This window comes from Urocampus carinirostris, chromosome 9 (assembly GCF_059441175.1).
Source record: "Urocampus carinirostris isolate Australia breed hairy pipefish chromosome 9, RoL_Ucar_1.0, whole genome shotgun sequence".
In the NCBI taxonomy this organism is placed as follows: Eukaryota; Metazoa; Chordata; class Actinopteri; order Syngnathiformes; family Syngnathidae; genus Urocampus; species Urocampus carinirostris.
The window spans coordinates 21,765,751-21,909,929 of record NC_142357.1 but is presented as its reverse complement, the minus strand read 5'-3'; the positions used below and the strand labels follow the sequence as shown (position 1 = coordinate 21,909,929).

The window sequence follows — 144,179 nt, the reverse complement described above, 5'->3', positions numbered from 1 at the left end:
GGGTTAAGAGTAACCACCAGATCGAGACCCCCACGGACCCTCATCCCGCAGTCGGTGCACAGCGGCATTGAAGCCTAATTAGGCGGTAATCTGCTGCGAACTCCGGACGACACAACGTCCTGCGAGGCTGACAGGAAGTGGAGGGGATGGCCATCATTTCCCCTGCAGGGAAACAATTTTATGAAACAACTGTATTTAAAGGGACATTGTGTATTAGTGAAAAAAACGCATACGGTAGTTTGTTAGAAAAACTAATATTGATTTAAATAATAAGCACGAATGCATAAACTACCAATTAAACATGCATTTGTTTAACTAATCATACGTCAAGAAATTTTGATTTACTTTACATATTTTGAGCCTCACCAAGAGCTGACATAATTGTCCGTCATCTTGCTGCCACAGTACCGGCAAAAACAAAAAACCTTGTGAAAGGCGGGGTCAAAAAATGAAAATAAAAATGGTGTGGTTTGGTCACTTGAAATATCCGTAGTAGGTATTCTTTCTTGTGCTTTGTAGCACTCATCTTTGGTTGCAATACAGAATACAGCTACATCTAGTGGTCAAAAATTACAGTTTCCCTGTCTTGCCTGATTGCAAGGTTTGTTTATAGTGGCCTATGAGGCCAGGTGGGTAGTGTGCTACTCTAAAGGCAATTGCTTTTCTTTAATAAATAATTTACTGCGTTCAAAATATAGATAAAAGGTAAAAATTGATGTAATTTCATTAAGAAGTGTTCTACATAATTATTTAGTGTTTATTTTGGCTTTAAGTTTAAAAAAATATAGCGAAATAATGCTACCTTAGTGTTTCACATTTCCCTTCCGGTTCGAGATCTAGTTGTATACAGTAGACTCACGTTATGGCTGACATGACTGTTGCATGTCCAATCCATCTCCATCCATGTCAAAGGATTAACAAGGCAATGTCGTAAGTGTAATTACAATTTGTACTAGTTTAGAGAGATGTAAAGTTTGTGCACTTTATTTTCGCATGCATATTGACACATTGTCTCAATGCATTGTATTGTATTATTGCAGTTTTCACTATCTAGAGAACGAATTAAGGCTTCAATAACACGTCCCCTGTGATCACGATCCTTCTTTGGTGGTTTAGCATCCATAACGTTATAGTCATCAGTTATTATCTGCATTATATTGGTAGGATTCAGCCATTATTTACATTTTTTTTCAGCTCAAATGATCATTCAAGTGCTGTCCGCTAGGGTGCTTCTTGTCGTCCGTCATGGTTCTCATTCTGCCAGAGAAGGCAATGTGACCCCACGTGCAAATTCTTGAAAATTTAGAGAAACGTATGTTGGGATTTAAATGATTACAAACAAATCTGTTATAATACAGGATAAGGGAAGGGTGCTTTAGTACTATTACAAAGTAAAATTTGCATCTGACATCAGTATCTGCTATTCAAGTGTCGGTAATTGGTATCTAAGAAAAAGTGGCTATCAAATAGGTGAGAGCAGGGTTTAGGGTAGGTGGGTAAAAACAGCTAAATAAACAGTAAAATACTCCAAAAGACTTATTACAAGTACGTTATTGTCCATTTAATTAACATTAATTAAAAATATACATCATTTTTTATAAAGGCAAACCCACAAACCCAACATTTCATGTAACATAATCACGGCTATGTTGTAGCGAATGGCTGCAGGGTCAAAACGAGGCCGAGATACTCGACGGGGGGAATTATTGGCAAGCGGAGAATCATCGCAGCCTAATCCGATTTCCCGCCACCGATAATGGACGCCCGGATAAATAAGAAAGGGGGAAGAAAAAAACACCGGGCAGATTTGTGTAAATGAAAAAGGATTCCTCTTGATGTAATGGATGCCGCTAATGAGCAATAATCGGGCCAAGAGCTTCACACACACGCAAGCACACACACGCACACGCTTTCATCAATAAAATATATATTTTTGGACATTCTGTTGTAAATACACCATGATAAAGGAAAAAAAATACTCATTACCAATGAAAACTGATACATTTATTCCGTTTTAGCATTGGACATTTGCAAAGAGATTGCATAGGATGCTTGTTTGTTAATTTTGACTATTATTGCACACTGTTGTTCATTGTTTTGACTATGATGAACTTATTATGTTATTGTCCCTATCAGCCAATCATGTTGCTGTTCTTATTTCCATCACTTTAGGACCGATCTGCTTTTGTTACCTAGGATATTTAATAAAAAGAAAGGGCTCAGGGGGTGGGGGTTTAGAACAGGTTGGAATTTCTGATTTGAGGTTTGAGTTTGCCACCCCGTTCTCCTTGCATGTTCAAAATCCATAGATGTCTTCTCTCCTTATTTTGAGTGTCCACTGAACTTTAAATGTATCAAAAGCAAATACAGTACAATCACGACAAAAATATATATATTATCCTATTGGAAGAAAATGCTGCCTATTTTAAAAGCATATTTCTTATTATTTAGCGCTTCATTCAGAATAAACACCATTGATTGAATAAATAAGCACATATACATGAACCATCATCAAACACGCATTTTTTAAATACTCGCCAGTCAAAAAATGTGTTTTATATACTGTTAGTTAATGTCCACCATCTTGCTGCTAAGGGTACCTCAAAAAATCATGTGAAAGGCTTGGTAATCTTCCTTGTGCATTTCAGGACTCAGTTGCACAACGCCATACAGCAACTTCTAGTGGTCAAATAGTACACAATCTCCCTTTAAGTACATTATTTTATTCTTTGGAGATATTTTATCTATTCCACTGAAAAATATATCCTTAAAATTGGCTACATTTTTTTTATTAGGTATTGATAAAAAATGTTTCCCCAAATTCAAAAACAAATTCTTATAATGGCAAAATGCTCTCCCATCTTCTAAGAAAAGCTAATTTTGCTTCACTTAAGTATATGTAATTTTATAAATACAAAAACAATTTTATTCAGCGAAAAACTATACGTACATACTTTAAATAATCAAAATTATATGACAATGCTGATCTTATTTAAAATATGTATCTATCCATCTATTCAACCATTAATCAATCCACCCAACTGATCCACCTACCAACATATCTACCTACCTACCTACCTACCTACCTACCTACCTACCTACCTACTAACCTATTTACCTACCTACCAACCCACCTACTAACCTACCAACCTACCCACCAACCGACAAACCTACCTACCTACCTATCTACCTACCTACCCACCTACTAACCCACCTACTAACCCACCTACTAACCCACTTAACTACTTACCAACCCACCTACTAACCTAACAACCTACCCACCAACCTACCAACCCACCAACCTAACTACCCACCTGTCAAGCCACATGCTAACCTACCCATTAATCCACCCACTACTAAAGCTACCCATCAACCTACACATCCAACCATCCACTGACCAGTCAACCTACAGTATCTATCTATCTATCTATCTATCTATCTATCTATCTATCTATCTATCTATCTATCTGTCAGTCCGTCCGTCCGTCCGTCCGTCCGTCCGTCCATCTGTCTGTCCTTCTGTTTGTCAGTCTGTCTTTTTACAGAATGTACTACACATAAATAGAAACAAATATACACCTCAGTCTTCATAACTTCGACCCCACCCATCAGACCCCCATCGCCTCCAGCAAAATCGTGACACCGTCCATAAATTATGTCAGATTTTCATATTCTAAATTTCATCTGCATTCATGTGGTCTTAGTGGAGGCGAGAAATCCCCCCCGTCTCACCACCGCCAATCCTCTTCCCCCCCAGTAGCGGCTGCTGCCTGGCTGGCTGCTCGGCCCCCGAGACCCTCGGCCCTAATTGAATTGCATCCTGTGATTTGATTATCCTTGCAGCAGCTTGCTGCCAATCTGAAGTATGGCCGCCTTCTATCCTACTTAACCCTTCGGCCCCCCGCTACAGCCCAACCCACACGCGCACACTCGGGGCGGAGTGCCTCGATATATTCAGCGGCCGTCAGAGTCGGCCCGTTTGGGTTATTTTTCTCCGGCCCCGTCCGGCCTTGTAAAAGCGACCATCTTTCAATGGCGGAAGTTTCCGACCACTTACTTTGCCTATATTGAGCTTTGGAGAGTTGATTCAAAGCCACGTCCTAGCGCAGACATGCTAATAAAAAATGGCTAATTTAGAATCAACAAACAGCTAATGACCAAATGGTATTGATTCAGCCTCGACGATCTCTTCTTTCATTAGATTTAAAGAAAGACCCACAATAGGTAAAAGATCAACATTAAAACCCGGCGTCCATCTTGTTTGAGCGACACGCGAGGGTTGGATTGTCCAAACAAAGAAAGTGTCGTAAATGCGGGATGCGGTCGTGTTTTACTCGAGTGGTGAACAATAAACAGGAGAGGAGGAGGAGGTCATGTGATGTGATTACAGGAAGCAATGGAGCGTAATCACATCAGGACGTGACTTGAGTTTCGCGCGCCAACTCACGCACGCTCGCTTTGTTTGTTTTTGTGTCAGCTGAGCGCAAAACGAAAAGTCGCCTGAGGTGACGTTAGCGTTTATCTAGTGGGCGGGGCCTCTTGATTTCCGTTGGATCTTTTTTATATCCGTCCGTTATCCATCTTTCCCAACACGGGGATAAAGATACATTTTGTCCTGTTCAGCTGTCTGAAGGACATTAGTCCATCCCTTGGTCTACTCATCCGCCAGTTTATCCATCATTCCATTCAACCATCTTTTTGTAGACATGTCTGTCCATTTGTCAATTCATTCATCCATTCATTTATGTTGTTTATACCTCCCAGAATATATTCCTCCGTTTTGCCTATCCATCCATCCATCCATCCATCCAACCATCTATCCATCCATTTACCCATCCAGCCATCAATCATCCATCTTTTAAACAATGCTGTGCGTCCATCGCAGCATCCACCTGTTCAAACATGCATCTTTTCGTCCTGTTATATTTTGCCCATCCATCCATCCATCCATCCATCCATCCATCTATCCATCCATTTACCCATCCAGCCATTCATCTATCCATCCATTTACCCATCCAGCCATCAATCATCCATCCTTTAAACAATGCTGTGTGTCCATCGCAGCATCCACCTGTTCAAACATGCATCTTTTCGTCCTGTTATATTTTGCCCATCCATCCATCCATCCATCCATCAACTCATCCATCCATCCTTCCATCCATGCATCTGTCCTTCCTTCCATCCACCCATTCATGTATCCATCCATCCACCCATCCATTAATCAATCCAATCATCCATCCATCTATCCATCCAGCCATCCATCCATCCATCCAGTTATGTTTTCCATCCATCCCAGAATCTGTCCAAAACTTTATCTTTTTTGAACCAGTTCCATTTTGCCCATTCATCCAATCATCTGTCAGTCCATCCATCCATCCTTTCATCTATTCTTTAATCCAACCTTCCTAACCTTCATAATCTATCATCCATCAATAATTTTAATCTACCATCTATCATTCATTTATCCTTTCATCCATATATCCACCTCTCCACCATCTACCCATTTTAGGTTCCTTGTGTGTGCTAGTGTGTTCCCAAAGTCACTTTTCCTAATTATCAAATTAGCCGCATTAAGTGAGACGCCGTCTTCTTAGCCACCTGCTCCCCCCTACCCCAAAACACCGACCCCACCTCACCCCACCGCCAACCCCGTCCCCTTCCCACCTCATTTGCCTCCATCCATCTTTAGCCTTTAGCGTAGCCCCTAAAAGCTTTCTGACTGCTCCATAATGGGGGACATTGTGAGGTCAGGGGGGGCTGCTGGACTGTGTGCTCAGCGTCCTCGCAGTGGACGCCGCCGGTGCTGAGGGGCCTGCAGTAGGGGTCACGCGATTGCGCTTTTTGGCAGACCCTCACTTGCATTTCCCATCATGCTTTGGAAAAAAGAGGCCGGGGCACAGCATCCAGCAATAAGGCAATGAGCTACTAAAAATATCAGTGTGTCGTGATAACAAGTATCGCTGATACCCGAACAGTTGTTATGATTTATGACCATGAGAATAGAAAATTGTGTTTAAATTGGAATAATGCACAGTAAAATGAGTAGCGATAGTTTAACACTCTGCAGATAAGGACCATATGTAGTGTTAAAACTTTACTTTTTAATTGTTCATTCAACACTGGTTATTTTTATTTTAAGAACTTGAGTTAACTACTCGCAATGGTATCGGCCTGTGAAAAAAGTGATATCCGTCATCTGTATTAATTATTATGCATTCATTATATACACACATTATCTGTTGTGATTATTAGTTTTTAGTGTTTGAATACTTTAGATTTAATTAGGAAAATGTAATTTCTCATTTGAATAGTTTTAGCCAACAGTTTTGGTTATTATTTCTAAAAATAAATCTTAAAATTGAATTAAAATACATTTTAAAAAGTCTATCTATATGATGAAAAAATGATTTTTACATGTATTTATCATTATTTTATAGGCAATTTAGTATGACCGAATCAATAAAAAGTAGGAGCGCCCGATTTGGGAAAAAAAAAATTAATTGCTAATAAGTACCTAATTTTTCATCTATTACAATTTTGATGTGACTTCGATTTTAAAAGAAAAGTGCATTTATTGTGCTAGTTTTCTTTTTTTGTGCGAACTTTATTGAAGTGACATGCAAACTAACCCCAAGATGACATCATTACCGACTGAGAGTATACAACTGTAAAAAAATAACAACTTTATTCCTACAAATAGAAACACAATTGCAGTTGAAAACTTATGAATTTTCATGACACAAAAGTGTAAAAACATTGGAGGGCGTCTCCTTTCAGAGTAAGAAAAGCAATTTAGAGAGCAACTGGCTAGCTGGGCGCTAGCATCATGTAATAGCAACTTCAGCAAAGTCTCCGCAATCCTTAAAATACAAGACACATGAATGTAGAGGTTTCACATGAGTTGTAGCTCCACGTTATCCGTTTCATGGGTAATGGATTTGGCATTACTTACAGGGGTTGCTTAAAAGAGGTGATAGCCTAGCCTTAGCAGTAGGACAGACATGCAGCCTCGCTATTGCTTTCTCTGCCGATGCCACCTCAGTCGATTCCCGGACGGGATAACAATCCACTGAGCATTTCTTTGTGCTCTTCTGACTTTCTTCTGAGTCCGTTTTAAATTGCTGATTTTTTTTCACTAAAACTACCATCTGTTGCGTATTGCTGTCGTTGGTTTTTGTTTGACTGAAAGCATACACCGGCCTCTTGGTCACATATACACATTGCTTGCAGATTTTGCCTTGACTTTATTGGCTAGTGCCATTAAAACTGGCCTCTGATTGGCCCGTGCCATTAAAATTCAAACTGTGACAATTCTGGTTGGCCAAACTCTCTTATCAGTCAAATAGCAAAGGGGAAAAACATGAAACTATGAATCCTTGAAAAAAAAATGGTAGCGTCTTGTGATTACAAAATTGCACTAAGTCATATTGCAAAATCGATTAGATTTCGGTTGATTGTGCAGCCCTGATGAAAAGTTAATTGATGATTACCTTGACATTATCCAAATGTACGGAAAATGTGTATGGTAATATTTTGATTGTTTGAACCTTGATAAGAGTTTACTTTTTATTTTATTTTATTTTATTGTATTTGTTTTCTGACATACGCATTCATCAATAAATTCATGTACCGTACATCTCATTATCTCATCTCATTAGCTGCACCGCTTATCCTCAGTAGGGTCGCGGGGGTGCTGGAGCCCATCCCAACAATCTTCGGGCAGTGGGCAGGGGACACCCTGAACTGGTTGCCAGCCAATCGCAGGGCACACAGGGACAGACAACTCGCTTGCTCATTCTCACCTAGGGACAATTTGGACCGGCCAATCCACCTGAAATGCATGTCTTTGGAATGTGGGAGGAAACCGGAGTGCCCGGAGGAAACCCACGCAAGCACGGGGAGAACTTACAAACTGCGCACAGTAAGTCCGGTAACTGGATTTGAACCCACGCAGGAGGTTCCCAAGACCTTAGAACTGTGCCGCACACGCGCTAACCACTGCGCCGCCGTGCTGCCCGTACTGTACATTATATGTTTTTATACAGCAGTTTGTGCTGCAATTGGTTTTATAAAAATTTCTACACATAAACGTGTTGATTTGATTTAATTATAACACTGGGAGGCCCCAAATAATACACACTGTCACTTTAAAGATCAAAAACTTGTATTTTTTATCTTTATTGATAGACAAAACTGTTCAACAGGTAATCATATAGCGTTTTTTTCCCTCTCCATTGCAAAGATAAAATAGATAATTTTCATGATTACGGATGTGAATCACCAATGCCCACTCATTTAGTGCCAACCGCCGATGGTTCTGATTGGCTCCCTGTCCCTATTTTAACCCAGTCCTGTCAATCCCCTGTTGTCAGTCTGTCTGCGAACCTCTGTTTATACAAGGCAAGCCTTTTTCGACCCTGACTCCCGCCTGTCCCATTTTTGCTCCCGTTTGTCTCCGGCTATGACCCGTTTTGATCCTTACCACGTCTACTCTCCCGTCCTGGCTTACGACTCCTTTCCGACCCCGACCACGCTTTCCTCTCCCAGTCCCGGTTACAGACCAGTTTTTCCGTCCCTGACACGCCATCGCTCGCTATGGAAGATCCACCAACGTGTTTGGATCACAATCCGAGTACAAGAGCGACTTGCTTCCCGCGTCCAGCTAACACCGAATCGTGGGCACATCCCTTCCTCTTTCCTTCAATAAAACTTGTGGTAAACATTACGCAATTGGGTCCGGTTTCCGTTCTGGTCCTGACAATAATAAAAACTTGTGCTATTCAATATTTTTGATTATACAATACAATTTAAAATATACTCAATATTCATAAAGAAGCAACCTCCCCAAACATACAAGCCTCTGAAATACCAAAATACCAAAAAGACAAAAAACAACCCCCTCCCAAAAAATAAAAGGAAAAAAGGGATCATAATAGTATATTAAAAGAAAGAGAAGTACTCACATTTCAGGTACTTATTTCCAAACTCTAATGCCAAATTTGTAAACCACAAATCGGTGTTTATTGGTCAACAGCCTCTGCCTGGAGATAGAGGGTGAAAGTGCACTCCTCCACCTCACAGCACGAGACTCATTTACCTAATGTTCGCTTGAGCAAAGCCCATTTGTCATCGCTGACGTGCACTTGGCTCACACACATGCACTTGCACGCAAACGCACACTTAAATACGTAAACAAGCCGTTTTGGTTGCTTATATGCTGCAAATGGGGCATGATGCCAACCACGTATGGAGGCAACGACCTTGTACGTGACGTGCACCGTATACAGAAAACCACACATCGGCTTAATACCGAGTTTTAGCCTCCCCTCCCTTTCTCCCACCAGCCCTCCACCATCTTGTCTCTGCTACTGGCTGTTTAAACTCGCATCCCCCCTTTAACGTCTCACTAATGTGATTAGAGGCCAGCTAATGGCTCTCCCTCTGCACACACTGCAGAGGCAACATCTGCAAAGTAAGAAGGAGGGAAAAGACGTAAGTGGAAGATGAGAACTTTGTGTTGATGTGCATGTAAGTGAGGGTTTCTTTAGGGGAGGGGGTTCGGCTCTCGGGCCACTGACTCACCCCCCTTCGCTCGGGAGTCAATATACAGGGGAGGGGGGGGCTATAGGCGAGGCAGAGACAGGTGCATTTCTGGCCAAATCGAGTTAGCCGAGACATGCCACATCCAATTGGGCCAAATTGATGTGAGAGTTTGCGATGTCTGCGGCGGCCATTACAGCAAAGGTCAGCGTGACGAGACAATGACATCAATCCGCTCCACGTGGACTGGATCGGCCCGGCCCGGCTCGGCCCGGCACGCCGATTCTCATGCAAAAAGAAGGAAGGGTCGGTGGGTGGACAGAATGTTTGTTTTTCTACGTGTGGGACGGCTTTCTTTATAAAACACGAACAAGAGCCCATCTGGCCCCCACCACGTTGTTGTTGTTTGCTCTTATGTAACTGACTGGTCCCAAAGCTAATTGATTTACTGCGTGACATGAAATCTTACGATATACAGATAAAAATGGCGTGAATTGTCTTTCAAAAGAGTTTGGGGGATTTCTAATCATTAGGACTAGCAGATCATTTAATGTTTGTTAATCTGTTTTTCGGACAATAAAAACTGCTCGTCAAGTCAAGGAGCCTCAAAGGGCTGCACAGAGTACTGCAAACTGCAGACTATTATTACACCATCCCCTGATCTAAAACCTACACGAGGGCAAGGAAACACTCAAAACCTCACCATGAGGAAATTAGGAAACCTTGAGAGGGGACCGCACACGAGGTAATCCCCCTTCCAGGACGACCAGGCTGAAATCGATGTTGGATTAAAAAACAATAAAATTAAAGATAAAATATACAATAATTAAAGTATAATATAAAAACTTTTTTTTGTTGCTGTGGTATAAAAAGGGGAATGATGAGAGTGTGGAAAATTTCTGAGATACAAAAGAATACATTCCTAAAATACATTACTTTTCTCTGTAATGAGTATTGTAACCCATTATTAAGACCATTTTATAATTGAACTGTCGTAACAACATGTTTTATTACTTCGCTACTTATTAAAATCAGATCATGAACTACAATTTTGTTTGAATGCTGACTGTTCCCTTTTTTTGTCTACAACATAGGTGTCAAACCTACAGCCCGCGGGGCGGATCAGACCCGACAACAGCTTGAATTCAGCCCGTGAGGCAACAGTGAGAGAAGCACAAGAGAAAAATATGTCCACTCGATGTTGCCAAGCCAAGCACCACTCGCATAGCAACTGTGACTGTATTTTTTTCTCTCTTCTTTCTTTCCCTGTCCCTTCCTTTTCTATTTTTCTCTCTTTATTTTAGTCTCTCCCTTTCTTTTCTTTATCTCATTTTTCTCTCTCTTTCTATCTTTTTTCTCTTTTGCAATAAGCTGTGTTCTGTGGAGCCCTTTAAGACTCCTTGTGATTAAGGGCTATACAAATAAGGATGACTTGACTTATTTTATGTCTCACTTTTTTCCCTCTCTCTTTCATTCTATCTCCACTTTTCTTTCCTTCTTTCTCTTTCTTTATCTCTGTGTTACTATTTTCATTTATTTCTCTCTCTCTCTCTCTGTTTAACTCTCTCCTGCCTCTTTTTCTCTCTTTCTTTCTGTCATGATTACCTAAATGGAGCCACCTGGGGTAATCATCTGACGCGCTGGAATGCGCTCCCTGATTGGTTTATGTTCCCTTTTTAAGCACGCTACGCGGAGACCTCTTCGTGTGAGGATACTTCTGTACCCCGTATGACTCTCCCGATTACCTGTGCCTTCTTGTTTACCTGATTCTGCCTGCCTGCCTCCGATCCGACCTGCTTCCGTCCCACGCTACGATCTTCTCTCCAGTCCCGGTAAACTCGACCTGCTTCCGTCCCACGCTACGATCTTCTCTCCAGTCCCAGTACCCTCGACCTGCTTCCGTCCCACGCTACGATTGGCTACGTGTTCCGAAGTTGTCTTCACGGCGTTGCTGCTGACGTTCGACGGTCATCGCGTCTCCCGCTAACCCTGTACGCTTCCCCAAATAAAAGACTTGTAACGAACGCTCTTGGGTCTCCTGCTCTGTTCTGGTCCTCCTGACACTTTCTCTACATTTCTCTCTCTTTTTCTTTGTTTTTTCCTCTCTCTTTCTCTCTTTTCTCCTATTCCCTCTTTCTCTCTTTTTCTTTCATGCCATCCACCTTTTTATTTATTTCTCTCTTTCTCTCTCCCCCCTCTCTCTTACTATTTCCCTCTCTTCTCCCCTTCTTTCTTTCTCTATATTCTACTAGACCAGCCCCCATAAGAGTCTTGTTTCTATCATTAAATATTACGTGCTGTCCCTTCAAATCAATCATTTAATGTTTTAACCCCGCTTCCAAGACAAAAGTTGTAATTATATAATGCTATTGTGTATGATAAAAAGGTCCAACTAATAAAAATGTTATTTTGGTGTCTATCTTACCTTGTGTCCTTTCGTGTGATCCCATAAAAACTAGTTTTCATTCTGCTCATTGCCAACATACTTTGAAACCTCTGGTCACATACAACCCTCAATCATCAAAAACATTGATTAAAGGTGGGCGGGTTTATTTTTACCTACAAACTACAACTGAATACAGTACGAAAACGCTGATATTCTCCGTACTGTACAGAACAAAATTAATAATCAAACTCTATTCTCTTTTAGCGATGATATTCATATACCTTCAGAAATTCCTAATCCATCGAGGTGCGCTTCTTGCTCGGCACAATCTAGTTCCCTCATCACCCCCGTCAACCGAAGTCTTTTCAGAAGGTTTCTTTTCTGCCCAGCAATCCGGCGAATCTCTGCCATTGTAATTGTTCTTATGAACACATATTGCCTATCAATTTCATCTCCACAGCCGCCTCGGGGCGCTCGACGCCCGACTCGCCTCTTGGCAAATCCAATCCAAACTTCATCATGCCTTCGCCTGGCGCATTCTGAGGAGCTCGGCTCAGTTAAATGGGGATCTGGGGGAGGGGGTTGCTTCCGTGATCACATTACGTTTTATTGCTCCTCTCACGCTTAGGCACCGACTCCGCATTGCCCCCCGACGTCATAGAGCAGAAAAGAACGATGAAAAACTGGGGGGGACATGAAAACAAAGGAAATATCAAAGAAAAAAGGGAGAAAAAGAAGGAAAGGAGACAAAAAAATAAAGAAAAAGAGTGGGCAAAAAGAAGACAAATAAAATGAAGAAAAACAGAAAGAAAAGAGGCAACAAAAGAAATAAAACAAGAATAAAATACTTTTTTGAGGGGTACACTTAGCAACAAGATGGCTGACTAATATATGTCAGCTCCCTGTTGATGATCCTTATCTTATGTTGAATAAATTTTTTCCACCGACGAGTATCTAAAAAAAATGCACTTTTGTATGATAGTTCATGTATTTTTGATTATGATTCAAACTGATATTGTTTTCTTTTAAATAAATGATGTTATTTTTTTTTACGACTTCGAAGTGTTAAAAGATACACAATGTCCCTTTACAGAAGCAGTAGCCATCCATCCATCCATTATCAGCATTGCTTATCTTCAGTAGGGCCGAGGGGGTGCTGGAGCCCATCCCAGCTATCCTCGGGCAGTGGGCAGGGGACACCCTGAGGTGGTCGCCAGCCAGTCGCAGGGCACACAGAGAAGGAGGACTCACTCGCTCATTCACACCTAGGGACAATTTGGACCGGCCAATTAACCTGACATGCATGTTTTTGAAATGTGGGAGGAAACCGGAGTGCCCAGAGGAAACCCACGCAAGCAGGGGGAGAACATGCAAACTCCATAGAGGAGGTTCGATCTCATGACCTCAAAACTCTGCCGCACATGCGCGATCCACTGCGCCGCCGTGCTGCCCAGGAGCAGTAGCTTCTTTCTATAATAGATATAAAATCTAGCTACAAAGGTAAATATTAAAAAAAAAAAACTGAATAATACCCTTATCATTATAGCCCCGTGAGTAATATTTGACCACTAGATGGCACAGTATGTCTAATACGAACGAAAACCAGTGCCTATATTTCATGTTGACAATATCTGTGTATTTTTTGTTATTGCAACATCCGTTGCAGCCTGGTCGTCCTGGAAAGGGGATTACCTCATGTCCCTTCTCAAGGGCGGCAGTAGCTCAGGAGGTAGAGCGCTCGTCTTGGGATCAAGGGATCCCAGTTCGAATCCCGGCTTGTCCGTGTTACATGTCGAAGTGTCCTTGGGTAAGACACTGAACCCCTAATACCCCCAATAAGCAGGTTAGCGTCTTACATGGCTGCAATACAAGGCCGCTATTGGGAAATGTGTAGCACACTGTAAAGCGCTTTGGGAAGTCATTGACTTGAAAAGCGCTATATAAATGCAGATCATTTCATTTCATTTCCACAGAGCACAGCAAAGAAGTAAGATGCCAGACAAACATGGCGGCGACTTCTAGGTAGTGACTCCACTATTCAAGTCGGGTCAAGTCATGTTTATTTGTATAGCCCTTAATCAAAAGGAGTCTCAAAGAGCTGCACAGACTACAGATTATTATTACACCATCCCCTGATCTAAAACCTACACGAGGGCAAGGAAAAACTCAAAAACCTCAACATGTGGGCTAAGCGGAGGTTTAAAATAAGAAATACACATTTTAACATTGGTATGATAGTTCATGTATTTTTGCCAAGAATTCAAATCAATATTGTTGTTTTTTACTAAATTACATTTTTTTTGTACACCTGGACGGCACTAAATATTACCCGCTGTCTCTTCAAATCAATCATTTACTCCAGCGTTTTAACAAGGCTCGCGGAACAAAAGTAAATTCATAATGCTTTCATATATGATAAAAACGTCTTACTAATAAAAATGCATAGTTATTTTGGTGCCTGTCTTACCACATGTCCCTTTGTGTGACTCTATAAAAATTTGTATTTTGAATTAATTTGATATAGCAAGATATTACATTTCAAGCAATAAAACATTCCTAAAGTAGCCCTTTTTGTATTGGGTTTTTAACGCACAGTTATCAAATATACTTCTTAGAAAAGAGAGATAATAATTATCTATTACTTTTAATTCAAGTTTTTATTTGTAAATAAATATACGTATTTTGTATATTTTTACTGTTTCAAACCCAATTGGAGAAATTGTCCCTTTTTAAACAAATATACAATGACACTTAACTGGATAGGCTGTTATCCTTTTCTTATGTATTGCCAAGTTGTTCGATTAACAACCCTCTATGGACAAAAAGACGCTACCCTACTTACGACCATTCGACTTACATAGGATGGTAGATATGAACATTTTTTTCGGTATGTCGAAAAATATCCTTGCATTGCTCTAAGTTAGATTTTGTATTGTGTGCACCTTTTTCGAGGACAGGAAAGTATTGTAGTGCTTCTTTCCGCCGCTACCAGCGTGTGGTGGCGCTGTGAGAGGTCACCCAGCATCCACCCCGAAGAAGAAATCCACTTCCTCTTTCTAGTTCGGGTGTAAACATTCTATACTATCTATACTATGTCTATACTGTCTCCAGCGCTCTAAGAACTTTAACATTTTTATTGTTTAATATCTCATGCATCATTCAATATGGTTGGTGTAAAGTGTAAAGAAGAGGCGAAAAGTTTCTTTTGGAATTAAAGTAGAATAAGAAAGCTTGATGTGGTTGAGAAAATGGTTGGAACGCTTTTTTTTCAGCCACTTTTTACCACAGAGGAGGAGCTCTTGAAGCGCATCTTCAGAAAGTAAGTTAACTTTATTTATCTTTATAAAGTATATTATTTTATGAAATTTTTATTCTTTAATAGGAAACAATACAGGTTTCTTATACAAGCCTTCTCGTTCATAAGTAGGGCAGTTTCTGTATACAAAAATAAGCACATCAATCCACGATCCGGCCCCTGTGTCAATATTTTCAAACCAATGCGGTCCCTGACTCCAAAATTTGCCTACTCCTGCCATAGAGCGTTCATTGGCAGGTTTTGGTTCGCGCAAATTCAGGCACGGGTCACCTTTGCCCTGCTTGGATTTTCATCCATCCAGAACGGCGGCAGCCATTTTTGGAGGTTGAGCATCATGCATAAACATGAGCACTAATGAGACGATTCATCATCAGACGGCCGGGGGGGACTTGGGGATCCCCTCGGTGGGTTCTGATCAGATTTGCAGCCGGCGATGATGAGGAGCTCGCTTGCAAAAGTGCCCACGTGGCGATTTGTCACGTCGGGATGAAACAGCGGGGAGAAAGGGCGAAGAAGACGGGGAGCGCTGCTGCATGGATGCAAAATCGATGGAAGGAAATCTTGGACATGAACTAGTGGACAAAAGGTTTTCAATACTTGTTGCTGCTATATTTCAGAACTTGAACTAATTGCATCCACAACACATGTCTCATACGGATGGCCCGCCGTCCAAAGGTGGGCCACCAAATTATTTTACGTGGCCAGCGAGACAATGCTGAGGGAAGCACAAGAGAAAAATAGGCTTCATAGTGTCAGACCTGACCTAAACATGTGTGGATGGCGCCATTAATAAACTGGAGAACATTGAGATAGATGTTAAATCTAAAACTAAAGTTCTGATATTCAGGTAAACATTTTCATAAGAAAATGAAATTAAAAAGCAGGACAACTTTTAAATCTTTAAAGCAATAATTTAAGCTAGTTTGATATTTTTGTAACTTTCCTCAATTTCCAGTTTGCATAAGTTAAATAACCTAGAGTGGCAATTAATTCCATTGTTGTTTTCTCTTTTTATGTTTGTTCACAAATACACAGTTAAAAAACAGTACAAGAGATTCAATCTTAGGGCCCGGTCACACAGCCGTTTGCGTCTGTATCGCGGGTAAAATTTTGCGGTTTTTTTTTGGCCCGTGGTTGCCCGCGATGGAAAATGCGCAAAATTGGCCAACCCGCTGTTCATCGGTGGTATGCCCGCAAAACAGACGCCGGCGACTGTTACGCTTCCTCATAGCGTCATTTCCGCGTCATTTTCTCATGTGAACCACGGGTATAAAAGCTCCCGAGCCGGTGTTTTGCCCAAATCCGACTTCTACGCAAAATCCCCCCCCCCCTCGCGTGAACGCGCATTCTGCTGCGATCGCTTTTGTTGGAAGCGTGCATTGACGTTGGTGACTTTTTCATCCGCGTTAACAAACGCATTTTGTAGAATACGATCGCACTTTATTGTTTAAATAAACGCGTTATATAGACTAGGATCTCCCAATTGTTATAATTAGCTTGCTTTATTGTTTTAATAAGCGTTTTATATAGAATACGACCGCTTTTGTTGGAAGCGCAGCAGAATTCGCGTTCACGCGAGGGGGGGAGGATTTTATATACGGTGTGCATTACCGTTCGATTACGTTCACAACAAAAACAAAGACGGAATGGTTTAAGTTGTATTACATTCCCAACAAATGCAAGACGAAGTGGTTTTGGTTATATGTTCGCCATTACATTCCCTAAAAGTGATATAAAAGTGAGATAAAACGAGGTAAAAGTGGTTGTAGTAGCGAGGGGATGCAAATCTTGGCAGGGATGCATTTTTCGGCATAACACCGGGCTGTAGAAATCATAACCGCTCAAGACACAGTCCCGTGAAGATCAAGATTTCAAGATATGGCACCGAAGAAGCCAATATGTTATTATTGTAATAGTTTTTCATTTTTATTTTATTATCTTGTTATGAAATGAAAAGAAATGTCAAGAAATAAAAATGGATTAAGACGAGGTCACTACGGTGACGGGGATCCATGTCCACCCCTTGACGTCTCGAGCACAACTGACGTGTGCTCGGCAAATCGCGCTGTATATACGCGGAGAAAGGCGTTTGACCGTCACACGCGTAACACGCTAATTTCACGTAATAACACCGCGATACAGGCGCAGAACATGCTATTACCGTGCTCCACCCACGATTACCCGCTGAAATTTCCCGTCCTACCCATGTGTAACCACGCCCTGGCCGCGGCCAGAGCACGTCGTTCCGCGTCATTTCCGCGTCATTACCTCGTGTGCCGCCCGCGGTTAACACGTGCTCAAAGTTTTGAGCAGCTCAAAACTTTTTCGCGCGGCCCGCCGCGCGTGAATTTCCGACCGCGTGTTAAGCACTGCTGTATCTCGTCTGTATGGCGATCTCAAAGCGTCCAATAGCGTCCGCCTCACAGGCAGAAATTTCTGGCCGTGATTCAGCCGCAAACGGCTGTGTGACCGGGCCCTTAGTAAAGGAAAATAATATTGAGGAAAAAAAAAACCTCAATAATTGTTTATGATTAAATTTTACATCCCTGAATCATAATTCCATTGAGAGTCTCCGAAAAAGATCCGCTGCTCTCCAGCTAATGCTCATTTCATATGCCAATTATTTACTAGTATGGCAGAGTGGGAATAGTTTTTCTACCATGTGCCCCAAGCTAATATGAGTTTCAAATCCCTGATCCACAATAGGGGATGATCTACTGATAAAATCTTGACCAATGGCAGAAGATTTTCTCTAACCGATCCATCTAATTTCCAAATCAAATTTTTCTTTTAAGTACTTTTTTATTGTAGTTTTTAATTTCAAGTCAATAAGACAATTCATTCTGAAAATTAGAAAAATGAATGAAAAATGGCATCATATTTTGCTTGATTATTGCATACTAAAAATGTAATACAATGACAAAAGGATTTACCATAACTAATGCTTACTTTTAAAGGATATTTTTCTTATTTTACTATAAAACAAGTTTAACCCCTTTGGGTTTTTTTCACATATTTTGTCTTTTTGATGGTTTTTGTGAGTTATCATCAAAGAAAAAGGATTTAAAAACCGTCTACTGAGGGCATCCATAAAAAAAGCTCATATGTATGGCCAGCTAAGGTCACCCTGAACATTTTGAGTCGTTGGAAGCAAAAAAAAAAGGAAACTCATTAGTTAAAACACCGCAAATGCTTGGACATTCCACGGTCAAAATACCTCGAGTGTCAAGTTATCGCAAACCCTAAAGGTCAAAATATAATATTGTAAACGCTATGTAAAATGATACCGAATTTATCTGCCTTTCAAGACAACAATATCAGGTACAGTTATTGATTTCAATGGCAAAAGCATTGACCAATCCCAGAATTGATTCTCCTCTAGTGTTTTACAATAAGGAAATAAAATTTTATAGGAGAGAAGGATCCTACGCACGGAGACGCAAAATAAGACCAATCATGTTTCCTAGAAACTTAAGACATCAAAGTCATCAGATGGGATTGCTTCACAGTAAAAGTCCCTTATGAGTGTTTCGCTAAAAATGTATCAAAGGACTAAAATAAATAGATACAATCCAAATACTTTTTCAGTATTAATAGTATCAATATTTCGACCTGTCCCACCCTAGTATTCTTATAAATTGAGTTCCCTAGGTACATATTTGCTTCTATCTCAAAGTCCTTTTTCATATATCTGCTAGATACCAGTTGCACATATTCCCGATCCTTTAACCGCATGGGTTATCGAGGCACCAAAGAGGATGCGCTGTTTACAGTTCCTGGCTTGTTTGTGGCTCGTGGCAAAGTTGGCACAAATCCATTCCTTGATGTTGTCGGTCTAGGTGTTTTTTAGTCTTCCTCTCCTCCTGCCTCCCTGGACTGTGCCCTGGAGAATTATCTTTGTCAGTCCTGATGATCTCGTGACGTGACCATATTACTGAAGTTTCTGTCTGCGCACTGTTGACAACAGTTCTTCGTAGGGTCCATTGTGAATTCTGATGTTGTTGCGGTCTATTTTGTATGTCTCATGGGCTGGATGCCTAGAAGTTTCCTGTAGCCTCGCATCTCAATGTCCTGGATTTCCCTTTTCAGCTTTGCTGTGAGAGTCCTTGTCTCACAAGCGTAGAGGAAGATGGAAGTACCTAGCGATTGCACGAGCCTGATCTCTGATTTCACTTCTATGTTCATGTCCTTCCAGAGGGCTTTGAGTCTGGCAAGTGCGGCTGTTGGTTAAACTATCCTGGTCATGATTTCTTGTTCTGACCCTTCCACTGATATGACAGCTCCGAGAAATTTAAATTTGGTGACAGGTTCAAGCTCTTGGTGATTGATGGGGATTTTTGTAGCGATACCTTATGGGTTGTCTGTTGGTCATTATTTTTGTTTTTTTTCTGTGCTGATTTCCATCCCATACTGAATTGATGCTTTGTCCAGGCAAATGACCAGCTCTCTAAATTCCTGTTCTTCCCCTGTCAGTCCGGCAATATTATCAGCAAAACGGAGGTTAGTGACGTTGTTCCCCAGTGACGTTGCTATCATTATACTTGTTGCTATTCTTATATCAAAACTGTTATTATTAATATCATTACAATTATTGTTATATCATTGGTATATTTGGTGGGGAAGATGAAGGGGTAGGTAATATAAGCATTTGCTTCTTACTACCCCTTTTCGAACATATTATACAACGTTATTTTGTTGTTGAGTTATTGTCTTTGATCTGTTTTTATCTTGACGTTCGAATAAAGTTTTCATTCATTCAAATGATGATTGTACATTAATGATGGTCCAGGGCCTCGGTCACGATCCTCTCCAGAAAGATGTTGGATAAAGTTGGAGGGAGAATGCAGCGTTGTGTCACTCCGACTGTGGTTTAAAATCACGCTTGATAGATACCCTTGATCAGTACTGTACTGTTTGCTTTAGCTGTTTAATGGTCTGAACTAGTTGAACTGGCCCGTGTTGTATTTCCACATGGTGGCACACAAGGCGGCTTGCCATACTTTATCAAATACTTTCTTCTATGAATACATGATAGAGGTTTTTCTGGTGTTGTTTAAATATTCTCGCATAGGATGCACAGATTAAAAATATGTTCTGTGGAGTTCCTTCCCTCACAGAAATCATGCAAAAGAGCAGCGTGATGCCTTGTTGCTGCAGGTGGAGGCCGCAGGCTGGAGCAAGTGGCCACAACCGAATTTGTTATCGGCACGGTAGGTGGGGCAGGTGTTGGCATACACGATAAAGCGCCGTGCTTGGCGGGAGGCCGTTCATATAAACATCACAAAGCGCCGAATAGCACCCTACGACCTTGACGGTTTATGATGGATGACGAGGAAAAAGTGCGGGGGGGCGGTTACTGTAATTGCGGCCCGCCCGGTTGCGCTTCCTCTTGGCGAGTCCCCTGCCGCCCACTCGCCCGCCCGCCCGCGCAGCGCCATTAAAAAAAGCTCCATCATTCTCTGCGCCGCCTTGTCGCCTGCCGCTCAGATGACCATTAATCGCCTCATTCCAGTAAAGCCGGCCGCGCTCACAAAGGGCCGCTGTCTGCCGCTTAATGCATGTGTGATTAAGCTTTTAGGCATTATTAGCCAGCAGGTCCTTGTATAGAGGGGCCACATGCCTTCAGGGGGCCCACGCATAAGGCGGGGGTCCGCGGCGTGGAGAGGGAGCGATCCAGTTAATGACACTGACCCTCACTTCCCCAACAGCTATTGAATTCAACAATAATAACGGGTCACGCCGCTGATTTATGAGGCCACCGGGGCCTAATCGATGTCGATTGCTCACGCCGGGGCAGGGGGGGGGGGGGGGGGGGGTTGCGTGGCGGACGATAAAATATGCCTTGACCTCACGGCATAAAACTGATGATGCTTCAAGATGCTTTGAAAAACATTTTGGAGAGAATGTGCGGCAACGAGAAGGCAAACAAGACCCGCCGCCCTTCACCATACGTCAAGCTATTCAAGATGCGCACCCCCTTTTCAGCATCTTGATGCAACGCTCACAACATCACAAAGCGGTCGTCTTGGCAAGACTTTTCAATTTCAATGCCATTATTACATCCAACCAAGGGTTTAATATGATTTTTTCTGCAGTAAGTGCACTCGTACTATGAAGCCAAATGTTTTTGTATGCACACCTCTCTTGAGATAATACTCATAAAACCAGACAAGAAATAAAAACAAATGTATTGTATAGTGGACCACCATGGTTGAATCCATGCACACCGCCTTTAAAATCTTGACACCATGTTTAAAAATATATAATTGTATATTATTGCAGTTAGAAAATCTTTACAGGTAGCACACCGTTATCAGTGAGTGGATACATTTGTGAAACTCCCAAAAGCTGAGTGCTTATAACCCTGCACTTGCTTCCCTAAAAACAGAACTACAAGCAAGGAGCAAAGTGTTATGTACTTATTGTATTATTATTGTTTGATTAGTTTATCCATCTATGTATCTATCTATCTATCTATCTATGAAATGATCTGCATTTATATAGCGCTTTTTAAGTCAAGACTTCCCAAAGCGCTTTACAGTGTGCTTCACATTTCCCAATAGCGACCATGCAGCCATGTAAGGCGCTAACCTGCTTAATGGGGGTATTAGGGGTTCAATGTCTTACCCAAGGACACTTCGACATGCAACAGCGGAAGGAGCCGGGATTCGAACTGCGATCTCTTGATCCCAAGACGAGCGCTCTACCTCCTGAGCCACTACCCCTGCCCATCCCTTAGAACTATCTATCTATCTATCTATCTATCTATCTATCTATCTATCTATCTATCTATCTATCTATCTATCTATCTATCTATCTATCTATCTATCTATCTATCTATCTATCTATCTATCTATCTATCTATCTATCTATCTATCTATCTATCTATCTATCTATCTATCTATCTATCTATCTATCTATCTATCTATCTATCTATCTATCCATCCATCCATCCATCTATCTATCTATCTATCTATCTATCTATCTATCTATCTATCTATCTATCTATCTATCTATCTATCTATCTATCTATCTATCTATCTATCTATCTATCTATCTATCTATCTATCTATCTATCTATCTATCTATCTACCCTGGTCATATCCCTTGAGAGGGGTGACCGACAGCAAGACAAACACATACAAAAACAAAGAAAATAAAAAAAGGGAAAAAGTAGCAAAAAAACACACAGCAATTTTTGGACGATGGCCAACTCAAATGCCCAAACACCCAAACAAGTTAAGCACCTCGGCACCCAAGTTCGTCAGGCTTTCGTCCTTCCAGATGAAACGGGACACAAGAAAGCGGCCATGTCACTCGGGTCAGGGTGACACAACACACTTTTCTGTTCAACAGCAGGGCCCGACAGCTTTCATTGGTTTACCCCTGCCCATCCCTTAGAACGCATCCAAACATCCCACTATCCTCTTACAACAATTTCCACTCATTCCTATCACCAACAAGAGCTCTTGCTTCCACTATATTTAGACCTCTTTCCTGCAGTGCACTCATAACACCGTCCATCCACGGCCTTCATCTTGGTCTCCTTCCATTGACTTCTGCTCTGTAGATCCTCTTCAACATTCGCTCCTCATCCATCCTCTCCATGTGTCCAAACCAACCGAGTACTCTCTTATCCCCAGGCTTGCTCGGTTCCACTACTACTCCAGTTCTGTCTCTCACAATTTCATGATTAGTTTATAGTTACAAAAAAAAAACAAATAAACTTATCATTATTGATATGAGATTGTGACCAGTTTTTTGAATCCGTGCTACAAACCAAAATGTTTCAGGCCATGCACTGAATGTCACGTCATGTCTCGATGTCATTGCACCCCTAGTGTGCGTTGGTATAATAATCCCTGATCCAAAACCAGTGTTACAAAATATTTTCAATTATCCACCAGCATTAGCAGAGCAAAAGATAGAAATACATTTGCTTATTATAGGAAATTAGTGCACCGCCAGTTGTGCGCACATCAAAGTTTGTCAATCCCCATTCCAAAGTAGTCCTTAAATATTGTCATGGGTGATGAATGCACCTTCCTTCCAAACTGTCAATTATTGTTCTTAGCGGACCACCAACCTATGGACAATAAATATATTTTCAAAAATATTTGTCTTTGGCTAATAACCTGAAATGGTATGTTGATTGACTGGTTGGCATCTCCGCCTCACTGTTCAGAGATCCTGGGTTTAATTCCAGCTACCATTCTCGTGTCTGAGTGGGTTTTATCCGGGCACTTTGGTTTACTTCACAAACAGGCATAACAGGTCAATTGGCAGGTAAAAGTTTCCCCCAGGAATAAGTGTGTGCCCTCTGACAGTCTAAAAACCAGTTCAGGGTGTCCCCTGCCCACTGCCCGAAAGTCACCTGTGAGGGGTTTACATTTTAGCACCCCCGCAACCTCATGAGAATAAGCGGCAGTGACGTACAGTCAGGAGACGCGAGTAAGGCTGTGCCTCACCTGTCCTCAAGAAAAACAAAATTTCAAATATATTAAATGGTGATATTTTTTCAAAGTTGAAGCTCTTTATTATTTGAGTTCACAATTTGGGGATTTTTTTTTCTCAAAATTGCAAAATGTTCACATTATATTATGAATATCATTATATGATTCATCCAATATCTGCACTGCTTATCCACAGCAGAGTCACGGGGGTGTTGGAGCCCATCCTAGCAGTCCTTGGGCACACCGAGTCGGACAACTCACTCGCGGTGCCCGGAAGAAACCCACACAAGTACGGTGAGAACATACAAACTCCACACAGGATGGCTGGTAGCTGAATTTGAACCCATGACCTCAGGACTGTGCCGCCTATTATTATAATATGTAATATTATATTACATTAGTGTGTAACGTATTACTTTGCTTAGCATCTGCAGATGGAAAGTGAGGCACAAATTCCATTGCCTCACGGCAGAGGGCGACTGTGAGACCAAAGATTCTGATTTGGCCCACATATCAGCCCCAAAGAGAGGAATTAGTGATGGTACCAGCAAGCTACCAGCAATACAAGCCCCCGGGTCATTATTCTCTCGTGTATGGAGTTTTTTTTCATAATGGAGGATTACCTATCTATTGACGCTTTTATTCAAAAGGAGCAGTGGATAAATTTCATTTAGAAGACAAGGTAGGACAACAAAACATTATTTTCTATGCTGTGGTTTATCTATTTTTTGCTTTGCCAATAAAATGATGAATAAGACGCAGGTTCATTTATTTGTAAATCTGACTGTGCCTCACCAGATACTAAGCTTTCCAACATCACTGCATACAACCATATCCAAGAGAGGTTAAATAAGACATTTACGCACCTATTGGTGCGTAGTAACCGTCTCAGCATCCGGGCCACGAATAAATAGAGGCGAACGAAGAGTAGCGGCGGCGATTAAATTACGAGTTTATTTACAGGCTGAAATCTCATGAAGGCCATCGAGCAGCGGCGTTAAGCAGCCGCCCCGACCCAAACGATGACAAGCGCCCCCGATAAGAATTTCATCTCGACGATTTTATGAATCAAATTCCTGAGCGCCGAGCAAAGAGATTTAATGATCAGGTCTTTTTCCCCTCCGGCCAAATCGGATTTGGACACCGGGTCGATGGGCATTTGCCTGCGTTAATGTCCACGTGGAGGTCGCCGTCGTTTAGGGATTGATCCCCTCGGCTGTGCCAAGGCCGCCTCGGAGGATTCCTGATCTCATCGGCCAAATGAGATTTTTATGCTAATGGCGCCGGCGGCCCGGGTGTCCTGCCTGGTCACTTACAAGCTGATGGAAGGGGGAGTTGGTGGTGGCTTAAGAGGGTTGAGGCGGCTCCGGATCTCGGCCCGCCGGCCGATTCTTTGTATGGTCGTCGCAATTTGATGCCTTGTAAATGGTGGTGCCAAAACAAAACAGCTGACTTCCTGTTCAGGTTTACTGGTAATCTGTGAGACTTTATTGTGATTCATCCTGTGCTAAACATTTAAATCCAATTCTATGAAAATGGATCTATTATAAAATACTGGAATTTTCACCAAATGACCAACACAGTTCTAAAATTTGCGAACGACTCTACAGTGGTCGGTCTCATCTCAGGTAACAATGAGACTCAATAAGTAGAGGTAATACAACAGCTCTCATGGTGGTGTTCAGCAAACCTGAGGCTGAACACAAAGAAGACCTAGGATATCTTCATGGACTTCAGGACGTCCAGAATGACTGACTGCACACCCTTCCTCCTGGAGGAAGAAGTGGTGGAGCGAGTGGACAACATCAAGTTCCTAGGCCTCCAAATCACATTAGACCTTTCCTTGTCCACTAACACTTGCCGCAAAGTAAAGAAGGCTCAGCAAAGAATCTGCTTCCACATGGAAACTTGAACAATAACAGAACAATAACTTATAGGCTGTGAGCCACAGCACAAGGCACTTTACTACACAACAGCACTTTCATGTATATATACAACACACAATGATCTTGGGAAAAATGTTACATATATGTACAGTGTTTTTCCTTTTTGTATATATAATTCTGATTTGATTATTTTCTGTTTTGAACTTCAGTAGTAATTCTCAACTTCCTCTGTAAACACTGTGCAAAAAAAATTGAATTGGCATTTTATGTTAATGACATAAAAACCATCTTAAATCTTCAATTCAAAGTGAAGGTTAGACACTAAAAATATAATAATAATAAATATACAACCAGTGTGTGAAACTCATGACAAAAAGTTACTGGACACCAGGGCAGACAACTCTGAAAAATTGCCTGCCCAGCCTTAAAGTGCCCCATTTTTCAGAACTTGAAAATGCAATAAGATGAATAATCGCAAAAAAAAAACATTGTTGCAAAGTATTAAGGATTGATAATGAGAACAACACTTTAATTAAGTTCATTATAAATCTACTTATAACATTCATTGCATGTATATGACATCACTGTTTTTCATCTGCCATCAGTATGTACCTGAATTTACTCATCTTCATTCATGCTATGTTTGCTTTGCGTCGTCTGCTACAAGTCACGTGAACTCCTCTTTCCATGATGCTTTTAATGTACGTTTGCGTTTTGTAGCGTCATAAATTTTGTTAGCTTCTTTTGAAAATTTCGAAATAAAGCAAACGTTTGATTTGATTTGGAAAAAACAACGAAAGATTTTTTTTTTTTCATAAAAAATATGGCGGCCACCCGAGCGGAGACGTTTTGTAAGTTGTACGCCCGACGTAAAAGATGCGCGCCCCGGGCGTCCGGTCAGACGTTATTTCAGACACTGATACTACTATTTTTTTTCATTCAACTGTTTATAGATTACATTTTTGCTCTGCCAATCAAATGGTTGCCATCTTGATTGATTTTTGACCCTAGTCTTTGAGACTTGTTTTGGGTGGTTGGTGTTGGTAAAACTCCAAAAAATGGCTACTATTTTCTTTTAATTCATTAAATGTCTGCTTCCTGCTTCCTGTATTCTGGGCTCTTTGATACTTTTCACTGTTTTTGTGATAGATTATGGTGAAATTGGTTTCAGAATTTAATTTTTGTGTTTCATTATTTGACACATATGATCTAAGATATAGCATTGTTTTAAGGCTCCTGGACACCACCTGCCGCTAATAAATAGCCAACCTCATAAAAACAAGTCGGAGTTCCTTCCCATCATGTTTTTTTGTAGTTCCTAGAGACACACAAACACACAAAAACACACATGCACACACGCTAATTGAATTGTCGTCTTCTCCAGATGTCGGCTTCCATCTGCGTACCAGGAAAGGCGACGCTTCTGGAAAACTGGCTGCCCCACTTTGTAGTCACATTTGTCACCGAGACTAAAACGAGACACAAAAAAAACCTTCCTTTTACAAAAAATGTTACGTAAAATGACCTTCAATTTGTATTTCGTCAACATTTTGTCAAAGGACCCAATTCAAGATCTCTAGGTTCCACTTTGTGCGTGCACGATAGGAGCTATGAAAACCAGATCCACTTAAAAGGGGCAATCTGTAATATTTGACCACAGGATATCACTGTATTAAGTAGTGCAACTGAAAACCAGTGCTAGAAAGCGCAAGGAAGAATACAAACTTGGGAGAACCGCCACTGTTTTAGTCTCATTTTTTCGACAATTCTTAATCGCAAAGTTTTGGGGTTTTGGGGATAACCGTAGCAGCTCTAGCTATGTAAGACTCATGTAACGAAAATAAATACACATGTCTCGACCTTCGGGTATTTAAAAAAAATTACGTCTGTATGATAATTCATGTACTGTATGTTATTTTATCATTCAAATCGATATTTTTTAAATGAATTAAGTTTTTTAACCACTAGGAGGCGCGAAGTGATAAAAAAATGCCCCATCAATGAGCAATGTAAATACTAATTTTACACTCCCTAATGGACTGTTGTGGGCCCACTCGCCACATGAGGGCGGCATAATACAGACATAAAAATTACACACCGAACCCGCTTAATTAAAAAAAATACGTGCATGTCAGTACTCTACCTTATATATATATATTGCTTCACCGTTTTTGTCTGGACTTGATGCGATTTTATAGACCTTTTGGTATATTTTGAAACCTGTTTTAGCATTGAAGGGACAATATGTATTGTTTAGCGCTTCCTAGAGGTAAATAAAAAACTTCATTGATGAGAAATACCAGTGTGGATCTGAATAATAAGTAATAATACATGAAATATCATATAAATGTGCTTTTGTTTTAGGTACTCCTAGGTTGAGATATTTTCATTCATTTCACGCATGATGAGGCTCACCAAGATTGTCCGCCATCTTGCTGATATGGGTACCCCTATAAATTAAAAAGACATCTGAAAGGATGGCAAAAAATAAGAAGAAAAATATTTGTTATTGTTTTTTGTGCTTTGTAAGACTCGTTTTCAGTTGCATTACACAATACAGCGGCATCTAGTGGTCAAAGATTGTACAGTTTCCCTTTATGCCGGCAGATGTGTGTACACAATGTCTTTATCTAGGTTGTGGTGAATTGAAGTAAAGTAGGGAAGCATAATAAAGTATATTTTTATGAAATGTAGAACAGGTAGGAGGGAGGTTCCTCATTACGTAGATAGTGATCTACCGGTGGATCACTGCGGTAATACTGGTGGATTGCGGACAAATATTCAGTGCACTGTGCTTGTTGGGAAATTTGGCTATTCAGCAGTCAAATCTAACATCTCAGCTTAGAAGCACTAGCAAATCGGAGGACTCCAAATTTTGTCAATGTGAGGTGTTATTTATTACAAATTTTTGTTTTTAATTTTTCGTTTATGATGCTATAAGTAATTCACGATTAGAGTCCCAATAAACTGTAATATTTGCATCTACGTTTAAAGTTTATATCGTAAAATGTGTGATGTTGGGTTTTATCAATATGCCTTAACAAAAAAATACTGTTAATTAAATTACGATTTAGGTATACATTGGAATTTTGAATATCAACCACAAAAGTATTTGCCTAGTTTGAGAACAGGTTATGTCATATTTTCAGATTAATCGAACTTCTCTTCAGCAGTACAGTTATACTTATTTTTTGCAAGAGCATCTTTGGACAAAAACGATGGCAATTTAAAAAACACTGATTTGATTTGAATCGTGGTGTTAATTATTGTATTAGATGTTTTTATTTTCATGAAATGTATTTGGTTTATTGAAGAATGCATTGAGAAATATTGTGAGCGTTCATGATGTTCAATATTAAAATTATTTTTTTAAAGAAATTCAATTAAAAATCCATACTTTTTCTCAAGGGAATAGATTTGTGGTTTTATTATCACTTCAAACCCTTGATGGAGGCATTTAATTCCCTTACGATTTACACACACGCGCACTCACAATGATACGTGTTTCATTTCAACTTGATTGAGACGTCCAAAAAGGTTGTAAAACACACGGACGCAGAAAGTGAATGGGAGGTCTTATTAATGACGATAATGGGAAGTGACAGCCCCCTTACCCACAATTCACAATGGCGTTCTTTGCAGGGGCGGGGAGGATGAGGCCAGTCTTAAATTGAGGGGAGGGTCCACAATCATTGTCCTGTGATTTATTGAAACGAGGAATAAATCCGCCAGGGGGCGTGGCTTGCTTTTGAGCAAGACATTAATGTGCAAGTTTAATGGCCACTACATGGACTCACATCCTTGAGCCTCCTAATTCTCGATAGAAGGACGACTATCAAATATGGCAATATATCCGATTTTATACGCTTTTTAAAAATGTAATATTTAATTTATATTGTTGTTGAAGATGGTTACATCATTTTAAATAACGTTGTTTATTTAAAAAAAACAGACAGCAGTAGCTCAGGAGGTAGAGGGCTCCTCTTGGGATCAAGAGATCGCAGTTCGAATCCCGGCTCCTCCGTGTTACATGTCGAAGTGTCCTTGGGTAAGACACTAAACCCCTAATACCCCCAATGAGCAGGTTAGCGCCTTACATGGCTGCACGGCCGCTATTGGGAAATGCGAAGCACATTGTAAAGCGCTTTGGGAAGTCATTGACTTGAAAAGCGCTATATAAATGCAGATCATTTCATTTCACACAAATGTTTTGCAATATTAGGTCTCATCTCATCTCCTTAGCTGCACCGCTTATCCTCAGCAGGGTCGCGGGGGTGCTGGAGCCCATGCCAGCAATCATCGGGCAGTGGGCAGGGGACACCCTGAACTGGTTGCCAGCCAATCGCAGGACACACAGGGACAGACAACTCGCTCGCCCATTCACATCTAGGGACAATTTGGATCGGCCAATCCACCTGAAATGCATGTCTTTGGAATGTGGGAGGAAACCAGAGTGCCCGGAGGAAACCCACCCAAGCACGGGGAGAACATACAAACTCCGCACAGTAGGTCCGGTAGCTGGATTTGAACCCACACAGGAGGTTCCCAAGACCTTAGAACTGCGCCACACACGCGCTAACCACAGCACCCCCGCGACCCTACTGAGGATAAGCGGTGCAGATAATAGATGGATGGATGGATGGACATTAATTATAATATAACTGGAACAGAAGCTGCCTGTGTCACTCTACCATGCCACAGTGGAGAGCATTCTTTCATTCAGTTTGGTATGCTTAAGGTACAGCAACGGAGAGAAAAAATACACAATGTGATCAACACAGCCCAGAAAATAATTGGCAGATCTCTTCCCAGCCTGGAAGACATCGCCAGCTTGTGATACCACAGCAGAGCCGTTAACATTATAAAGGACTCCTCTCATCCTTGGCACCACCTTATTGACCTGCTGCCCTCTGGTAGGTTCTACAGGTCCTTTAAAACATGGACTAACAGGCTCAGAAACAGTTCATTCCCCAGAGCCATCACCACCCAATGCGCAAAACTGTGAAAAATATACATATTGCCAGTTGCATTGAAAAATGTGTACTCTTATCTTTTTTATCGACTTATTTTGGATTTTTTTGTTTCTGCTAACTAGTTTTGCACTACTTTTCAGGCACTCTTATCACAGATTAGTCCAGTCTCTAAGCACTACCTTGTAAATAACTTAACCTATTCATCCTGCATTGTTTTATCTTATTTTTCTCTTTTAGGTCCTTATTGTGTTCTTCCCTTTGTGTGCCATGTCTAATCTCGTCGCAAACAATGAAAATACAGACAATTCAATTTAGTCGAAGCATGCTTTTTTTTCAATACTCGTTGGTCAAGAAACTTGTACCCCGAAAACGTTTATAAAGCAGGGCATGGTGCGAGTTGGTCACTTCAAGTGCCGATAGTTTGTATTCTTCCATGCGTTTTGCAGCATTCGTTTTTGGTTGCACTACACAATAAAGATAAATCTAATGGTCAAATACCGAATTACACAGTGTCCCTTAGAATTAGATAAATTGTTTTAAAAGTATGTTTCAATACGTTTGGATCTAAATGTCATTTTAACGTATCATGTTATTAATTTTGAGATATTTTTTGTATATTTTTGATGTCTTCATCTTTTTTATAGTTTGTTTTTTGTGAATTTCGCATTAATTTATATTTTGAATTTGTTATGTTAGTTTTGTTTCGTTTGTAACCAAATATCTGATATTCTACAAAATATAAACATATAATATTTGAAAAATACGTCTGTTTTTTTCGGTTTTAATCAATTTATTACATGCGGCATTTAGTTTGTTTGACTTATGCCGGTCCCTATAGTTGCAGCAGGTGAAAACATGAAAACAAATGCTTGCCTTTTCTACAGAACAAAGAAAAGGGAGCTGGTTGACTTTAGAAATAAAGAATAAAAGAAGGAAGGGGCAAAAGAAAAGCAAGCTTTTAATTGCGTTTGGCCTTGTGCTTCCTTTTGAGGCTGATTCGATTATTTCTCCTTTTTCTGCTGTCCGCCAGACGCGTGGAGGGTGAGGGGAGTGTGCACGCCATTTGGCCCTTTTGGCTTGCTGTAATCGAATTACTTCACTTCTCTTTTTCTCGACCATCTCGCACCAGCTTGTGTGCACAAAAAGACTGCATTTCCATAATATGTTGTGCAAAGAATTATAACTGCACAGCGAGAGGAGACGTGATAAATAATTTTTGAGAGCAGTTTTACAAAGAAAGTAAAACGAGGTTTTTGTTTTTTAAGGTGCCAATTATGAAGCAGTGATAACATCATTCGATTGCAATGGGGACCAATAAAAGCAAATCATGGAAGCAATAAAGACAATTTGGAATGTGGATTGAATGACCATGGAGATGTTCGCCATGATTGCTTCTTAGTCGTTTAAATAAAGGGGAAATGTTAGCCTTTATGGACATCTTATGACTGTTTCTATCATAATGAAAGCCTGGTTAGGAGAAAAAATTGCATAATAAATTAAGGAAAATGTAAATTACACACGCTTGTGGGTGATTATTATTATTGGAACAAATTGGTCAGAGAATGATGAACTGAATTTCTTCTATATTTCAAATTTTGATGATGCAACTATCAATCTTCAAATAATGGCCATAAATCCTTATTTTAGTAATTAGAATTTTGTTTTCTTAACGTGTATATTAAATGACATAATGACGCATGGTATTACATTTGGATGACTCACGAGACCACCTGATTTTCTTTGAAAGGTTGGGAATGCAGATGGAATATCACATTGAAAAAACACACATTTGGGGAAGGAATTACCAAAATCATATTAGATTCTATCATATTTAGCTAGTTGATATCTTAATTATAAACAAAAAATGCTAAACATTATGGGCAACATTTTATGAAAGCAGTTTTTAATGAATGGCAATGAACTAAATTAAAAAAACACACAATAACGGGTTTTAAAAGATACAAACAAACAATAAATAAATAAATAAGTATAACAAATTAGCTTTATTGTTTAATGCCTGAGCTATGTTTGTATTCCATTTAATGGAGCGTGTGAATAAAACTATTATTATTATTATTATTGCAGTTGTTGTTAAGATTATTATTATTGTTATCAGTATCATATTATTATCATTATTATCATTATTATTATTATTATTATTATCATTATTATCATTATTATCACAGATTCAGATTCAAAATATTTATTGTCATTGTCAAAAACACCAACGAAACTTCGTCTGGAGCATCATTTCATCAAAAAATTAAAAAAAAAAAAGTACAGAATACATATCCAAAATAACTATCCATAAACCTAAAACCCATAAATGACCCAAAGTATACATTAAAAGTGCAGACACTGTACCACAAAAACTCATTTATTTTACGTAATTATGATTTATTATCATTATTATTATATTTGTATTATCATCATCATTATTATTATATCATCATAATATAGTTATAATTTTATGACAGTTCTTATCACCATATAATAATTTATCTTGATGAAATAATCAATATACGTTCGAATGACTTTAGTAAAAACCAAGCCAGAAGCCATTAATTAACTAAAACGTGTTATTTTCTCTGACATTGCTTATATTCCTGTTTTTATGATTACTCCATCCCTGTTACTTTATTACTATATCAGTAAAATAACCAGTTTTAATTAAACATTCGTAAATAAGGACTATATTTTCTCTGCTATAGTGTGAAACGTGTATTATTAAGTGTTGAATTAACACTAGTACTAAGTACACTCAAAATACTATGTACAGTATACCATTTTTACGCAGCGATAGTTGTTTAAACCTTGGTTTAGTTGATGACAATTCATATTTTATTGTTGTATGAATGAATAATATGAACTGTGACATGCATGTGTACATTTTATGTGAAAACAATGGGAAAAACTATCACAAAAATAAATTTGATAGGTTCATTTAGGACTAAGTACAATAATGACACCAATAATAATAAAAATGGTCGAAAACGACTGTTCAACGATGTTTCAATATGAAATGTTACACTTAATCAATTACAGGGATGTAATTTGGTATTTGTAAAGAATGAATGAGTGAATAAATTATGAATGACAATTATTGTCATTATACAATTGTACACAAGGATATTGGGGGGGATCAGTTTAAAGTAATGACGAAATAAAATGCAAATATGCCTAAAAATTATCTAAACGATGTAAAAATAGTAAATTTAAATAAAATAATATATCAATGAGGGATAACAAATATACAGTACGTGTGCATATTGAAATACCTAACACACCAGTTGCAAAGTCTTTCCAGATGCCCCTTGTGCCATGGTACATGAGCAAATGTTATTTGAGCTTGCAGCTCCTTCACATTTGCAGCAAAACACAAAACCAACAGATTTGCGGCGAGTGCATGCATGCATGCATGCATGCAATCCGGTGGTCTGCACGTCCATTTTAAAGGCTCTTCAAAGCCCCGGGCGAGCAAATCGCATCAGGGAGAATCGTCACCCAACTTTCATTCTTTCCGAGTGCCGAGATCGAATTAAAGGGCAAAAGGAGGGATGCTCTCCTTCGCTGCTCCGACTGCGGTGCTATTAAATTCTAATTACAGATGGGGGGCGTGGGGAGGGGAGGGTGTGTATGGGGGGTTTGGGGGGTGGTGGGGGCTGGATGATGCTGCAGCTCCGCCGGACGACGGGCCCAATGGACTGATGACTTATTGTCATGTAAAGCAGGGAGGCGGCAGCGGATGGTTGCAGGAGCAAGGAAGGAAGGAGGCAGTGCAGCAGCAAGCGGCACGCACGCCGCAGCTTTTCTTTCTGATGAGCTCGATATGCTCTGGAGACCTCCGGCAAGGCAGCTCTTAGGGGGCTTTTCACAAAACGCGCCTGGCCTGCTATAAAGGAGGCCACTTCTGGAGCGGCCACCGAGCAGTCAACATCGAAAAACAACTCAACATAACCCAAAACCCAACCACGCGTTCCTCTTCCGCCACCAAAACGCAACGCCGGGATTCTTCAGCTTTTGGGCCCCTTCCCAAATGTATAAAATGGAGTATTCTTACCTCAACTCGTCCGCTTACGAGTCGTGCATGGCCGGCATGGACACAACGAGCCTGGCGTCAGCATACGCAGACTTCAGCTCGTGCAGCCAGGCCAGCGGTTTCCAGTACAACCCCATCCGGACCACCTTCGGAGCTGGCGGCGGATGTCCGTCGCTCGCACCCGGCTCCTGCAGCCTGGGCACGCTCAGGGACCACCAGAGCAGCCCCTACGCGGCAGGTAAAACATTTTTGCCTACACAAATGAGCGCCTTTCTTGCTGGTTGTGCGCGCACGCGGCGCTGCGGCAGCGTGCGTCCTAATTCGGTTAGGAACGTGTCACCGCCGAAAGCCTCCAACAGAATTAGCGTGAGAGCAGCCGTAATGTGTTTACTTTGCGATGAGACGAATAATTAGATGAGCAAAGAGCAAAACTCATTATTGGCGCCTAAATTGGGAGTTACTGTAGATGAGCGCACGAAGCGACAACTTATGACAAGTTGCACGAGCTTTTACGCACAATACTGAGGCTCATTTTGCGCATTTGAAGGATTCAAAATATCTCAGAAATGAGAGTGGCCATCACTGCGCTATTGCATGGCACCTACGCTCGGTTTTGGATACAATCAATAAAGAAATATGACGAGAACCTACGAGGCTGCGACCATTTACGACAACTTGTGCAAGCTTTTACGCATGGCGCTGTGGCTCATTTTGCGCCTTTGAAGGATTAAAAAGATCACATGGATCCTACTGGTCATCGCTACGATATACACTGCACCCAAGCTCAGTTTTGGGCACATTTAAAAAACATGATGAGAACCTTGTGTAAGGTGATTATGCAACTTTTACACAGGCTTTTTACGCACGGCGTATTCGACAAAAGAACACGAGATCCTCCCATGGGGATGACTATTCACCTTACTGCACTGAAGCTCAATTTTGGACTTGATTGAAAAGCATTTTTATGAGAACCTGGCGTAAGGTGATAATGCCACTTTTACGCACGCTTTTTACGCACGACTCATTTGGCACTAAAACACGAGATCTTTCCTTGATGATCATCGTTCCCGGCACAGCAACCGAAGCGCAATTTTGGACACTCAGGAATCCAGTAGGATTACAATCTGGTGTAAAATGGTTACACAATTTTTACACACGTTTTTTTACGCAGGATTTATTTGGCATTAAACGCGATGATCAATGGAAATTGAAAAACAACTTTAGCTTCTTCATGGTAGACTTTACATATTTACACACTTTACGCACGGCAACTTTTCGGACTGGACAGAAATGTCATTAACGGCCATATGAAAAGGAGATAACGGATTGAGACTAGATTAGTATTACATTCAAATATCATTTCGAAATTACACTTGCACTCAAATTTTGATTAATGAAATAAATCTCTATTAATTTATCAGACTTTACAAAGAAGTGCAATATGTTTTAGTTGCACATTTTTGTTGAAATAAGTCATTTCTGCCTCACTGCTGCCAGTACCCTACAAGCTGTTCACGGACCACGGAGGCCTGAACGAGAAGCGCAAGCAGAGGCGCATCCGGACCACTTTCACTAGCGCACAACTGAAGGAGCTGGAAAGGGTCTTCGCAGAGACGCACTACCCGGATATCTACACGCGCGAAGAACTGGCGCTCAAGATCGACCTGACAGAGGCCAGAGTGCAGGTATGTGTCGCTACTCAGGGAAAGGGATGAAATAAATAGACGCATTTGATGAATTAGACGCACATTGTTAACATATTTGCCTGCACCCTGACCGTTTTTCAATCATTTTTTCCCCATTCAAGTCTTCATCACAGACTAATTCGGGAGTGTCATGTCTCATCTCGTTGTAAACAATTTTCACTGCATCACCAGTGACAATAAATACAATTCTATTCTATTGACTCACCAATCAAAAGCTCAACAACTTGGAAATTATTATTTCTTTTTTTTTTAAATTCAAGCCAAGTAACAAAATGTTCTCACAAGTCAGTGAAAAGGTCCAGAATCTGTTAACTTAACCACATATTGACATTAAAAATATTAAAAATATATACGTTATGAAATATTTTATTTCAAAAGTTGAAAAAGACAATATTCAAAATGTTTCACGCGCATTCAATCAAGCAACTGTACCCAATTAATGAGGGCACTGAAATCAAATCGCAAGTATAAGGCGCAGATAGAGGGAAAAAAAACATAAAATACGTTAAGATTATTTTGTGCAAGTGTTTCAACAAATGCTGCTACTACAAATATCTGATCGAAAGCAAGGGGAATAAAACCTAATAATATTTAGTGCTATAGAATAATGATTGGCACCAAGGTGTGCATTGTGACACCCCAATTTATGACGTATTTTCCCTAAAAAGATGAATTTCAGAGTAACTTAACTGCAGAGGAACAAATATCATGTGTAATAGAGAATACTTTATTTTTGGGTGAGCAACAAATGGAAAAAACACAGGCATTACGTCAACATTTGTATTAGATTTAGAATAAAATGGAATATAATATTGAATAGGTCTCGATTATCATTGATAACAACGTAAAAATTGTTTGCAGCAACATTTAACAGCAGACCCCAAGATAAATGCTTATAAAGACTCAGCTAATTGCGCCAATTGCAATTTCCCCTTTTCAGGTGATAACAAACCTTACAAACGCAACGCTGCACCTATTTACTCACAGGAGGTCAGACTACCGGTTTGTAGAGTAAAAAGGAGTATATTTGTGTGGACAAGTTTATGATCTTTATTAAATAAACAACACAAAAAATCCTTCCTGCATCCTTCTTCGTTCTTTGCCGACTGCCTACTTGCAGTAAATTCAGTGTTGCTTCTAATTGACAGTATATTTTATGTTTTCCTCGTACAAATAATATTATTCAACGTACACTATTTGAAATGAGCAAAAAGTGTTTAAAATACAGAAAAAAATGGGTGGTCACAGAGTCACTTGTGACATTTTTCTTCATCATGCGGCTATGACCTTGAACAATAACCTATGAGAGGGGAACTTACCATAGTGAGAAAATAAAATTTAATTAAACCAGTGGTCTATTATACAATTTTACGACAAAAATCTAAATTCAGGGGTATACTGACAGGAAAAGAGCCCCAGAGAACCACTTCAAAAATATAGAAAAAAAAACCCATTTTAATGGATAAGGATTGCCGAACAATGTAAACAAGAGATAATGTAAAAATAGGATGACGTATTATCGTTTTTAGTGTGTTTTACAACTGATTTGAGGCACGGGTCGCCTCCGACCCACTAACACGAAGGGGTGTTATACTTCAAAGGTAACACAAGAGGATGATTTAACATTTTCGACCAATTGAATTTTATTGACACTATTAACAGCAAATAAATAATGTGAGGTTTGAACATTTTTTCTCGACAATTTTAACAGGAATTAAGCATATTCACAATTTCGTTATATCTGAGAATTGACGTTTTAACAATTTTTTCCGACATTTTTAACACAGTTTCATTACTGTATATCATATCCCAGCAATATGAGTTTTTATCGACACTTTTAACAGCAATTAAATACATTCACAATTTCATTATATCATATTCTAACAATATGAGGTTTGAACAATTTTTATTGACACTTTTAACAGCAGTTAACCAATGTGTAAAGGGCAAAACTATTGTGCAAGGGCATAGCTCTGTCTTCTCAAGTGGGATTTCATCCCACCCTCCCAAGCAGCATCCTCCAGTCCTCTGCCCGGGATGCTCAGATGGGTCCTCTCCCTTCTTACTTCTACCTTCCATTAAGACCAATACATACAACAACGAAGATAAATACAAACAAACATAACGAAATAAATTAAGCCGTTCTCTCCTTTAAAGGTTTGGTTCCAGAACCGACGCGCCAAGTTCCGCAAGCAAGAGCGCGCCGCTGCAGCCGCCGCAGCTGCCGCTAAATCAACATCCGGCAAAAAGTCTGACCTGCGAGACGACGACAGCAAAGACGCCAAATCCACAGACCCGGACAGCACTGGAGGCCCAAACCCGCTACCCACCTCCAACTGCGGCGGCCCCAGCCCCACTGGTGTGCCAGTCAACGGCGGTGCCGGTGTACAGTCGGAGGCTGCCAAGGGCGTCGTGTCGTCCGGCATGGGAGTGGGTGGCGTGTCAGCGTCAAGCCAAGGCTGGGCCTCCGCCCCGGGGACCATCACGTCCATCCCGGACTCCCTGGGCGGCCCGTTTGCCAGCGTCCTCTCGTCCTTGCAGAGACAGAACGGAGCCAAGGCCGCCTTGGTCAAGAGCGGCATGTTCTAATCCGAATCTGTTCCGGACATTATTGACAGTCAAACCCGCTTTTGTTTTTGTCTCCTTCCTACCACTTGTGTGACATTTGATCGACGGAAAGATATTGCTTCAAAGTTGGAGAAAATACAGTTTTCAGTTAAAGAAAAACAGTCGGCTTTGAAAATATCTAACCAAACAACTGAAGATTGGGTTATTTTGCAAAGCCTTGCATTTTTTTGGGGGTGTTGCGACACACTTGTTGTAGGACCAAACCCGTTTTGTCGGCAAAACACTAAAAAGGTTAAGCAAAAACTGACAAAACTGCGGTAAAATGCATGAAAGCATCTTGGGGAATTTTGGGAATGATTACAAATATGTAGCTTAACATTTTAGCTATACACTCCAAACCTGCTGGGTCCAAAATAGTCCATATTTCACCCTACGTATTTGTACCATTCACAATAAAATTACCGGTGTTAATGTAACACTCCGTTAAATAACCAACTTCACTTATAGGTAGTGCTAAATGTTTATTCATTGAGTCTTCATTTAACACTACTTTAAGGATCCCAGTACGCACTTCAAATGAAATACACAAAAGTACACTCCATTAATGAATTACACACGAGTACTGTAAACCTAAAAATAATCAATGTTAAATTAACACTCGAAGAGTAAATTTGGGGTTATTTCGGAATGAAAACTGACTGAACACATGCAGTAAAATAACCAGTGTTTAAGGAGAAAATGTCCACCGGGGTATAGGGTAAACGTTTATTATTTAGGTGTTAACACTGTTTAAGGTTCTCAATACACACTATTACTCAGATACACATTTTTTCAGTTTTTCCAGGTTCTCAGTAACGATACTTCAGAAATAGTGTACAGTACTTCAGTAATAGCGTTTACCTCAATAATGGTGGGTTTTGAGAACGTTGAAAATAACTGTTGAATCAAAACTTGGAGAGTAAATTTTTAACACTACCTCAGTGAACATATGTTCCTTTTCTACTGAGTGTTATTTGGCACTGGTTATTTTACTGTGTTCTGTGTAAAAATGTCCAAATTGTCTTAAACATTTCTGGGTGTCGTTCATTTTCAGTTGTTTTTTTTAATTGAAATTGACCAATAGGACGACTGTGAAATCTTCTGTATCTACATTTTGTTTGAGTGGGTTTGAGCAACAGGGTTTGAGCAAATTCTGAAATCAGTTCATCTGGATTATTTTTGAGGAATTACAAATAGAATTTACCTTAGCAAATAAATACAAATAAATTTAATTTGGAACCATTTTTTTGGCTACACTCCTAAACTGGCAAAGTCCAAAATTGCCCAATTTTTAGCCAAAGATTTTGCAACGTTTTTGTATCATTTAGTCTGTTTTCACTCCAAAACAACCCAGAATTAGTTCAAATGGATTCAAACATTTTTGGGATTTTCCAATTTTCTTTCATTTTTTTAATTTCATTATTTTGTGGTTTTCAAGTCACTTTACATGCTAGCCTTTTTAGGAATTCCAGATATTGTTCCCTCGTTACAATTTGTATCAGGATAATAATTTCAAAATGCATTGTAGTTGATGCTGTGTGGCCAGTATTTTGTTTTTCTTAAACGACCAATTAGTAAAATTATATTTGCATTTTACCAGAGCGAGATTTAGAGTATTGTGGGATTCAACACGGCTTTACTGACGATCCTATAAAATCTATCCAGTTTTTCGCTTTTACAAGATTATTTCTTGACACTGTCCCCCAAAAGGGCATAAGGAATAATGGCACAAGTACAGAAACGCCCTTCCCTCTCTCCAAGGACACAAATCTATGTTCTGTGCGTCTTTCTACTGCAGTGTGTTTGTGGCTCCAATTGTAAAGTGTTCAAATGTATTCTTGTCTCCTATAGTTGAATCATAGACTCGTATTAACGTTACGTTTGGATTCCATTAGAATTTATTTTGGGTATAAAAAGAATGTATGCAAATGTTGTATTTATTTTGGATATAATTTGCATGTCGTCTTTTTTATTCTTCCACTTTGTTGTGAGCGTTGTTGTCCCGAAGGTTATTTATATGTTTGGTTAGGTACTGGATGCTTATATTTAAGAAGGGAATATTTCTACGTGTGAACATAGTTTTTCAAAGCATTGAGATGGTTGTTGATGAAACAAAAAAAAAAAAAAAATATAGTAAAAAAAAAATGGCGGTCTTGTTTTTGTTGTCACGTGAACAAGCGCACTATTGCAAGGGCGGGAATTTTTTATTTTCAGTTTTAGATCTAACAGACAAAAAGAACATGTTAACAGAATTGTTCTTTTCAAGCAAATGATTTTCGGTAAAGTCCTACTTTAAATTTCATTAAGAACGAAAGTAGAGCAGCTTCCATATTTTAATAATAATAAAAAAACAGCAAATCAAATGCCAACAAAATTGTTAAAAAGATGCAGTTGTTCGTTTTAAACAAATTATTTTCAGCAAAGTGTTAACTTAATTCATTAAAAAACGTAGGTATAGCAACTTCCATTATATTGGATGGAAAAACATCAAAGCTTAACAGTTTATATCAATGTTTTAAAATGCGTTCTTAAATCAACATATTCCATGTGAAACTATAGGAAACAATTCCTGAAAACCTTTATCAGACTGTTAAGTCATGATAACAATAAAGGCTTAAATGAAAAGCCTAAAACGTGCACAAAATCAGAATAAACAGAAATACTTACCTTCAAAGCAACACTTTTAATGAAATGCTGTTCATAATATTTCAAAGCCCCAGTGTGTATTATATAGCAACCACTAGTGGTGTAAAACACTGTGTTAGTTTAAATAAAATATTATAAAATCAAATGATGAGGATAAACGCATGTGCTATCTCATTAACATAACCATTTTGGAAGATTGGTGGGTTTATACATTTGTTATTCGATTAAATAAATTGAGAAGCTGACATATTACTACAACCAGAATGACAATTTTGCGAAGGTCTCTATAACTGGTGACACTTTTAGCACTTAGCGGTCACTTAAGCTGGCAAGTTCCAGGATTCAGGCACCTTCAACTTTTTCTCCCACTGTTCCCTTCTCTAGCCACTCATGTTAGCCACTTGGCTGCAGGCTTTATCTTGCCGGTAGCGGCTATAGCTATTGGTAATTGTGCCGTGGAAATGAACACAGATGGCCTTGCAAGCGAACAACTCAGAGCTTCTTGATTCAGGGTTCGGATGCTTGGAAATTTCTGGTTTGCTTAAACAATCTTCCACGAGAAATTCTCTGACTTGCTAACTGTTGCAACTGCTAAAGTTACCTGTGACACCAACTCGGACAAACTAGAGCTAGTCGCTCTTTTCAGTCGTTCTGGATGAATCCAACTCACTCGTTTTTGTTGTTGACGCTCGTGGGGAAACGCCCCAGCTCTCATGTTGTCTCTAACTAGAATTAATCTTAATATGGAATATAATATGGAAATAGGCTTACACATTTTGCGATGTAGTATCCCATCTTCGAATGCATCTATTTTAAGCTACAGTGACCTCTATTGGTAATTTATACACACTGTCAATTTAAGATTATTCCATTAAAAAAATCACAGAAAGGTGCATATTTTGGATGGTTTTATTAATAAACACAGTCATTTTATCGATACAGTGAATGAAAGGATACATGGAAGTGTGCTGATAGTGTTCAGGTGACTATGACAATAAATACAGAACAGCGCCACCAACCTAATGTAAGAAAAGCAGAGGAATACTGAGAAAGGAAAATTACCAACAACACCAGGAAGCACAGCGGCTATTCCTTTCGTTTTAACTTTTTTTTTTAAACAGCATATTTTGGTTTTAGGCTTAAACGTGCGTTTTTTAAAAAAACATCCCTAGCACACTGCCCAGCTCTCAAAATGCAGACAAAGCAATAAACAAACAAAGTTGGCATACATTCAATTGACCTTTTGCCTGAATTGCCCTCAGTTACCGATGCTAAGGACAGCCTTTTTTGCGATTTTTGGGGGGCTATTTTTTTTTTTTTTTGCACTATTCGTCCCAATATTTGGACATGTTTTAATCGCAGGTTTGCTTTAATTTCATTCCCCCATAAATGTAACTTTTGTGTTACCCACTCATGATAAAAAAAAACTAAAAAAAACAAAACTTCCACCTGGTACTGGTCAGCTTCCTACGCTGTGCTGTGATTGGTTGGTTAGTCAAAATTTTCGTGGGGCTCGGTATTAACAAGAGGTTTCTGCATATTTTCCTCAATATTGACACCAAGTGCATTCAGTCACTGCAAAAACTGCCGAGGCGGGTAAGTGGACAACTAGGAAACAAGGAGTTTGGAAGGCGATGAAGACTTGGCCACTTTTCTCAGTCTATAAATATATATTTTTCTTAAACATTTCCCCCAACAATGTTTCCTTACTCCGTCGTCATCTTTTCTTGTCGCTAAGGCACGTCAAAGTAGCAAATCCAGTTATTGCCCTTGTGAATTACATTCAAAGCGTGTGTCAGTGGAAAACTTGTACATGATTAGGATTATGGAAATCATTTAAAAAGGTAATCGTTATTTCAGTGCAGATCCAAGTTTGTTTTCCTTGAAAGAGGTCCAGTATTTTATATTCTTTTGTCAGGTTTCGGCAGTGACATAAAATACTCGGGGGAAACTAAAATACTAAACCGGATTAAATCCAATTACAGTGCATAAAAAGGAATTTAACTTGGGGTAAAAAAAAAACACTGAACCAGATTAAATCTAATTCAAGCACATACAAAAAACAAATTGGAGGGCAAACAACACTGAATGGCAATAAGCCCGATTCAGGTACACTAATGAACTAAATTTCAGGGGGAAAATACTGAACCAGATGAATCCAATTCAAGACCATGATGCGGAACTGTATTTGGGTCATGTGAAGGGAAAGGTGATTTAAATAGACTGACAGCAGGATGAGAAATCTTAGCTGGGCCCCGAGTAATGAATGGGGTTGCACAGCAGGGCAGGGCTTGGCAGGCGATCGGGTTTGTCTTGATTGGAGGAGTCACAAGGTGGTTGGCTGTCCAGCGGCTTGGGAAGAAACGAGAAGGGGCAACACATTCAGCGGTTGATGGGTAAAGATGACAAAATAGAAAGTATCGTCTTTTGACGACCATAAGGTGCACTAGAAGTATCAGATATTCTTCAAATTGTGCGGCGCATCCCGTCTCTCCTGTTTTTGTGAGATTATTCCCATTTCCAAATAAATGCAACTTCTATACGTCCCCTGTCACTTTTAAGCATCTCTTGTTTGATTGCAATTATATCCAGCTTGCGCAGTAGAGGACACGTGAGGTCACACGCAATGTATTGTTAGCGGAAGTGCTCATGGATGCTAACGCCGTAGCGTATCTAGCAATATGAAAGGTATTGTGCTACCGGCAGTGGAACAGGCTTGTCCCCCAAAATATCTATGAGAATATATATGTGATCTCCTGTGTATTTCATGCCTTCTCCTGTGTTCGCCACAAGTCATATGCAATGCATCGTTTCCGGAAGAACTCAGATGCTAAAACCGTAACATATCTAGCAATTTAAACGTTATCGGCGTTGTTTTGGTGATAAAACTGTAATTTTCCCACCCGCACCATGACTACAATGGCCGGAAACTTACAGCGGATTCGAACAAAAATAATGGATTGTCGACGCTTTGGCGGAACTGTTCAAGCTTTCGGAAAGAAACTCTGAACATGATTTTGAAAGTGAAGAGAGCGAACCTTTTAATTGAGTCAGAAACAGAGGACGAGGATTTCGATGGTTAATTATGGATTGAAAACATGTGAGTGCTTTTTCATTTTTGTTTTATCCGAGTGATTTACTATGAGTACCATATTTTGAGGACTAAGGCGCAACAGGTTATAAGGTGCACCCGCACAAAAACATTTATTTCGCCCTATATTTTCCATACATAAGGCGCACCGGACTATAAGGCGCTACAGTGGGAACGTCAACAAAACAGTCAGATGGTTCAGTCAAACTTACTACCCTCTTAACATTCCAGCAAATAAGTGTTTCAGAAATGTACGGACACCAATCACTCAAATGCGTCATTCCGCATATCATTAGGAAGGTTAAACTCTTGGGATTCAAGAAATGCCAAAGATTTCTTAGTTTTTATTTTATTTTTCGCTGGCAACGGCTAGTCGACGGCTGCTTGCCTCAGTTGCGAGACCTTGCGACTCAATATTGATCCATATATAAGGCGCACTGTATTACAAGGCGCATGGTCAGCGATTGAAAAAAATAAAGGCTTTTAGGTGCGCCTTATAGTCGTGAAAATACATTAATCAATACCACAACAAAACGTAAGTTTTGATTCCACTGTTTTTTAAACACATCCTTGTATGCTTATCTCTGTTGTTGTAACGCGACCGCAAGCAGAGGGCTCCAGCTCCCTATCGTAGGGTGTGACTTGTGTATGTGTTAAATAAAGAAATTGATTAGCTATAAACCAGGGGTTGACACCCCAAAATGTTGAAAGATCCAAATTGGCCCCCCAAAAAAAACCAAAAAAACAACACAAACATATGTTTGGAGCCATGAAAAATGAAAACGCTTCATATAAGGCAACGCATACTGTATATATTATAAAAATTTAAAAAATTACTAAATTTTGTGCAGGCTTGTGGAGTAACGGAATACATGGAACGGCAAAAATGATGTTGGCAAGCTGATTTATTTTCATTTTGTATCTGTCGCATTTTATGTTAGTTTTGCCGGAGATCACGAGATCAAAGCCAGGAGAGAAAGCTTACCACGTGTTGTGAGTCATAATTTTATTCATATTTAGTTTCTTTTGTTTTTTATTAGCATATTTGGTATTGGAGTAATCCAAAAGTAATTGAAAGTAATCAAGTTAAAGTAACCCTACCCAACCCTGATAATGACATGGATGTATTACTTTTATGATAAAAAACTTTTTGCGTGTTCTTTGCCAGGTCAGCAGAGTTGTAAAAACAAGTCTGCTGGCATGTTTAAAATGCTTGTGTAACGTGTGCAACTCACTGCGGGTGCGGATGTAGCACTGGTGGCAGTTGAGGAGGCCGCTCCGGATTCGCACGTCGGTCCCTGCGGACGTGTCTCCTAGTTGGCCCTTGCACACCCCGCACTGAACGTAACAGAAATAAAATTTAAAAAAAAAACCTCCGTGCTATCCTGGGCACAAATATTCTTGACTAACTTTAAAGCAGTCAATGTGGAAGTAGAGGCTGAGGGTCTCGATGATCATGGCAGCCCCCTTGCCCAGTGGCTGCCCGCAGCTGGAACACAGCTTCTTGCCGCTGACGGACCTACAAGATACGAGTCGCGGTGAGCCACATGCTGCTTCACCAAAACTGCGTGGGTACCCATAAAGTGGATGGAAGTGTTGGGACGATTGAAACCACACTGAGCGAATTATGACAATAGTATTAATCTGCAAGGAATTTTATTTGTGCAATAATCATGACAGCACGCTCAACAGGCAGCACAGATGCAAGGCATAAATGGGCGGTGATGAGGTGTTGGGACGGCTGATTAAGAGATGTCAGGAAGAGCTTTTGTGCCTATAGTGGTCGGCCCACTCCTGGTAAACCAACATATCGGTTTAAGATTCGACTGATCATGTGATTGACTGCAGACCATTGTTAGAGTCCACGTTTATCTGGTTCATTTTTGATTATAAGATTAGAAGCATCATGATCACATAGCTTTATCCCAGGGCTAAGAAGATCGGGTATTTAAATGATAATACAAATGACCCTGCTTTTGGACTGTGGATCAAAACACAATGGAGATGATAATTTCAATGAAAAAGCCGCAGCATCAACTTCAAAAGCTCGTTTTCCTTGAGAACAGGAGGACAAGAGCTTGGCGCCACCTCGTGGTCAAACACAGCAGCTGAGAGGCTGTAGGTCAGGGAAGGAAGGGCACACTTTAGGGTTAAAAAAATGGCAGATGGGCTGGTGCCAGGAGGGGAAAAAAATAATTTGATTCAATTGTTTTTATATTTATCTACCAATACATTGTGCAATTTAGTGTTGGCGAAACATATCGTCGCTAACATCCCAGACCAATCTCAGGGTTGGACCCTTTTTGTAAACATTTCATTCATGCAACGATTATTAATGTAAAAATGGAGATAACTGTTTTTAAAATGGCAGTGATGATATGCATTTATGGAATAAACGTGCAGACATCTGCAATTACATTTTATATTACGTTTTTTGAAAGGTATAAAGAGACCTTTCAAACATTTTATTTAAACACCTAAAATCTAAGCAAATACCTAAGCCCAGAATTTAATAATAAGTGCTGAAAATCTCAAATTGAAAAAGCTAGTTTAGATCTTTTTCATTTAACTTGATAAGTATATTCATAAGACACAATATAAACTTAAAAAGAGAACAATGTATCAATCTATTTCAAAACTTGGGGACACTGGGGACAAGAATGGCACCAAATCAACTCACTTTTAGATAGATAGATAGATAGATAGATAGATAGATACTTTATTCATCCCCGTAGGGAAATTCACACTTCCAGCAGTCTACCTTTTATTATGAGTACTTAAAAAAAAAACACTTAATAGACGTAAACATATTTTTAACATTTGTCCACCCTGACTGTAGGTCCTTACAACCAAGGCTTCAAACGTGGCAAACATTGCACGGCACAAATTATTCTAACACATTTGCAATGTTGCTAATGTGTAAAAGCAGAAGAAACCACAATATTCGAAACCTATCTAATGCATTTTGTGTGTGCACGCACATGCATACGTGTGTTTGTAAGCAATTATACAGGGAGTGCAGAATTATTAGGCAAGTTGTATTTTTGAGGATTAATTTTATTATTGAACAACAACCATGTTCTTAATGAACCCAAAAGTCTCATTAATATCAAAGCTGAATATTTTGGAAGTTGGAGTGGGGCTTTTTTAGTTTTAGCTATTTTAGGAGGATATCTGTGTGTGCAGGTGACTATTACTGTGCATAATTATTAGGCAGCTTAACAAAAAACAAATGTATACCCATTTCAATTATTTATTTTCATCAGGGAAACCAATATAACAGCTCAACATTCACAAATATACATTTCTGACATTCAAAAACAAAACAAAAACAAATCAGTGACCAATATAGCCACCTTTCTTTGCAAGGACACTCAAAAGCCTGCCATCCATGGATTCTGTCAGTGCTTTGATCTGTTCACGATCAACATTGCGTGCAGCAGCAACCACAGCCTCCCAGACACTGTTCAGAGAGGTGTACTGTTTTCCCTCCTTGTAAATCTCACATTTGATGAGGGACCACAGGTTCTCTATGGGGTTCAGATCAGGTGAACAAGGAGGCCATGTCATTAGTTTTTCTTCTTTTAGACCCTTTCTTGCCAGCCACGCTGTGGAGTACTTGGATGCGTGTGATGGAGCGTTGTCCTGCATGAAAATCATGTTTTTCTTGAAGGATGCGGACTTCTTCCTGTACCACTGCTTGAAGAAAGTGTCTTCCAGAAACTGGCAGTAGGACTGGGAGTTGAGCTTGAGTCCATCCTCAACCCGAAAAGGCCCCACAAGCTCATCTTTGATGATACCAGCCCATACCAGTACCCCACCTCCACCTTGCTGGCGTCTGAGGCGGACTGGAGCTCTCTGCCCATCCATCTGGCCCATCAAGACTCACTCTCATTTCATCAGTCCATAAAACCTTAGAAAAATCAGTCTTGAGATTTTTCTTGGCCCACTATTGACGTTTCAGCTTGTGTGTCTTGTTCAGTGGTGGTCGTTTTTCAGCCTTTCTTACCTTGGCCATGTCTCTGAGTATTGCACACCTTGTGCTTTTGGGCACTCCAGTGATGTTGCAGCTCTGAAATATGGCAAAACTGGTGGCAAGTGGCATCTTGGCAGTTGTACGCTTGACTTTTCTCAGTTCACGGGCAGTTATTTTGCGCCTTGGTTTTTCTACACGCTTCTTGCGACCCTGTTGACTATTTTGAATGTAACGCTTAATTGTTCGATGATCACGCTTCAGAAGCTTGGCAATTTTAAGAGTGCTGCATCCCTCTGCAAGATATCTCACTATTTTTGACTTTTCAGAGCCTGTCAAGTCCCTCTTCTGACCCATTTTGCCAAAGGAAAGGAAGTTGCCTAATAATTATGCACACCTGATATAGGGTGTTGATGTCATTAGACCACACCCCTTCTCATTACAGAGATGCACATCACCTGATATGCTTAATTGGTAGTAGGCTTTCGAGCCTATACAGCTTGGAGTAAGACAACATGCATAAAGAGGATGATGTGGTCAAAATACTCACTTGCCTAATAATTCTGCACTGCCTGTAGGCTCGGAAACCGCTAAATTGATTTTTGTAAAAAAATACAAAATTGTACTATTCTTGTCTTTGGATTAGGTTTTATGTCAAGGCACCTTCAATATAAACAAACAAACAAAATCGATAAACATCTGTTACATGTGGTCTGTATTCATTGGGTCTCCAATGCCCTCTAGCGGCCAAACACAGGGCCTTTTGCTTGTGATCTTGAAAAATTATTGCAATTTGGCACACACACCTGCGATCTCCTGCAGGCCGGGTGTGTTTGTCGCCGTCGTTCCGTTTCTTTATTGGTGCGACGGTTTTGGGGGGCATTTGGAGAAGTTTCTGGCCATTCTGCACACAGCTGTTCTGACATGCTGAGCTGAGGACACCCAGCATAAAACAAAAAAAAGTTATGACTCTGATAATTCAGGATTTATAACAATTTGGCTGACGGATGAGCTGGAGCTGAACTCAGCTGACTTTGGGATTTAAGAGTCCAAGTCATAAGATCAGGGGACAAACCATTTGGCTGTTTTGACACTCTCGTCGGTGGTGCTGATGTTGCTCATCTTGTTTTCTCGTTGTTTGCACTCTGTGCTCACTACGCTCTCTTTCTGTTTGGGCCAATCACAAATCATAACAGCATTTAACGTAAGAAATCATTATATATAGCACATATATACAAACCTGGCTTAAAAATATAGACAAATGATCAATGATGAATAAACTTGGACCCTCAGTGGATCAATTGAAGGATTTCCATCGACCTAGGATTTCCATCCATTCATCCATCTATCCATACATTATCTGCACCGCTTATCCACAGTAGGGTCGCGGGGGTGCTGGAGCCCAGCTCAGTTATTTTATGTGCAGTGGGCAGAGGACACCTTGAACTGGTTTCCAGCAAGTCGTTCACACCTAGGGACAATTTGGACCGGCCAATTAACCTGGCATGCATGTTTTTTGGAATGTGGGAGAAAACCGGAGTGCCCGGAGGAAACCCACGCAAACTCCACACAGGAAGGTTTGATCTCAAGACCTAAGAACTGTGCCATAGACGTGCTAACCACTATGCCGCCGTGCTGCCTAACCTAGGAGATTTTAATAAAAAAAGAGGATCACATTGGATTCTTGCATCTTGAGGGTTTTGTAACCCTCGCGAGCAGAGCATGCATTGATGTCTTCTGTTTTTATTTTCAATGTCTATTAAACTATAAACTTATCACGTAGTCTGATTTTTTTTTTCATATCAACTGAGAGCACAAACCTTCCCCGATGGAGGGAAAAATACATTATTTCCTGATTTGGCATTGTAACAAATACCCTTAATTAGTTGTTTAATCTGGACACTCAAAAGTAAAAAATTGTTGTCTAGTGTTTTTGGACCAATAATCATTTTTTTCCAGCCTTTGTATCACACAATAGAGACATTTGCAAGTACCAATTTTGTGACAGTACTTTAAATGCAATATTGCCTAGCATTACCAACTATCAAGTAACAAATGATGTACATTTTTAAATAAATAATCCTTTTCCTGCTAAAAATAATTTCTCACTGGATGATTTTCCATTCGCTCCTGTTTGCGCTCCCAGTCAGCGAGCGAAAGCACGATAGTGTCCTGTCCCCCGGGAGCCAGCATGGGCGAAGACCGCGGAGTAAGAGGCGAGACAGATTCTTCTAGGATTCGCCGTTCCTGACAATAAACAGTGATATCGTCAAATATACATCACATGTTGTTATAACATTTTTATGATGTCAAATTGAGCTCTCACCTCCTCATGGTAGCGCTTCTCTTCTAGGGCAACCTCCCTCTGGGCTTTCTCCCACTCGACCTTGAGTTTCTCCTGCTCCTGCTGATATTTCTCCTGTGTTACCATGGCAACATGCCACAAGCACACACACACACACAGTAAATGAAAATGTGGTGATTCGTTTGGGAAGTATTTAAAAATGGGTTCATATATTTGCCATTTTGTCAGGAATGAAAAGAGAGAAGAGCAGGCAGGAGGTATACGTGTACACAAGCTTCCAAGCCGCCAAGGTGTTAAGATTGAACATTAGTGATTATTTAAATTAAAACATTGCAAGTTTAAACAAATAGGAGATCACTATGATCTTTGATGGGATTAAAATTTGCATTGGAGGCTTGGCAGCAAAAGGACATAGAAAAAAAACACAACTAAATGGATAAAACACAGCCAGGGAGGGATGCACAACACATTCATTCATCAATCAGCCTTTATAGGTTGCGTGTACTGCACTGCAAAAAATAAAATTAGAATAAACTAAAAAGCATTGAAACAAAGTAAATACTTGTCCCACTGGCTTTTTTGGAACTTTTCCTTTAAGTGAATGTTCCCTTGAAATAATCAAATGCTTATTTTAGATTTTTATACTACAAACTGTCAACCTCAGCCAATTGTTCCACTTATTAATGATTTCAATTCCCCTTATTAAGTAATAATAGACCTTACAAACACAAAAAGGCACCTATTTACTCACAGCAAGAAAGACTGTAGAATACCGCGAGAATATTAGCAATGTACGATGACATTGGTGTCTGCTACCAGTGACCGAGATGATTCGAGTGAAAATGGGCAAAGGGCAATACGGGATTTGTTCCACAGAAAAACGACATTACATATATTAAAGTGTATATATTAGAGTGTATATATATTAGAGTGCATATATATATATATTTTTTTTTTTTTCCTTTTCTTTTTTTCAGTACAAAAACTGTTTCATGGCATACACAATCTGGAATGATCAAAAAACATATACAAGGAACATGTACAGTATAAATGGACAGGTACGGCGTCACATATGCAATATTATCTGAAACCTGCCACTGAGGATAGATAATACAGCAACTAATTCCTAAAGCAAAACATGACATAAGAAAAACACCTCAATAAGGAAAAGTATCTGCTAGTGGAATAAAAAAATGTAGCTTTCAGTATTTGTTAATAAGTTTTCTTAATGGACTTTTTTGCAGTGTGGGCATTGAAGCAAGTTTCCCCACTTCAAGCTATTAAAAAGCTGGACTTGAGCTAAACAAGTGCACTCTCTTGTGGTGGCAGAAGGACAAGCGCAGATGTTAGAAAAAAACAACCTAATACTAAAAACGGCTGCAATCTTTCAGAGCAGACAAAAAATGCATGGAAATAGCTTTATGAAATGACATGTTTTATGCAGAGGTGGGTAGACTAGCCAAACATTATACTCAAGTAAAAGTACTGTTACTTCAGAATGAAATGACTCAAGAAGAAGTAAAAGCAGTCATCTAAATAATTACTTAAGTAAAAATAAAAAATAAAGTACTTGGTGAAAAAAACCAACTTAAGTACTGAGTAATTGTAGTCACATCTTATTTATTGATTTTTTTAAACAACAAATCGTCAAAGACCATCCAATCTACAATAAATAACAAGTCTGTGTAATTGTAAGTTTGTGTACTGTTTGTTTGGGTAAACCCTCTGTAGATTCAAAAAATATATAAATGTGAGGCTACAGCTACATACAATGTGCATACAGTTCAGTGAAAAACGTTCCTAACCCTGCTTACAAGTGCCACTGGGTGGTAGTTTGGGTCACTGGTGAAATAGGAATAAAAGCAACAAGGTCTCTGACAAAATAAATGTGCAGAAACAGACAGATGCGTATTTACGTGGAGGGAATTTAAGAAACTGGTTCAATGCAGCCTAATTTAGCGGGGTAAGAGTACAGTTTCTTCTTTTCAAATCGAGTCAAGTCAAAAGTATAGTGATTTAAAAATACACCTACAAGAACAAATGTACCAAAATACACTCAAGTAAATGCAACCAGTTACTACCCACCTCGGGTTTATGTCACAATTTAGAAGCAGCAGTGAGCTAGCAAAAATGAAAATATAGTCACTAAAGGATAATAAAATAAAGTTTTCAATTATCTAAGTAACACTCGCCCCCCTCAACAGTGTACAAGCTTAAAAGTGACTATATAAACTCTCCGCTAGCAGTATGACGGTGTGACTCCCTTGTGCAGCTAAACCAAAATTGGGAGTGAACCCTGGCAGGTAGCTTGGTGCGCCATGCTGTGCCTTACGGCCTCTACACCCTGTGTACCTGCAGCAGGTGCTCCTGCTCTTGCTGCCAGATTTCCTGACGCTTTCGCTCGTCTTCCGGATCCCAGGACCAGCGGTCGCGCCGCCTTGCCTGAGGCGATGCCGGCACGGAAACCTGACGGGATGCCCCCACCCCACGACGACACGTGCACCCATGAAAACCAAGGCACAACAAAAGTCGTGCACACAAAAAGGATTCACACCCACATACACACACAGAAAAAGATTGAGGGGAAAAAGACAGATAGTAGGTCTACCACAAAAGCGCTAGTCCAATGCTAGCCAATCCACTCCTACTGAAGAACAAAGACAGAAAAGGACAGAGGTGACACGACGCGGGAGGAAGTCACAGGTTTTATTATTTTTTTATGATTTGCTGAAATATTACGAATGAATAAGAGCAGCAATGTTGTTGATGACCATACTTATTTGTGTCTAACACACATTTTTTTAACCTAAAAATAACTTAATATTTGGGTGCGCATTACAGAAGAGGTTGTATATTACTGTATTTGTGCAATGATTGAACAGTTGAAAAATAACACTGACCATCAACGCAAAACATTGGATAAAATTGGAATCGAACCATTAGACCACTAGTGGTATAGATTACAAAATAAAAGAAATTAGGATTTATATTAGCAACACATTAAATTTAGTCACGTACGAGGCACAAATTTGTCGTGAAAAATATAAATAAATCCCCCAAAAGCACGACGGGCGAAACAATTCTTGGGTGTATCTGATAATGAATCTGATTTAAAGGATATTAAATTAATAAATTTCATATTTTATGCTGGTATTGTTTTCATAGTTTAAATTGAATGAATTTCAGCTGAGAAAAAGTTAAACCAAACGTTGGGTCACAATTCTGTTTTGCAATGTCAGAATAATGATGAAACAATTTCAGAACATTTGGATTAAATACAATGCTTCAATTCCCCTTATTCACAGTGACTGACAACACCTGGGCATAAAATTTGTTATATTACATGTGTGAAACAAAGAAACAGCCCGGGTTGCCTTGACAACAAGTCCCCAGGAGGCCGGTCAGAGTGAATGGAGAACCTCCTCTCCTACAATTCCCTTTTTTTTTTTAATCGACCACTCATAATGTTGCTACACCACCACCACTAAAATTATTTAATTTATAAATGTTTATGTGATAGCCTTTCATTTTAACTACACATTTCCAATTTTAGCTAACAATTTTTGCGGTCCAATTTTTGCGGTCCGGTCAGGCGCACTACATTATAAGGTGCACTCTTGAAGTCCTTACAAATATATTTTTTATAGCCGCCTCATAGTCTCGAAAATACAGTGTGCAATAGATAAATGAAAGTTAAAAAGTGATTACAAACTTATCATTTATAATGTATTTCAGCTCCTATATATTGATAGAAAGCGGTCAGTTTTTCAGATGTTTTATTTTCTTAACTATAAATGTATTAATGGACAGTATCTACCAAACAACATATTAGATCAAAAAACCAACTCTACGATTCTTAGTGTTTGTTGTTAGCGCTAATTAACTACAGTGGTTTAAGATCAGGTAATTGTGTCATTATAATCCTGTGCAGTCCTTTGAGACATTTTAGTGATTAAGGGCTATATAAATAAATTTGACTTGACTTGACGTGGTACTGTTAGCCATTAAAACACTAGTCGCTGCAAGCATTTACTGCCTTGACTGTGACACTAACTGCAAACGATGGCAGCATAAGTGACACAAGCTACATTAGCATCATTTGGGATTCAAAAAAAAACTGACAGGAATATAAAAGAGGTTCCATTTATAAATTCTAAGCGAGTGGAGTTGGGTCATCACTTAGTTTAAGATAGTCATAAATACAATACTATCCAATAATTTCTAGCGTGACAATAATCAGCATACTGATGAACAAAAAATAACGCTATACACACATTATTTGGACTCACATTGCTGTGAAGATCTTTCTGCCCCTTTTCTACAAAATATAAAACAGTGTTAAACTTGTCTTGAATATCATAATCAAACAATCTTTAACTGTTAAAAATTACAAATACCTGCAAAGAACTCTGAGCGCAAGTTTGGGTTGCTGCTCGTTAGTGTTGAGTTCTTAACATCTAGGAGCGATCATGTAGATTAGGTACTCACATTGACAAAACTGGTTACTGAAAATACTTTAGTGAGCAAATGTGTTTGGTCACCTTGAGTTGTTGCGATTTGTGGTTGATATCCAGAACAGGGAGCCTCGTCTTTTTTTAGGTTTGTCTTCGTGTTGCCGTCTGTGATTGTCTACACATTTTAAAGCATCATTAATGGGATGAATGGATGATGCCTTGAATTAAAGAGGATCTTAATGGCTTACCAATGAGGTTGGACAGTGTGTACCAAGTCCTGACTGAAACGAGTGGACACAATCATGTTTGGCTTCTGCAAAAAGATGCAGTTGTGTACAATTTAAACTTGTGTTGTTTGGGAGAGATCATAATGAAAGATTTTAGAACTCAAGCCTCATTGCCAATACATGTGTTTTTATTTATTTATGTTTTTAGTAAATGTATCCAACACAAAACAAGGATCATCGATAGTTATAGTCGTCAGTGACAGCAAGTGAGTGAAATCAGAGTGGGCAAAATTACAACGCCATAAAACGTAAATTGTAAACACTAAATACCCTTTCTTTTCTTTGCTATGTGCTACTTTTTCCTGATGGTCTTCATGGTAACAAAAGCAGCACTAGCTGTTTGCCAAAGAATCCTACTCAAACTGTATAATTTAGAGAAAAGGAATTTTATTAAGCTGGATTTACTTTATCTTTTCAGAAAATTCTGGCTGAAGTTTAACAAACATATCTAGAAACATTAGGTGGACTGATCCTTCCATATATAGAAATAAATGTGTGAATAAATAAAAACCTACAAATTTTGCCCTACAATTAAATAAACATTTGAATTAATCACGTAATGACTAAATGGTTACATCATTTCAATTCATTCATTAAATAATACTTTTCTTAATCTCTTCCCCCTGAGATCTGATCTGCAACCTCAGTGGAAATGTTTAAATCTAAGCTTAAAACTCACTTCTACTCCATAGCATATGAATAATCTACTCTTCTCGTCGGCTGAAAAATAGTCTGTGTAATATAGTGTAATAATCTGTGACGCCCTTTGAGACTCTTCGTGATTTAGGGCTATACAAATAAAAATGACTTGACTTGACTTAATTTCTCTATTTCCGTATTTGTTTTGTCATGTGTTTTTTCACTACAAATAAATATTACAAACTGGTTGAGCTTTTCACCGGTTGGTTGATCAACGAGTGCACCGGTCCCTTATCCCTGATCAAACAATGGCGAAAAGCACAAATTATAGATATATTGCATTTATTAATATATTTAGGTAAGACTGATTTATTTATGTGTTCTTTTAGTTATACGGCATATATTTGTAGGCATTTATTAATTTATCCATTTATTTCTACATTTGGCAGGATTGGTCCTGGAAAGAAATGCAGCCTGCAAAAATCGTACCACACGAATCCAAATGGAAGCAGTATAGCAGCATGTGACTCATACCAGCAGATGTTTGGAGGTGGGATGCGGATTCACACTTCTCTGCAGGAGAAGCTGCTGACTGAACTCCACTCAACTGCTGAAAGTTCTCTTCAGGCCTCTGCAACTCCTTAAAAATAAAATCAGCACGTATATTTCATGACGCTTCTAGGTGGTAATATGAGCTATTGTCTACCGCTGGCAGGGAAGTGGGCCTGTTGAGCAGCGTTAAACATGGAGTGACTTCTTCGTGGTGGATGTCAGTCCAAGCTTCTTCTGGGACTGAAAACGCCTGATTTCCACTTGCTGAGGCGATGGGCTTGGAGGAGGATGGTAGGAAAACTGGAGATGGCTCCCTCTCTTGGTTTTTGGGCGGGGTGGGAGAGTTGTCAGCTCCTGCGTCTCCGTTGACCGGCAGCAAAGCCTCAATCTAGAAGAGATAGATTACTGTATTGAAACATCCATGTAAAGGTTATACAGAATCTTTTAAGGCATTTATGTAAAGGTCCCGGAAAGGAATGAATCATCGTAAGGATCCCATTAGGCAGTAATGCCAAAGGTAATGAGAACTACATTGATTTTATTTGTGACTGGCCAGGCCCCCATTAGCGTATGCATGCAGACTTTAGCAACAAGTGGGCCTCCAAAACAAAAGAGCAGCTCGTAATACATGTGCAAGAAGGCTTCTTGTGGACTTCTCATTGCGTACCCCCCGTCTCCTAATCCGCAATCCTTTTTATACCTCCACCTTCTCATCCGTCTCCAAGCAGCTTGTGTGGGCTGTCTTTGTCCACCAGGGAGCCCACTCCACATTGAGAGGACCCTTCCCCGGCAACTTTTAAGTCAATAGGGAACACAGGGCTCCATTCAAAGTGGGAAAGGCACACCAGACAAGACATTCCACAGAAGCACTTGGCTACATTCAGCCTAGTAGCGACCATCACACCACTGACCTTTTCACCCCAATGATATTCTGCAGATACAATTTTGGAGGTTTGTTTTACACACATTTCATGATGGGGTGTTTTACAGCATATATTTAAAGGCTGCAACAAACAATTTCTCTAATGTTATCATATCGTTGATGAACCGATGTACCCTTGCCTTTTCAAACAGAACATTATTTAAAATTTCCATCAGAAAAAAAGTGTATTCTTTTTAAAGAAAATAACCAGAATCGGATCAAAACCCATTTTCTTCGAAAAAAATCACTTTTGATGAAAACCCCCAAATGGTTTTTTATTTACAAATAAATTAAAAATACTTGCTAATGAATTTCATGGATATTTACAAAAAAAAAAAAAGAACAATTTTACCAAATGACATTTTCACTGATACTAGCAAAATGTTTTATTTGGCTTTAATTGGTCTTCGTCACAAAGGAAGATAAGAACCAACAAATATTTATTGTTAAATCTGAAATCCTGAGAGGAAACTTCAAAAATGTTAAAAAAAAAATATAAAAGTTGACTGTTTGCAGTTGACCACCGTTTATTAAGGCTCATGATTGATTTTTTTTTTTTTTAATTCGTTTGACTTCTGACCTTTTACTGTTATACTGGTAAGGTGTGGTTTGATGGCTGAAAAACCTTCCTGCTGCCATCTGCTGCCAACCCTCTCTGTGAAGGTTACGGGCGAACTCTAAAGTCCGAACTATAAAATGTCAACCCTTACTTTGGGTACAGGCTGGGCTGGACTTCTCTCTCACTGCCTTTTTTTTTTTGTAAATTATCTACCCCTCATTTTTCATAGTTTTCTCTGTGGAGGTTCCACGCGCACAATCGATTCTGTCCCCCTTTCACGCAAGAGAAGCCCTCCTCACAAAAAAGACCTTTTCACAAATGAAATGTAAAAATTCAGATATGGCTTTGTTCTGTCACTTAAATCAAGTTAATTTGCCAGCCTCAGGTTGGATTATTTAGGCCTGTTCTTACCTCTATAACAAGAGTAGCTCATATGTAGAGGGGTGCAACTAAAAAGTACTCCAAATAAATTTGCTCACAGAAACTCAAAATGTGCCTTATGAAAATCTACCTGGGTGGTTAAAAACTTTTAATATATAATTTCTAAGTCTACAAATTTGTCAGCCACATTTGGTTTAGGAAACAATCTGTCTTTGATAGTTTGCTGCTGTAGTCTCAAAGTTGCAGGCAGAAAAACTTGACACTTTCAGGTTTCAGTGTTTTATAGTGCCACGAGTGTCATTCCCTTTTTACTCATTCACTAATATCGGCTGCTTTTGTACCTCATTCAACTGTAACTGAGCTGGCAGTGAATCTGTTAAAAACCTCAGAAAAGGTAACATGCCTGCAGTGATGGCAAACCTCCGTACTTTAATGCCCATTTATCCCGCAGTGTCCCTCTCCTTGGTGTTGATGAGCCTCCTTCGTGTCCCTTTCCTCACGTGTGCTTTGCCAAATATTGTATTTATTTTACCATTTATATGGTTATATTTTTAAAACCATTGTGTGTGTCTGTGTATTTGGTGTTTCAGGTTGTTGGGTGGGGAAAAAAGGGGATTTTATTTCCTTCAGTTTGAGTGCCAATTCACTGCCTAAAAGTGCTTTACAAATCTATTTTGATTTGATTTTTGAATTAAAAACAATCATCAAAAGAGGTAGTCTATGGTGATCATCATCACCAAAAAAGGTTACTCACACAAAATACTGACACTGACGTTTTACCTTCGGTAGAGACCGGGCTGGGCGAGGGGGAGAAAGGAGTTTGTGGCCTGTGTATATAGCTCCATCAATTGATACAGTTCACACGTAAAAATGGCTCTGGGAGCTTTTCTGGAGTTTTGGGGTGTTTAACTTTGTTTTGTAGGTTTTCATCATAAACTGTCGCAACAGTAAACATAAATTACTGAACGAGCTTCCATAGAAGGATCCTATAGCAACGTACAGCCAAAACAAAGTCTGTTTGTGTGACACATTGACGGCAAACTGTAGTTGAGACTGTGCCCTGTACATATACAGCACCGAACCATTTGAAGCCTCAGTGTTGACCTGGCATCGCATGTGCTAAAATTGGCTGCTCATGTAAAAGTGCATAAAATATTTGCGCAAGTTTCATTTACTCTCCGAGCCGGATGTACTCATGAAAAGAGCCATATATGGCCTGCAAGCCATAGGTTTCAGACCCCTGAGCTAGGTAGAACTAGTAGCGGATGAATGCAGGATTAAAACTTTTCAGTGAGATTTAAGAAAATACTTTAAAACACCAAACATGTAGTATACCGACCTTGCTGGGACAAGATTCGGGTGTTGCAGGCAATGACTGGTCATAAGGCTCGGGCGTCAACAAAGGCAGCGGCTTGGGAGATGGGGCCTGGTAGGACGGCGGCTCGGACGAGCGGGAACGGACTTGTGGCTTTTGCTGTGAGGGGTCTCTGGGCCACTCTACGATTTGCGCCTCCACTGTTGACGTGAACCTGGGGCCCTGGGCGGGCGCAGACTGTTGCCGCAGATACTTGAGGGGCCCGTCGGGGTCGGTTCCCCACGGCTCAGAGGTGGTAGGCGAGGGCGAAGGCGAGAGGGAGACGGGGAAGCCGGAGAGGAAAGGGTCGGCCGAAACGCTGCGGTCCAAAACCTTGGGAAGCTGCAGACGTTCCATCACTGTTTCGCTGGTGGAGAAGCGCTGGGCGTAGCGCTGGAGGACAGAGGCCGCCTCTTCTGGGGTTTTGGCTCTCCGGTAAGCTGCCCGAAGCTCCTCCTCACGTCGTTCTCTGTTGAAATAAATAAAAGAGGACAGAAGTTGGATCTTCAGTGACTGATAAATATGACAAGAGCAAGACTGATTTTGCCCCCAAATATTATTATTTAAGGTTATTTTGCCCTATTTTTATGCCAGCAGTCAAAGCTGGACAGTCTGATCAGGAAGGCCAGTTCTGTCCTGGAATGCACCCTCGACACAATGGAGGTGGTAGAGGAGAGGAGGATGATGGCTAAGCTGTCGTCCATGACTAGGAACATCTCCCATCCCCTGCAGGATATCGCATCTCCTCTGGAGAGCCCCTTTAGTGACAGGCTCCTTCACCCGAAGTGGGTGAAGAGCGGTTCCGCAGGTCCCTCCTTCCTGCAGCTGTCAGACTATATAATAAACATTGCTCCTAAAATATTGTACACCCTCCATGACTTTGCATATTTGCACATTACTGGCCACTTTACTTTAACAATTTTGAACACCTGCCATTGGAAATATTCTGTTTTTTCATTTATTATATTTCTAAATACTTTTTTATACTGTTGATATTCTTAGCTGTTATTCATTATTCATTGTCTCACTGCTGTAACAAAAGAAATTTCACCATTGTGGTAGGAATCTTATCTTATTTTACCTTATTTGCTCAGTATTGGATAAAATGAGACTCAATCCCGGATTGTGACTATTTTTTTTCCTAATAAAGATACACCCCAGAATTAAGCAACTTCTCTATAAAATTAGAGCCACAATACAGTACATATGTTCTTATGCATTAGCTGTCTTCACAGTGAACAATACTGATTTACTGGAATTTACCAGTATCACTTTGAGTGTTCAACTGTATGACCAATCACATTTTTTGTCAACAAACTGCAGTGTGCTGGGATCATGTGATACAACCTTTTCTATCTCTACCCGACCATTTTCAGTCTGCCGAATTCCAAAACATAGCAAGCAAGTCCTGGCACGACAATGAAACAACAAATTATTTACTAATCTCAAAGATGAAACTGGATTATTAATATTGAAAGTAAAATAAGCAATTTTTGAGAATCTACGATGAGATTTTAATATTATACAATATATTTTTCTTTCAATATGTATGCATATGTATGCATACAGGGAGTTTATCTGATCTGATTCATTGATTAATTAATGAAAGAATCAATGATAGAATATTTTTGTTTAAAATTGTTGCCTGTAGCTTTCAACTGTGTAGCTTTAATGGGGAATAACTGAGTAATTTAACAATTTTCTGTGATGAAAAAGGCTTATTTGCCACTGGATAATGGACTTCCTCTCCAACCGCCCACAGTCCGTGAAACTCGGTACCCACGTCTCTCCCACCCTAACACTGAACACTGGCTCCCCCCAAGGTTGTGCACTGAGGCCCCTGCTTTTCACCCTCTACAGCTCCGACTGCTCACCAACCCACCCCACAAACACTAAAATTAAGTTCGCTGACGATACCACCTTGATCGGCCTCATCTCTGAAGGGGACGAGGCGGCATACAGGGATGAGGTGGAGTCACTTCCAACGTGGTGTTCGGAAAACCACCTCATACTGAACACCACAAAAACACAAGAACTGATTCTGGATTTCAGAAGGAATGGCAGGAATCCAGAACCACTCATCATAAAAGGAGACTGTGTAGAGAGAGTCCACTCCTTCAAATTTCTGGGTGTGCACATCTCTGACGACCTCTCCTGGTCTGCAAACACCAGAGCGGTGGTAGGGAAGGCCCAGCAGCGACTGCACTTCCTGAGAGTGCTCAGGAAAAATAATCTAAAACAGCAGCTGCAGGTGTCCTTTTACAAAGCCACAGTGGAGAGCATTCTAACATACTGCATTACGGTGTGGTATGCTGGGTGAACAGCAGCAGACAGGAAAAAGCTCCAGAGGGTCATCAAAACAGCCCAGAAAATCGTCGGTTGCTCTCTGCCCAGTCTGGAGGACATTGCCTGCTCTCGTTACCTCAGCAGAGCAGAAAACATCATCAAGGACTTTTCTCACCCCGGCCACCACCTCTTCGACCTGCTGCCTTCCGGCAAGCGCTACAGGTCACACAAAGCAAAAACAAACAGACTCAGACAGTTTCTTCCCCACAGCCATTACCACCCTAAACAGACACCGCACAAAAAACTGAAAACTCTTGCAAAAAACTACCTCACACGAATGTAAAATGGTACTCACGTACATGCTGACTGCACTATGTTTGTTCACTGCTCAAAACAGACACCGCACAAAAAATTGAAAACTCTTGCCAACACTACCTCATACGAATATTATGGTACTCATGTCTATGTTCTTGCACATGTCGACTGCACTATGTTTACTGCTCACCTTGCACAATGTCTGACCATTTCTTTTTTCTGCACTATGATGACTATGTTTGCACCAATGCATATGCTGACTATTTTTTTGCACTATGATGACTTTTGCACCAAATGCAATATTGCACAACCCTTACAATACCAAGGGTATCACGATAACAACTGTATGTAACATCCCACAAGCTGACATTTCTTGTGTAAATACCATGTAAATTTTAACTATAGCCTTATCCCCCCTGTTTTATAACCTTATCTTCTCTATTCCTTTATCTTCTTGGCTCATACCTCACTGTGAATGTGTAAAACTGAAGTGTCATGTCCAATTTCGTTGTCACAATATGTTAACCCATTTTGTAACAATGACAATAAAGGTGTATTCTATTCTATTCTATTCTATTCTATTCTATTATATTCTATTCTATTCTATTTGTTTGTGGATCTTTTACCATGTACATGTAAAGAATTTTTGAATGAGGAATATTGAGCCAAAATCATGTTAAATAGAGTGCTAGTTTAGCGGTTTGCTAGTAGGGTTTGTCATAGTTAAGAGAATGTTTAGAAAATATTTAATTGGTGAACACATACAAATAATATTGATGTTCCCCCTAGATGATGTAATTGCCATGTGACAGTTGGACCTACTTCTCCTCTACAATCTCCCTGTAGGTCTTGATGCTCCTCCTCCTCTGCGACAAGTACTCTCCGCTCATCAGCTGCTCCATCAACTTCCTCTCTTCCTCTTTCTTGATCAGGTCCTGAGAGATACTGCGCCGGCGACTTTTCCATCGGGCTAGGTCCTGTCACATGTAAATATCAGTTTTTACTCTTGTATCTGTCAAGGTCGCGAATCCCCATAGTAAACAGAAATGAGACTCAAAAACCAATAGGAGACAAATCCAAATGGCTTACATCCTGCCATTGACCGTCCTCTTCCTTCATCTGGTTGCAGCGATTGTGCATCAGCTCGTGTCGCACGTGGCTATGTGGCGGCAACAAGGTGGCAGAGCCCTCCTCGCCGCGCATGTCGATCATGCTCACGCTCCTACAGAGGACACAAGTAAAGGAGAGGGACACTGTGGGATAAATGGGCATTAAAGTACGGAGGTTTGCTATCACTGCAGGCATGTTACCTTTTCTGAGGTTTTTAACGGATTCACTGCCAGCTCAGTTACAGTTGAATGAGGTACAAAAGCAGCCGATATTAGTGAATGAGTAAAAAGGGAATGACACTCGTGGCACTATAAAACACTGAAACCTGAAAGTGTCAAGTTTTTCTGCCTGCAACTTTGAGACTACAGCAGCAAACTATCAAAGACAGATTGTTTCCTAAACCAAATGTGGCTGACAAATTTGTAGACTTAGAAATTATATATTAAAAGTTTTTAACCACCCAGGTAGATTTCCATAAGGCACATTTTGAGTTTCTGTGAGCAAATTTGTTTGGAGTACTTTTTAGTTGCACCCCTCTACATATGAGCTACTCTTGTTATAGAGGTAAGAACAGGCCTAAATAATCAAGCCCGAGGCTGGCAAATTAACTTGATTTAAGTGACAGAGCAAAGCCAAATCTGAATTTTCACATTTCATTTGTGAAGAGGTCTTTTTTGTTAAAGTGCTTCTCTTGCGTGAAAGGGTGACAGAATCGATTGTGCGCGCGGAACCTCCACAGAGAAAACTATGAAAAATGAGGGGTCGATAATTTACAAAAAAAAAGGCAGTGAGAGAGAAGTCCAGCCCAGCCTGTACCCAAAGTAAGGATTGACATTTTAGAGTTCGGACTTTTACCTCTATCTAGTTATGAGAAATTGGAGATACGAAAAAAAAAATCTAACTAGCATATGAGAGAAAAAACAAGTAACGAGTATTTTCAGGGCAGCGTATGAGAGAAAAAACAAGTTACGAGTATTTCCAGGCGCTACCACTAGAGGGTTGAGTGCTCAAGACTGTTCATCACCACGCATACACCTCCATTAGCAACTGCCAAATTCCTCCATGGTGAGTGCTCATAATAACCACACATTTTATTTCTTTAATATATTATTACTGTATTTTAATGTTCTATTACTAATCGATTGCATTTATAATAATCATGAAGATTTGTTCTATAGTTATTTAGGGTTAACTTGGATGATTCGGGAGGCCAGGAAAAGATTATTTGGTTTACAGTAATTCATTGGGAAAATTATTTCAGGATACAAGAAATTCTAAATGCAAGATCGAATTAATCTCGAATTAATTAGTAGTGCTGTCAAAAGTAAAAATGTTATCCGGTATGTCTATATATATTTTTATTAACTGCTTTTAGCTTCAAGTTAAAAATACAGTTTAAAAGCTTTAATTTTTTAAAGCACTAATTTGAAACAAATATATTGTCATAAGGGAGCAGCACGGTGGGGCAGTGGTTAGCGCGTGTGCGGCACAGTTCTAAGGTCTTGGGAACCTCCTGTGTGGATTCAAATCTAGCTACCGGACTTCCTGTGCGGAGTTTGTATGTTCTCCCCGTGCTTGCGTGGGTTTCCTCCGGGCACTCCGGTTACCACCCACATTCCAAAGACATGCATTTCAGGTGGATTGGCCGGTCCAAATTGTCCCTGGATGTGAATGAGCAAGCGAGTTGTCTGTCGCTGTGTGCCCTGCGATTGGCTGGCAACCAGTCAGGGTGTCCCCTGCCCACTGCCCGGTGATTGCTGGGATGGGATCCAGCACCCCCGCAACCCTACTGAGGATAAGCGGTGCAGCTAATGAGATGAGATATTGTCATAAGATGCAATAATCATAACTTTCCACTTACCTTTTGACGAATGGACTTAATGCGAAAATGAAAAAGTACCACTTCCACTATCATCACAGCATATGCTATTTTAGCAGCAATCAACTTGCATATGACGAACACTTTTAACACAGGCTGGCAGTTTATCCCACCTGGGAAAAGGATGACTTACTGTGGGTCATGTGACAGGCTGGCAGGACGTATGACAGCATGGAGAGACAAACAACAGACAACACAAATGTGGATTACTAAATGTTTGCCAAGTAGACAGTGACAAAAAATAAAAATATATGTATCAATATTTCACAAAAGTGACTACACCCCTCACATTTTTTGCAGTGATTTAATTATGTTTTGTCCAGCTCGGTGGCCTTGGGGGTATGGCGCCCGCCCTGAAACTGGGAAGTTGTGGTTCAAGCCTCGGCCGAGTCATACCTAAGACTTAAACATTGGTACCCGTTGCCTCCCTGCTTGGCGTTCAGCATTATGGGTTGGAATTGGGGGGTTTGGTCACCTAATGACTCCCAACACCTCAGTTGGGTTGAGCGAGGGGGCCGGGAATCCCCCTCTCTGAATCAATCTCCCAAAAAAGAGTCAGAAATTACTCTAGCCACCTCCAACTAGGGGGATATGGCTGTGGTATTTATATATATATATGTTTTATTGAAAAACACTGAAAAAAACATCGCTTTGACACATTAATAGGTAGTCTGTGTAAAGCTTATATAGCAATGTACATTTATTTTTCACAAAAAAAAAAAACTCAAAATACAGCCATAAGTAGCTAGACACATGGCAACAAAAGAGAGTACACCCTTAGGTGAAAGTTCTCAAAGTTCAATATTTTGCATTGCCATCATGATTTTGCAGAACCACTTTAAACCTCCTGACAATGGATTTCACCAGAGCCTCAAAAAATGTAACCGGAATGCTCTTCCACTCCTCCATGACAACATGACTGAGCTGGGGGATATTCAAGATCTTTGAATGAATAAATGAATGAAAATTTTATTTCGAACATAAAAATAAAAACAGGACAAAAACAATGAGTCAACAACGAAATAATGTCCCACAAAATGTTCGAAAAGGGGTAGTCAGAAGCAGATGCTTATTTTTCCTACCCCTTTATCTTCCCTATTAAATACATTTTATAGATAGCTCCCTCTTGTGTACAATACAACAAATTCTCATGGATATACTTATTACATAGGTCAGATATCAATAATTATAAGTTACAATAATCACATATTTTATACACTAATCTTCGCAATACCCATCCCTCAACGTCATAATGCGCATAATGTCACTGCGGCACCAGTGATAATATCAATAAAAATAAACACAATATTTATAACAGTTCTGATGTGATAATAGCACAATAACAACGGTTAGCCACTGTTTGAAGTGCAGTATTTCCAGTCTCCCTCATATCCCATTTTCTTCATCTCTGTATTTCGCCAGTAATGCTTTTTTGTATTTAAATTTGAACACATGGATATTTGGACATTGTTTGATTTCATTTTGCAAATTATTCCAAAGTCTGACTCCACACACAGACACACACATACTTCTCCTGGTGGTTCTCACCTTTGGGATTTTGAATTCACCACAGCCCCTCAAGTTATAATTTCCCTCTTTCCGAGTGAATAATCTTTGTATGTTTTCTGGCACTATGTTTTTGTTGACTTTAAATAACAGTTGTGAAGTGAAAAATTTTATTAAATCATCCAGTTTCAATAAATTGGACTGCATGAATAAAATATTGGTATGATCCCGATATCCTACCCTGTGTATGGTTCTTATTACACGTTTTTGAAGGATAAAAAGGGGCTGTAGTGAACTTTTGTAATTATTCCCCCAGACTTCTGCACCATATGTTAAATATGGCAGAACGAGAGAACAATATAATAAATACAATGCATTATAATGTAAAAGAACTTTGGTTTTATTAATTATTGAAATGCTTTTAGATACCTTTGTTTGTATGTGTCTGATGTGTGTTTTCCAACTTAGTTTATTGTCTATTATGACCCCTAAAAACTTAATTTCTGATACAATGTCTATTGTGACACCATCCATTTTTACTTCTAAATTTTGATGTGCCTTACGATTACCAAAGAATATTACTTTGGTTTTATTTAAATTTAAAGATAATTTATTTATATCCATCCATACTTTTAGGTTAATTAGTTCACGATTAATACAGGTTACCAAATCCATATAGTTATCATTTGAATAGAAAATGTTAGTGTCATCTGCAAATACTACTATTTTCAATAGTTTTGAAACATTAAAAATATCGTTAATATATAAATTAGTAGCTTTGGTCCCAGGATAGAACCCTGTGGTACTCCACAACAGATGTCCAAATATTCAGATGAAAACTCTCCCATTTTTACATATTGCTTCCTCCCCGTCAAATAACTTTGAATCCATTTCAAAGCCACTCCCCTGATGCCATATCTTTCCAGATTTTTTAATAGTATATTATGATTAATGGTATCAAATGCTTTTTTTAAGTCAATAAATACCCCGACTGCGTATCTCTTCTTTTCTATACTGTGGGTGATTTCTTCTACTGCATCAATAATTGCCATTGTTGCTGATCTGTTTGCTCTAAAACCATATTGACTTTCATTAATCAATTTATGTTTATCTACAAATTGTTCCAGTCTATTATTGTAAAGTCTCTCTAATATTTTAGAGAACTGAGGAAGCAGAGATACCGGTCTATAGTTTGTAAAAATGTGCTTGTTCCCATTTTTGTATATTGGTATAACTTTTGCTATTTTCATTTGATTTGGAAATGTGCCTGTTAGAAATGATAGATTACAGATGTAGGTCAATGGTTTCACAATGCTGTTTATAATTTGCTTAATTAGTACCATATCGATGTCAAAACAATCCATAGACGTTTTGTTTTTACAGTTGTTAACCACGTCTAAGATTTCTGATTCCGTAACCCCAGATAAAAACATGGTCTTGGAGTTCATTTTTATTAGTGACTCAAATTGTTTACCACTGCACTCTGGGATATTTGCAGCGAGCTCTGGTCCAACATTTACAAAATAACTATTGAAATTCTCCACAACTTGATTTAAATTATAATTTTCACTGTTCTTATCAATAAAATAGTTTGGATATGCATTGCTTACATTCTTTCCTTTTATTATACTATTTAATATATCCCAAATACCTTTGATATTACTTTTGTTATGATGTAATAAATTGGTATAGTATAATTTCTTGCTTGCTCTTAATATTCCTGTCAATTTGTTTTTATACGTTTTATACCGGGTTTCGGCTTCCTTAGTTCTTAGTTTAATAAATTTTCTATATAAGTAGTTTTTTTTCTTACAAGCATTATGTAAACCCTTAGTTATCCATGGATGATTTACAGATTTATTCTTAATATTAATTTGTCTCATTGGGCAATTTTTGTTGTACTTGTTGGTGAATATTTCCAAAAATATGTCAAACGCACGATCCACATCATCTGTACCACATATAGCATTCCAGTTTTGTTTAACTAAGTCATCATACAGTGATATAATAGTCGCTTCAGTTCTAACTCGTTTGTAAACATAATCCTTAATTGATTCTTGTCTAGTAACCTTTTCATCATATACTGTAAATACTGGTAGGTGATCAGAAATATCACAAACCAGTAACCCGCTGACATTTGTAAATTCCATATTGTTTGTAAATATATTGTCAATGAGTGTTGCACTGTGTGAAGTGAGTCTACTAGGCCTTAATATAGTTGGGTACAAACTCATACTGTACATCATATTAATATAGTCATCAATATTTTTATGGTTGTTTGGATTCATTAGATCGATGTTGAAATCTCCACAAATGAATAGTGTTTTGGCGCTTATTGTTGAATATGTTTTTTCAGCCCAGTTTGTGAAGGTTTCCAGATTTGAGCCCGGTGTTCTATACACACAACTGACTATGATATTTTTCCTTTTTTCATTTATAATTTCTATTGTAATACATTCAAGTAAATCGTCAATGACAAATGACATGTTTTGTAATATTTTCAATTTTAATCTTTTGTGCACATATATAGCTACTCCACCTCCTATTTTGTTAGTTCTATTTACATAGTTCAGATTATAATTATTTAATTCAAAATTTACACCCCTTCCCTCACTGAACCACGTTTCAGAAACTGCAATAACACTAAACGGGTTCTCAAATTGTTGTAAGTACTCAGTGATGTCATCAAAATTTGTGTACATACTTCTACTGTTAAAGTGTATTATTGAGAATTTGTCTTCAGATTTAACAAAGGTATTGTATTCATTTCCAGTATAATATTTGCAATTGTCTGAGCTAGCTGATATGAATTTGTGGTCAGGATCGAAGTCATCTAATCTTGAATTATTGGAGTCAGTGTGATTAACAATGCTCAGTTCCGGTAAATCATGGCCTAATATTTTATGATGGATTTTTTTATTGTGATCTGTAATAAGGGTGTCCATATTGTCAGTCCAGGATGCCTTTTTTACACTTCAGGCAAATCTGTCCAGCTCCTGCATTTCTCGAACCCATAATATTTTTGCTTGTTCCGGAGTGCCGTTTAACTTTATGTATACTCTGCAGTTTGAAGTCCATGTTCCTTGTATTTTGTTCGTTTTCCTCAAAAATCGAGCCTGTCTTGCAATGTCAGAGTTTTTTTTGCTTAAGTGTTCATTTAAATAAACATTAGTCCCTTTTAGTTTTTTTCCTTGCTTAAGGATTTCATGTTTCCGTTTTCTGTTAACAAACCTTACGATGGTCGCCTTGGGTCGGTTGTCACCTCTTGTTAATGGGTGGCATGCTTCTATGTCCTCAGCATTGATGGATATGCCTTTTTTACTCATAAAAGCAATGACCTGTTGCTCAGCTGAATCCTCATCAGCATCTGTTACAATATTTGTATTTGCCACAGCCTTGGCATAGGTCCGAGGTTTGATGTCCAAACCGGTGATAATGATGTCATTTATCCTGGTATACTGTTCCAGATCTGCTACGCGTCCTTCTAGTGCAATAATCCTCTTTTCTTTCTCCATGTTTTCGTTTTTTAGGTCTTTGATTTCTGCCATTAAACTCAAAATTGTGTCTTGTTGTCTGGTGACGATATCCATTTTATCCATTAAAAAGCCGAGTGACTTTTTAATTTCCTCGAGTTCTTTATCTCTGCTCGGCATCTTGAAAATTTCACGTTCCTCTTACGGCACCGTCCGCTGGTCGCATCACCCAATCGCCCTCTGAGTCTCAAGTTGTTATTTTCGCCGGACTTAGTTTCCCCGACTGTTGGTCGCTATACAAGTAGCGCCGCCATGTTTGCCAGCGTCAACAATGGCCGATCTTTAACGTTGTGGCGACACGCTTTTGGCGTTATGGCGACTCGCTCTTGACGAAGCACACTCAAACGAGCGAAGCGACGATTCGACGCCGCAGAGTCAACCAAAAGCCGAACGGTCGACGAGCAGGAAAGAAAGCAACTGCGGGGAGTGAAGGCGAGTCACGTCCGAGCCGAAGCTAGCTTGACTGCCGCTTCCCCGCACGGAGCCCATCTTTTGATCTTTTGCTTCGCAACCTTGCGCTTCAGGATGCCTCAAAAAATTTATATTGGCCAGTCCATCCCCTTTAATCTTAACCCCTATAGAAAAGCCTTGGACATCTTATTAGGGGTCATTGTCAGGTTAGAACATTTCCCTGAGACCCAGTATCTGGAGGGAGGGGATCATTCTCTGCTCCAGTATTTCACAGTACAAATTCTGAGTTTGTGTTTCCTTTGAGGAAATGCAACTTCCCAATTGCAGTTGCACTCATGTAGTCCGAAACCATGACAGTCCCACGCCATGCTTGACTTTAGGAAAAATACAAACATGTTTATACTATTCAGCTGGTTGCCACTACACATGCTTAAACACCATCTGAGCCAAATAAATTCATCTTTGTCTAATTAAACCAGAGGATATCTTCACAGTAAGCCATGCCTTTGTTTACATATTCTTTTCATTGTGTCAAAGCAATGTTTTTTCAGTGATGTTCTATTAAACGTAATAAACTCAGCAGAAATTTGAGGGGTGTGCTCACTTTTGTGATATACGGTGTATATATTGTTATTTTTTTATATATATTGCTTGGCTGTCATGTTAAGAGGCTGAATAATATTGTAGTATAATCCACGAGCAGGAAACCGCGGCAGTAATTAACGACAATGATCACAAACCGCATTTAAAGTGTATTTTTTTTGAAGGGGACATATGAAAAATAGAATTGGGTATACTGTATAGGTAAGCAAAATGCAGTGCAAGTCCAGATAGATACAAGGTTCCAGTGTTAGCCTCTGTTAAGCGGCGGCTTAATCAATTGCTTGTTAAAAAATATTGACGTAATCTCCCTTGCAATATACTACATGCTCCCAAACTTATTTATGACCGCAAAGCTTTCAAAAAGCTGACAGGCTGGCAGAAGGCCGTGCGACCAAAAGGGTGTAGCTGTCCGGTTCAGACTTCAGATGTGTTCAGGGTCAGTGAAGGAAACAGAGCTCATTTCCGTACATCCTGAGGGCGGGGTCTGCTGTGTTCCCATTTTTATCTATGCCACAGTTTCAGTCCTTCCCTGTTATTTTTTAGTTTCCCAAAATATTCTGCAAAGTCGAATTTGAGATAGAACTAACTAGCATTAAGAATCTGAATATTAACATTAATGCACAAATAATCATAAGATGGAGTATTTTTTAGAAAGTGAAATGAAATGAAATGAAATGATCTGAAATGATCTGCATTTATATAGCGCTTTTCAAGTCAATGACTTCCCAAAGCGCATTACATTGTGCTTCACATTTCCCAATAGCGGCCGTGATCTGTGCAGCCATGTAAGGTGCTAACCTGCTTATTGGGGGTATTGGGGTTTCAGTGTCTTACCCAAGGACACTTCGGCATGTAACACGGACAAGCCGGGATTCGAACTGGGATCCCTCAATCCTAAAACGATCGCTCTACCTCCTGAGCTACTGCCGCCCCAGTGAAACATACTCTCATTTTGTCTACACCAGATAAGCTTTGATACATTTCAAAGGAAAATATATTTGTGATTTCTAACATTTTCTTAATGTGATAGATGACAAGAGTTACATTTTGGCAGCATTAACGCACACACGCAGCAGACTGCTGCATGGGAAAGCAAGCGCCAGTTCATTTCAAATGATTCGTCCAAGAAACCGTTATACACAGAACATTTCTCAGCTGCAGATTAGTTTCCAGCTCCTACTAAATGATGATGACAGGCAATTCGTACCATCTGTTCGACAGACAGTGCTGGGGAAAAGGGGCGGGGAACGGCACATGGGGTCCCGGATAATTTCAATACTCTTGTTAAAAAGAAGCTGTCATTGGTCACTGGGTGGTAAAACTTTTAAAAATGGATTTGCCTCATGGGGAATGTGTGCGTATTTGAACAAAGTGTCCAGGTTTGTTTATTTAATCAGTTGCAAATGAGGTGGAGGCCATTTTTTGGAGCAATAATTTCAAAGCAAGAATATAGTCCTACAATACTGATAACTAATGAAGTCCTGCTATTCACAGAAGCCTGCAGAAAAACTAAAATACAATTGAATATTTTGCATTTGCACCATCCCTACTGTGAAGGGGTGGGGGTGGTAGCATCATGCTTTGAGGGTGGTTTTCTGCACATGGGACAGTGCACTGAATTAAAGAGAGGATGACTGGGGCCGTGTATTGTGAGATTTGGGGGAACAACCTCCTACCCACAGTAAGAGCATTGACGATGGCTGTATCTTCCAAAAGAACAATGACCTGAAGCACACAGCCAGAAAAACCAAGGAGTGGCTCCGTGAGAAATATATCAAGGTCTGTGTGGAGGAGTGGGCCAAAATCCCTCCTGCAGTGTGTGCAAACCTGGTGAAAGACTACAGGAAACGTTTGACCTCTGTAATGGCAAACAGAGGCTACCGTACCAAATATTAACACTAATTTTCTCAGGTGTTCAAATGCTTATTTGCAGCTATATCACACATAAATCGTTAAAAATCATGCATTAGGATTTTTCATTTTAGTTTTTCTCTCTCACAGTCGACATGCACCTACCATGAAAATTTCAGACTCATCCATTTCGAAGTGGGAGAAAAATAGCAGGGTGTTGAAAAACTAATTTTCTTCACTGTACATACATACATGTCTTTAGAATGCTATTTAATGCCTTCTTTTAAATGATTTATATACGAATACTTCTTTTTAAGTTTATTCTAAACCTCACACAACCCTGGCACCAGTAACCCCATTTAAGGACCACTAAAGAGATAAAGCCATACCTGCCAACACTAAATCAATTCCGCTTTTCTATTAGACTATATAGTAGTATTTTCGTCCACAGCTGCTTTATTTTGAAGCAAGACTAAGTGTTTGAGCGTGAATAAACTGCTTCTACATTAGCATATGACTTATGTTTTGGTAAAGTTTGCCACTTCTCGTTTAAACAAGCACACCTTTTTTTTAATGTTCTGGAGACTGTGTTTGGCGAGTAAAAATAGATTTTGGGGTAGACTATCGCTTTTTGATTTAAAAAGGTTGGCATCTAAATAAAACACTCACCTTAAGGGTCTGTCTCCCCCTACAGGCGATGTGGCGGTGCTCCAGCTCCTGAGCTCGCTGTCATCTTTGTCGCTGTTTTTTTTCTTGCGCAGTGGTGTAGGTACGTAGCCACTCTGGTTGCACTTGTTGGGCAGGTATTGGTTGAAGGGCATGGCAGTGCGCGGCTCGCTCACTGAAGTACGGCGAGCCAGCATGTCATCCTTGTGGATGTCTGGGGCCTTCCGGTGTGGTAGCCCATCTGATTCGGAGTCGCTGCCTCGGCCTATGTGGAGGAAAGAGAAGAGTTGAATGCAGAGCTGGAAAGTAGAGTGGGTGGATTATAAGGTATATATGCTTAAGTCATTTCTTTCTGAAGACATTTTTTAAATTGTAATCTCTCCCTCTTTGGCTTTCATTTTCAAGGCAGGGGGTGGACTACATGCGGCTTACAAGCTGCATGCGGCTCTTTACCGCTGCTGAGCGGCTCCCTGATGCTTTTCCAAAAATATTTACACAATGAAAAATATTGGAGAGGGATATAAAATGAAATGATCTGCAGGTCGGTGGTTCGCGCCCCGGCCGAGTCATTCCTAAGACTTAAAAAGTGGTCGGCGGCGCCCTCTGTTGGCTGCGGCTGCATCGGCTCGCTACAACGGGTCAGGTGCAATCGACATTTCGTTCTGTGTACATTGTTACACAGAATGACAATACAAGGAAATTATTATTATTATTATTATTATTTATATAGCGCTTTTCAAGTCAATGACTTCCCAAAGCGCTTTACAATGTGCTCCACATTTCCCAATAGCGGCCTTGTATTGCAGCCATGTAAGACCCTAACCTGCTTATTGGGGGTATTAGGGGTTCAGTGTCTTACCCAAGGACACTTCGACATGTAACACGGACGAGCCGGGATTCTAACTGGGATCCCTTGATCCCAAGACGAGCGCTCTACCTCCTGAGCTACTGCCGCCCCCAATATATATATTTTTCAATTGATTTATATTTTTAATTGTGTTTCTGTAGGAGGATAACATGAAAAGCACTTTTAACGTTTTCCAGTGCTGTAAAAAATGTGTGAAATGAAGAGCGACAAGCTGAACTCCGATGCCTTGCTTCTCTGCTTTCTATCGCCACCGTCCTGAGCTGTTTGGCCAAAGCTCCGCCCCTTTTAAAGGAAAAACGTCACCAGGCAAGGCAGTTGGCTGTTTTCTACAAATCGCTGGTATAGAGAGAAATATAACTGATGAGAACAGAGAACACAACGGTTCTTGGACCAGATTATTTGCATTCATTGCCAATGCAGATTGATTGCCTGAATTTTTGCTCTGCATGATCAAATAACAAAACGAGTTATGTGAAATCTGTGCACGGGCCACACACAAGTAGCTTGACAGAGGTTGCAATGATGTCTTTAGCCAGATGATGGCATCAGTGAGTAGAACATTTTCAAAATTTCGGACAGCACCTTTCCCAGAGCTATAACAAATTGTTTTGATCGAGGGAATGTCACACTGAATAGCAAATCTTATTCCATTGGCATACTATAATAAATAGTATAATAAATATGTTGCACCAATTTATACTTTCAATTTTACAATAAATATGTATAATTTCTTAAAATCACAAAAACTATTTGATGATGATCAGATCATCTGCTAGTGTATACACAGTATATATTTTCCCTCTCTTGGATAACTTTATTTTTAATTTAAAAATATACATTTATCAGAATTTAATAGGAAGACTGATTAAATATGAACTTAAAACCGGGTTCTTACAGCTAAGGTCAAGTTCAATTCAAGACTTTTTTAATGCCTTTTGGAATCACATTTAAGGCCAAGTCGTCAAAAAAAACCCATATAAAACAAAACAAAAAAACAAACAAATACTTCTTGCACACAATACATAGTGCCTCATACATATTACCTTGCACAGCTTTAAGCCATGGAAAAAAAGTTCGTCAGACAGCAACTTCTCATTAAATGCAAACTTCCTGGTCCAAAGTAACCATTTTTGTGTATTGTGGGTAGACCTAAGTCATGCATCAGTTTTGAAAGGCCCAGATGAAACCACATCACTGTTTTGACAGATCAAATACGGTGGTCACGTGATGTTGTCACGAAAGAAAATCAGTGAATTATTTAAGAAAAGACAATTGATTCTTTTTAGTCCAAACAAATATAAATCTTATTAATGTGTTTACATTTTTAAGACTTTCACAAATTGGTTTTAAGACATTTTAATGACAAATGAGGCCTTATTTTTAGAATAATTAATTGCCTTTCAAGAATTTTCAAAGATGCGCAGGAACCCTGTAAAAGCAAAACCTTAAAACTTCCCCACCAAAACTCACAGGGAATAAATTTAAAGATAATATTCAATTTGTATGGTTTGTATACAAAACAGATTTGTCAGGGTAATGCCTGCCCATCTTTTAAGTGTGAAATTAGGTACATCTTGTTGTCAGCTTATCTATCAAAACATTCAAACATCCTTCCATCCATTATCTGTAACGCTTATCCTGTCTTTGGGTAGTGGACAGGGGACACCCTGAACTGGTTGCCAGCCAGTTGCAGGGCACACAGAGACGGACAACTCACTCGCTCATTCACACCTAGGGACAATTGGACCGGCCAATTCACCTGACATGCATTTCTTTTTTGGGATATGGGAAACCCACGCAGGCACGTGGAAAACATGCAAACTCCACACGGGGAGGCTGCGGTAGCTGGACCTGAACCCTGAACCCCCACACCGTGGGGCTGCGCGCTACCCACCCAGCCGCCGTGCAGACACATTCAAACATTCGCATTCAAAATGCAAAAGAATACATTAACACTTGAGCCTCAGAAAGATATTCTTTAAAGACCGTGAGTACAATTTAAAATCCCAAAGTTGCAAACAAGCTTCCAATGAAAGCCCCTACAGTGCATGACATAATTTACAACAGCAGAACAAGACGTAAAAACACTTTTATAGGTACATACAATCATCACATTGTCTGTTTGCAAGAGATGTAAATCACCAAAGAATTGCAATTGTAACTCAATTCCTGCCCAAAGAATATAATTAAAATTGCAGCATATTATTCTTTATTCCATGTTACAACATGAAAATGAGCATTTTCACACCTGCATTGTCATCAGGACTTTCCCTGCTTATGTTAAAGATAATCCTGCTTGTTACATAATAGTCCCGAGCATAAACACGGAATGTTGTGTTTACCATTCCTGTGCCGTGCGCTCACCGCTTCCGGATTTAGAAGAGCAGACCGGAATTTGCACAGGCACCAGGTAATTAATACCTAAAGGTCTCCAAAAATTCTTCCTGATTGCGGATGTACTTCTGCAATAGTAGCCCAGACAACTGAGATGTTTATAGACAGTAATTTTGAAGGACAAGTAAATAAAAGCTATGCTTTGCAGCAATCACACAAACCTGATCCTTAGACAAAAGTTTAATTTAAATTTAACGAAAAAATTTTGAATTAACGAGACAGTTCTTAAATTATTATTTATAAAGCAGAAAGTGTCTCATTTATAACAGCGGTGAAAATACAACCGATAAAATGCCTTCCTTTGATTTAATTAAAACTTCTCTTTCTGTGCTTTTCATAACCACCAGGGTAGAGTAATTTTAAAAAGTCTAGTTGTAAAGGAGCATTGGTGGTAATGAGTAGGAAGAAATGCAGGTCCTGCTGCTCATCTTGAAACTGTGATGATATTTTAAATGTACCAATTCATAGATTTGCATCGTGCTTTATGATTGGTAACACGGTACCGAGGATAGTAGCTAATGGTCACAAATGGATAATGTTTACAGTACTTTTATTTATCAAACAAATGTTTGGAAATTCAGCTCTCGAAACAATGTAAACCATATTGATTAAAGTAATGTTAGGGTTCAAGTTGCTTAATACATGTATATACATATATCTGGCTGGGATAATGGATGGATGAATGGATTTGGGGAAGTCAGAAAGATTTCATTTTTTGAATGCTAAAACATTATGTTAACGTATTGCATTTTAAAACTGTTTGATAACGTAAACCAATTAGTTTAATAAAGCTTTCATAATATTTAGTCATACACACGTTTGTGGTTCACAATATATGTTGTAAAAACATGTCAGCAAAGACAATTTTTTCAGCATCTTAAACATGGCCTTGCTTTCACTCCCTGTGGGTTGCTTGTTGGCTGCTTTCCATTCAAGGCAGGCGTAATGTGTCGGTGGAGAGACGAGGCTGAGCTTGCATGAGAGACGAACTTGGGGTTTATGTGAAGGCAGGACTTCTTTAAATTAAACATTTTAGTGTTAGTTAATATGTTACTTCTGAAGCAGCTTTGATGCTCATTGTTTGTTTTCTATCTATCTATCTATATATTTATCTACCCTGGTCATATCCCTCGAGAGGGGTGACCGACAGCAAGACAACACATACAAAAATAAAGAAAATAAAAGAAAATAAAAAACAAAAAGGGAAAAAACACACAAAATGTTTTGGACTATGGCCAATCCAAATGCCCAAACGCCCAAACAAGTTAAGCACATCGGCATCCAAGTTGGCCATGCTTTCGTCCCTCCAGATGAAGCAGGACACAAGAAAGCGACCCCGTCACTCGGGTCAGGGTCACACAACACACTCTTCTGTTCAACAGCAGGGCCCGACAGCTTTCACTGGTTTACCTCTGCCGCATCATACGAGTGCCCTACCCATCCCTTAGAACGTGTCCAAACAACCCACTATCCTGTCACAACACCTCTCCACTCATTCCTACCACCAACAAGAGCTCCAGCTTCCATTATATTTAGACCTCTTTCCTGCAGAGAACTCATAACACTATCCATCCACATCAATCACAGCCTTCTTCTTGGTCTCCTTCCATTTACTTCTGCTCTGTAGATGTTCTTCAACATTTGCTCCGTCTACATCCTCTCCATGTGTCCAAACCAACCGAGTACTCTCTTATCCACACCCTTGCTCAGTTCCACTACTCCTTCAGTTCTGTCTCTCACAATTTCATTTCTCAATCTATCGAATCTTGTCACTCCTAAAATAGTTTGTTTTACTATAACTTAAAAAAAAATCTAAATATGCTTCACACAATGTGACTTCCTTAATAACGTATGCTGCTGCAGATTCAAAATAGAGATTTAAATCGAGCTTCTATTAATAAACCACCTATACATTGAGGAAACAGGGCAGTTTATCTCATTGGGCGGTGTCCTGCAACAACACATAAAGCAGAACAACAGGCCTCACAACAGCAGCAACGCTGTAAAAAGCACAATAGGCCCACGATTATCTGCATCAACTGATTGTGCGCACCTTTTGAAAGACGTGGTGCTCTGTTACCAAAACACAGAGCAAGGCTTAAGTCTGTACTACATTAGTGTATCTTGAAAATAGTAAAAATTGTGTATGTCAGGGGTCGGGAACCTGTTTGACCCAAAGAGCCATGGAATAAGACAAAATTCAACAATACCGCCAATCCCGTCACTGTGTGATGTTTGATGATTAAAAAAAAATAATCTATGAAACACAATGCCAGAGCCTGTGCCCTATATCAACAAATATCACGGTTCACTGATCCCTGAACCACATGGGTTGTTGAGGCACCAATGAGGACGCAACTCTGGGCAGTTTTCTCCACTGTTGACAGTTACTGGCCTGTTTTTGGGTCATGGCAAAGGTGGTACCAGTTTATTCCTTAATGTTGTCAGCCCAGTTCTTTTTCGGTCTTCCTCTCATCCTGCCCCCTAGGACAGTCCCTTGGAGATTTAACTTGGACAATCCTGATGATCTTGTGACGTGACCATACCACTGAAGTTTCCGTTTGCGCACAGTTGACAACAGTTCTTTGTAGGGTCCAATGTGCACTCTAATGGTGTTGTGCATCCTTTAGTTTGTCTCATGGGCTAAGTAGCTGATGCCTAGAAGGTTACTGTAGCACTGTATCTCCATGGCCTGGATTTTCTTTTCCAGTTTTGCTGTGTCCATGTCTCACAAGCGTAGAGGAAGATGCAAGTAACCAGCTTTTGCATAATTCTAAGCTTTGATTTCACTGCAATGTCCAGGATTTAAGTCTTAAATATACCACTAAATATTTGTCTCCCTCCTGCAGTTACTCATTTTGACCATAATTATCTTACATAAATAATGGTTTCAAAACAAGTTGAGAGGAGGGTTCTTTTGCAAAAATGTCACAAAATAACGCAAATACAGATGTATTTACTTTCGGTGCAGAGGGCGCTGTCCGAGAGAGAAAGAAGCGAAAGCGCACTATGTGAGAAGATATGGGCTCACTCAATCAAATTGCTCTAAGTGCTTGTCTGGCATTTTCAGGTGTCTACAGTTTGTTCTGTAGGTTTTCATCATAAAGTGTCTCAACAGTGAACATACATTGTTTAAAAGTCAAGTCATTTTTATTTGTATAGCCCTGAATCACAAAGAGTCACAAAGGGCTGCACAGGTTATTGCAAACCACAGACTACTATTAAGGCTTCCATATTCAGGACTTAAAGCCGAAACGAGGTCTGTTGGTGTAACATTGTGTGTGTAAACTGTAGTCGTGACTAGGGCTGCACAATTAACCGAACTCTAATCAATATCGTGATGTACGTAGTGCGATAGTTTAACTGCAAAAAACTGCGGTTGTTTTTAAGATTTATAGTTCCAGTATGTTATTTGAGTGATGGAAGTTTGGCCAACAAGAATTCTCACATTTCATGGTTTAACAGCACCAGCCAATCAGAAGCAGGTTTTTAATGGCACCAGCAAGACGTGTGTGCACGACTTTGATAGGCTGGTGTAGGCACTCAGTCAATCAGCCAGGTGCACAACTGGCCACCAAACCAAACTGTCAGCTCGTAACTTTAGCGGCTCGTTACGTTGAAAATGATTCATCACTTAAATAGGACTCTGAGGAAAGTCAGAAGAGCGCAAAGAAAATCTGATCAACAGCAGGTGCTCACAGGATTTTTATCGCGATTTTTATTGGCTGATGTGGCGTCGGAAGGGAAAGCTAACAGCTAGGCAACCAACTCTTAAGCCAGCACTGCCGAACGTGGCTAATCACCAGCGCAAGATACATTAGCAATGAAACGGATGACTTAGAGCTACCACTTGTGTAAAACCGCTACATTTGTGACTCTTGTAATTTAATCATCTCAAAGACCTTGGAGAAGTTGCAGTTACCTGACGCTAGCGTGCAGCCCTTGCTAGGACCATGCCCTATTTATCCTGGATCATACCAAGCTTTTACAGCAACGCTTAGGCTTTGCATATACAGTTGAAACAATAGAGAGAAGAGTATCACAGACCTCATTTTATCTCCAAGCTTGATGAACTCATTAAAAGAGCCATACCTGGCTCGCAAGCCATATGTTACCAATCCCTCCAGTATGTTAATAGCAAAAGTGTTTAGGTCTTAAGTTGTGTCACATGAATAACTCGTCAAAGTCTATATTTAGTTTTAGTATGACCAAGATTAGTAAATTAATGCAACTATTACGACATACATCTAACACAATACAAGAACAACCTGTAATTGTATAAAAAAATAAATAAATAAATAAAACAAGATTGGGTGTTATATAAGGCTGGATTCATACCATCGCTGCTGCCACGAGCCAATAAGACGTCTGGCGACGGGGTCTGCTGAGAGCGTGATCCAAACGAGTCCAGGCTGTCGAAGGAGTCCTCGCGGCAGTGCCGGGGCGGGGAAAGCGAGTCGCTGCGCTCAGAGTCCCAGCAGTCGATGTAGCCGCTGTCCCGGATGCTGGGTTGTGGGCACTCAGGCTCCTCTAACTCCTGTATAGAGAAAATATTAAGTGACATAAATACTTGCGAAATGACATTGATGTAATCTTGGAATGGAAAAAACAATGCTACCATTTAATATCCTCCTGGATATCACTACTAAACTACAAAAAGTTACCTGGCCATGAATAATTTCTTTAAAGAAAATTTCTAAATGCTCCACTGTGACCATGTTGGCGCTCAAATCTCGACACTAATTCCCTCGTCTGCTTTGCGTTGCTAAAACTTGGTGGCTCCTCCCTGTATCCTTTGCATTTGAAAAACATTGAGCTGCTAATGAAAGGGCAGGGCAGACCTTTCCTGTCTCACGAAATGAACAAAAGTGCCTCTATTTCCTTTTGTGTATGCCAAAAATTAGTGCATTATATCATAAGTGTACCACTTACATACAGCAGTGGTTTGAAAAAGCTCAAGTTAAGGCACATAAACAAAATTTCAACATAAATTGAGTGAAAGAGAACTTTTAAAACAAGCACCGCATACTTTTCTGAAATATTTCCGATTCTAAACCTTTGGATCTGATCAAAGACCTTTCGCATATGTGACAGGAGGCCCTCAAACTCTCTCAGGTCCAACGTGGGCCCGTTATAGAAAGTGCAGCTGTTGGCAGCTCGACCAAGCCAGTAGATGGTGATTAAAACCTGAAAAAAACAGAAGCACAAATTGTTGTGTTTATAGTACTGTGATAATATACAGCAGAAGGGAACCCAAACACTAACAGCGGGAAAAAAATGACAAGCTAGAACCTGTACTGAGCTTACTGTCATGCTGCTTGTTTATGTTTCAGCGTATCATAACGACAGAGACGCGTTCTGAGGCAATATGTTCTGTCAGCCGCAGAAACCGCAAAACTCCTGGCCGAGTGCCAGTGTATGCACAGCTTTGTGTAATTTTTTGTGCGTTATAATGCGAGATATGACTACCTAATCTTGCTCGCTGATATAGATGCACTCAAAGAAAAACAGGATTTAGTCACGTTTAACAATTTCAGTCACGCATACCACAGCTAGTTTTATTAAATATTACATTTTAGATTCATCAAATCATCACTTTTATAATCCATTATATTTATTCGGGAGTAGTTAACATCAACAAACGAAGAAGGTTATGAAGCAAACATTGGAAAAAAGGGAAAGTTGAGAAAATAATGAACAAATGAAACGAAATAGAATCATGACTATAAGGACAAAGAAAACAGCAACTGGATAAACAACAACAAATTCAACAAGGATGATCTAGTCAAACTTGTGTATGTATGTCAATATGCCCTACGCATACCATACATCAGTGGTTCCAAAAATGTGACTTACAATGCTAATAATAAAATAAAAGAATATAATAGAATTAAAAGAAATCAACATTCTTCTATAGTATCATGAGTGAAAATAATGTGATAGAGATAAAATCTACTGCTTTTTTGCAAGTCATCTCTACCGCCAGTGGTTTAGTGCACTGACAACTAAGCTGAACTTGGACCTTGGCACAACAGAAAGATTTTTTTTGTGAGGAACCTAGAGAGGGTTATTTTCTTATTATTTATTTCATAGTGTTTTTAATTTTTTTTATTTTTTACTTTTATGTTTATGAAGAATACAGTAGGGTTTTTTGATGGATGGAAAACAATTATTTTTTACATTTAGACATTTCAACGATCATCACACTTTTTCTGTGACAAACTGACCACAGCCACTCATCAGAAAAGTGAAAATGTATATGGCTATCACAGGAAAAAGTTGGGGACCCATGCTCTACATCATCAGGTTTATGTTTGTTGAATCTGACTATGAAACACATAAAGGCCACACCGAGCTGTATTATTAAGATTTCCTTGAAAACTGTACTCATGAAATAGGCAGGTGAAATGTAGCCATAAACAAGTTGTAGTGTTGTATGTTTCCCCTACTTTTTTTTCCCCGTTCATTTGTTTTGCACGGTCAAAGCTATAACATAGCTAATCAGATGGCTTTAGGTCTTACAATAAGTTCTATTCTGGTCTATATCATTGCACAAAAGGCTGCCAAAAAGTCATTCACGGTCCAGGAGCTTGTCGCGTTTCAGCGGGAGCTGTCTTGCCTCCCTTTTCAAGCTGGGAACAATGTCTTGGCCTTGTCGTGTTTGTGCAGGCGCTCCGCGGTAAACACGGCATGGCATTAGACGGAAGCTGGCCTTGTTTTGTGTTGAGGAAAGAGAATGTTGTGAGAGCGCAGAAAATGTTTAGCTTCCTTTAACCCTTCTTCCAAAGACTGTATAATATGATTCATCTGTACCTAAATCATTGAGTGCCATTGAGGGTGTCGATGAGTATGTTAACACTCTTTAGTGTTATGAATAGTATACACTTTAAATCTTTACATCAACAGCAGTGTTTTTTTACTCTTTAATTTGAGGCAAACGTGTTAAAACGTTATGGTTAGGCCCCACAAACAGTGCGGCACATGGATGGTTGTTTTTTTTTGTCAGCAGTGTGAAATAAATAAAGGGGTCACTTACATTTTTAAGCTGGTGGCTGCAGTTGCTCCGCCTGTGGAGAGTAGCAAACACAAAAAGGAACCAGGTAAGGAAATTATCTGAAAAAGGATATTTAGCATAAGAATAGTAAAAATAATTGCAAATACCTGCATTTTATTAGGAACATTGGTTTTGAAATTAGAACTGGAGTCTAGGGCAGTTTTTCGAAACCTGTTTAGCCAAATCTTTTTCCAGCCAAGTAACCACGGATAAGATAAATTTCAATTCAAATTCGTTTTGTTTTTTATATTTATATTAAACTGTAATTACATATTTATATTTTGAAATATACACTTATATTTAGCTATGTTGAATTTTCTTTATTAAGGATAAAATTCTTTTAATTCTTAAAATGTGCAACAATACGCCATATGTCATGTGATTCTGTTAATTTTAATGAATATTGTTCTTGTATTTAGTGAAAAAACAATTTTAAAATGTCTAACTCATTCGCTGTTACAATAAATGTAAATGTAGGATCTATGTCTATATCAGTCAATTGTAATGAATGGGTTATAAAAGGAACTAAAATCCCTAGAATGAGTACAATTGTCAGATAAAAGTGTAGGCAGAAGGGAAACTAGTGATGTGATTTTGCTTTCATGCTACTTGTAAGATATAGTGGTACCCCGATTTCAGACCCATACAGCATTTCATTTTCCAAACTCAACCACTGCTGCTTGTAGGTAGGAGAGATTAGAGAGAGGAAGCTGTCACTTAACGCGAAAAATCAATTTTGTAGCACTGGCTCAAAATTTGCATGTTCTTGCATCTTGTCAGTAAAATCTGTTTCCTCAGCCAGAAAACACACATACGAAAAGTCTTCCTGTAATAAATGTCTTCAAATGCCCGGTGGAAACAGCGCCGCAACAATGACATTTCCTATTTTTAAGTAGATGCTTGCCTTGAAGAGACATGAAATCTTATATGTATGTGTGCATCGAAAAAGTGGGTGAGCATGTGAACAGAGACTGGCGATTGCTGGACCGCAACTTATCAGCAAGCGTCACTCCCTGCATCTTATCAGCTGATTGTATTTATTTTTGCCTTTATTTAGGAAGGACAATGTTTGCTAGAAAAGAATTAAAAAATACTCAAAAATTCCCTGCTAACGCCCTCAACTGACGACTCTTAATATCTGATGTAGTCATTTTTCCTTGACGTTTAATTTCCAGCTGAAGCCTGAAGGTTGTTTGAACACTGACTGGTATTATCTTAAAGCTTTTCATAATCCCCTTCATCTTGCCTGAGGCAGTTTTAGCTCAAGATGAAAACAATGTCAAAGTTTGATTTGTCAGTGGGCCAAAAATTCGTCCTCTTAACTTGATCGGGACAAAACGAGTGACTTGTTGACCGAAAAATTCCTTTTCTTGACAGAACAAGTCAGGCTGCCCTGATACAGTAGAAAACACTCAACATTGCATTGCTCACAAGATGTTTTGTGGAATGACGCCTTGTTAGCAAGTTTGATGACAGCGCGCAAGCATGTAGCACCTTCACTACTACAAATAGACGTATTGTTACCAGGTGACAAAACTGCACATGACAGATGCGATCATTGCCTGGAGGAAAAAACATCCCTGACAGACAGATGATAAAGCTATCACTAATTGAAACAGTTTAAGAGACTTAACTTGAAGTATTTACTAGCCTTGGTATTCAGTAGAAAAACACACTCATGTCAACTTATACATTTTTCCCACATTTTATACATATTTTGATAATTTTAAATTGTGTACTTCATAAAACAATTTTGTGCCCATTTTTTTTAAACTAGTTTTTTTTGGTTGAATCAATCTCGTTTTACCCATTTCGACCTCAATCCAGATCATGTCAGTCACTCGTGGCAGACAACAACATCATAGATTGCTAATACTGTCACAGTACACTAGCAAATGTTATCTTTGATCAAAAATGTATTTTTCACCAAATTGTTTACACAAATGCTTTGTTTTAATTAATTGTGTCTCGCTGTGAGTAAATAGGTACTGTAGGGTGTTTGTAAGGTTTACTAAATGCAATTATTAATTAGGGAAGCAATTTGCTGAGATTGACAAGTATGAAAAAAACATGTCTTTTTCCAGAGTCCACACATGTTCTTGAACAAAGTGTCGTGAAATTGTGCCCAAAATGGTAAATACTTGGCAGAGGGGCGTGTAGATGTATCTTGAAGGTCTCCAGGGTCGAAAAGCTGTGAACCCTTCAGTCCCAATTCCTCGCAGCCACGCAGAAACAAACTCAGGTTGTCCTGTGTGTAGACAGATCATGTTCAGTCAATGGAAACCAGGTTAGCAAAAATATAATTAAATTACAGAAAGCCACTTACGGGCTTGTGACATCATTACATTTTAGTGATGGGCTGGACATATGAATAAAACGAGGTGAGCAAACCATGTGAATAGATACTCAAAGGCATATTGTATTCTCTATCCTCTGCGAAGAAAAATCAATACTCTGAAGAAATTACTACCATTTAAAAGCATGAGGTTTTCCTTTTGTCACAATTTTGGAATTTAAATGCAAAGAAAGATTAGTATTTTTCTTTAAATAGTTCTAATACTAGTACTAATCTAATACATACAAAGATAAGTAAACCTACATGTGGATCCGTATACCAGCCAGACTAATCCAGGTTTTCCAATCAGATAACTTCTTATCATCAAAATAAAGTTTCTACCTTACATGCACTCCCATCTCTAACCTAAACATTCTCTGACAAAATCTGTGTGGATGAAACCTTAGCCAAACTCTCCCTCTTCCCAGGTTCTCTCTTGCAAACTGGCTTGCTTTGTTTTCCTGCTCACTGTCATTCAGAGGGTAGAAGGCAAAACAATTTCCCCCTCTCTCAGGGTGTCACCGTTTCCTCTCCACCCTGATTTCTCCCAGACCGAAACGCAAATAGAAAGTCCGAAAATTCCCTTGCATCAGGTCAGTTTTGGCGTGAAACCTGGTTCAAATGTGCATTATCAGAGGCGTCCAAAGAATTGTACTAGCAAAGTATCATTTTTTCCACACACACAGACATTTCTCACAGTAAAAGTTCTAAAACATTAGCTTCTTGTGTTTCAGTGACAGGTTTGTCTTTGCACCACCACCAAAGTCCGTATAACCTGCATATTGTGAGCATGTTACTCACCAGTGACTACTGCACAAAGAAACCTTCAGTATGATAAATTAAAAGCGACGTGCGCAAACATAAAAACACATCTCAATTTAGTCTTTTTAAGAGCCGCACTTGGGGTATGGGCTGTAGCGAGTGATCTTTTCACTTACCCCCAAAATTTGCGTAGGTCACGTGTTTAAGGATCATGTGACCATTCAAGATGGCAAATTTACTATTGCGCAGGAGGTTGCTGTGGTAATGGACCCAATTGCATTCGCTTGTCATCGTTAGTCCTGGATTAAAGGAAACTCCAACGACATTCACGAAGATGATACAGATTATTGCAAAAGAATTGTAAAGTTTATGATAGATAACTTTCACTGCTGTTATACTGCACTTGAGTGTATCAAATGAGAACTTGACTTGATTTGTAAAAAACAAAGTATTTGTTTTAGGATACTGATACAATTGGTGGTTGGTAAGGTGCTTCACGAATACAACCACTTTTATACATCGTAAAATGAGTCAAAGAATCGTTTGACGGTTATATATCATATTGCCCAGTTAAAGTCTTATCATGTCAACAGTCTAAAGAGTATACAACGAAAGAGAAGAATATAGCTTGAGAAAAATGTATGTCGATTTAATATACAGTGGAATCTCGGTTTTCGAACGCCTCTCAGTTCGAACAAATCAGTTCTCGACCAAAAATTTTGAGAAATTCTTGCTTTGCTTTTCGTTCAAAAAAATCGGAGTTCGAGCGCCGGTACGCTAGGGGCGATGCTGAGCGGCGTACGGATGTAGATTGCCCCCACCCCTTGTGAAGAACTGTTGTCACGTGACCGCGCACTTCTTTTTGCTTTCGTTTTTAAGATCGGTGACCAGAGTGTTTTAGCCCCTAATTACGCCTCCGAAGGAGGTCGGTGCAAGCAGCAAAGTTGCTACAGTTGAAAAAAGAAGAGTAGTGTGTACAACTATTGCATTTAAGAAAGAAATAATAGCAAAATATGAAGAAGGTGTGCGAGTTTCCGATCTTGCTATACATACAGCATGGCTTCTGCTGAGCACCACAAAGGTAAGAAATCCTATTCATAATTCTTTTCTTTATCCTTTAACCGCTCACCACTTTTTGTGGAGACCCGGTTGCTAAATGACGTGTAAACGACCTGATTTTTTTAGTTGTACACGTTCATGTTAGTGTAATCTTTCGTACGGAAGATTACGCCAACGCAAACGTACGATTAGCCTGGGTTAGCTTTATGTTTACGTGCATGGTAAGCGCTCAGGGTGTTGGAACGGATAAAAATGATTTTACATTACTTTTAATGGCAAAAACGATTTTCGGTGATCGACCAAATCGGTTTTCGAACAGGGTTCTGGAACGGATTATGGTCGAGAACCGAGGTTCCACTATAGTGTGATTTGATTTCGCACAAAGTGCAGCAGTCAAGGCCTTTGTGTAAATAAGTCCAAAACCCCCAGCTTTCCCAACCATGACTGCCTTCATGACAAGCGATTTGAAAATACGCTCTCCTGTGTGTTCCCAAATGCAGTCGCAGATTTGTGGCTCAGATGAAACCGGGTTTTGACCGCAAAACCGTGATTGGCAGCTGGCGTGTTTGGAGTAAGGCTTGCTGAGTGTGAGAGGTTACACACACATCAAGCTGAAGCCACACTTATTCATTCACTGTAACATTTTTTTTAACGTTTTTACTCAATTGCAACCCACACTGAGCAGTTGGTTCAAAAAGGAGCCAGGTAGAGTTTTTATATTATACTTCATGAAGCCACAAATTATGCCCAAGCCATGGCTAGTAGGAAAGCAGCAACAATGTTAGCTCGAGTGGAATTTAATCGTTAATAACAGCGTTTCAAAACAATTTTCGATTACCGTATTCTTGTATGATGCACATTTTTAACCTAAAAAAGAACCCAAAGTTTGGATTCGCATTATACATGAAGTTTAGTATATTACCGTAATTGTGCAATTGTTGATCAGTCAAAACATATTGCTGACCACAATCGCTAAACATTGGATGCAACAAGAAGCGAAGCAATGTAATAGCAGTGAGAGCACCAAATCGTAACCACTAGATAACCAGCGATAAAGACCGTATACGAAAAGGCATGAGATTTTATCTCATCATGCCACTATTTCTATTCTTGTTAACAGACAAATGGTAGAGAATAGAGGAAAAAAAAGTTGTCTTGAAAGATATACATAAAGCCAAAAAAGCTTGATGAGGGAAACAACCCTTTAGTGTATCTTATGATGAATAGGACTTTTAAGGATATTAAATACATTGACAATTTTATGTTGGTATTGTGTTCAAAGTTCATGTTGCCAATTATTTTTTTTAGTCATGGCCGCACATATTCAACGATGTTTGTCACGTAATTTGCTTAGTTTGAGCTGAGAAAAAAACAAAATAACATTTTGTACCGATTTTTTTATCGAAATTTAGAGGTGCGCGTTATACACAAGAGCGCATTATACAATAATGAATACGGTATGTAAATTATTCTTTTACTATTGACATCTTTGACGCAAAGTTTTATTTTTGGAATTATATTTTTAATTGTTGATGAGCACAGTGAATGTTTAGACTGAGTATAGTCTTCCCATCTATAGCACATTAGCTTCAAATAATTCATTCATATTATAATAATCAGTGTGTTTTCCCACAGCATTAAAAACAACACCATTGAGTAGCCTTTGGCTAGTGAATTTAAAAAGAAGAAGCGGGCAACAAGCAACCTGTTGATGGCTGCCGAGCTGGCGTAGAACTGAGCTAAACGCTTGCTCCAATTACACAACCTCCTCAGAGGCTTGTTTTCCCATTAGTCCTAAACAGGAAGAGGAAGGGGGGTGGGGGATTGGGGTGCCTCTATTTTACTATGAAGGGACTTGATAACAGCAGACCTCTTGTTTGTTTGTTTCTCACCTCCCTAATTGCAGCCCCGGTGAGCAAAAAAAAAAACCATGGAGAACTGCAGGAAGTGAGGAGTAATGTCCATTTTAAAGGGGTGTACTATTATTTGCAGTGGAAGGCCCACAAGTGTCACATTTTTATCTTCAAGTTGTGTTCAAAACAATACTTAGATTTGACTATAACATTATATGTTACATAAGGTGAATGGGTAATGGGAGGAATATCAATAACTAGAAAATAAATTCTAGAGAAAACCTAGGTTTTTTCTTTAAAGATTTCAAAATGAAGTCGCTGAATATGCAGACTTTAATTGTAAAGGTCGGCTACTGTGTATTTTATAACATACAGTAGTTGTTATTGTAGTGGTGTCAAAAATGCCTGCAGGGAATGACACGGAGTTTACCAAATGAAAGAAAATACAGGGCTCTTTGGCAGCCATTAGCGATGCCACCAGATTTGACACCTTAGCCAACCCATTTTTGTTTTGTTTATTGCACTATGTACTAATCCAAACAACCAGTGTTCCTTGGCAACAGGCCTTTTTCTTAAAGAAAAAAATTAGTTTTCACAGTAATTGCCTTGTTAATTCAAATATGGCATTAAAAAAGTATTGGTCATGCATACAAACTGAGAAAGATTTGTGAAATTATTAAATGTATATAAAATTCTAAAGAAATAGGTGATATGAGTACTCTTTGCCAACTATTCCACAAAGTCTAATTCTCAAAAATGTTCAAAATTAAATATTATATGGGCTGACGGTAAAAGACTCACCAGGCCAGCAATAGGTGTTGGAAGTCTGTTGATTTTCTTTACCAAGCCAGGTTTAATAGAGCTGAGTAACCTGAAGGAGAATGTCAATGAATACATCAAGACTTAAGAACAATAGTTGCGATTTGAGGGCATTTTGTAAATCAATGTGGTTGCCTGCAATAAAGTGTATAGTCATTCCGAAAATTTGGGATCCAGGACTCAACATTTCCCAATCAAAAGAACACTGCAAAATTTCTATCGTGTTACAGAGTGATAAGCTTGTGCAGTCTCCTTATTTTGTATTCATTTTTAGCAGGCAGCACAGGAACGAATATTGTCCCACGGAGGAATTACCCGCCCGTCGATACCCTTGTGCTATTTGATATCGTCTGCATTCCGACAAAGCTATAAGGTGATGAAAAGATGTAATTTTTTCGTTTGGAAAATCCTCTTTCCCACCGCATAACTCATACAACCTCAAAGAATGGAAAAGACCTGTCCTTGTTTGCTCTCCCAGAACAGAGGTTTGCTTTTGCTGTACAAAGCGCCGTAGCAACAATATAAATAGTAATAAATGTAGTGCTCATCATGATAGACACTGCTTGATCTTATAAAATATTGTTACGAAAAATCTAGCAAATGGAAAACATATTGGATACCCTATCCTATCAAAACTCTTATTTTATGTTAGTTCACTCTGAGCACAAATACACACACACACCGAACTTAGCAAAGAGTGTCATTACTTAGGCTTGACAAATAATTCAAACAAAACACCACTTACTCGCAGAGCAGTATCCCATTCTCCAATCCTTCCCTGAAATTCCTGTCACCAAAGCATCTTCCTGTCACAGCCTGGGAAGTAAAACATCCGTTAGTCCACTCATTCTGCAAATTTTCAAGGCTATAAATCAGAGGGAAAAATCCGAAAACATAAATTTCCGGTCATTTGAAGTCTTAGATTGCAGCGGTGCACAAAAGCAGCGCCAGCCATACGTCAAGTCCATCGCTGGTAAATAGTGCTAAACACTAACAAGCTTGGCGTAAGCTGCAATCACCATCAGCAAACGGCCATGGCGAGCTAATGTGCCATGACAGGGGATTTATAAAAAGGAGGGGGAGCTGCTTATTTGCATGCATTTGTAACATATTCTCACAAACCAATGATAAAAAAGTGAAATATATTTCACTTTGCGGTTTTTGTGAGAGAATTAAAACTCTTCAATGTGGTTGTTGTCAGGTGAGTCACACAGACAGCTGAGTGGAATGTGCATGACTTGCTTGTTTTCACTGGAATGTCACTTGTATTGTTGCATAAATAAATGCCGGTAGTTGTGGAACATTCTACACCTGTCTTCTGTTTTAATTTCATTCAAAAGGAATGATAACACATTGAATTAAACACAAAGTGGTCAAAAATGCACAATATTTTTATTTCTTTTTTGAGGGGTGTATTTGATCTGATCCGTTTTTAAAAGTGAAATCTATGTTTTCTTTACAAAGTTTCTCTCGGTATTGACATTTTCACACCAATAACAACTTTTACTATTTTGTAAACATAAAGTATACTGTATGTTTCTCTTATACATATATTACCTGTATGTTCTCTTGAAGCATACAGAATTTGCATGTAGGAATTCTTTTTTTTTTTTTTGAGTCATTCAATGATTTAAGTTGAGGTTTTAATTTGCCCCAGGAACAGAGCAAAGCATTTCCAGCCAAGTTCAGCCAGCAAAACTCGTAGATTTTATAATCAACATCACCAATGTTGAAAAGTGGATTAGGTGAATCTAAAAAAAAAGAAATCCTGAAATGTCCCCGCTATAAAAACAACTGTGTATTTTAACCCAATATCACGAATGAAGTAACAATCATAATTGCAGCAAAAATTTGAAGAAAATCATATCTGAGCCAATCATTTCATTATTCCAATATAAACATTTTGCATTTCAGTGATCGAGTGGGTCTTTGTGTGCCATGTGTCCATGTAGACCAATGGTTCCCAAACGTTTGCAGACTGGCACCCCCTTGGATCCCCAGTGTAACTTTGAATGATGTTCATTGGCTTGTTCTATTGTTAAAACTTGCCTCTGATTGGTCGACACTTTAAAAACTCGAACAGTAACAATTGCGGTTGGCCAAAACTCCATCACTCACTACGTCAAGTCAAGTCAAGTCATCTTTATTTGTATAGCCCTAAATCACAAAGAGTCTCAAAGGGCTTCACAGATTATTACACTATATTACACAGACTATTTTTCAGCCGACAAGAAGAGTAGGTTATTCATATGCTATGGAGTAGAAGTGAGTTTTAAGTTTAGATTTAAACATTTCCACTGAGGTTGCAGATCGGATCTCAGGGGGAAGAGCATTCCACAGCACCGATGCCCGGATGGAGAACGCTCTCGAACCAGCAGAACACTTCTTTGCTCTAGGGATCACCAGAAGACCGGCACTCTCAGATCGTAGGCTTCGGACCGGGACATAGGAGCAAATCAGATCTGAAAGATAAGAGGGAGCAAGTCCATGTATGATTTTGTACAATACTAAGAGAACCTTGAAGTCACATCTATGGCTAACTGGGAGCCAATGCAGGTTAGCCAAAATCGGTGTTATGCGATCGTACTTTTTTGTCCTAATTAAAAGCCTTGCTGCGGCATTTTGTACCAGCTGAAGAGACTTGATTCTAGACTTCGGGAGACCAGAGAATAGTGCATTACAGTAATCGAGACGGGAGGTAACAAATGCATGAATTATAATTTCCGCATCAGACTGAGACAGTATTGAACGGATTTTAGCAATGTTACGAAGATGGAAGAAAGCGGTTCTAGTAATTTTCTTTACATGCATTTCAAAGGATAGATCAGGGTCAAATATGACACCTAAATTTTTAACTGAGTCACTCTGTGTGATGTGACATTTGTCAATGTTCACAGCAGTTTTTGAGAATAAGTCACGGCATTTAGATGGACCAATGACTAACATTTTGGTCTTTTCAGAGTTAAGACGCAAGAAATTGAGTGACATCCACTCTTTTATTTCAATGAGGCAGACCTCCAAATTTCCACAGTTTAGTGTGGTAGATTCCTCCAACGGAAGATATAGTTGAGTGTCGTCTGCGTAGCAGTGGAAGCTGATATTGTACTTGCGAATAATATCACCTAATGGAAGCATGTAAATGCTGAAAAGAAGGGGGCCAAGCACTGAACCCTGCGGAACACCGCAGGTAACATTAAAGGGCTCAGATGTCATTTCACCATATTTAACACAGTGCGTCCTATCTGAGAGGTAGGATCTGAACCACGAGAGGACGGTTCCTGAGAGACCAATCCATTTTTCCAACCGTTCTAGTAGGAAATTGTGGTGCACTGTGTCAAAAGCAGCACTAAGATCCAGCAGCAGCAAAAGTGATGAAGCGCCAGAATCCATTGCCAGTAGGAGATCATTTGTTACCTTGATCAGAGCTGTCTCAGTAGAGTGGTTAGCCCTGAATCCTGATTGCATGGATTCAAAAAGGTTATTCTCGGATATGAAAACATTCAGCTGCTGTGCCACTACTTTTTCAAGTACTTTAGAGAGGAAAGGTAGGTTTGACACAGGTCTATAATTACTTAAGATTTCACGATCAAGGTTGGGTCGTTTCAGTGTGGGTTTAATAACGGCGGACTTAAAAGCTGCTGGAACTACACCTGAGGAGAGTGATATGTTTATAATATTTAGAAATGAAGGCCCAAGGACGCCAAAAAGACTTTTAATGAGTGAACCTGGGAGCGGGTCGAACTGGCAAGTTGTCGGTTTGGCCGCATTCACCACCTGTTTGAGATCATCAAGTGACAGTTCACTAAAACCGGACAATTTCCCAGGACAGCCACCCTGTCGTGCATCTGTAGATTTCAGCCCTTTAATATGTGTGGTCTTAATAATGTCTTTAGCAATTTCTTCCTGTATGCATTGAATCTTCTTAGTAAAGAAGACCATTAAGTCATGAGCAGAGTGCGTCGAACTATCTGCGATAGTCTGTTTCCTTGTAAGCGATGCTACAGTGTCAAAAAGGGCTTTGGGATTGTTCTTTTGAGACGCAATCACCTTCGAAAGGTAGGCCGATTTTGCAGAGGTAAGGGCCGCTTTATACTTTAACAAGCTGTCACACCAGGTTTGATGGAAAACCTCAAGCTTGGTAGCGTGCAATTTTCTTTCCAATTTCCTGCATTCTTGTTTAAGGGTTCTAGTTTCATCAGTAAACCATGGCGTGCCTCTTTTAGGTCGTGATTTTAGCTTTATGGGCGCTATTGAATCCAGGACACTGTTAGGGTGGTATTGAACTCATTCAAGTGAGTCAATCGAGCCATTGTATGAAGGAAAGGACGCAACTGCTCCAGGAAGGAGTTCAAAGAGCTCAGAAACTGTGCCAGTGCTTATATTGCGTCCGCTAAATCCTTCAGCTTTTTTAACACTACATTTAGCTAGCACCTCAAATGTAACTAAATAATGATCCGAGATAACGGTAGTACACGGTAACACCATAATGTTTGAGGTTAAAACTCCTCGAGTCAGAATCAAGTCTAGCGTGTTCCCATCTTTATGGGTTGGCAAATCAACCAGTTGATTAAAACCAAATGCATCAATTAGAGACCTAAACGCAATAGTAAGTGAACAGAGTGGGGAGTTCATATGAATGTTAAAGTCCCCCATAATTATAATTTTGTCTGCATAGGTTACTAGTTCAGACAAAAGTTCAGCAAATTCGTCTAAGAAAGTTGTGTATGGCCCAGGTGCGCGATAGATAGTTATTACATAAATTGACAATAGAGAGGACCGCATCATAAGAGCCTCAAACGCCTTGTAATTATTAGAGGTACGAGGATTAAATTTGAGTGATTTTTCAGAAATTAGCGCAACACCACCACCCTTTAAATCCTTGAAAAAAAGGCAGTGCTTTGCAGTTTTACAACTGCACTACGTTCAAACTCCTGGCTTCGAACTGCCGCCCCCCTACCGCCTTCTTCTCCCTCACTGCCACCCCAGATCTTTCCACCACCCCCAGGGGAGCGGTACCGCCCACTTTGGGAACCACTGATGTAGACTAATGCTAATTTTCAAGGCTCCATGTAAACCAAACCTACACATTTCCTGTCAGAATCATACTAAAGCAATAATCCTTGAATCAAAATGAGCTATTAGCATTTTTAACACATTAATTTGACAGATTTGAAGAGGCATTCAGTTTAAATTTATTAAGACAATAAAAGGGATTCCTCTCAGGTCAAATCATGACTGGCAAGGGATCACAAACCTCTTGCCAAGACAATCTCCTGTTTTGGAAACGAAATGAAAGCAGGAGAATGATTGAACTGCTCCTCTACTCTGCCCTTCAACCCCGGGGGGCTAGAGTTGGAAAAAATATACCTGTTGTGTAAGGAATGAAATAAGGAAGGTTGCCACTGGGCCAGGTAACGCACGATTCATTTGAGCCCAGAGGCGACGGATGCTTGACAGACTCATTTAAGTCGTCAGCCGGTCCTGGAAGACATGCACAAACAAAAGACATGTGCTGCCAAGCGGCGTGGCTGGCTTTTGTAGTCTGACACATTCTTCTTTTATGGGACGTCGTCTTGGACGAGTTATGTAATTATAGAGTTCAAAAACACATGTGAGTGTGTCTTGTGGCTTCCCGGGCCAATAATCTTGTTAATACAACTTGGCAAGGGAGCTTAATCCGCAAATGCCTTTGGTTTCCGATTAGCGGGACGAAAACAACAATAGGCTAATGATAAGTTTATTCTGTTCCTAAGAGTGGAAAAATGCAAAGGAGATTCCATAGAATTCCAGTTCTTTATTTATATGATTATTACTCTCTGTTGTTTCTTGTTTTGACATGATTGTCACTATTGGCCAATCGTGTAGCTGTTCTTTGATTCTCTCACCCCCTATTGGCTGATCTTTTTTTTTTGTTTTGTTTTTCTACCTTTAATATTTCATAAAAAAGAAGAGGTTGGGAAGGAGTTGGGAGAAACTGAGTGAAATTCTCTTATCTAATAGCTCCTCTCCCAGTTTCTCCAAAATCTAAATCTTAATAAAGTTTAAACTTAACAGATAACCAGCCCCAAAGGCAAAAATAAATATTGATGCTGATTGCAAATTCCCACAGTGTGGGAAGCCTTGTGGTGGTGGTGGTGGTGGTGGTGGTTTAGGGGGGGGTGTCAGCAAGTTCAGCTTCAGTTCAGCGGAGGTACAGTATCTGCTGACAATACATCAATGCCAATCTTTTTATTTGCCATCAACACAGGGATCACCTCTAGTAAAGATAGAAATTTTTGCTTCTGCGCCTGGAAAGCTGGCATCCTGGGATGACGGACAGAATATACAGAGCAGGAATGATGCCAAATTTATTATGTTTGGAAATTCCATTCATATGCAGGTTTAAACCATATTAAAGCACTTAGATAGAAATTTAATTTACTTCAATTTTAAGCAATTTTCTGGGTTGTATTGCGCAAAAGAAACTAAACTGTGTGGTTTATTTTAAGGAAAACTAATTTATTTTAAATGTATTTTAAAAAAAAAAAAGAAAAAAAAATTTTGGGGCTTTAAAACAAAATTGAGAAATGTTCCATAATATTTCATGCGCAATGAAACTCTCAAAGTTGACAGTTTAACCTCATATCCCCTGGAACTGTGACATCACCGGATGACAAGAACTCAAAACGATGTCGTGATCCGTTGAAAAACAGACAGCGATTGAAGTAATCAACAAAAGCATAGCGCTCATTTCTGCTAAAAATAATTCGAATTTGGCTTACCGTGTCACTGGGGGACTGCTGACTGTTTCGTACAAGATGCTTGCTTTGATCATCAAAAGACCACCGTGGCGTGTACATCATGTATTCCTTTTGGGTATGTGACTTTTCCGTTTGTGTTTTAACCATGTGTCTTGCAATTCATATAATATTGTCCAAATAGCTACATGTTGGCGTGCGGGCTACCGAAGGTTTTGTAGTTTCGTTTGGTTCGTATTAACCCAGTTAGCAGTCAGCTAGCTAACTAACCTGCCATGCTCATCAATTTTTCCCCGGCTGAGTGCGTGTTTGTTGCCGTGTTATGTTTTTTCATGTTGGCTCCCGGTTATCCTGGCTGCCTAATGTATGCTTTTGGGCGGGCAGCCTCCGGATTTTCCGCTCATCTGTCCCAGTTAGTCCTTTTTAGCAGCTAGCTAGCATGCTGTGTCCTGGCTAGTTAAGCCCATTAGCTCTGTGTGTTATTCTTGCCAGTTCGCCCCATTTTGGCTGCTCGCCATTTGTTGTACCATTCCTGCGCCCACCTGTGACACAACACCTAGGCACCAGCTCGGTAGCCTAGATGGTAGGGCACCCGCTCCGAGACTGGGAGGTCACTGGTTCAAGCCTCGGCCGAGTCATACCTAAGACTTACAACATTGGTACTCATTGCCTCCCTGCTTGGCGCTTGGCATTAAGGGTTGGAATTGGGGGGTTTGGTCACCTAATGACTCCCAACACAGCAGTTGGGTCTAAAAAAAACCCGGCGCCGATCGAAGGCGACGAGTCACGTCGATAGCTTCGCGTGACAAAATGATTTCCAGTAGATATCATGTTGATGGTTGATACTGGCTGAATAATAATAAATACAAATACAAAAAATTCTTCACAAAAACTACCAAAACTTTAAACTTGACAATTTCAAACTTGACTGACTTGCTAAGATGCTGGTGTTCTTCACATTACGTCAAAGACAAGACAGACTGTCTTCAAAATGCATTATATCTGAAAATAATTGGAATATACCAATGCCATTATATAGATAGATAGATAGATAGATAGATAGATTATCCTAAATACATGTTTTAGGATTTGGGTATCCCTGTCATGTCTAAGAGATCACATTACAACATTTTACACATGTTTTAATGATGAAGAAATCTTATCCAAATGCACCCAGTACGAAAAATGACTTCCATAACTTAATTAATAGTGTATATATATATATATATATATATATATATATTTATTTATTTTTATTATTATTTTTTTTTCAAACAATGATTTTTAGGAGGTTATCCAAGCAGTCACATAATGGTGGCAAGAGGTGGCATAACCTGAATTTATAAGCATGTTAGTATGTGCTTAGTATAGACCAAAAACCTAAAACCAGGACACTGAATTATCTCATTAGAATCCTCTGACCAGGGCATAGAGACCGACTGGGGTACTGCTACTCGTGCAACTCGCTTTTTTTTTTACTTGTTATCTAAGGAGCCTTGATCCTCAGAATTCTGGCTGACTTGTTTTTTCAGAGAAAGTTATCCTATACCCTGCGACAGACTGGCAACCAGTTCAGGGTGTCCCCTACCCACTGCCTGAAGACAGCTGGGATGGGCTCTAGCACCCCCCTGCGACCCTAGTGAGAATAAGCAGCGCAGAAAATGGATGGATGGAAATGGTTTCTAATATCCCCCCAAGACTTGACTAACACAGCAATTTTCCGTTTAAGTGACACAAAGCTGATTGAATTGTTAGCATTCCGACCAGTACCTCCCTTTTCCACACGGATTAGAAGATGGAACAATGTTTGGGCTATAACTTGAGCCTTCTTTTAGCTTGACTATTTCCGCTCACTTCCTCCCCAATTCTCTTACAAGTTCAAAGAGGTTCCAAGCCTGAAAACTGGAAACAGTATTTGGCTCGAAAACAAACCTTGGCAGTGGTTTTAGATTAGGTGGAGGATGGCAACTGCCAAATTTCCCCGAAAGCCAGAGGAATGGGATTGGAAAGGGAAGGGTGAAGGATTAAAATCCCTTTAAAGCCATCAACTGGATGCACCCTTCAAGTTCCTCTCAACCGCTGTCTGGCATACAAATGACGCATCCTTAATTTAGCCACCACAAATCCCCGTAGTACTAACCTACATCATCATCCCATCATACAGGACTGTCTCAGAAAATTAGAATATTGTGATAAAGTTCTTTATTTTCTGTAATGCAATTAAAAAAAACAAATATGTCATACATTCTGGATTCATTACACATCAACTGAACTATTTCAAGCCTTTCATTATTTGAATATTGCTGATTTTGGCTTACAGCTGAAAAAAACTCAAAAATCCTATCTCAAAATATTAGAATACTTCCTCAGACCAAGTAAAAAAATAATTTTATAACAGCAAAACTAAATCAAACATTTGAAAATGTCCATTGATGCACTCAGTACTTGGTTGGGAATCCTTTTGCACAGATTACTGCATCAATCCGGCGTGGCATGGAGGCAATCAGCCTGTGGCATTGCTGAGGTGTTATTGATGCCCAGGATGCTTCGATAGCGGCCTTCAGCTCATTTGCATTTGTAGGTCTGGTGTCTTTCATCTTCTTCTTAACTATACCCCACAAATTCTCGATGGGGTTCAGGTCAGGGGAATTAGCAGGCCAATCAAGGACAGTGATGCCATGGTCAGTGCACCAGTTACTGGTGGTTTTGGCACTGTGGGCAGGTGCCAGATCATGCTGGAAAATGAAATCCTCATCTCTATAGAGCTTTTCAGCAGATGGAAGCATGTAGTGCTGTAAAATCTCTTGGTACACAGTTGCATTTACTCTGGACTTGATGAAACACAGTGGACCAACACCAGCAGCTGACATGGCTCCCCAAACCATTGCTGACTGTGGGAACTTCACACTGGATTTCAAGCAACTTGGATTTTGCTCCTCTCCAGCCTTTCTCCGGACTCTGGCGCCTTGACTTCCAAATGAAATGCAAAACTTGCTTTTGTCTGAAAAGAGGACTTTGGACCACTCTGCAACTGTCCAGTGCTTCTTCTCCATAGCCCAAGTCAGACGCTTCTTCCGTTGTCTTGAGTTCAGAAGTGGCTTGACCATGGGAATACGGCTATTGTAGCCCATTTCCCGGACACGTCTGTGAACTGTGGCTTTTGATACCTGGACTCCAGCTTCAGCCCACTGTCTTTGAAGCTCCCCCAAATTCTGGAAGCGGCTCTTCTTCACAATTTTGTTAAAGCTGCGGTCATCTCTCTTGGTTGTGCAGCGTTTCCGGCCACATTTTTCCCTTCCAACAGACTTTTTGTGGATATGCTTTGAAACTGCACTCTGTGAACAGCCTGCTCTTTGAAAAATGTCTTTTTGTGTCTTACCCTCCTGATGGAGGGTATCAATGATGGTCCTCTGGACAGCAGTCAGATCAGCAGTCTTCCCCATACTTGTGATTTAGTTTACTGAACCAAGCTGAGTGTTTTTAAGGCTCAGGAAACCCTCGCAAGGTGTTTCGAGTTAATTAGATGATTCAGGTGATTAGTTGAATAGCCTACTTGTATACTTTTTCATGATATTCTAATATTTTGAGATAGGATTTTTGAGTTTTCTTAGGCTGTAAGCCAAAATCAGAAATATTCAAATAATAAAAGGCTTGAAATAGTTCAGTTGATGTGTAATGAATCCAGAATGTATGACATTTTTGTTTTTTTTAATTGCATTACAGAAAATAAAGAACTTTATCACAATATTCTAATTTTCTGAGACAGTCCTGTATATGTTCAGGCATATGAGACGGAGAATGAATGCATAACGTTATTTGTGAACAAAAAACGTTGAAAAAAAGAATGAAAAAAAGAACACTTGGTTAAAGTGTTATCTAGTGCATTTCCTGGTATTTGGTTTTCTATAGTTGTAGGTACCACCAAGACGAAGAGAAAAAGAAATCAAGCCTAGAAAATCCAAAACTGTAATCATGCCCTGCTTGTTTATTTTACATGTGGTGGATGAGCGAACCGTCAACTTGAAAACATCCCAAATTTGATCCTCGATAAATAGTATTGACTGCAGATATGGACAACTGTGTCAGTTTACCAGAGGTTTCTGAATACGCCACGTTTAAAATTCTGTAGGGTGTCATATTTAAACTACTTTACACAAAGCTTACTTAACTCAAACTGTACCACACATCACGCAAGGTGAATAGCAACAACATAGTAAAGCCATGCCAGAACAGAAACAAAGAGTGCCCGTGTTGGCGGCAGCTTTTTCAGATTAGCTTTCAAATCAGAAGGACTTTTCTAGGGGCCTCCGTGAGTCTCCGATATCCTGCTAGCTACGTTTTCTTAGGAGGCTGAGGGGAAACAACGGGCCACTGACCACTCTCCTGGAGCCCCTTACAAAAAGGTCCACATATGTCAATCACTGCCTTAATTCAATGTGAGAAATCAGCAAAGAATTGAGGAAATGATTGTGAAAAAAAGCTTGATTAAAGACTTTGTCACTAGAGAAAGAATTTAGTAAAATCTTGACAAAGTAACACGATTCTCCATGCTTAAGTTATCGGACCAAGAACCAATGAACAGAAAAACCAGTCACACACAAAAGTCAATCAACATTCTTTTGTTTGAATGATCCAGTGACAGAGCTCGCATACCGGTCAACTTAAATGTTTTGACCGGTTCAGGGTGTCCCCTGCCCACTGCCTGGAGATGGCTGGGATGGACTCCAGCCCCCCCGCGACCCTAATGAGGATAAGCGGTACGGCTAATGAGATGAGATGAGATGAGATAAAGAGAGTGTTGATAATATGTAAGTCACTGTAACTTTATATTAATGTACACACATCATTTTATACTGCACTTTTTTTGCCTGTGGTAGTTTGCATGCGCAAATTGGAAAGAGCTGATGCTGGCGATAAGCAGTCACAAGCAGTGAGCAGTCACAAGCGGTCTCAGGTGGTAGCCTCTGGGAATGCTCATGATATGGATATTCCGTCATATGAGGAGCAAGATTTTTCTTTATAAAAAACTCATATTGAAATTCTCATGTTTTCTAGAATCTCAAGAAGTACAACTGCATTTGTTGCACAAAATGGACCAACATCTAGAGCAGGGGTTTCAAACCAGGCCCCAGGATGATGGTTTGAGGCCGCATTTTATATGAAAGTTAAAGGGACATTGTGCATTATTTTCGCCAATAGATGTCGCTGTTCTATCGTGCCACTGAAAACGAGTGCTAAAAGCATAACAGAAGAAGACAAAATACGGAGACTCAAAGTGACCATTACTTTTGAAAAGAAGATAAATAAGATAAAATAAAATGGAAAAAAAATGACAAAAAAACAAAAATGAAACCATAAAAATAGTAAAACTGGGGAAAAAAAAGGAAAATAAAAGTGAAAAAAAAACAAAGATAAAAAACAGAGAAATTAAAGGAAAAATGAGAGAACATTGCATGACTTGATAAGGCACAAGATCCAGGACAGGGAACAAAATGTTATGGAGATTATCACTAAGGTTCCAAATTCGGTAAAAGGTTCAGCTCTGTCAACTGCTGAAGCTTGTTTTTTTAATATTACTTGCTTTCAAAGCTTTACTTGTCAATGAACTTATTAGTAATCACAATCTTAACCTAATCGGTCTTTGCGAGACCTGGTTAAAACCAAATGACTTTGTATCGCTAAATGAGACAACATATCACTTGTTCGTCAAGAAAAATTGATTGGTATCCCAACAACTGTACCTTTGGGGTTTAGATCCTACCTGTCAGACAGGACGCAATGTGTTAACAACGGGAATCTAATCTCTAAACATTTTGATGTCACCTGTGACATTTCACAGGGCTCTGTACTTGGCCCCCTTCTTTTTAGTATTTATATGATTCCACTTGGTGATATTATTCGCAAGTATAATATTAGTTTCCATTGCTATGCAGATGACACTCAACTGTATCTGCCATTGGAGACAACTGCTTCGTTAAGTTGTAAAGATTTAGAGTCCTGCCTTACTGAGATACAAAGATGTATGTCACTTAATTGTTTGCACCTTAACACAGAAAAAAACTGAGATGCTGATTATTGGTCTAGCTCATTGTCGCGATTTTTTCTCAAACACTGCCTTGAACCTTGACAAATGTAATAACACTCATAGTGACTCGGTCAAAAATATAGGTGTTATATTTGATCCCAATCTTGTCATTTCAGTTACATATGAAAAATATTACTAAAATAGCTTTCTTAACCTGTGCAGCCCTTTGAGACATTTTGTGATAAAGGGATATACAAATAAATGTGACTTGACTTTTCATTTTTGTCTTTTTTCCTCCATTTTCCATTTTTTTTGCTTTCTTTTATCCTACTTTTCATTTGAGTCCCGTTTTCATTTTATGCCTCTTTTTGTTCTCAAACATGTTTATCTTTGCTTTTCAAAGTAAATCATTTTCCCCTCTTTTGTCTTCCTCGGAGAATGACTGGGTAAAAATGGGAGCAAAAGGGGTACTTTTTGCTCAATGTCAGTATCGTACTTTGTAGTCTTCAATGGAATGATTTTTGGTTGCACTACACATTACAGTGACATCTAGGTGAGAAAATATAACACTTTCCCTTTAAGAACAGCAGAATGTTTTTATCAGCACTGTTTTTGTAGAAAACCCTATTTGGCCCAACCTCACCCAGATTCTAGCTTCAACGGTCCCCAACTCAATTGAGTTTGAGACCTTTGATCTACAGCAAGTTGAAGCCAAAACAAAATGTGTGAACATCTTTTTGAACTTAGCTTCAAAACAGAAAAATGAAAAATATCACAGCAACAAAAAAGATCAACAGAAACACTTCCCTGTCACACATGTCAATGGTTAGATTCATTCACCGCATGTGCTGCGTGTCATCTAAGAGCAACAACGACCCCTGTAACCACAGCAAGTGATAGGATTGTGTTCTTTGGTCCTCACGTTCAGACTTGCTCACCACGCTCATCACGACAAAGATGTGCTGTGCTTGTCAGGGCTGAACTAATCGGGAGCTCCACTGACGTCATGTGTCAACACCGTGGAAGAATGGGGGCTCATCAGACTGTTTATGGTGGCACGATAGTGATGGAGTGCAAATTCCATCACAGGAACACACTTAATTGAGAAAGAAGCTTTCAACTTCAAAAAAATCAGATAAAGTCTACAAACATTTGAGCCAAAAATGGGACTAACCCTAAATGTGGGTCAATTTGAGCAATTTTGGTTTTTTTTTTTCCCAGAAAACAACCCTATTGTTTGGGTTGTTGTAGACAAAATTACTCAGACCATTGGGTAAAAAATATGAACCAATTTTTTTGGGGGGGCAGCAGGGGGGTGGGTGGGGTCGGTTGTTATTTTTTTAACACAAATCCTCTGTTTAAGGATTTTCTTGTACAAAAAACTAAAACAATTTTGTAGGGGTTGATTTTTGCAAGATTGTGGTGATTCAGGGTTGAGCTTATGACTTTACAGCTAAAAAATCATAGATAAAATATGCAGTCGAGCAAGAAAAAAATTGGTCACTGCATGGAGAAACACAGTGTAGTGCTCGTTTGCTTACACTTTTCTCTGTCACTAAGTCTATGTGTCACTCCTGGGAATGTGATTGTCTGTCCGTCCACATTAGTGGTGAGGGCCCATTAAGAAAGGAAAACACTTCTGTTCCCCTAAATGTACAGAAATCCTTCTATTGTACTTCACCCTAGAGTGCTTTTGGATATTAGGAGAGAAGAAATCCAAGGAGTATCTGGTGGATAATTTAATAGCAGCACATTCTTGTAAAGTTCCAGAAAAGGTCACAGCTTGTTATTCGCACTTTTCCCAAACACTGAAAATGGTTTGTTTTGAACGGGTATGCAAATTATCCTTTCCTTTTCCTAAAACATTGAACTTGATGATGTTGATTATTTAAAAATAACTTTTCAGGGGAAAAAGGAACATTAGATCTCCAGGTAAACCCAGTTTATTGAGTTTTTAATAAATGCTCATTAGATTGTCAGCAATTCTTATATCTAACATAAGTACAGCTTAGGTAGGATATTCAAATTATGTTACCGTATTTATACAAACAGTGAACAGGGAGGTTTAATGTTCTCAACTGCTGATGGGAGGACGGCCTTTATTTGTATAGCCACATTCTTGGATCTATATCAAACAAACTACTGATACAGTATTGTAAAACAGATGTCATAATAAAATAAAGAGTCTCAAGGCGAAAGGATCTTAACCAAATGGTGAAAGATATTTATTTTAAATGTAACCGTTAATTAAACATTAGATTAATAGGAATTGAACATTCGGATAAATGGTAAATATCACATTAAGATTAAATTTCCTTGGCATTATAGAGTCCAAACAGGACACAAGCCACTTTACAGGAGCTGTCAATGCAAAACCCCCACCCCATACAGCCCGTTCCACCCGAAAAGAGGGAGGTGCAGCGGGCTAGATTAGTCAGGATTAGACTTTATCCCCTTGCTAGTAGCAAGAGGATGGCGATAACAACGCTCAAGAGGGCCGTGCGTTAATGTAAGCCACTATAAGAATTATTTGACAATCAAGAGGAGAGAAGTGAGTGAATGGTCTCTAAATAGTGATCCTTTTAATATTTAATGCAGCTCATGTCAAACACAAGAATCAATGCCTGTCATGTTGTCATTTGCTATGATGTCAAACCTAAAGAGATTTAAATAATACAAAAAACTTATTGGAATTTATTTCCAAAGAGCCTGATCATTTAAAGTGCTCTCATCTTTATGTCATCTACAAAAATCGAGGTCCTAGTATGATTTGCATCAGCAAACTCCTTTTCGGGATTGCCATTGTGGCCACTGTCAAGTTCTGAGTGATGGGCAATCGATTAATGTCGACTGCCGGCACCTTGCATGAGAACAAGGTTGCTACTGTAGCACGCCAACAATTGCCAATGAGCGCATACTTTTTTTATCATGGCAATCTTAGTGAATGATCTATTTTGTGCATGGATGAGCCCAGTGGAAAAGCCAGCAACGGTCAAAAAATAAAATTGGGCAGTTAAAACCACACAGTGGGAAGATATTGCTTATTTTTGCAAAGAAACTAAAATCAATCCAATTTTTCAAGTCTTACAAGGTGAAACAATGGGATATTATCAGTGTATAATGCTAGAGAATGACAGAAGTAGAACCACACAATTTGCTGATTGGTTGAAGTACAAAGCATCATCATTTCATCATACAACATTGCAGTGATGTACTACTGGCATTCATTTGAGTGTTATCACCAAATCTGCATGGAGCAAGTCTGAACCCAAAAAGCCGAAAGCACAATATCTCAGTTTAATCTCTCACTCTTGCTGGTGGAGCGGCCTCCGCTGGGGTTGCAAAAGCTCCCTAGACAGCATAAGGAGCCCAGCTCCCCAGCGTTGCAGCTCAAAAAAACACCAACTCAGCCTGTGTGACCCAAATTAGAAACATCCTTTGGATGAGGAGGAAGGATCATCAGACTCTGTCCTAGCTATCAAACAAATTAGTGCAAGAACAATCTTAGATTTACAGGAGTCTTTACTGTTACAATTCAGGTATTTACTTTCTGCATTACTTAACACGTATAACTAAAATACGGTAATTAGATTTAAAAAAAAGAATACAAGTTATTAGACACCTGATTTCATGTCATTACTGGCCATTTGTGAACCTGAATACATGGTTTTACAAATCTGAGCCTGACCAGGAGATATCCATAAAATAGGAGCTTGATTTGGGAGTGGCACAAAGCGACCCGCTTTGCCTGACAATGAGGGCGATCAATAGTGTGGAGGCAGATGGAATGATAAATGATCGTGGGTGATTAAAAGAAGCTTTAATCTGAAAAAGTTGATCATCCAACAAATTAAAAGCACTTTCACTCTAAGTCTCACGGTTTTGCCAATAAAAGTATTATTGAAGTGGACCTGCAGATCGGCCAGGATCCGAGGTGTGAACAATGAATTATAAGAGGCCATCACTGATTGGGTTCTGACAGACCCCCTACATGTTGTGTAGATATATATCTATAGAACAGAAAAAAACCTTTACACAGTGCAATACAATTTTGCTGTTCTGATTGAATCAGAATATTTGCTAATGTTGCATGTAGTATCAATGGTCATGACTGGCAAATGGATTTGATTTGGATTTGGTTAATTACTATTCAACTCATCCAATGCTGCGATTGAGTGGCATGGAAAAAAAATTGAACTCAACATGGGAAATTGATGGAGGAGACATAATCAATCTGGCCTAAAAGCTTTCCAAAATAACCGCCTCTATATCTTTGCAATCAGCGTGTATTGCTGTGGCAAAACTAACCAGCTTGCTCAACAATCAACACAATCCCGTCACTTTGTCCAAACAACGTCAATGAATTGAGAACAACATTATGAAAATAATCTGGAGTGATGAAAGGACTTATGTTTACAAACAACCAAAGTAACCTGACATAGAATTTATTTGTGCATTTTGGACTTTCAAAATAATTTTGTATTCATGACATGGGAATGACAGGTTACAGTAATTCCGGCCACATTCAGCTTTGTCATGGCTCCCAATGTGAACTAATCATTCATGATGTGCACTTTGATAGATTGGGACACATTTTAGAAGTGCCTTTTAATCACGATTATAATCAGCTGTGATGGCAGGTCAAAGTTCAAGATTGAACTTTTCACACTGGAATTTGAAGTGGCAACAAATGCTCAGATAGCACAGTTAAAACTAAAGGTCCATTCCAGTTCAATTTTGTCTTTATCTGACCTTTGCTGGAGACAAAGAAGAATGGGAACCACTGCCTTGGCGGCACAAGCCATGTTTTTTCTTTTTCCCTCTCCATCGGCTGAAAAAGCATGATGGAGAAAGGGATAGAGAGCTTTTCCGAGAAGGGGGCGTCGTTCTTTAACACACAGTCCCTCTTTCTTTGGTAATTAGAAATGAGTTTCTCTTGTCAAAAATGTCCTTTGTTTTGATTTATTTTCTTTGCCATGTAAATAAATTGTAGTGTTAGAATCAAACCACATTGCATGATCTATTTGTGTGTTTACATATTTTTCTTTTAGACCATTACATCATTGTCAATATCAGGGAACGACAAAATTTAAAATTTAAAACTAAAATTCAATATGTTGTGAGAATTGCTTCCTTCTTGATACTACAGAGATAAAAGAGGCTATTTTGGGAAATAATTCTGGTGGGAAATCGTGAGTACAGTCATCCCTCGGTTATCGCGGTTAATGGGGACCGAGACCACCCGCGAAAACTGAAAATCCGCGAAGTAGCGGCGCCCCTTCAAAAATGCGAAGCGGTAACTCACCATGACTAAGCATTGTGTCAGGGCCTCCCCCTCCCCTTCACAATAAGAGTGTACACACCGTGTCCTCAGTTGACATAAGCTCGCGCTCAATGGCATCAAGTTAATACAGTAAATGCTTTTATTGAGAAGGTAAGGTATATATTTTTTAGACCCGCGAAGCTCTGAACTCGCGAAAGTGGAACCGCGAACTAGCAAGGTACCACCGTATCACCGTTTGGCTAAATCGGTAACCACCTAACTAGATTCTGAACCAACTAAATTTAGCTTAAGGCAATTTTCTCTGCATATGTTGAGAAGCTTGTGACTACAAATTTGATTGAGTTAGCATCTCTAGCTGACCCAAAACTGCACCAGAGGGAAAACACGCAGCGTCTGGCTCCTAAAGAAGAGGCCTTGTTTCATTCATCATCCATCCATCTTTTCATTCATTTACAGTGAGCTGCCTCAAATTCCCTAGAGAGAGCATTAGCAGGTGGCCAACGATACCATGCCACTCCTTCCCTAAGAGGGGGAAGAGTGAAAAGAGAACAACAACGTGATTGCACTATCAGTTACCTATTCAACTGCGTGCACTGATCCCATTCTGATTCCAGGTCAACAGAGTGCTTCGGAGGATGCCGATGAATCTCCCAGGAATTGGATGAATGATGGCCCAAACTTTGGGGGAAGTGTATTGAATGCACAAAACAACTTGTATTGAGTGGTTGTGATTGATGAAAATAGAACAGAATTGGATCATACTGAACTTGCCCAAAAAAATAATGGAAGCTAGTTGACTGAAAAATATTGATTTAAAATGTGAGAGTAGAAAGGCTAAATGTATTTAAAGTGGATTAACTAGATCACTGAATCAAGCATTTATGAATGCTTCCATCATATTGAAGTCACAGGAAATAAATTATGTCCTTTAATTGTCGTACAAGCATAACAAAATTGTATGGCTTCTTTTCCAGTGTCAGTAAAACACAAATAAAGGTAAACATGTGCAAAATAATAAAAACGTCAATCAACAACATATTAATGATATATAATAGCTATGTGCATATTCACAGTGACAGTTATGCGAAAACTGGGCGAATGATAAAGAAAAATTAAAACAAGGGAAATCAACAAAAATAAAAACAACTTATCTATTTTTTTTCAATTAAAAAAATATAGATATATATTATGAAATGGGTTTATTCAATTTTCCTTTATTTTGTTAATGCAATATTTTTCTACTTTTTCTAGTGTATTTCTTGCAATTCTTGAGTGTGGCATTTTTTTGTTTAATACACGAGAAACAAAAAAAAACGTTGTGTATAACGCTAAACACAACTATGAACAGTTGTGAGCACAACGGCATGTGTTCAAGAGATATACTGTATGTTGATTAATGATACAAAAAACTTTGTATGGACATTAAGGGGACATTGTGTATTATTTAGTGCCTCCTATGTGTAGAAAAACTCCATTAAAAAAAACATTATTGATTTAAATAATAAAAAATAGATGTTTTATATAGCATGATTTAGGGAGCTGACATGGTTGTCTGTCATCTTGCTTCCACAGGTAAAAAAAAAACTTGTGAAAGGCTGTGCAAAAAAATTCAAGGAAAATGGTGTGGTTTGGTCACTAAGTCCCAGTAGTTTGTATTTTTCCTTGTGGTTTGTAGCACTTATTTTCGGTTGCACTACATTACAATGATATGTCATGGTAAATATTACACAGTACCTCTTTAAAGCTTTTCTAACAAGGCACTTTATGTGATTTGCTACAGCAATAGCATATGGCAATAGTGATAGCATTATTTTGTTCAATGAGGAGATGTGGGTGGGATTACTGTGGGCTCAACACAACTCCAACCAACAGGCTTTCAAATCCCTACTTGTACCTTCACTACATTGACTCATTCACAAAAAAATGAGCCATTTATCAGTTATGCAGGCTTTTATGTTACTTCAAAAAGCTGCGTAGGCATTCCGTACACGGACAACAATAAAAAACAGATAACAAGCCATTCATCCGTTTTCATACAGTGGACTGAGCGAGCGGGCCGACAAGTCAAAAGCGATAAGTTGCTGTCACTGAAATTCTCTCGGAAGGGAAACAAAACGACGCTTGTGTGACGATTGTTGGGATGCCCTGGCAAAGAGGCAAAAATCCATTCCGCATGGTGCGCTCATTGTTTCTGTTGGCACACTCAGAATATAGATCATATCTCATTATCTTGTTGCTCATCTATCTTCCACTCGGGGATTATTTGAAAGCACCGGTGCACAAACGTAAGATCATGGTCCAAATTGGAGTTTATTTTTATTGGGTCAGGGCAGCTGTTTGATTTGCCCAGCATGGTTTTTATTCATAATTTCTGTATAGAACTTTCCCACAAACCTTTCAGTAATCGTATAACTGTTGGATCATCATATTTTTTTATCATGCATGAACAGTGTTGGGAATAATGCCGCTATATCAGTAACAGGGTAATCAAATTATTTTTTACACCGTTTCAACGCCGTTATCGTTACCGTCGATCATAAGCGGTGCATTACTTTAGCTGCTGAACACCAACAGTGCCGTGTCCCTGAACACCAGACACCGTTTTCAGCGGTGCGGTTTATCCCCTCTCCTCAGAGTCATCTTTTGAGATTGTGTCACCATTCAAAATAAGAGCTAATGCATAGTTGGATAGTGATTACCAATATAGTATTTACTAATGCACAGAAATAAAAGGCGAATAAGAGCCAAGTCCAGGAAAAAAAAAATTGAGCACCCCAAATCGTGTCGTTTATGAACGAAACGTCTCTCAAAGCCGGCTTTTGGATGTGAACGAAGGGGGGGCGCTCCCCACCAATCAACAGCTGGCTCCCTCCGAAACGTCTTTTTTCTCTCTTATGATTGGTCGATATGTACTTTTGGGGGATTCTGTGTTGCTGACTTTGAACTTGGTGAGCAAAAAAAAAGGTTAGTGTTGTTTTTTCTAATTTATCTTTTTTTTCGGTGCAGATTTTTAAATAATCTAGTTATATTTCCTATGTTTTTCAGTGCTCATGTGTTTATATAAAAATGTAAAGTTCATATTTTCTTTTTGTTTCCCTTTTTTTCATTTTGATGTGTATTTTTCTTTTTTTTCCCCATTTCTGTCTTTTTTCTTTCATTTCCCCAGTGTTCAAGTTATTTTGTTGATAGTGTCAGATAATATATGGTAATGTAGGGATTAAAGCAACAAAAAACACCTAAGAGACGGCTCTTTTAAGTGAGCCGAGGCGATAAAAAAAAAACACTTCTCTAAAAATAGTTGGAAACACTAGTTCTTTAAGTAAACTCCGGTCAAAAAAGGCCCCGCAGTGTTTTGTATTTGCTCAGAAAATTTCAAATTCTTTGACCGACTTATTTTTTATTTTTAAAATAACGAAAACATTTACAGTAATTTCCCTGGTAACTAGTTACTTTTACTATAGAGTAATTCAGCTAAATGGTAAATGGTCTTCATTTAAATAGCGCTTTTCAAGTCAATGAAGACCTCCCAAAGCGCTTTACAATTGTGCTCCACACTTACCCATTCACACACACACTCACACCCCAATAGGGAGTCAGCCATGCAAGGCGCCTACCTGCTTATTGAGGGCATTAGGCATACTCATCACTTCTTCCAAAAAGTAACTAAAACAAATAGCTTTTTTTAAAGTAACAAGCCTAACACTGTATGAGTATGAAACGTAATATTGACACCAACATTTAAATATAAAAGCGTCCATTTTTTGTAATCGGCAAACAGTAAATTCCAAACACCTTCACGGAAAAAAAATATTAATGTCACTATTTTTTTACAAAATAAATGTTAAAAGGACAGTGTGTGTAATATTCAGTGCCTACCAGTGGTAAATAACACACACAAAAAACACCTTCATTCAGTTTAAAAAATAAAATAAGTATATATATATATATATATATATATATATATGACTACTAGGCACAAAAAGATAAACTATCTTATAAGAGTAAATTTATATAAAAACTCATAGGTCAAATTTTTAAAATTTCTTTTACATAATGGAATCCATACGAAAGGTCGCTGCCACATTTGTCCGCCATCTTGTTTCTTGCTGTGGCACTGGTTTTCATTCTCATTAGACAATAAGTGCCATCTAGTGGTGAAATATTACACACTGGGGCCTTAGTGTTAAAATATTGGAACCTAATGGACGAAATAACTGAAATTACAATTCTAAGCAATCGAAAGTCCGTTTTTATTGTATAGCACTTATGCAAGCAGCATTGCAACATGCAGGTTAAAAAGGACCAACAAAAAATAATTACGTCAACTTAAAGGGACTGTGTGTAGATCAGGGGTGTCATACCTACTTTTTTTTAACGTAAAGGGCACCCAATTTGAAATGCATTTCTAAAAATAACAACTTATGCTACTACTAAATTGTTACTATGTTATCACTTGGTGATTTATTGGAAGTAGGGTAAAATGGAATCAGTCAACCACTATTTTTTTTTTTACTAGAACTGGTGAGATATCAGAATAGGTCCACGGGCAGCTCAGCCGTCCATAGTGGGCACCCTGTTGCACGCAGGCACCACGTTGGAGACTCCTGGTGTAGATGTCGCTATGTCGTTCATATTGAAACAAGTGCTGAAAAGCACAGGGAAGAATACGAACTATGGAGACTCAAACTGACAAAACAGCCCCATTTTTCTTCTCTTCTCGCCAAGCTGTTAGTGAGGTTTTTGTGTTTTTGTGTACATGAAGCAGCAAGATTGTCGACAATTACAGTATGTCTGATACATATTGGTGAGGCTCATGCTATGTAAAATATATGGATATTATTTTACCTGCAAATACCTCGCACATTTATGTGAGAATTTAAATAAAAAGCAAAAAATAAATAAACTAACAGTGTTAGAGGTGCTAATTGATAAACATTGTCCCTTTGAGGCTATGGCTCAGAGAACCTATTATTTTAATAATTGATAAAAATATTAATCATTTTCTTAGTTGGGTAAAATGAATGTATTTAATTTAAATCCATCTGTTTCAAAACGTAATCTTAAGAATATATATCTGAGTAAAAAACATAGATGTGGGATAATATAGTTACAGTTTTGGTATACAGTGTTAGAAAATAAGCAAAAATAAATTCGATTTTTATATATTTCCAATAATGACCCAAGCAAGTTAGAGGATTGTTTAAACATAATAATAATTTGACCAACGCATTTTGGCACCGACATCAACGAAATGTTTGATTCAACAAAAAGATAATTGGTTTTCTATCATCGAGACATCTGGTAAATTGCTGAATTTGTATTTATTAATTTTATTTATTTACAGTGCGTATTTTGAGCCTCCTAGTGGTTAAAAAAACCCATTCATTAAAAAAATATATATATTGTTTTAAATAATATGCAAAGATAAAAGTGAACGTGCATTTTTTTTTAAACCTCGAAGGTTGAAAACATTTCTATTGATCTTACATAACAAGAGCCTCATGTACATGATTGTCTGCAATCCTACTGCTACGGATACCCAAAAAAAACAAAAACCTTGCGAAAAACTGGGCAAAAAAGAAAGAAAATTGGTCACTTTGGGTGTCTCTAGTTTGTATTCTTCCTCGTGCTTTTAGAAGTTGTTTTGAGATTCACTACATAATACAGAAACATCTTGTGGTCAAGAATGTGTGTCCTTTTAATGAAATTGCTGATAGGATCGAATGTGCATTGAATAGATTGCCACTTTCTTCATGATTGGTACCTCTGGCCATGAGTGCAGCATCACAAATAAACTGGAGCCTTGGACTCGGAAGACACCAACACTGATATTTGCAGCTTTATGCCCATTTGGGCTTTGGTGGGTGACTTTTGAAGTTTTTTATTCAATCAACAAATACAAGTCAGGTAACCTTCTAGCTTACGAATGATCTATATTTCATGTTGACACCATCTGTGTATTGTTTGTTATTGCAACATCCATTGCAGCCTGGTCATCCAGGAAAGGGGATTGCCTCATGTACAGTCCCTTCCCAAAGTGTTTTCATTTTCCTCATGTTGAGGTTTTCCTTGCCCTCATGTTGGTTTTAGATCAGGGGACGTTGTAATACCAGTCTGTTGTTTGCAAATATATGTGGTCTGTGCAGCCCTTTGAGACTCCTTGTGATTAAGGGCTGTACAAATAAACATGACTTGACTTTTTGCACAGCACTGAATAGGGGTTAAATCTGGCAGATTTTATTTGAGTTTGTATACTTCCTTGAGCTTTGAGGACTCATTTTCAGTTGCACTACACAATGCAGTGACATCTGGTGGTCAAACAACACAGACTGTCAGGAGGTAGAGTGCTCGTCTTGGGATCAAGAGATCGCAGGTTCGATTCCTGGCTCCTCAGTGTTATATGTGTCCTTGGGCAAGAAACTGAATCCCCAATGCCCCCAATAAGCAGGTCCGCACCTTGCATGGCTGCATGGCCGCTATTGGGGTGTGAGTGTGTGTGTGTGTGAATGGGTAAGTGTGAAGCACATTGTAAAGCGCTTTGGGAGGTCTTCATTGACTTGAAAGGCGTCATATAAAAGCAGACCATTTACCATTTACCATTTACTGTCCCTTTTTCTATTTATAAAGTTCAAGTTCTGCGAGAGGGGCAATCGACCAATGTTTCCACCTGTTGCCAATCATGTAACAAATTAAATCGGTGTTCCACTAAACATATACGTTATTTTGAATGCAAAATATATTATTTCATGTTGAGGAAATGTACTACTTTTATTTTTTAACCGACGTCAGCGTACGTCACCTTTCAACAGGTGACGAGGGGATGATGTCGCAAGATGGCAAAATCAGCCAGAAGGTCAAATTAAATATACACGAAAATACACTTGTTGTGAATAACTGGCATCTTACCTCGATCCATCTCTGCGCCTCCCGGAAAGCTGCAACGGTGAGAGGCAGATGCTGATGCGACCGACCGCCGTGTACTACCTCTGTCGCCATACCCAAGCGTAGCTGGCACTCTTGTCATAAAATACAATGTATTGGAGCTAGCGTCTTTAGTCCAAAATTCTTCAGCCTCCGGCAGTTGTGTCGCGGGACAGCTGTGGCTCCTCTCCAGTTGAGCTCCACGGAGACTGGCTGGACGTCAGTCGGGCTGCGGAGGAGGAAAAGAGGTGGGAGGAGGTGCAGAAGAGGAAAGTTAGCGTAAAGCTCGCTTGAGTCCTTTAACTGCTTCCGCTTGGGCTGCGCACTAATACAATACAAAATAAAGCAACACGCGGGTGGCCATTTTATGATTCGACCTTTTGGTGGCGTGACGTTTTAGAGAATTCGTGAACACCTGGATAAGGTCTTTGTAAAATGTCGTCGAAGATGAAAAGCTAGGGGACTTTTGAACAAACCCGCCTCGATACGCTAGCTTTTGCACCCGTGCCTAGTTTACCGCAGCTCGGTTTCCTTCAACCTGATTGGCACAGTGAAAGTTGTCCCTGGGTGTTTTTATTTTTATTTTGTTTTATATTTTTTTTTTGTTTGAAAAACAAATGTGATTGTATATTTTTATTATTTAGTTTAGAATAAAATTTACTTCGGAAAATATATTATTTACCAATCGCTCAATTCACGTGATCAAAAGGACTCGCTTTCATTGGTGAGTAAGCATTAAGGGCAGGGATAGTTGAACCAAGCGGTTTTTTTTGTTGTTTTTACATTTTTTAATTTCATTTTATGTTTCCGGTTTATTGCAGTATTTACTTATCATACCCCTTAGCAGCTTTGGTAATATGTATTTTCTTTAAAGGTGTGGTTCGTTGTTTGAGGTGTCCTTAAAAAGTTGAAAGTAGAATATTCTCTACTGTCTTAACAATACCCAACTTTGTTAAAAGAGGCCTCTTTTTCCCTATCCCTATTTGCTTTGATCTTACTTTTAGCAAAGCTTATCAGGCTAGAGGAAAGAAGGTTGGGGTGAAGATTGACTTTATGCTTGTTAATGCAGTTTTTTGTTAGTGTAGCATGAAAATGGAAGTAAGAAACGGCCTGCTTCAAATACAGTCCAAACCCTAACCCAACCCCAAGATTTTTGTCAGATGTTTCCATTTCCGTTCAGCACGTTTAAACATTGATTGCAGCACTACAATGTGTATTCTAAGTTTAGCATTAGTTGGGACCAGAAAATTCATTTTATAAGTTGAAGTTTAAAAATATTGCATGAATACATCCCAACACTACCACTTTACCCATAGACTACCACTTTTGGCTGCTTTAAAACGCCCACTATTGATAAAAATACAAAAACTCCAGCATTTATTGAAATTCAAACAAAATATGTTTGACTCAAGACTAGTATTTTAGTCTAAGGCTGCTTTATTTTAAAGCAAGACTAAGTATTTATGCATCAATAAACCGCTCCAATGATGGCATTAGATTTTCATTTTGGTATATGCTCGCCACTTCCCGTTTTAAACAAGCACATGATGTTTCTTTAATATTTTGGAGACTGATTGTGTTTCTCTAGTAAAAAGTAGAGTGCATAATAAAAATTACGATTTTTTTAATGTTGAAAGTTTGGCACGTAGTAACATCCATAGGATATGTATTTTAAGTTTAGCATTGGTTGCAGCCCTACCATATGTATTTTCAGCTTAAATCTAAAAGTAGTTCATGGTTAATGACACATTTGTAGTTTAGTAGACATTCATAATGAGGAGGGAAGACATTAATTCATTTTGAGCTTACAAGGAGAATAGGAGAAGACTGTACTAAACCCCTCAAGATGCCAAAGTTTCTCCACATTCTAAAGGTCCTGTGAGACTTTTATCTGTTTTAAATATCCTAGCATTGGCTCAGAAAGGCAAAGAGCTAGTCTAGGGATCAAGATGTTGCAGGTTTGATTCCTGGCTCCTCGGTTGGTTAGTGTGTAAAAGGGAAAACGTGTTCAAAATAACTAACAACAGAGAGACCAACTAATGAATAATACAATTAAATAATACCGGTACATACAAATACAATTGGCAGAGCACACTCAGCGCCTCCTACTGTTTAGAAAACATTACAATGAAGGGGTTAAGAAGGTCTTTTTCCACCTGAGACGATAACTCTATTTCATATTTGTATGTATTTTTTCTCAATATGCAAATACATCGCAAACTTCGAACTGGGTGAGTACTGAGTGAGTAGAAAACGTTCAATGATAGTTTAGGGACGACAATTTCGAGGGAGGGATTTTCCGGGCATGTTCGACTTATTTCTGCTAACTTAATATTGCCACACTGCCGTCCAGCGCAGTGTGCAAAATACAACCACAAAAATTGGCATTTCTATGTTCGTGTTTTGTAATTATAATTTTCAAAATGCTGTGCATGAGTGCATAAATATCGATTATTTCACAGTGTGCACAGGTGCATGCAATGATGTGTCTCTGAGGTGTTCAATACTTGTTTTACACAAGGGGTCCTGGATACCAGCAACTGAAGAACTCAGGTGGCTGACTTGTGAATGTTGGTGTGTTTGTGGTTTACTGTATTTGCTAATCAGATGTTTTATCTGTGTCATGACACCATACATGCCTCCCCCCCTCTCTCTCTATGTATTTTTAGCACCTACTAGGGGTAAAAATGAACTTCCTTCATTCAAAAAATGTAACTGATGTATCTTGAGCAGAAATACCTGAATTGTCATTTTTTTGAAAACAATCATAGGTTGAGATATTTGTATTTTTAACATAAGCTGACATAAATTGTCTGCTATCTTGCTGTACGGGTCCCCGAAATACCATAATTTTGTGAAATCTGGGCAAAAAAAGGAATAAAAATGGTTTGGTTTGGTTATTTTTGACAAGTTTATTTTCTTTCCTTTGCTTTGTACAGGCAGGAAAATTGGTCATTGAAATCATGAGGCCATGATACAAATAATTAATTAGCAACTATGTACACAAAACCAACATAACTTCTATGTATTTATTATGTTCTTCATAAGCCGACTCGTCATCAAATGCACCAGTGTTGTTTTCCTCTTTCAGCACAACTTTCAGTTTTATTCAGTCCCTGACATCAGTATTTGGCACTGTGACTACAATGTCATAATCAAATTTAATCTAATGAACGTTACACATGAATAAATATAGTACTCCTGTCCGTGGGAACTGCACAATTTTAATTCAGAGCCTCTAATCCCCGATTCTCTCTGGGAAATCTCACAATACCCCTTCCCCACATCAATGTTTTTTCCTAAGATCTACTGTATATAATTCACGTAGGTCATCCTTTTTGACCTCAAAACGGAAAATTTCTCCTGAAGGTGAGATATTTTTGTTCCTTTTTATAGCCATTTTTTTTGTGGCTGTACTACACAATAGAGAACATGTAGTGGTCAAAAATTAGTTTCTCTTTAGATTATAAATTAATCTAAATGTAAATATTTTTTTGAACAAGTTTGATCAGGGGATGGTGTAATAACAGTCTGTGGTTTGCAATAACCTGTGGTCTGTGCAGCCCTTTGAAACTCTTGTGATTAAGGGCTATACAAATAAACATGGCTTGATCTTGTGAGCTCATTAAGCATCAAATTGTGTTACTTTCTCCCTCATATGGTGCCAATGAGCTAAACCTAGTGACTTGTATTTTGAATGAATGTAAAATAAAAGTAATATGAGTGTTGGCATCAATTTAAAAACATGCACATTCACTTTCCTTGCTCTGATGCAGTTTGAATGTATTTAAATCCATTTACCGTTGACAGAAGAAGCCTTACATTAACTAATTAACAATAAATTGTTCAGTTTGCATGTTTGGGTAGGGCAGCATGGCGGAGCAGTGGTTAGTGCGTGTGCGACACAGTTCTGGCTTCATGAGATCCAACCTTCCTGTGTGGAGTTTGTATGTTCTCCTCATGCTTGCGTGGGTTTCCTCCGGACTCTCCAGTTGCCTCAGGTTTAGTGGCCGGCCCAAATTGTCCTTAGGTGTGAATGAGCCAGTGATTTATCTGTGTCTGTGTGCCCTGCGATTGGCTGGCAACCAGTTCAGGGTGTCCCCTGCCCACTGCTCGAAAATAGCTGGGATAGGCTCCAGCACCCCTTTGGTGCAGATAATGGATGGATGGCATGTTTGGGTAAGGAGCAGAAATTTTAAATTATAGAATTCTGCTTGACAAAATACTTTTTGTTTTGACTGTTTAAAAGACTTCTGAATAAACAAAAATTAAAATTATTTATTTTCATCCTAACTTTATGAAGCCGTAATTTTTTGGGGTGTTTATTTTTGAAAGAGAGAAATGTTTAATGTTAAAGTCTGTTATTGGCTGTCACAGCATATTGCCTGATGTCAGCTGGGATGGGCCCCAGCACCCCTTTGGCCCTGGTGAGGATAAGCAGTTCGCAAAATGAATAAATGTTAAAATGTTAAAGCCCCAATGTGTAATATTTGACCACTAGATGGCACTGTGTTGTCCCGTACGAGTGCGAGCCAGTGATACACGGCAAAGTGTAGTGGCAGGATGCTGGAAGAACATGGCGCCAATCTAAGAAGGGATTCCACGGTGAAAAAGAAATTCAGATTTCTCGACCTATGATTTTTTTAATAAAGAAATTACATTGATTAATATGATAGTTCATGTATTTTTGCCTGGTATACAAATCTATGTTTTTCTTAACTGGATGAACGTTTTTTTGTCCCACTAGTAGGCCCTAAACATTACACATTGTCACAGTAAGAATATTCTCCTATACTGTCATTACATATTTGCACTTTATACAACCATGGTTAATTACTAGCTTTATTTATTCATTTTTGAAATCACTGCAAACTTAATGTTTTTAACTTACACTCAAAAGCCGTAAAATTACCATGAATAGAGTTGGTGCATTATTAATAAGGTCATCTTGACTTATTTTTTGTACGACTTGGCCACCAGGTGGCAGTATAAATCTGTGATACAGACACACGTGAAAACTTTCACAACTTTATAAATGAACTACAGTAATGATCTGTTGTAATAATGTTGCTGTATTGTATCTGCCTGTGCAGGTTTTGGGAAATTGAAAAAAAGGAACATCAAAATGGCTTCTTCAATGGTAGCGTCTTCAGTGCCGCTGTTTCCTAGCCTGATGATGGCTGGCATTAGGGCCGCTCAATGGTGTAGCGGTGCGTTTATGTGGCTCCTCCGGGGACAAACCAACGCCACCAGACTGCATGCATTTGTCTTCAACAACTGCATCCACGGCAACCCTACCAGCGTTCTGGCAACATTTGAGATCTACGCACAAACACAACCCACGCCTGCCATCGGCCCACAGCTTGGTCAGTGTATTGAAAATAAAATATCTCATCTCATCTCTCTCATCTCATTAGCTACACTGCTTATCCTCAGTAGGGTCGCTGGGGTGCTGGAGCCCATCCCAGCAATCATCGGGCAGTGGGCAGGGGACACCCTGAACTGGTTGCCAGCCAATCGCAAGGCACACGGGGACAGACAACTCACTCGCTCATTCACACCTAGGGACAATTTGGACCAGCCTATTCACCTGAAATGCATGTTTTTGGAATATATGTATTTTAAAACCCGTTTTTTGATTTACAAAGAAAAATATCTTTCAGTTTTGTTACAGATTGAAGCTTTTTTCTAGGTATTGCTTTTGGTGCATGCAGGTGCCTTGTATTGCTGCCTTGGCTGTTGGTGTGTGAATGTACGTGTGAATGGGTAAAATGTGAAGTGCTTTCGAAGTCTTCAGTGACTAAAAGCGCTTTACAAATGCAGTCAATTCATCATGATTTGCGTGCATTTCTAAGACGCACTTGAATAAACTCTTCTTTGTTCATCTTTTTGAAGGTTTGTTCCACGCCGAGCAGGCCTGATGAAAGTAAGATAAGAACAGAAAAGTGCAATGGAAAATAAAGCGTAAGGGCTCTTTGAGCTCGGTTGGGCATTTTTAACACTACTTAATCGAGAAGATATTGAACTTTGAACTTTTGAAGTACACCTCAAACTATCTTATTAGTTATATTATAGTCTTTAACTCCCAAGTTAAATCTTTAAAGCATGGGTCGCCAACCTTTTTAAAACCGAGAGCTACGGTGTGTATTATTTAGGGCCTCCTAGTGGTAAAAAAAATATATATTGACCAAACAAAAAGCAAAAATATATGACCTATAGTGCTTTTTTCGTTTTCAAAATCACTTGTCAATAAATTACCATTTACAGTGGAACCTCTCATTTCGAACAAATCAGAGTCCGACCAAAAATTTCGAGAAATTCTTGATTCACTGTTCGGTCAAAAAATCGGAGTTCGAAGGCCGGTAATGCGTGAGTGTGTACGCTAGGGTGCGATGCTGAGCGGCGTACGGGTGTAGATCGCTCTTTTCGTGACCAACTGTTATCACGTGCGGACGTGCTTCGTTTTGCTTTCGCTTTTAATATAGGTGTACAAAGTGTTTTAGCCCTTTTTTATTTTTACAGGTTCATGTTAGCGTAATCTTTCGTACGGAAGATGACGATAATGCGAACGTACGATTAGCCTGGGTTGGCTCTATGTTTACGTTAAACATTCAAGGTAAACATTCAGGGTGTTGGAACAGAGCCCAACATTCAGGGTGTTGGAACGGAGCCTCCTTTCCAATGAACCGCTCACCACTTGTTCTGGAGACACGGGTGCTAAATGACTTGTAAACGACCTGATTTTTTATTTTTACACGTTCATGTTAGCATAATCTTTCGTACGGAAGATTACGATAACGCGAACGTACGATTTGCCTGGGTTAGCTTTATGTTTACGTTAAACATTCAAGGTAAACATTCAGGGTGTTGGAACGGATTAAAACGATTTACATTATTTTTAATGGGAAAAATGATTTCAGTGATCGAACAAATCGGTTTTCGAACAGGGTTCTGGAACAGATTATGGTCGAGAACCGAGGTTCCACTGTATTTAAAATAACATGAGCCTCACCTTACATAAATGGGTTCTAACATAATTGTCCGCCATCTAGCTGCTACTGTTACTGAAAAACCTCAACAAGGCTGGGCAAATAGTGAGAAGTATATGGTGCCTTTTAGTCACTTTGAGTGTCCGTAGTTTGTATTCTTCCTTGTGCTGTTTAGGGGTCGTCGAATAATAACCACTGTCCTTTTAATTTCTGTTTGACTTCAAGTAAGTCAAGTTAAAATAACTTTTAAGCGTTAAAGATTTGTCTCGACATTACAATATAAGACATTTTCAATGTTTTGGGTCGCACAAATAGGCACCAAAATATCAGCCAACAAAAACACGTTAAATCGAATGTATCTTCAGAGAATAAAAAAGAAAATCAGAGAATCATTAAAACATTCAAATGTTGGCGTAAAAACGTCCGCCTTTTAATCTTGTGTCTGTTCAGGCCACGCTTTGGACGAGGTGGGCAGGCGCATGCGCCCCTCGAGGGTACTGGAACTGGGCACGCACTGCGGCTACAGCTCAGTAATCCTGCTGCGTCTGCTGCCCCCTCATGGTAGGCTTGTCACTGTGGAGAAGGACTCCAAGGTGGCTCGCCTCGCCGAGGAGATCATCCTGGTGGCAGGCTTCCAAGATCTTCAGGTAGAGAAGCCTCTCAATGACATTGCACAAACTTTATATTGCAGACCAGGGATGTCACACTCAATTGCACAAGGGGCTAATATTCAAAACACACTTAAGGTCGCGGGCCAACCAGGATAAACATTTATTCAACACAATTAAACTGAATGTTTTTGGAACATAAATATGAATAAAATCAGACAAGAATATTAAATTTAAACTTTAAATCACTTATACAGTATTTATTATTTTGCTGTAAACAAAAATATCTTGTTAAATTATACAACTTAGAACTTAACTTAAACAACTTAACATTAAAATTACATTCCAATTCCTTTGCTCCTATGTTAATGTTAAAATATAAAAAAAAACAACTTAGATATCCCAAAAGATTCTGCTCTCCTTAATATATTTTCTGTCAAAAGTAAAAATGTCACAACATTCTGAGAAGAGGGAGCCTGATGTGCTTACCTTTGGCGCAGACGGAGTAGGGCGAGAGATGGGAGGGAGTGCTTGCACTTTTTGCATAGCTCCACCCATCCCTCCCACTCACCCAATCAAATAACTTTAAATTCTCTTCCGGTGTTTTGGCGTATTTACAATTTGATCCGTGGGTTCATCAAAAAGTATCTGAACACTGAACACAGATTATATAGTGAGCTTTTATATAAAGGATTCTTTAGCGTCGTACAGCCAAAACGAGTTTTTTTTGTGTGACACCTTGACTGTAAATTGTAGTGAAAACGTGCCCAATACATTCTGAAAAGTACTGCATTGTAATTCAGCTTTGGTTTGGCTTTGCGTGTATCTGAACAGGATCAATGGCTTAGGTTTTGAACAAGATGGAGAAAATTTACATGCAATTAAATTTGTCATAGAAAGAGCCATAAGATTACCGACCCCTGGTATATAGTATAGTATACGTCATATATGAAGGAATAGGTACAGTGACTAAAACGTCAGAATATGATATCCACGGATGAGACGGCGTTGTTCATATTGACGGGCCATTAATAACAGTAATGTAAAATGGTCTTGCGGGCCGGATATTGTCACACAGCAGGCCGAACGTGGCCCGCGGGCCGGGAGTTTGACACATGTGTTATAAACAGTCAATTTTGAAGTCAGACGGTCTTGGCTTTGAATTGTTAGTGGGGCCACCAAAGGGTGGCCAAGGGTGGCCACCCCCGCAATCTGTTGATCCCTGTTGGAAAGTTCTTGTGTTTTGTTCATTCAGTACCATTTATTTTTTCTCACATTAACATTATGTTGCCAAATATCCAGTTAAGGTATCATAGTCTCCATTCTTGCTTTTATTTGTATCTGCCACAACCTAGTATTTGTTTTTATTTGTAAAATGTACACCTTATACCCAACATATGCACTTAACACAATATAACGGAATTGTTGATTACAAAATGTAAACTGGGCAGTTATGGACTATGCAGATTAAAGCATTAGTAACATCAAATATTACAGAATACACCAAAGTATATCAGTAGCTGTGTCTTTAAATCTTTCTGATTGTTGTTCCCTGCCCTTCTTACTTCAACAACCTGAAATTTTGGCTTTTAGTTTTGGTGTGCCACCCCAATATTTTAAGTGCCCCCATCTGGCCACCCTTATGAAAAAATTATGTTGGCGCCACTGCATATTCTTGCGTGTTAATCAGTCTAAAAGGTTATTACTGTCTTAAGCAAAGTTTTGGTAGTTTTTGTGGTGAATGCCTAGGCATTCTTGCCCGTTTCCTATTCAGACTGACACACGACAACCCCCACTGTTGTTGTAAACAGTTTGTAGAAACTCAATGCCTGCACAGTCACTGAAACCAGTTTCGTGCTAACGTGAATTGCTGGTACTCTAAAAACTGAAAAATGCAGCCCAATAAAGAATAAATAATACATCTAGACAAGGATTATGTGATATCTGTAGTGCAACATTGATATTTTGAAACCGTAAATATATTCCCTCAGTCTTCCTTTAGTGTAAAAATAGCTAAATTACCTTTAAGAAAAAGGATTATTAAAAAAATGGCAAAAATCAAGCAATATATCAGAAAAAAATAGTATGTAAAATAGCTATAGTATGTAGAAATAGCTAAATTACCTCTATGAAAAAAGGGATTAAAGATGGTAAAAAAAAAAAATCAAACAATATATCAAAAAATGTCTAACAGATTCACATTCAGAATAGTTATTGTCATTGTCAAAAAGACCAATGACCACAACCTACCCCGTTTAGGAAAAGATCAATCCTTATCTTTGTTACGAATGTCAAGTATGCCATCATCCTTGTCTCCTACCTCAACCACTGGTGTGAATTGAGACGGTTGTATATCTAACTGGGGAATTAACTATGTTTCTCTATACATGTCTGTCAGGGACATTGTTTTGTCATAATCAGCCATAGAATCTAGGTAAGAAAAATGCTACAATGGCTGAGTCGGAGATAACCTCACGTTTTGTTATTTGGATTCACCATTTGAAAGTTGTGTTCCTTCACTGACGTACTAGTTATACAGCAAACGAGCCAGGAAACGTCAACTTTGAGACAACATTTCTCGAGTACCCCCGCATGCGTAATATTTTGGAACGTATTTGCATAATTGTGGGGAAGAAAACTGCACATTCTCTGACTAATTGGAAAAAAAATTCTGATTAAGAATATGTTTGAGGGATTAAAGTGAAATGCTAACTGAAGTTTAAAAAAAAAGACCACCATTTGTAGTTCCAGGTGGTGAAAAGCCGATCACGCGATGCCATCCCAACATTGCGCAACCACCTGGGAACGGGTCCGAGGACTACCGACACTTTCCACATGGTGTTCATGGACCACAACCCTCGGCTGTACCTTAAGGATCTGCTTGCCCTGGAGAAGCATGACCTGCTCTGTCCTTCAGGCTGCACCATCATTCTGATCTTTAGGAATCTGCGGCACAAAACTTTAAGGAACCTAAAGAAACTATGTCAAGAAAGAGCCGATTGTTTCCGCCTCAAGGCGCAGGTTCACGGATTGGTGGAAGTTTTATATCGCAGACCGGCTTAATGCATCCTCTTCCGGCCTACCGTATCTTCCGGGATTTAAGGCGCACCTAAGAAAAACTGCAGTTTGACAGGAATTCGAAAGCCCGCCTTATAAATAGGTACACCTTATGGACCAGAAAATACGGTTATTTGAAATGAAAATTGGAGGAATTAACATTTGTAGACGCCAGTTTGTATATGTTAAAGACGAGTCTCACAAGAACTGTAGCTAAACCTGTATTATCCTAATGGTTTTGCATCTAGCATTTGCATTGTTTTACACCCGAATAAGCAGCTGATTGATAGTTACCTAATAGGTAGAGCTCATGATTGGCTTGCGTGAATATGTTAAAAAGGACATTTTGTATTATTAACACCTTTTTAAATACTCATAGGTTGAGAAAATTGTATTTGTTTTACATACCATGAGGCCCACCTGGAGGGAGCCAACATGATTGTCTATCAGCTTGCTGCTACAGCAACCCCCTAAAACAGCTTGGGAGAGCACAGGCTGGTCTTTGTTTTTTTTCAGAAGGCCAAGACTCCATGCAGCCCAGACCTGAAAGCAGAAGGTCAGCTTCTTCTGGTCTGCCATCCTTCTCAACAAACTCTTTCAACAAGTTACCTTTTGGTTTTCGTGTGGTAAACCAAGAAAATATTTCACAACTGTTTTTGGTGCAAGGGCAAATATTACTACATTTCTGGCATGTTATGACATAATTCCCGGTCGGCCAGATAAGTTGATTGTTTTAACCAAGTTTAAAAATCAATAATTTCATTATTGGTACAGAATTTCTTCCCACCTTCCCGCTTTCTAAGACTGCGAGGGATTGTCAACATTCTTCTATTCTTTTGTGATTCAATTCTCCTTTGTTATGTAAATAAATGTAGTTAGAATCAAATACGTGCATTAGTTGTGTGTCTACTATTTTAGTTCTGTACTGATCAATCATACCAAAGAACTGAACAATTGTTTACTCCAAGTTAAAATCAAAATATGTTTAGAGTATTGCTTCCTTTTTGATAATTGCGAGAGAAAATGTGGAGGTTATGTTGACATAATTTGGGTGGGAAACCGTGAGCACTACATGCTCGCCGAATTGGATTCTAAAATAAAAACATTTAATGGAAAGCAATTTACTCAAAGAAATGGTAGAATAAGACACAGTGTTTCTTTAAAAGTTATATGTGAAAATATTTGTATTTGAAACAAATATTTTGGTCTCATCAATCAGGCTTTGTTTTCACTTTATAGATTTCTGATCACATCGTTTCTTGAGCTCTTAACTACTCCGAGTCTATATACCTCATACAGATGACAACAAATTTAGCTTGACAAACCTGTAATGTAGGTACGCAAAAATCTAATTTAGAGTTTCTGTAAAAGCCATTATGTCAATAAAATGCTATGGACTGACAAAAACCCGAGCAGCAAAAGGCAGAGGAGGATACAAATATCTTTTTTACCCCATTTTTTTCCAATTGCATCCTCATAATGGTGACAAAATATAATCTGACGTAAAACAGGATAGTGTCCAGAATTAAGAGTGTAATAACAGCAAGATCCTTTTTTAAATTGTAATTTGACAATACAGTATTTGTAAAATAAGTAGTAAACACAGTTTGCATTTGCTTGAGCCAATAATTAGGGTTGGTCCTTAGTCTCAATGTAGATTATTCCATAAAGAAATGTTTCTACTTTGCCGGGTTAACTATCATGGGTCATTTTTGAAACACAGCCCTGAGGGATCACTATATTGTACAATAATTACAAAAAATATTGACTTCTATCACTGCAACCGATACACTAAAAATGTGCTCATAAGTTGCATGTGCAAAAAACGATCATACATATTCAATAATTTATTTCCACTGGCTAGCAAATACATTAACATTAATAGGATGTTGGTAAAATTACATCGCCGTACATGCAGTCTTCCTCCACGGCTAGGTTGTAGAAAGGCCCGCTTTCTCCCTTGTAGGCACTAGTGACTATCCTGAGCCAGCCCCTTTCACCCTAGGAAGAAACCTCAGTCAGACCAGGAAAGTATTTGCCCCTTGGGGTTCTCGACTCACCCAAGGCTCCCCCCAGGAGTTGCGTACAATCCAGTATTCTGTGCCGTTCTCAACTCCCCAGCCGGCCACCGACACAATGTGGTTGATCACCAGATTCTGAGCGTATTCCATATACAGGCCGCCCCTGTAGCGGTCCAGTTTCTCAGTCGCCATGATTGCACAGCTGTGACAGTATAGAAATTGTATCATTGATGGAGTCCCTTTAAATAAACTTTACATTTAAAAGCAGTTCAAATTTGGTGACTGGAGCTACTGCACATTTGCTCCTAAAGCCTTACTAATGGAGCAGGAGATCATAACCAAAGAACTTTTCTAAAACCTGATTGGTCCTCGGATGTAAATTTCTGCTTTCATGTTGTCCCGTCCGGTGATTGGACCGTAGTCCCCGACACGCCATAGTGTGTAGTTCTGCACTTTGTCGCATTCCCCAAAAGTTAGGCATGTTCCACATGCGTTGAAAGGATGGCATTCTGCAGCCAGAAAAACACAATGGTTGTTTTAATAAGATTGAAAAGGTGCGGCACATTACATTCTTACATACGTTTTTTTTTTAAACTCTATTCGAAAAGTTTATTCGGTTTGTAGTACTTGATACATGCAAAGGAGATTGCATAGGATGCCAGTTTGTGAGACTTATTGCAGACTGTTCATTGTTTTGACCGTTTGAATTATTGTAAATATTTGCCAATATGGTTCCTCTTAAAAAAGGGCCTCGGGCAGGACCTACGGAACACGGTGGAATCTCTTATCTGAGGTTTGGCTTCTCTCCCAATTCTCCTTTTAAGTTAAAAATCTATTGATGGCTTCTTATTTTGAGTATCTTCTATATGCACTTTAAACCAATCAATATTAAAACCTGAGTAAGTAAATAATCATTCAAGAACAAAAGAAATATATTTAAGAACAAAGTCTGCCAGATGCAAGGGCATAGTTGTGGCAGAGAAGTGTCAATATCGAGCAATCATCGGTTTGTCCCTACCAGTATTAAGTGATAGCATTTATTTGAATACTAGGTAAAACATACCTGTACTATCTCAATTTCAATTTGTTGTCGTTTATATTTACTTAAAAAAAAAAAAAAATCATAGATCGCAAAGTCTGTATTTCTTTTACATAGTGGAATCCCTACCAAAGGTCACCGCCATGTTTGACTGCCAACTTGCTGCTATTTGCGCTTTGTGACACCGGTTTTCATTTGCATTAAACGATGCAGCGACATCTTGTGGTCAAGTAAGACACACTCCGGCTTTTATAAAAAGGTGCTGCTCCCTCGCCACGGGCTTGAAAGGGAGGCATCGCCAGCCTGGGCCCCCTGGGGACAACGGCGACCAAGAAGGCTGAAATCCACAGCCTCATCTCCCTAGCCAGGAGAAATGGCAAAACTGAACCATGTTTCTTCTTTTCCCTCAGCTGAATAAGGTACAAAGGATGCAAAAAAAGGGACAGAAAAACTTTTTGAGGAAGGTGGTTCACAGTGTGGGTTTATGAATCAGTACCCTTATTGCTACCAATTCTTTTCTCCATTTCCCTATTGCCAAGACGTAATTAGTAGTGTCATCTATGTGCTCATTTTTTTGTTTGACTACATTTGCCTGATGTAAATAAAACGTAGTTAGAATCCAGCACATTGTTTTCCTTCAAGACTGATCAATTAACATCCATGTCAATGAACTGAAAAGTCCATAATTTAAAGCAAAACATGAGTTTTATAAATTGTTCTCTAATTTACATCTACAGTGTACATATTTAATGGGGTGTAAACATGAGTTTAAAGTATTACTTCCTTTATGATGAATGCGAGACACAATATGTGGCTATGTTGAATGAATTCTGCTGGGAAAACCATGAGCCGTACCTGCTGCCCGAATCTGTAACCACTGAATTACAGTGGAACCTCGGTTCTCGACCATAATCCGTTCCAGAACCCTGTTCGAGAACCGATTTGTTCAATCACCGAAATCATTTTTCTCATTAAAAATAATGTAAATCGTTTTAATCCGTTCAAACACCCTGAATGTTTACCATGAACGTAAACATGAAGCTAAACCAGGCTAATCGTACGTTCGCGTTATCGTAATCTTCCGTACGAAAGATTACACTAACATGAACGTGTAAAAATAAAAAAATCAGGTCGTTTACAAGTCATTTAGCACAAGTGGCTAGCGCTTCATTGGAAAGGGGGCTCCGTTCAAACACCCTGAATTTTGGGCGCAGTTCCAACACCCTGAATGTTTACCTCGAATCATAAAGCTAACCCAGGCTAATCGTAATCTTCCGTACGAAAGATCACGCCAACACGAACGTGTATTAAAAAAAAAAAAAAGATAAAGAAAAGAATTATGAATAGGATTTCTTACCTTTGTGGTGGTCAGCAGAAGGCGCATGCTGTATTCCCTAGCAAGATCGGAAACTCGCACACCTCTTTCATATTTAGCTATTACGTCTTTCTTAAAGGCAATAGTTGTACGAACAACTTTTCTTTTTCACCCGTCCTGCTTGCACCGACCTTCGGAGGCATAGTTAGGGGCTAAAACACTCCGTTCACCGATATTAAAAGCGAAAGCAAAAAGAGGCAAGTGTGCACGTGATAACAGTTGGTCACGAGGGGTGGGGGCGATCTACACCCGTACGCCGCTCAGCATCGTACTCTAGCGTACGCACTCATGCATTACCGGCGTTCAAACTCCGAATTTTTGACCGAACAGCGAAGCAAGAAATTCTCGAAATTTTGGGTCGAACTCCAAATTGTACGAACTGAGAGGCGTTCGAAAACCAAGGTTCCACTGTAAATAGAAATTTCAAGCAACTTTCTCTACAGAAAAAAAAAATCCTGTGAACAATTAAAAAGGTTTATACACGCCTTATTAAAAGGAAGGCGACACGTACTAACATAATAACCCTACAAAAACCATATCATTTATCATCAAACATTTTTTGATTAAGAAGCCAGGCAGCACATGGGAAGCACCAATGAGCTGCATGCAACTCAGAGCCCCTGCTGCTGACCCCTGTGCTACATGTATCGATGCTTACTCTGATCAATGGCCTGGTAGTTGTTGCAGGTCTCGTCCGGAATGCCGTTTTTGTGGGCGTACTCCCACACGCCGCCGTGGTCCCCCCCGTGGCAAGTGCCAGAGTCAGAGCAGTCCAGCACATGCTGGACAGACAGGTAAGCGGACGGCCACGCCGCTCTGCGCTTGATGTTAATGCGATCTATAAACGAAATGCAGTAGAGACATTCAGGGGGCACCTACAAACACATACAAGTACTTTAGCATTCCGAAATCACCTGCCATAGCGCTGGTACTACCGTGGGCCCAGCAGGACCCGCAATAATGAGGGATGTGCTGGTTGCGGGTGGCACTGACGTAATTAACCCCGTTTACGTTTCTCCAGTCCCATGACTTGGGCAGCTGGATCTGGTTGAGGGTTTCATGAGGTCGGGGGGCTGTTCTGCAAGAAATGCTATTCGTTTGCATTTGAAAAGAATCAAAATGGGGCTCTTATTCTGTAGTATAACCTCAATAATTCCAGATGGCGATCCACCATGCTTACTTTACAAATTTATTATTGCTACACAGCTAAAATATAAAAACTCAATCCGTCATAGGTCAAACGCATGGCCCGTGGGCCAAATGTGGCACGCCACAGCATAAAATGTATTGTCCAAAAAGTGCTTTGAGCAATGAGTATGTTTCCCACAATGCCAGTCTCATGATTTACCCAAAGTGACAGCGCAGCATGACTGCAAGGAACTGTTTTCACATCATAGTGGAATTGAGGAATAAGTGATCCAATTTTTTGTGGATTTTCCCCCAGTCTCTCACACACACACAATTTTTTTTAAATTTAACATCTTTTTGTGCTTTTAAATATTTATATGAAGTTATTGTTCTTGTCTTTTTTGTTAGGATTTTTCAAAGTTTCTATAGATTTATTTATCTATTTTTTCTCGTTTCCTGTTATTGTATGAGCACACACACTATGTTCCAAATCTGACCATTAAAGCCCCAGTGTGTAAAATTTGATCACTATACAGCACTGCATCTCGGGTTTGAATTTTCCCTTGCCCCCATGTAGGTTTTAGATCAGGGGGATGATGTAATAATAATAATATGTAGTCTGAGATCTGTGCAGCCCTTTGAAACTTCTTGTGATAAGAAGATTTAGATTACTTAGTTTATTACTTCTCTTGTTTTCTCCCTTTGCCTCTCTTAAAAAGGAAAATTATATACATAAATGCTTTTAATCATTGGATTTTGTTACATTTAACATATACATGTAACATCTTTTCAATGCAACTGTAATGTATGCGACTTAAACCAAATTTAGAGTTTGTTTCCCCAAAGGAATAAGTATTTATTTGACGTACCATTAAATGACAGATTTATAATTCAAATCCTCTTTGAGTAGCCATTAAAATGATGTGACCCTCAGTGAAGGGGAGTTTGACACTTTTGCCTTAGTGGAACCACCAACTCATAACAAAACTACACAGAAAATAAAAAAACAAAAATGGAAAGAAAGAACTCACTTGACTCCCCAATTTGGTTTCCGAGGGACAGGCCGGTAGCAATGTGGCCTCTTGCTATTAATCTTTCCCGTCCAAACAGTTGGCCACACAAGTAAAAGCGCAAAACCCAAAAGTGGGTACATGATGGGCAACACCAAACGTTACCTGGTCAGGTATAAATCTTCAATTTTCGGTAAGAGAAAAGTGAAGTGAGCCTCTTGGGCTTGATTGGACTCACCTGAGATGCTGGGAGCTTGTCAGCCATTGGTCAAATTAGAAACCTGCCGGCTACCGTAGAAAAAAAGAGTAAAGAAATTAAGAAATATAAATGAATAAATAAACGTGTTTTAGCTAGTGAAAATTCACTTTAAGGTTTCCAATCTTTGAATATTAAGACGAGTATTTTATTTCCACTTTATCCTTTTTTTTATTTTAATTGAGACATTTTACACTTGAAAGTTGACCTATTAATTTACAAAGCAGACAGATGCATCTTAACACAATTTAGTTTTAAAAAAAAATATGACTCATTTTTTTACTTCCCTTCACAAGGAAATGCATTAACAAAACATTTCCACTTGGTGACGCTGTCTGCCTTGACAAACTGCAATGAAGTTTGACCAGTGAATTTGAAATGCCGCGACATACTTTTGAAGGTAGATTTTTTTTCTATTATTTTAAACAATTCATAAAGATAAATCTTGTACTTCTGTGAACACAAACACTAACAAAATCATTAAACGCACACACGTGCACACGCACAGGCACGCTCACATGCACGCACTGTGGGAAAACACATTTTTAATGTAAACTGTACACACAAATTATGTATGCAATTTCACATGTTGTGTTTATGTAGGGACACTAACTCCACGTACAGGACTACAGCGAATCTGTCATTTTCATCAAAGCCTTGGCAGATGCCTGCTACAGCCATATACTGTATTTATACAAATTACTATTGACTATTACTGCTATTACATAAGCATCTCCTACAGTTCTGTATTGTTTTGCAGACAAGGATATCAATGCATAGTGGCTGCTGAGGTCTGCCATCTTTGTATCACAAACAATGCTCATGTGATCCACACGCTTGTACAGTGTTTTGTGGTTCCACGATGTGTCTGGGGCACTTGTGATGTAGATCGGTTAAGACTTAAGTTCCCTGTCAGACAGAGATTGGGCTTGAACCCACGTGTCGCATCACCTATGATTGACAGGTTGTTGCCTTTTCTCATAAAGTCTTGGAAATGACCTGACTTATACTGGTATTATCTATAAATCAACCATTAAGATGAACACCAATACAGACGACCCTCATTGTAACACCTACATTCACAGTAGAGGTAAGATCAGGCCTAAAGAATTCCACCCAACCCGAGTTGCGGTATATAAACCCGAACCCGCCGGAACCCGGACGGATTAACTTGACTTGATAAACAAGCCCGAAATAAATTGAAGCATCAATTTTGCTGGCAAAGTAAACACGAAGCTTTAGCTTTTTCGCAGCTTGGGGTTTACTTGGGGCCGAGTTCCTCAAATCAAGTCTGCACTGCAAGTGCAGCACCTAAATGAATGGTTTAGCGCCGAAGTGCTCATTTCGACGACGTGCAGCGAAAGATTTGGCCAAAAAGCAAAAAGAAAGTTTGTAAAGCCTGTAAGCTTTTGGCAAGGAACAGAAATGACGTCTGAGGAAGGTGGAAGCGGTGCTACCCCAACACAGAGGAGGAACATTTCTTTGGATTTAGTGATCAAAAGTTAAACTGATAGTTTGGTAAGCATTTTCCTTATCTAAATAAAAACGTAGAGAAGCCCAAGCAGCCCCACCTAACGATTTACATTTTAAGCCCGAACCCGACCAGAATTTCGGGCCGGGTTGGGTCGGGTTTGGGCCTGGGCACAAGATCTTACCTCTAATTCACAGTAACATGCTGGGAAAATCAGTTGGTTGAAATGTCAACTTATTCAGTATAACACAACACCGTTTAAACTCACAGCATAACATGTAGCTTCTCCCTGCCACATTAATTTAGACACGCCTTAAACATTTCCGAAATGTGTTCGTTCTGTCATTGGTTATGAACTTGTAAAGCCCTCTGCAAAGACAGCTTAAAAAAACTTTGCTTCTTTTCTAGCATTAGATGCGCTAATAAACTCGAGTGTGGTTACATAGCTAAAACTCAACACTAGGGTGTACATACACTGCTTTGCATTTTCAGAGTTTGTCAGAGCTGAAAAATCAAAATCTTATTCTATAGGTAGTTGGAACAGGGCTTCTGACTTCCTCATTGCTTGCCAACATTTTGCATCCACGCCTACAAGGTTAGCTTCTTTGGATACCTTAAAACCATGAATATAACTTTGCATATAATAAATGAGGCCCTTTCTAATAACTTTGAGATAAGTTTGCATCATCCGAATGAAATTGTACGGCTATGCTATCAGGAGTATCTACTAAAGGGTCGCTCGCTGTTGTTGTTCCGGGCTATATTTCCTCCGTTTGTTATACATGGGTACTGTAACTATGGTGGGCGTGGTTTAGCGCTCGTTGTCGGATGTATGAACGGCACCATTTTTCCTTTGATATACAATCTATCCAAATGCCCACTCATCCATATATAGAAATATGGATGCACACGTATTAACAAAAAAACAAGTCAAGATAAACCCAATGAACCTCCAATCTCAGCTCTCCTTGTGACCTCCCTATAGAAAACGCTCACCAGTTCTCCCATTTAATCTGGTAGAAAGATCTTACACCATCAAGCAGCCCTACCACCCACCTCTGATCCCCGGCTTAAACCTGCACGCACACATGCATGCACTCATGCAAACACACACACACAAAAACGTACATTCCCTGTGGAGCTAGGCAAGATGGAGTGAAAATAGACCTCCCACCACGCGGCATTTTAAGAGGGTTGAAACCTCTCCCAATGTTCTCTCAGGGTTGAAGAGACCTCCTCCGCTTCATCTATTCTTTTCGTTCCCCCCTCCCATCAGCGTCAGAAGCGGGATGTCATCTGTGTGTCATACTTTGGGGAGAATTGCATGAGCACCCGTGCCGTACTTCGACGATTTAATCGTTCCATTGTGCTTTGACGTGTGGTTAACAACGCGGCAAGCATACGGAGAAAAACAACTGTGGAGAGCCAAAATCAGTCACTAACATCTCTTTTGGCGTCAGAAGTGAGTTGCTATGGTGAAAATTAGACAAGCTATGTCGCTGCCCTTGAACATTTTAACCATTGTATTCTATTCTGACCAATGGTTGACAAGATTGATATTAAAACACACAGAAGAGATCCAATATTAGCCTCGAATATCTTTATGCGGGAAAAGTGGGATACACAGTAAATTAACCAGTGTTAATTTCACACCTAAAGAGTACATTTTAACTACACCCCATTAAATATGTACACTGTAGATGTAAATTAGAGAACAATTTCTAAAATAATATATGTAATATATATTAATTAAAAAATATATAATTTTGAAATAATATCATCTTCACTGTTCCACATTTTGTTGTGTCTATATACTACAACATGTTTGTTCACAAAATGACTAAAGCTATTTCACCCCGAAATATTTTTTTCAGAAAACGCGCTGACCAATATTAGAGAGCACACTGATCAAAATTATCGAACAATTATGACTTTGGCCTGGAAAAAAAACAGTTCTGAAGGTAACAAAAGTCAGCAATTAATAAGACATGTACAGGGCCTCTGTTGTGAATAACATCAGCATATATGCGATTGCACTAGTCTCTCACACTGCTCTGGTGTGATTTTCATCCATTCTTCTTCCAGCCTCTTCAACAGTTCGGTGATTGTAATGGGACAATAACATTGTCACCAAAGATTTTCCAGGAGTTCTCTGTTGGGTTGAATTCAGGACTCTGAAAACACAATGTTTTCACCTTCAAGGAAATTCTTTAATCGTTATGCCGTGTGACATGGAGCATTGTCTTACATGAAGCCCGCAGGCTGATTGGGTGATAACCGCAAGTAAGGAACCAAGTGCTGTTGAAGAAGGTTTTGATACACATATGCATTCACTGGGCCATGTTGATATACAAGAGGCCCAATTCCTGCTGCAGAAAACATTTTCCAAACCTTGGCGCTTTATCCTCTACCATTCACTGACTATTTACACACTTTGGTTTTAGTCTTTCTCCAATGTGTTATATAATATAATGCTACCGACCCAAATAAATTAAATTTGCTTACATCACTGAAGAGAACTCTGGACCAGTTCTCCGCTGCTTAGAGAACATGCTCCTCAGCAAAGCTCAGTGTAGCTTTTTTTTTTATCATTTTCTTTGCTAATGTGAGGTTTAGTCACTGCAGTGTGGGCCTTCAGTTCAAATGCTTTTAAACGGTGAAACACTATGCAGCACTGTAGTGAGCACACATGAAAATCAAGCGGCGACAGGGGACACTGGTCCTTCACCTTGGCCTGTTTTCAACGGTTTCCTGTTCCATCACACATGATTCAATAATCTGGATCACTATGGGGTGTCTACAGAGCTTTCCGAAGAGCTTTTGAATCAGCCGTGGTGGGTGAGATAGCTCTTGCAAATAGACGCAATATTAAATAGACTCAATATTGCATTTACAAAAATATGTAGGTGGACAAGAAAAAGGAGCCATCCCTAAATCAACTTCCTGCACTGATATTTCCTGCCTCTCAAAAAATGACATGTGGCCTTCAACAAACAGCTTAAACAGAGCGGCTCACATTATTGTTTTGGCCTTTTTTTTTGTACAAGTTGGACTTCGGTTACCACTCCATTCTCCCAATTAGTCAGCATGATTGACAAGTAGTGGCGCAGAGGGCTCGCCCCTACACGGAGTCAGCAGGGGCCGCTGTCTCAATTAAGAGCATGCTCACACATGGGAACCTGAGCTGATATTTATAGAATAACACAGAAGTGGCTAACACCTGACACATGGGGGGATTGTTGTTTGCAGCTAGCTGCTCGGAGATGAGGAAAGTGCAAAGTGTCACTAAGTCCGGCTTTCTTAGGCTCCCTAAATTAAGTAGGATTTTTTTTGGGACGTTTTGAGAAAAAAACAACAACCAAACACTAGTTTAAAATCCCCTAACGTGCCGGTCGGCTGGCCTTTTGATAAACAAATACGTGTCTGTACAATGTCTCTAGTCACTGAAATATGTTACGCCGTATATCATCATAAAGCTTAAACCCTTGGGATTTACGATATACCATTTGAAAATATACTCTTCACAGAAACATCACGATCAGTCTGAAACAAAATACCCGGAAACTATAAAGCCGGCGTAACTCACCAATTACGTCCCCCGGCCGTCTTAAAATTCTTTAATTGTCCGCAAAAATGGCTTTGTTCTGTTGAGAACAGTCCATAAAATCCAACCGTGTAAAATATTACTCTAAAACACACAATATTGCCGACAGATAAAGAGAAATCCGCGTAAAAACATGTCTTATTTGTTGAATGTTGCTTCTTTAAATTAGTTTGTTTTGCTCCAAAACTCCCCTTTGAAAATAAACAGACTCGTAAAATTATTCCCAATTTGGAAGTTACCTTCTCCCTTTTCGATTGACACAATTACAGGCCAATAGCAGGCTTATTTTTTTTACGGTCTACAGCCAGCATTAGCCTATTTGATCAATCAGATATCGCCTTGAATAGGATAGAATATATTCAGCAAGTAGTAACTAAATTGAATGATGATTGACACATTGGTTAGCCAATGAAAATACAAGCATAATTTTATGCCATTTTCCAGGGGTGTATTCAAATCAGAGCCGAAAATAACGTGCTTTAGGCAATCCGTGATTAGTATTTATGCACCATCAATATGCACAAGCAGGTACAATCATCGATTTGACTTCTGGAAGGAGAAGTCAAACATTTACAACGCTTTGACAATGTCTAAAAAATTGCCAAAGTAAAATACAAATTTGCAAACATTTTAGTGAATTAAAGTGGTCATTTCCAAATGGCCACTTAAGGAGACTCCTAAACCGAGCCTTAGAAAAATCTGTAAAATACAATGTTTCGTTTTTCCGAATGTGATCAATTTTGACAAGGTACCAAGTAAGGCTTCAAGTTACTGTCTCACCTTTTTTCCAGCTAAGACGCCCATGCTACACATATAGGCCGAGAATAAATTTTAAATAAATTTTTCTCTGTGTTCCAACTCAGATTACTCAATGTAAGTAGCACTTACACTGATTATTTTAGTTGGGGACAAAATGTCAGAGTTTTACCTTAAAAAATATACCAAGACTGTCCATAGTCTCCAAATGGTTCATGGACAGGTACCTTGCGACTGTCTGGCAACCACTGCCCAAGGATGGCTGGGATGGGCTCCAGCAACCCGCGACCCTACTGAGGATAAGCAGTGCAGATAATAGATGGATGATTCAAGAACAGCATTCAATTCACTTTGGATACGTCTTGTTGAAATTTTGTGCAATGACGTCGCTCCCGCTTCGCCCAGGCAATCATAATACTCGCATACTTTCCAGGGTGCATGATTACGTTCCACATTTTCAGGTCCTGTACTCCACCTAAAGGTCGGAGATGGTATACCCCTACCCTCCCCACAAATTTAAATGTTATCAGTCATTTTGGATAATTACAATTTTAATTGATTTGCTTAAAGTGTATTTTATTAACACCAGGTCTTGTACTTTATCCTGCAACCAAAATTGAGTGCCAAAATCACAAGGAAGAATACAAACAGCGGAGACTCAAAGTAAATTTTCTTGCCAAGCCTTTTTCGGAGGTTTTGGGGTTTTGGTAACTTGTACCAAAATGGCAAATGATTATGTCAACACCTGAGGCTAATGTTATGTCAAATAAATACATTTTTTTCTTGATAAATGCACGTTTGTATGATTTTTTTTTTTGCTTGTTTAGTATTTAAATCAATATCGTCAGGGGACCGGACCAGAACGGAGGCAGGAGGCAGGAAGGGAGAACTCATTTGCGTTAACGATCAGATACTTTTATTAAGGAAAGAAAAGTCGTCCAACACTCAGGGACAAAACAAAACAAAAACAGGCTTACAGGCAAACAGGAACTAAGACTAGGGATACTCAAAAAACAGGCTTTTACTCAAAACGTGCCAACACAGGTTTCCTCCGAATCAAACAAAACAGGACAGAGAAAAACAGAACAGAAAATGCAATGAACCAGCAACCTGCAATACCCACAACCCACCCTTAAGAAGCCCACACGTAAAATATACGATCGGCTCCAGCCGGTGCCCAGGGGCCGGGGCCTGCCGGTCGCCACGGCGACCATGCTGGACATGACAAATATAGTTTTTATTTAACAATGGAATATTTTCTTTAACCACTAGGAGGTGCATAATAATAAAAAACACTGTCCCTTTAAATGCATCAATTCACTTTTCAGTAGGGAATGTACAAAGATGGACACCAACTGTAATTAATCCAATTTAAACCACTTGAATAAATTCTTCCTCCTTTTGGCTTCATGATTTAGCACATCTTTTAATTCTCTGTTTTCAAAATGCTATTGAATGAATTTGATTAATTGCTCATTTCACCTTCAACCACTTCAGGAATTAAATCAGGAGAATGCCTAATTTGTAGTAAAACATGCCTGACTTAAAAAAGTGTTAGCAATCAATCAAAAGTTACTGTACAATGAAAGTAGCACCCCCGAAGACCTTCCTGCCTCTATAAGAATGCAAGTTCCATCTGGAAGCAGGTGACACAATGAGCGCCCTCTGCAACCCCCTTGCTCTTCTCAGGTATTTCTATTTTTTAGCTCCCTATTGGCTTCAGCATCCCTGTGGGAGGGAAGTCCACAAATGCAATGAGAAGCAGAAGGCATCCATATTTGGCAGCACTTTTGTCTCCTCTGACAGGCCGGTGGGGAAAGAAGCCCCCCTACCTACAATAATGAATTGGATTAGATGTGCAATGTATTAGGAAGATGGAAGGCATGAGCAGCAAGGGGCGCCTTAGGGAGGGGGAGTTCTTGATTTCGATGAAGTTGTGGGGCTAATTAAAGTTGTTGCTGAAAAAAACCCTAGAATGTCGGCGAAAAGAGTTGCTTAAAGTAGCTATAAGGGAAAATGGCTTTTACATTTACTTGAAATGAGTTAGTCATTGCCAATTACAGATTTGGACGTTAAAGATCCATTTTAACTCGGCAAGTTTTACTCATAATGAAATTAGGAGCAACAGCAAAAACAGAAGCGACAGATTAGAAATGAAATGTAAAAAAAATAATCTAAATTTAAAACTAACATATGATTATTAGTACAATGATTAATGAACAACGAAACAAGTTTTGCAGGGTTTGTTGTAGTTAGTTTAAATTTTTTTTTTTTAAACGTGTAGAAAATGTATTTCAATTTAAAACGTCGAATAATAAAGTAAAAATGCATTAAAGTCACAGATCATCTTGACCTTTTAAAATGAAACCCTTTACATTGCTTATCAACTTAGCGGTGCACATTAGAAATATTTCCATGAAACCGCATTACAAATAAACTAAAGCACCTTAAATGGCTTTAGTTTTTAACATAATGTAAAAAAATAATGTAAACCCTCGTTTATCGCAGTCAGTGGGGACATGAAACCCCTGCAATTGGCATAGATCTGCCATTTGGCGCCTCCCGTTTTTAACATACGCTCTGCTAGCCTTCCTCGTTGCAATAGTCGACCGCGGATAGGGGATTGCGGCCACATGAGTTAAGTTCATTTTAAGTGGAAAAAAGCAGTCGCTACGCATTAAACAAATTTCTTCTCTCTGCCCCTTCTCTGAGCAATAGTCGACTGGGGATAATGGATCATGGCCAAAACAGTGCAGTTCATTTTAGGCGGGCAACAATGGCACGTTTCAGTGGCCGAACCAAAAAACAATTGCGCTTTGCTCTTAGCAATAGTCAACCGGGGATAATGTATCGTGTCCACAACTGTGCATTTCATTTTGGGCAGGCCTCTGCTGTCCCTGCTGACAGCAATATGGGATTGGGGATAATGTATTGTGGCTGAACAAGCGCAGTTCATTTTTTGTTGGACAAAAAGGAGGATGGGTGCCATTCTTTTCAGGTGGAAAGACCCTAAAAAAGAGACACAATTTTGCTCTTTCAGCGCCGCTCACAGGAATAGTCAACTGGGGATAATGGAACGCGGTCCAAACATTTCAGACAGGCCATAATGACAAATCAACACAAGGAAATGAGAAACACTATCAGAGAAAGAGACGAGAGTGTTGGAACTAAAAACCCTTCGTTAGAACAAATACTAATTTTGCTTGCGCAAACGTAGTTCTGCCCTTCTGTCAGCTCATCAGAGAAATGGTCTCAGACTGTTCAGCAGTGAAAAATGTAATCATGCATTTTGCAACAAGTCCTGCGTCTCGTAGTGCCGGTAAAGCAGGAACCTCGCCGAGAGACGGGAAGACGCCATTTGCTGTCTTCGTTGGCCGTCGGCTGCTGTGGTGCGTCCCCTGCGGGGCTCAGTTGTTACCGGGAAATATATCTTTTCAGCACCACGCTGAGAGCTGCGGGTTTGTTTTATATTTCACCTTCAAAAACAACTCACAGGGTGGGGAAGTGCTAGCAAGACCCTTTACTCCTTCCCATGCTTTGTGATAATGGTTTCAGACTAACCAAGCACATATTTTTGCAGTAGAATGAAAATCCATGGTGCGCCATCCAACAAAAATACAAACAAAACAAAATAAAAAACAAAAAATCCTGTCAAGATTGAAGAGTGATGTAGTATGTCATGTATTTATATGAATTTCAATGAATTTTGAATTATATATACGAAGTATATATATTTATATATATATATATATATATATATATATATATATATATATATATATATATATATATATATATATATCTATATATCTAGATCTATATATATATATATATATATATATATATATATATATATGCAGCACGGCGGCGCAGTGGTTAGCGCGTGTGCGGCACAGTTCTGAGGTCGTGGGAACCTCCTGCGTGGGTTCAAATTCAGCTCCCGGCCTTACTGTGCGGAATTTGTATGTTCTCCCCGTGCTTGCGTGGGTTTCCTCTGGGCACTCCGGTTTCCTCCCGCATTCCAAAGACATGCATTTCAGGTGAATTGGCCGGTCCAAATTGTCCCTAGGTGTGACTGAGCGAGTTGTCTGTCCCCGTGTGCCCTGCGATTGGCTGGCAACCAGTTCAGGGTGTCCCCTGCCCACTGCCCGATGATTGCTGGGATGGGCTCCAGCACCCCGCGACCCTACTGAGGATAAGCGGTGCAGCTGATGAGATGAGATATGATATATATATATATATATATATATATATATATATATATATATATATATATATATATATATATATATATATATATATATATCACACTACCCCCCTTAAAGACACAACGTTATTTGCGAAAGACAGAAAAATATAAACAATAGTGAATTGATATAGCCATTTAAAATGATTCATTTCGAATAATGTTTTAGGCATGTTTTTGAAGCGGAAGAAGTTATTCATTCTGGTTTTTTTCCATACCACTCTGAGAACGCCCGATCTCTAGAAGCTTATAGCAGGGTTTGGCTTGGTTAGTGCTCGG

The 144,179-nt window shown here is 39.3% G+C and overlaps 4 protein-coding genes and 1 long non-coding RNA gene across 12 annotated transcripts; 2 read left to right on the top strand and 3 right to left on the bottom strand.

Annotated features, from left to right (window-relative positions):
- The first annotated feature begins 34,332 nt into the window (after positions 1-34,332).
- phox2bb (paired like homeobox 2Bb) lies at positions 34,333-40,998 on the top strand. The gene is made up of 3 exons (XM_088344048.1): positions 34,333-34,831; positions 36,091-36,278; positions 38,457-40,998. The coding sequence occupies exons 1-3, from the start codon at positions 34,591-34,593 to the stop codon at positions 38,886-38,888; spliced, it is 861 nt and encodes a 286-aa protein (XP_088200174.1). The 5' UTR covers positions 34,333-34,590; the 3' UTR covers positions 38,889-40,998.
- A 1,447-nt stretch (positions 40,999-42,445) lies between these two features.
- On the bottom strand, positions 42,446-116,844 carry LOC148359591 (LIM and calponin homology domains-containing protein 1-like). 4 transcript variants are annotated; one of them, XM_088344856.1, is made up of 26 exons: positions 116,326-116,844; positions 92,119-92,189; positions 91,356-91,425; positions 86,687-86,793; positions 84,528-84,558; positions 82,568-82,678; positions 81,830-82,028; positions 74,233-74,494; positions 65,793-65,810; positions 63,760-63,892; positions 63,493-63,647; positions 60,055-60,538; positions 57,008-57,241; positions 56,836-56,941; positions 55,624-55,688; positions 55,463-55,550; positions 55,319-55,378; positions 55,211-55,239; positions 53,274-53,387; positions 50,943-51,035; positions 50,726-50,863; positions 49,692-49,783; positions 49,423-49,530; positions 46,054-46,162; positions 45,879-45,981; positions 42,446-43,904 (listed from the first exon to the last, which is right to left on the bottom strand). In XM_088344856.1, exons 1-26 carry the CDS (start codon positions 116,413-116,415, stop codon positions 43,879-43,881), a joined length of 3,096 nt encoding a protein of 1,031 aa, XP_088200982.1. In that variant the 5' UTR covers positions 116,416-116,844; the 3' UTR covers positions 42,446-43,878. The 4 variants fall into 4 exon arrangements, with proteins under 4 accessions (XP_088200982.1, XP_088200980.1, XP_088200981.1 ...); XM_088344854.1 differs by having other exon boundaries at positions 49,423-49,548; positions 116,326-116,842; XM_088344855.1 differs by lacking the exon at positions 65,793-65,810 and having other exon boundaries at positions 49,423-49,548; positions 116,326-116,842.
- Positions 64,467-65,789, bottom strand: LOC148359592 (uncharacterized). The gene is made up of 2 exons (XR_015851439.1): positions 65,642-65,789; positions 64,467-65,569 (listed from the first exon to the last, which is right to left on the bottom strand). It is a non-coding gene; the product is annotated as an uncharacterized LOC148359592 (long non-coding RNA).
- LOC148359590 (transmembrane O-methyltransferase homolog) lies at positions 116,272-127,886 on the top strand. 4 transcript variants are annotated; one of them, XM_088344864.1, is made up of 5 exons: positions 116,300-116,362; positions 118,803-118,893; positions 121,434-121,706; positions 123,780-123,976; positions 126,683-127,886. In XM_088344864.1, the coding sequence occupies exons 3-5, from the start codon at positions 121,466-121,468 to the stop codon at positions 126,998-127,000; spliced, it is 756 nt and encodes a 251-aa protein (XP_088200990.1). In that variant the 5' UTR covers positions 116,300-116,362; positions 118,803-118,893; positions 121,434-121,465; the 3' UTR covers positions 127,001-127,886. The 4 variants fall into 4 exon arrangements, with proteins under 4 accessions (XP_088200988.1, XP_088200990.1, XP_088200989.1 ...); XM_088344863.1 differs by lacking the exon at positions 116,300-116,362 and adding an exon at positions 116,810-117,064; XM_088344862.1 differs by lacking the exon at positions 118,803-118,893 and having other exon boundaries at positions 116,272-116,362.
- A 940-nt stretch (positions 127,887-128,826) lies between these two features.
- LOC148359589 (cathepsin Z-like) lies at positions 128,827-133,820 on the bottom strand. 2 transcript variants are annotated; one of them, XM_088344859.1, is made up of 6 exons: positions 133,589-133,820; positions 132,344-132,507; positions 132,088-132,267; positions 129,374-129,524; positions 129,055-129,217; positions 128,827-128,995 (listed from the first exon to the last, which is right to left on the bottom strand). In XM_088344859.1, exons 1-6 carry the CDS (start codon positions 133,708-133,710, stop codon positions 128,873-128,875), a joined length of 903 nt encoding a protein of 300 aa, XP_088200985.1. In that variant the 5' UTR covers positions 133,711-133,820; the 3' UTR covers positions 128,827-128,872. The 2 variants fall into 2 exon arrangements, with proteins under 2 accessions (XP_088200985.1, XP_088200986.1); XM_088344860.1 differs by having other exon boundaries at positions 129,082-129,217.
- Between the last annotated feature and the right edge of the window lie 10,359 nt (positions 133,821-144,179).

Coding starts and splice junctions, on each gene's coding strand:
- phox2bb (XM_088344048.1), top strand. CDS start 34,591: ATGTATAAAATGGAGTATTCTTACCTCAACTCGTCCGCTTACGAGTCG. Junction 34,832..36,090: donor GAGCAGCCCCTACGCGGCAG/GTAAAACATTTT, acceptor CACTGCTGCCAG/TACCCTACAAGCTGTTCACG. Junction 36,279..38,456: donor TGACAGAGGCCAGAGTGCAG/GTATGTGTCGCT, acceptor TCTCCTTTAAAG/GTTTGGTTCCAGAACCGACG.
- LOC148359591 (XM_088344854.1), bottom strand. CDS start 116,415: ATGGCGACAGAGGTAGTACACGGCGGTCGGTCGCATCAGCATCTGCCT. Junction 55,379..55,462: donor ACAAATCGCAACAACTCAAG/GTGACCAAACAC, acceptor GATCGCTCCTAG/ATGTTAAGAACTCAACACTA. Junction 45,982..46,053: donor TCCACATTGACTGCTTTAAA/GTTAGTCAAGAA, acceptor TGTTACGTTCAG/TGCGGGGTGTGCAAGGGCCA.
- LOC148359590 (XM_088344862.1), top strand. CDS start 121,466: ATGGCTTCTTCAATGGTAGCGTCTTCAGTGCCGCTGTTTCCTAGCCTG. Junction 121,707..123,779: donor TGCCATCGGCCCACAGCTTG/GTCAGTGTATTG, acceptor GTGTCTGTTCAG/GCCACGCTTTGGACGAGGTG. Junction 123,977..126,682: donor CAGGCTTCCAAGATCTTCAG/GTAGAGAAGCCT, acceptor CACCATTTGTAG/TTCCAGGTGGTGAAAAGCCG.
- LOC148359589 (XM_088344859.1), bottom strand. CDS start 133,710: ATGTACCCACTTTTGGGTTTTGCGCTTTTACTTGTGTGGCCAACTGTT. Junction 132,268..132,343: donor TAGTACCAGCGCTATGGCAG/GTGATTTCGGAA, acceptor TTTCGTTTATAG/ATCGCATTAACATCAAGCGC. Junction 129,218..129,373: donor TACATCCGAGGACCAATCAG/GTTTTAGAAAAG, acceptor ATACTGTCACAG/CTGTGCAATCATGGCGACTG.